General features: G+C 40.8%; 2 protein-coding genes across 3 annotated transcripts in view; one reads left to right on the top strand and one right to left on the bottom strand.

The window, feature by feature from the left end:
* Window positions 1–14,857: 14,857 nt before the first annotated feature.
* On the top strand, window positions 14,858–101,862 carry LOC137642480 (myb-like protein X). Of its 2 annotated transcripts, none has more exons than XM_068375068.1 (5): window positions 14,858–15,128; window positions 52,886–52,992; window positions 69,820–70,006; window positions 84,911–85,114; window positions 96,679–101,862. In XM_068375068.1, exons 1-5 carry the CDS (start codon window positions 15,048–15,050, stop codon window positions 101,668–101,670), a joined length of 5,571 nt encoding a protein of 1,856 aa, XP_068231169.1. In that variant the 5' UTR covers window positions 14,858–15,047; the 3' UTR covers window positions 101,671–101,862. The 2 variants fall into 2 exon arrangements, with proteins under 2 accessions (XP_068231169.1, XP_068231170.1); XM_068375069.1 differs by lacking the exon at window positions 14,858–15,128 and adding an exon at window positions 23,392–23,546.
* A 15,346-nt stretch (window positions 101,863–117,208) lies between these two features.
* Window positions 117,209–144,179, bottom strand: part of LOC137642481 (sphingomyelin phosphodiesterase-like) — a 29,525-nt gene continuing 2,554 nt past the window's right edge. The window contains exons 3-12 of the mRNA XM_068375070.1: window positions 142,031–142,194; window positions 131,997–132,158; window positions 130,398–130,512; window positions 130,144–130,256; window positions 126,135–126,307; window positions 123,735–123,929; window positions 123,441–123,611; window positions 118,932–119,115; window positions 117,789–117,973; window positions 117,209–117,427 (exon numbers count right to left, since the gene is read on the bottom strand). Of these exons, the coding sequence (XP_068231171.1) occupies window positions 117,265–117,427; window positions 117,789–117,973; window positions 118,932–119,115; window positions 123,441–123,611; window positions 123,735–123,929; window positions 126,135–126,307; window positions 130,144–130,256; window positions 130,398–130,512; window positions 131,997–132,158; window positions 142,031–142,194 (1,625 nt within the window). The 3' untranslated portion in view covers window positions 117,209–117,264. The remainder of the gene's footprint in view (window positions 117,428–117,788; window positions 117,974–118,931; window positions 119,116–123,440; window positions 123,612–123,734; window positions 123,930–126,134; window positions 126,308–130,143; window positions 130,257–130,397; window positions 130,513–131,996; window positions 132,159–142,030; window positions 142,195–144,179) is intronic.

A 144,179-nucleotide genomic window follows, 5' to 3' on the forward strand; every position in this document is an offset into this window, starting at 1 on the left:
TAAATATATATATATATGTATATACAGTATATATATACATATATATATATATATATATATATACATATATATATACATATATATATATATATATATATATATATATATTTCTTCTGTTTAAATTATTTTCTTCTTTTCATGAGTCTTGTAGGTTTTAGTTGCAGAGAGAAATTATAGTTATTGACTGGCACCATAAAGAGAATTTGCTGTATTTTACCAAATGGTGGAGAATATTCAAAAACTAATATTCTTGAATAGATATATATCTCCCTGCCTTTCTGTCACTGTCTCTAGGTTGAGTGTTGGTGGGAGACTTTTGTCTGATCGCTCACAGCAAACCATCCTGTAGAATTATGCTGATCATGGCGATTTACAAACCCTTTTACCACTTGAAGTTGCTATTTAATGACTTTACCTTTAATCAAACTATTTATAGGCCGGCGGTCAGTATATTTTCAGAACTAGCCTCTCCAACAGAAACCACGCAAAAAGTTACTGACGATAAATTAATGAAAATATAGAAAGAAGAAGCCTATCGCCTCTCTTATAATTGAATTAATCAGTATCGTTTAGTAACGTGTTCCATTAAATTCTAATCAATGAAATAACCAAATGGTAATTTAATTCCATTTTATTTTGTCTGTTCGTACTGACTTATTCAAAACTCCTTTTCCTCTCAAATGAAAATATCTCTTAACCTCCCTAATTATTATTATTATTATTATTATTATTATTATTATTATTATTATCATCAGCACAAGCTACCTTCTAACTCTAGGTTAAAGATCAAGTTGCTTATTGTAAGCCAAAGGTCCCTTATAGGGAAAGCCGCCCATTGTTGGAAAAAAAAGTCGAGGGCAGATTAAACGCGAGTGCCAACGGCTAATGAAACAAATGAATATAAACATCAATGCTAGATAGATAAATGATATATAGATCATGCAAAAAGGCTTACATGAACCTGTTAAAAAGAATTGCACTATAGTCCACATTCCAATAGCAGCATTGATACCTTTTCTTGGGTCGCAAGATTAACTAGTGTATGCTATCTGTCAAAATTACATCTAAATAATTAGGTTGATATGCAGGCACACGCACAGATTCAACCCTTCCCACCCCTCCCGCTTTCCTAACTACATCAGGCAGTTTGTGAGATGTTGTTTTCCGAGTGGTTGTCTACTCCCTTCGCTCCCTACGCGAGGAACCAGGAGACACCAAGCAGTTATACCTTTTGCCGCTGAGCGTGAACGGAAAGATATATATATATATATATATATATATATATATATATATATATATATATATATATATGTATATATATATATTATATATATATAACAAATATATATATAATATATATATACATACATATATATATATATATATATATATATATATATATATATATTATATATGTATATATATATATTATATATATGTGTATACATATATATAGATATATGTATATATATATATATATATATATATATATATATACATATATATATATATATATATATATATATATATATATATATATATATATATATATATATACAGACACTTGCTCTATTATATAGAGGAGATATCTTATGGGTTCTGTTTAAGCGTCGTAAAAGTATATCTCTGATTGTTCATATCAGTATGAAGGATCCATAACTCTGCTTTTGTTTACTTTCTGGTAACTTTTATTTCAAATAGTGATCTATGAGCTCGATCTGAAAGATGCGTGAACTCATCAGCTTACCTTTGTAATTAGCTTTGAATAATATCCATTCTTGAATTTATTATATATGGCTGTTTTATATAAAATTGAAATGAAAACATTAATCTTTTTTTATAATTTCATGCAAAACATTTACGCGTAGATACATATAAATTTTTATTCTTATTCTTACACCAGTTATGTAAACATTCATTGTACCCTCTTTCTTATTGCCTTTTACCCATGTCGGTGTATTTTGTTTAGTTTAGCCAATTTCACATTTGTTTTAACTGAGTATAACTAGATATTCTAATTCTTCTCTGAATATAGCACTTATAAATTATAAAGTAGCACATAATCAAAATTATATATACATATATATATATATATATATATATATATATATATATATATATATATATATATATATGTGTGTGTGTGTGTGTGTGTGTGTGTATGTATATACGCGCATACATGCACACGGATGTATATATGCATAGGTAAATGGATAGATACTTATAAGTGTGTGTATTTACATATACAAAGTATATATATATATATATATATATATATATATATAAAATGTGTGCGCGTGCAAATGTATGTGTGGAACATATGATATATTAACAATCTTGGAGCTCTTCAACATTTCTCATAGGTTTCTACTAATGATACGATTCCTCCTGTAAAACAGAGAGAGAGAGAGAGAGAGAGAGAGAGAGAGAGAGAGAGAGAGAGAGACTCCCAACGCATCACCTACAGGCCCACCTGCTCAAGTCTGCAATCCTCCCGGCAATATCTGGCAACCGTGACATTCTTAAGGTGTCACGTGCTGTTGTTACCGATGTTCTGAAAATATTCGGTTTTCCCCATATTTTGAGAAGACGGAAACGTTCCTAGAATTATGCCTCTATAAATATTATGCGAAAAAGTCCATCTTCTGTTGCTGAAAGTGGTAAGAATTCGTTGCAATCGATAGTAAAATGCTCAACCTTATTTTTACCTGGTAACGAATCAGCGTGGAATGCCAGCCGAGTCAATGTTCATTTGCCCTCGGCCGGAAGTTCCTGTTTTTCGGCACCGGGAGAAATTTAGCAGCAACTCATAAGACGTGAGTTTGCGTACGTGCATTTAAACAAATGAACACCGAGAGCAAATTCCACCTAATTATTACAATCAGTAACACGATGGATTAAAACGTGTTTTGGCATCGTGATATTTCATGTTAGTTGCTTCAGTTTTTTCTCCGTTTGGGCTAATAGGAACACCTGGTATCTTATTTTTATTACTTTTTATATGAGAATTAATACTATATTTTATTTAGATGCATTCTTATGTCATTAGATTCGTTGAGTAGTTAATTATTACGCATTTATTTCGGATTATTATAATATGGGTTCGTTTACAATGTTCATGATACAGAATTGTTAGACATAAAATCACAGAGAATGATTTCATATATTTCCAATAATGATAGAATGTGATTCAACTTTATGAAATATTATTTACCTTTTTATTTTATTTTCAATAGAATAAATTTAAAAAATATGAAAATGAAACCTTAAGCAAGTATAAATAGAACCGAATGGTTCTTCGCCACTATTTCTATCAATTGTTTGCTTTACTTTTTTTATTCCTCGGTTATCATTGAAACCAGTTACTGCCACATCAGATTCTAATTTCTTCAGTTAATTTTTCTTTAAGTTTAGAGTAAGGACGGTACCAGCTCAGGGGATATCAGACCATGAACAATTCTATGCACACTGTTTGTGTGTACATATATATATATATATATATATATATATATATATATATATATATATATATATATATATACATATATATATAGATATATATATACATATATATATATATATATATATATATATATATATATGTATATATATATATATATATATATATATATATGTGTGTGTACAGTATATATATACACATATATATATATTATATGAATATAAATATATATATATATATATATATATATATATATATATATATATATATTTATATATATATATATCTATCTATATATATGAATATATATATATTTATATATATATATATATACATATATATGTACACATGCATACACACACATATATATGTATATATATACATACATATATGTGTATATATATATGTGTGTATATATATATATTTATATATATATATATATATATATATAAATATATATATACACACATATATATATATACACATATGTATATATATATATATATATATATATATATATATATATATATATATATATATATATATAAATATATATATACACACACATATATATATACATATATGTATATATATATATATATATATATATATATATATATATATATATCATATATATTTTCCTTTTTCTGATTCTTTTTCTTCTCAAAACCATCCTTACTGTCCTCCCTTCAGTTAAAGTGGCTATCCTGGAGGGTATTTAGCCTTCCATGGTGTATCGGCTCCTCCATGTTGACCAGTTTTTCCGACTTTGTACTATAGTCTTTGGGTATCATCAATCACTTTATTTATAATTCTGTATATATTGTTTTTGTTATAATTCTTGTTAATCTAGTTTTTAAGTATGATGTCTCTTTTTTTATTTCAATTAATTCTTATGCTGTCTGGAGACATTGAGCGAAATCCGGGACCAGTACGTCCTAGATTTCGTCAATGTCGTCTTCTGTATTGCAATATTCGTGGTCTTCATGCAAATATCCAAGACCTTACAGTTGCGTCCAGACAGTATGATATTCTTTTGTGCTCAGAAACTTTGGTTTCTAATATGAGGCACTCATCTGAGCTCCTTATAACTGATTTTAAGAAGCCAATAATGTTGAAACGTGATGCCATCCCTAGGGCCAGGGGAATGGCGGTGTATATTAGGACCGAGTACCCTGCTTCTCATAAGTCCTGCTATCAATGTGGATGTCATGAGATTCAGGTAATAAAAGTTTGTGGCAGGCATAACAACTTTTATTTGTGTTCGATCTACCGGAATCCAGATATGGATGATTATATCTTCGATTGTCTTCTTACCATTATGGCTAAGATACAAGAAGATGATAGAAAGGCTTCTTTAGTCTTTCTTGGTGATTTTAATGCTCACCATAGGGAGTGGTTAAGTTCTATCTCTCTTACCGATCGCCATGGCTTAAGAGCTTTAGACTTTGCCTCTGAATCAGGCTGTGAGCAAATCATAAATGAAGCTACTCACAGGTCTGGTAATTGCTTGGACCTCGTATACACTGACTCCCCTGGCGTTATAACTAGTAAGGTTGGTTCTCCAGTCGGGACATCTGATCATGCCTTGATTTCATTATTAGTGAAGACTGAGCAGTCTGTCCCTGATATATCATACTCTTGTAAAATTTATATGAAATCCCAAGCAGACTGGAATGGGATTTTGCATGATCTTTTGTGCTTGAATTGGTCACAATTATATAGTAGTGTAGATCCTGTTGTCCCTTTGAATGAGAATCTAATCAACGTAATTGATAGGCGTATCCCTTCTCGTGTGCTAAGATACCGAGTGAAGGACAAACCGTGGTTCAATCATGATTGCAGACGTGATTATTTGGAGAAGCAGGAGGCCTATCACCTTTGGAAGGGTAGCAGATCAGATTTGACCTGGAACAACTATACTCAGCTTCGAGCTTTTGCTCAGAGAGTTTATGCCTCAACTGAAAAGGAATGCAATTTAACCATAAAAGAAACCCTTTCTGGTACAACTCAGGAACATAAATGGTGGTCTACCCTTAAATCTGCACTCTTTGGTGTAGATGCAACAGCTCCTCCTTTACTTAAACCAGATGGCTCAGTCACTCATTGTCCAAAGGAAAAGGCAACCTTTTTGGCTGATGTTTTTGACAGTAAACAGAATAATGAAAAACTTGAACTTCCTCATTCCTGTTTTTCTGAGGCTAAACTAACTAGTTTAGCTTTTCGATCTCGTGAGATTAAAGCTCTGTTGATGGACCTTGATGCTTATGGAGGTGTAGACCCAAATGGTATTTTTCCTTTGTTTTTTATAAAGACAGCAGATTTCTTAGCTCCAAAGCTATCTGTTATTTTGCGCAAGTTAGCAAGAAGAGGAGCTTTTAGCACTTGTTGGAGAATTGTAATGTTACTCCTCTATGTAAATGTGTTAGTGGTAGCTCAAGTCCCACTGATTACCGCCCAATTTCCATAACTCCCATATTATCTAAAGTTTTTTAACGTCTTCTGGCAAAACGTCTTAATAGGTTTGCTGAAGGTAGTTATCTATTCCCTAGTTTGCAATTTGGTTTTCGTAAAGGCCTTGGAGCATGTGATGCCCTTCTTACAATCTCCAATGCTGTACAGAAATCCCTTGATTGTGGTCAGGAAGTTCGTATGATTGGCCTTGATTTTAGTGCTGCCTTTGACTGTGTTAATCATGAGGCCCTTGTTTTCAGACTGAAACAGTTGGGAGTGGGTGGGTCGTTTCTTAGCATTATTATTGATTTTTTAAGTAATAGATCTCAAAGAGTTGTGGTTGATGGGCACCATAGTGAGTATAGGAATGTGATATCCGGTGTTCCACAGGGTAGTGTTCTTAGCCCATTACTTTTCCTACTTTATACACATGACATGTGGTTTGGCCTAGTAAACAAGCTTGTTGCATATGCAGATGATGCTACTCTCTTTGCATCAATTCCATCCCCTGAATGTAGATCTGGGGTTGGTGAATCTCTTAATAGAGATTTAGCTAAAATTAGTGCATAGTGCAAATTATGGGGTATGAAGTTGAATCCTAACAAAACTCAAAGTATGATTGTAAGTAATTCAAGGACGGTGGCTACTCGACATCCGGATCTCAGTATTGATAATGTTTCTTTAAATTTGTATAACTCTTTTTTAGGTGTGATTCTCGACAGCAAATTTACTTTTGAGAAACACATTAGGTCTGTGTCTTCTTCAATTGCACAAAAAATTGGCTTATTGAGAAAATCTTACAAGATTTTCGGTGATCAATCTATTCTGAAGAAGTGTTTTAATTCTTTCATTCTACCTTGTTTTGAGTATTGTTCTCCTGTCTGGTGTTCAGCTGCTGATTCTCATCTTAATTTGTTGGGCAGAAAGTTACGGTCTATTAAATTTCTTATTCCTGACCTAGATATTAATCTTTGGCACCGTCGTTCAATTAGTTCATTATGCATGTTGCATAAGACTTTTCATAACTCTGAAAATCTTTTACATTCAGATCTCCCTGGACAATTCTATCCTGTTCGTAATACTAGGCAGGCAGTTAATTCTAATAGCCAGGCCTTCTCCATCATGAGGCTCAATACTACACAGTATTCCAGAAGTTTTATTCCAGCTGTTACCAAGTTGTGGAATGATCTTCCTAATCGGGTAGTTGAATCAGTAGAACTTCAAAAGTTCAAAGTTGGAGCAAATGTTTTTATGATGACCAGGCTGACATGAGTTTTTTTTATTGTTTATATATGACATATATGTTTTTGACGTCATTAATAGTTTATATAGGACATATCTGTTTTGACGCTGTTACTGTTTTAGAATGATATATTGTTAATTTAGTCTCATCATTTATTTATTTCCTTATTTCCTTTCCTCACTGAGATATTTATCCCTGTTGGAGCCCTTGGGCTTATAGCATCTTGCTTTTCAACCAGGGTTGTAGCTTGGCTAGTAATAATGATAATAATAATAATATATATGTGTGTATAGTTACATATATATATATATATATATATATATATATATATATATATATATATATATACACACACACACATATATATATATATATATATATATATATATATATATGTGTGTGTGTGTGTGTGTGTGCGTATATATATATATATATATATATATATATATATATATATATATATATATGTGTGTGTGTGTGTGTACATATATATATATATATATATATATATATATATATATATATATATGTATGGATAAATATCAACACAACATCGTGTTCAAATAGAAATAAATTTCTACCTCATACTTGGGATCGAACGCTAGCCCCTTCTAATGAAATGCCAGGTCGAAACCAACCATGTCACGAGAGCCCATTAAAAGAAATTGGAACCTGACCGCTACCAGCTGTCCGAGGATTTACCTGGCGAGACATCAGTCTCTTACCAGCGAGTTTTACCCAATTTCCCGGGCCACCACGTGACACAATTGTTACGTGGTGGCCCGGGAAATTGGGTAAAACTCGCTGGTAAGAGACTGATGTCTCGCCAGGTAAATCCTCGGACAGCTGGTACCGGTCAGGTTCCAATTTCTTTTAATGGGCTCTCGTGACATGGTTGGTTTCGACCTGGCCTTTCATTAGAAGGGGCTAGCGTTCGATCCCAAGTATGAGGTAGAAATTTATATATATGTATATAATATATATATATATATATATATATATATATATATATATATATATATATATATATATATATATGTGTGTGTGTGTGTGTGTGTGCGTGTACACATGCACACACACACATATGTATATATATATATATATATATATATATATATATATATATATATACAGTATACACATATATATATATATATATATATATATATATATATATATATATATATATATATATATATATATATATACATATATATATATATTTATATATATATCACATGCCAGAATTATTAAACAGGAATATTTATTATATTTCCAAATGGCTGGTACAGTGTTGAAGAAATTTTCATTAATATAAGATGGAATTAATGTACACTTGGAAAAAAGAGAAAGATAAGAAAAAAGCACGTTGAAGCGTAGGTATTTTTAGGTTACTAATCGCCATTGTAAAAATCAAATAGCAACAGGCACATCATTTTACTGTCGTAAGGGCAAGTCCACCTTCGATCATTAAAATCTAAACATTCCAAAATTTCATATTCTTAATATGATATTTACGTTCTTATCTAATCGAGTTCAATCTGCGGTATACCACAAATTGTATACGCAGGTCAACATAATATCATAGTTACTCGTCTTAAAAAATTCATCATAGAAAACGATAAGAAACTTTATTCATAGAGAAAACGAATTCAAATGTATTGGGTAACAATTGAATTTAATAGATGTCAGTGTTCATTTTTCAAATAGATATCAAAGAAAGGAAATCCTTTTGATGAGGTTTTATTTCATAAACTTGAACTTTCCCCAAAAATAAGATAGAATTACCCAAACAACCTTTTGGCAATTGTTGGATGCCAGTCGCAGTTAATTCATTTTAAAAAATATCTTAAGACGTTAAATATAGACCCTTACCTGGCTGCAATTGTGGAAATATAATTTTTTTTTCTTTTAATCAGGACTTTAGAATGGGATGGACTCAAATGCTTAATTATCGTCTAGATTTTTTTGAAACCTCATATAAACTTGCTTTATTAGGAAAATTACAAAAGATCTGTATCTTTCCTTATACTTGATATGAGGATTATATAAATACCACTCAGAAGAAAAAAATTTAATTCATAAACAAAGACCCATGCTTCATAAGGCAAAATTTAGTTTAAAAAAAACTATAGACAGGAAAGGCGTTCATTAGAGCATTTTAACAAATGCGTTAGATTGGCTGCTATCTGCATAGGCTTCTGATTATTATTATTATTATTATTATTATTATTATTATTATTATTATTATTATTATTATTATCCAAGTTACAACCCTAGTTGGAAAAGCAAGATGCTATAAGCCCAGGGGCTCCAACAGGGAAAAATAGCCCAGTGAGGAAAGGAAATAAGGAAATAAATAAATGAAGAGAACAAATTAACAATAAATCATTCTAAAATAAGTAACAACGTCAAAATAGGCATGTCATATATAAACTATTAACAACATCAAAAACAAATATGTCATAAATAAACTATAAAAACTCATGTCCGCCTGGTCAACAAAAAAGCATTTGCTTCAACTTTGAACTTTTGAAGTTCTACTGATTCAACCACCCGATTAGGAAGATCATTCCACAACTTGGTCACAGCTGGAATAAAACTTCTGTGCCTGGAAATTTTTGTTAACTGTAACTGCTTTCATAAAGCTTCCTCTAACAAATAGAAAATAAGGATGATTCTGATCGAATTTGTAAGTATCAACTAGGGTTTATAGCTGCTAGACGTTGTTCAATGGAAGCACCCATTTCGAAGTTGTTGATTAGCCTATACAACTATAATAATTAGTTTTATTTTATTCTTCAGCACGCTTATCTTTGTGTTCATTTCAGATAGTAGGTTAATTTCATGTAAAGGAAATACATTAATAAGACTTAAATATTATAGAAATAATAATGTTTTTTGCAAAAATTGTTTATACATTTTAAATTGAAGAATACAGTGAAATGCCATACGATTTTTTTACTAAGAAATATCAGATACCTTCATCAGCATTCAACAAAATATTCATTTATTTACAAGAAAAAAAATATTTTAATTGAGTTGATTAGAAAAATAAACTATACAGTAATTCATTTCCGGTGATGGAGCGCTTTTGCGAGCTTGGAATTTACAAAAACAAAAATAAGTCGGCCTAAATCAAAAGGGAATAAGTCCAAGGAGGTAGTTAACCTTCTTGGGGACAAGGAGGTTGCTTGAGGAAGTTTAGTAGGCTGGGATAATCCCCAGAGAGACCCAAAATGGAGATTTAGTATATCGTTCCCAAGAGACGTTTGGAGGTACGGAATAATTAATAGGTGTGAACTGGCAATAACAACACCTCTGGTCTGCATGGCTATTTTCTAAAGAAATTAACGGCAAAATGCCTAAAAATTTTGTAATTTCTACAAAAATTACCATAAAAATAGAATATTCCTATAAAATTCTCCCACTATACTCTATCGGTTCCTGTAAGGCGAATAAGGCAGTGTTTTGGAGGGGAGCGGTGATGCCATATCAAATATTACCATCACGTTGTATGGTGTATGGAGGCAGCATAAGTATACAATGCAAATATAATTATATTATAATAGGTATTCGCCGATCATTGAAAAGCCCTCGTAATTTCCTTACTTTTTATATCAATAAAATGACACATTTCTTCTTAAACGTGGCAGAAAATTTTAAAGCGCTGCCAAACACTATATCAGGAGTAAAGCTGACCTCGGGGCATAAATATGTCAAACAGGGTGTGTCTCCATAAAGACGACCTAATCAAAACAGTCATTAAGGAGTCTGTCGCCCGACATTCATGACCCAAAACTATCATCTATTTGTTTCATAAATCCTTACGAAGACTATGAAACACAAATTTATATTTTCATCAGGTATGACACTCAAGCAACAGTATCTTATATTTTGAAGATAAAAACGTGCCAAACCTAAAACAAAATATTCAAAGTAAATTGCACAGCTAGAACTAAGTTTATCGAAAGAAGGCATGAGAATATAAAAAAAAAGTCACGGATACTCGTAATGAAGATAATTGAGCGTCTATACTACGCATAGATATAATAAGTTTAATTGCTGTCGATAATTCTGTGTAACCCATGTATATTTATCACTTTCTGTTTACCTACCTAAATTTACACAGAATCTCTCTCTCTCTCTCTCTCTCTCTCTCTCTCTCTCTCTCTCTCTCTCTCTCTCTCTCTCTCTCTGTATATATATATATATATATATATATATATATATATATATATATATATATATATATATATATATATCAATAAATGGTAGAGCCTCTACGAGATGGAATTTGAGTATAGATAGATAAATTCACACAAATACAAGTTGACTAGAAAATAAGGAAACTCAGTAGTATGGGATAATCCCTAAAAAGGTCCAGTATATTGCCCTAGGAGACATTCAGACGCAGGGATTAAAAGGGATAAACGGGAGCGGTAGGCCTTTAATCACTCCAAAGAAGGACATTTGGCAACGTAGGAGACAACTCCCGGATTGCCATGAAGGAGTCGATAGGGTATAATTAAGATGGAATATTGTCCTCCCACAAATGCTCCCATAAAGATGATAGATTCCAATAAGAAATATCCCAGATTGAAGACAAACTCCCACAGCACCTCCCACGTGAGGTTATTTCCCCCACGGTTATATGGGATTTTCCCATGAAACCGCAACACTGGAGAAAGGAAAGGGTGATTCGGTGAAGTCAAAACATTCCGGCAAACTGAGAGGCTTGAATAACACTTCCATTGAAGTCAAAGGGCATTGCTCCCTGAGTCGACCCAGGGTTGCTTGTGACGATAACTGCGATATCTGATATGGAAGGAAAATAAATGTCTAATACGTTTCTAGCCAACAGCTGCCCTATATTTGTAATTAGCCTCTGCTTAATCATTTGATTTTAGAATCGTCTAATGGAAGTAAAGGAAATGCAACAAGCATGTTTGGAAAATCTCGTACATTCTTCGGGCATGTAAATTGTTTCTTAATTTCTTAATCATTATTATAGCCTATAAAATAATATATCTAGACTATGATAAGTGACGTGAAACTTCTTTATTCCAAAACTTTGGGTAAAAAAGATGTCTACTGCTTTTTTTATTCTTACGAAATCATGCCGTTCAAGAGATACGTAATGATAAATACAGCTCCCAGTTTTATTGATGACTGAAAGAGGAAACAGACAAGAAACTGCATTTACGACAAGAAATGTCTTCGTTTACGGCCACTGCAGCAGACACAGGGTACTTGCAGGGTCAGTGTTGGTTGCAGAGCAGTGAGTGGGATGAAATGGAAGAGGGAAAAGGAGGAAAATGAAGAGATGGAGGAAGGTGGAATTATGAATAAGAGGACGAGGGTAGATAAAATAAACAATAAAAAATAAGTTCAACAAAAAAGAAAAAAAGGGAAAAGTTAGGGAAGGAGAATGAAGAAGGGAATACACAAGGAAGAGGAGGAGAAGGTTGATATTACAAATGAAGATGCGAATATGGGGGACTAAGACAGGAAAGAGGAAAGGAGGGTGAATAGATATTAAGCGATGAGAATCTATTTACAGTGTCTTCGTCGATTGCTAATGCTTTCTATATATGAAGATGTTTTGGATGTGTGGTTTTCTGTTTGTTTTACTTTAATGGAGGGAGGCTCTTATGAACTGTTTTCTGTAGGCCTACTGTTAATTACGTGCAAGTAGATAATAGGTCAACCTGCTTATCCAGACTCTTACATTTTTGTGTGAAAAACACAATGGTACTACACACTACACAGTATTCCTAAAGTTTTCCAGCTGTGGCCAGATTGTGGAATGTTCCTAGTCAGGTAAATGACTCGGCGTAACTTTTGAAGTTCAAAATGATTTTATTTTGAACAGGCTGATGTAAGTCTCTTTTCATAGTTTATATGTGACAAATTCATCTTCACGTTGTTACTGATTTTAAGATATTTTACATGCCGCCTTATTCATTATTTTTCATATAGGCCTATCTTGTTTTTTCCTTATTTCCTTTTTCACTGGACTATTTTTCCTTGTTGGAGCCCTTGGGCTTATAGTATCTTACTTTTCCGACTAGGGTTGTAGCTTAGCTAATAATAATAATAATAATAATAATAATAATAATAATAATATAGTCAAACCATCTTAGGAGCGAACTCGGAGCCCAGTAGCAGCGTGCCATTCTCTCGGGTCATTTTCAAAGCACACCTGGGTTGACCTCTTCAATCTATGGGCGAGCCAAGGAAAGGAGAAAAGGGCCAGCTAATAAGTCATTCACCAGGATTTGAACGGTCTTAGAATATAATCCTTTAATTTGATATTCTCTCTAAATTGCTTCCTTCGCTCTTTTTGTTTTCAACCACATGGTGACAGGTTGAAACTCTTAGATATAACAAAGAGCAAAATTGTTATAGAGGTTTTCACACTAACAGAAATAATCTTAATTTTTATATCAAATAAATTCAATTCTCAATTCTGATTGATTATTAAAAGACAGGATTCTTTATAAAGGATTTAATTAACTAAGTTTAATATAGTATATTTACATTGGTGATTGTATTGTTTTAGAATTTATTTAATTTTTTTTTTCTTATATTATGAAAATACAATTACATTTTCTTAACATACATTTTTTTCCTTTTATAAAGAAATATTTCCTTAACAAATTATATTTTACATTTTTGTATATACATTATATATACAATGTATATACAAAAATTCATTTAATTAATGGAAAAATATTTTTTACAACAAAGGTTCAGTTAGCAAACGTGGTTATGATGACTCTTCGTCAGATGAAGTTAGTTCTATCATAAAAGATTCAATGAAATGGTTAATACAGACGTCATTTTCCCCGTCTTCCTTTATAATGTTATCAGTATGCTTTATAGCCTTGACCCAATTTTCCTATCAAATCTGAAAGTCATTTTTTGTATGTTGGTTGCATCTGTGACACGTTTGATTGCTTGGTCAATTCCAAATTTAATAGTTTCATTATCCCATTCCCATTTAAAAAAAAAAACTTTCCCGGATGCATAACAATTTATTCAAACTTACATATGAACTTTGAATGATTTCTTGCATACATATAAAAGCCAGCATCTCTAGAAATCCTTCAATTATTGGTGATCTTTTGCAAACACTCAAAACAAGCATGATTTCCGAAGTCAATAGTATATCAATATCCCTACTTGTCACCAATAACTAAACCTCAACTAAGCAGGATAAAAAAGACAGAACTTATATGCTAAAATATAGCTTATTAACTCATCCCTTATACATTACTTTGGTCGATTTTTTATTCTTTGTTACTACTCTAAGAACTCTAAAGATAAAATTTCCCATATATGTGTGTGGTCAAAAGGGCGTCTTTACTTGGTGATCGAATAAAGGATGGTACTTTCCTATAATCCTATTCTCAATTCAGGTATAACCGAGAGACGGATGCATTACTTTAGTCCCCCAAATCCTGGACAGTAGTTGTAGAACTTGTAGTTGTGAACTTGTGATCAAGGTACCAAGAGAGGAGACTCCTTGGTTGTGACGCTGTTTGTTGTAGTCCCACCGGGCATACGAGTCATTTCCGAAGACGGGCTAGGTCGCTAATCCGGATTTCAGATATCCCCGGGGGACCTCTGCTCTTTGTCAGTAGTGTTGGTGTTGGTGACATGGTCAACTTGGTCTTCACTCCTCCCTCGACATCAGTAATTGTTGTCCTCAATGTCCGTCCAGCTCACTCACTCGCAGTCTCGCATTGCTGACCTGACTGAGCTACAGGAAGGACCTTAAGTTTCTTGAGATCTTGTCTCCTTGTGTCTTGTGACGTCTGGACTACACAGCGTGTACGTGAGGTGTTGTTTATTCCCTTTGGCTCGACTTAGTGCATTTTCCAAATGGAAGAAGACCTTCGTTGTACGCTAGAGAATCTGGATTTAGAGTCCGACCAGGACTCAGAGTCTGACATAGAAGATGATGTAAGTATCTAAGTGGAGATTTAATTTTTTCACCCAATATATTGATACTTCTAAGCTAGCCCCAGTTTCTTAATTTTGCCTTTTTTTTTTTTACTCAGATCGTGTTTTGATTACACAAATGCTTAAGTCTTGCAGATGAAAGGAATTCTTCAAATTTTCTGTAGTAGATAGAATGCAAATTTCATGAGCATATTAACAGTTCGCGTTTTTATGTGTTACTGTGTGTATGTATTTTTTTTTTTTTTACGTAGTACATCAACAATAGTGGCGGTCAAGTCTGTTCGTTCGTTCGTTTGTCGACTGCCTTGTAATTCAGTTATAAGATAATGTCATAAGAGTTTTGTTATTATTTCGGGTAATTTCTTCGCATTCTAACTCAGTGCTACAAATATATTATTTACACACTAGACGATCTACCTTGTAGTCGCTCGTTCCGAAACATTTTAAAACGGCGTATATATATATATATATATATATATATATATATATATATATATATATATATATATATATATATATATATATATATATATATATATATATATATATATATATATATATATATATATATATATATATATAAATGTGTGTGTGTGTATGCGTGTGTGTTTCCAGGGCATGTTAATTTACATTTACAATTAATAACAGATATCTTAGTGGCGTCTAAAAAATCGAGGACATCTCTCCAGATAAACTGAGCTCTTGAGTCAGTTTTCAGGATAACGGAAAAAAAAATAACTGCAGTTACGTATATCGAAACACTTTTTGATTGATTCTCTTCGGGACAACGTTGGTAGAACGATGGAATTACACTTTAGTATAAAGGCTATGGTGGAGAAAATTTAAGATGGACGACACCTCTTGGATACTACGAAATTGATCGGCAAGTGTTGATCAATTAAAATTTTAGAATTATTTGGTACGGAAAAAATAAGATTAATTTTGAAATACTAGATAATTTTTCTTAAAGCTTCACCGAATTGCATGGTAGATATTATTAGCTTCCCCCCCCCTTTTTTTTTTTTGATGAAAATCACACCTTCAATCTTGTGACAGGACTGACTTTAATACTTTAAGAACGTCTTGTCCAAAGCAGACTAAAATCATGAAGCAACGAGACCATAGACCGGGAATAGATGTCATGGGGGAAATGTGACGCTCTAAGGGGGACCGAATCCGTTAATCCCGTTGCAGGATTGGAGTTGTGAGCTTCGACAAAGGGAGAGAGAAAGCGAAGCCTTGTGAAAAAATCCTATCATCATAACTGATCTAAAAACTATGAATTTCAAAGAATCCTAAAGTTTTATTTACCAATTAGATAATTTCTAAGTATCCAAATATTGTTTTATCTTAATAAATTGCAATACCATCGTTCAACCAATGTAGTTTCGACGAAGGATCACGTAAAAGAAGATATTCGAGACACGCGTAGACACCAACTTGTAAATGGAGAAACGTAAATGCAGTGTTCCTTTTAACGTGCTAACTATCTGGAGCTCAAAATGTCCGGAGAGATGCTCTCTTCGATTTTTTTATGCTATAAAAATATCATTTATGTATTTATACATGTATATAGTGTGTATATATATATATATATATATATATATATATATATATATATATATATATATATAAACACATACAAAAGACAAGACAAAAACTATAACCTTCGAAATTTGTTCTATAAAGATCGCTTCTCTTGTTGTATTCTGTGGGTAACTCAAGCAATTGAAATATATATATATATATATATATATATATATATATATATATATATATATATACATTTATATATATATGTATATATATATATATATATATATATACATTTATATATATATGTATATATATATATATATATATATATATATATATATATGATACTGCCTTAAGGATATTCATCAAATGCGTAGAAAGTATTTGAAAATTTACACTACCTATAAACTTTTGCATGCGTGTGTGTTTGTGTATGTATCTGCTCGCGTAAATACATAGCCTACACGATTTTACGGAAAAGAAAGTAGAAATTTTTTTGTTCTGTTCTGCACATTTTGTATTGTATCAATTATCCTTATGCATCAATGCCATTTCATAGAAAATCTTTCAGATTTAGATTACTAATGAAAAAAAAGTATAGAAGATTTTCTCAGGAAATGTACATTTGAAAATGAACAGAGTGACTTAATTACAAAATGTTCAAACTCATGGAAATTATTTAGGTGATCAGAGAATTTTAAGCTGACTTGACCATTCTCTCGTTATAAATCGGGCCGAATTGAAGATTAGGAATTGGTTGTTTTTTGGTTTCAAACGGACTGTCTTGGTGAAAATACTCCAAGCGAACTGTACAGATTAGCCCGGAGGGTGGTATTATTCGAATGCACAAGTTTTTAATGTTTATGCTAAGTATTGTCGTTCACATATTGTGATTATAATTTCATTAGTAAATAAGATAGGAAATTGCATTTAAAAACGTCACAATGTACTGCCATCTTTCTTGTCCGTTTGACAGGCGATAAGCAGGTGTGCCAAGCCAATCAAACCATGTAGTTTAAAGGATTCACCTCTATGGCTGAACACTTAAGCGGTAATAAACCATGTCTAGGTTAAAGGATTTATCTCTTAAGATACCCTTCAGATAAGCACCGAAAAGAATGACTTCTTGTTTTCGGTTCCTGAGAACAATAGTCGGTACTTACCGCTTCCTTTCAAGGGATTATCGGAGGTCACTTTCTGACTTTATAGGAGCCTGGCTAATCCCTACAGTTGAAGGGGACCGATTTAACGGATTACGATTTATACGGTCAGTTTAATCAGACCTTGAGTTTAATAAAGTATTTCTCTCGCTGGGAGATGTGCGTTTTTTTTCATCATTAAAATAGAATGAAATATCAATACAATTAAACTTAAGATATATTGCGGTACCTAAAGTACTCATCAGTTATATAATTTTCACAAAGGTCTATGTGATGAATATCATTATCCATTTAACTGAACTCAAAAAGAGTATTTAGCAAAAGATAAAAAGACGCTAAAAAATTTAAGGAAATTTTAAAAATCTTAATCTAAGATAGATAAGACAAAATGTATAAAATTGATTTTTCATACATATACTATGAAGAGAGACTTATGTCAGCCTGTTCAACATAACATTCGCTAGAAGTTTGAACATCTGACCCGATTCAACTGCCCGATTTTGAAGATCATTTCACAATCTGGGCACAACTAGAGTAAAACTTCTTGAATACTGACTCAAGGACAAACATCATACATACATGCATGAAGATAAGGGATTAGCCAGACTTCCATAAGGTCAGAAAAGTGTCCTCCGATAATCCTTTGAAGGAAGGCGACGCCCAAGCATCTGATAAGGAAATGAGTCATATCAGATTGGCGGAAAGTCTGTTTACCATCGACTTTTCAAGTTTTCTTCTGTGAAGATCCCTCGCAAACATTGTATTTTGTAGGCCAACAAAGCAAGGGCAATTCATATACAGGATAATGGTGAAAGTACTGTATTTTCAATCATATGCTTTGAAAATTGTCAATGATATACATGTGTATGCATTGAAGAAGGGTTTGTGTGTGTGTGGTGCGTATGTGTGTTTATGTATTTTCCAGTGTGACTGAGTGTGTTTACGTATCTGCTTGTGTGCATAAATTATATTAAATTTGATAAAAAGATCCGAAATATTGTTAAGTGCATGCTTTATTATTGTGTTCAGTTATCCATACAAAATAATTCAGATTTACATTACTAATGACCAAAAGTATGGAAGATTTTTGCTGGATGGTATGTACATTAAAAATTAGCCAGATAATTTATTGATGGTAAATAGGAACCTATTTATAGCATAACCAATTTATGAGCGGACTCGGAACGCATTTGCGGTGTTTCCAGTTCCTTCTGATCCTTTTAAAGCACACCTGGGTCGATCTCTTTAATCTGCGGGCAGGTCAAGGAAAGTAGAAAAGGGTCGGTTAATAAATCACAAACCCAGATATGAATTATAGGCGGGCAGAGGATATTGGCAACGGTCAACCGCTGTCCCGTTATAAGTTGATCAAAGTAGAAGATTAAGAAATGAAGGGCTTTGGCCTAAATCGGACTCTACTGACCCACAGCCACCGAGAGACGACTAACCCCAGGTCCCAGGACCTGAGATATCACTTGATTTTCGAATTGTTTTTTAGTCCATCTGCCAACTTCAAAGCATAATGCCCATCTCGCAGGCATGTATGAACAGATTAGTAATGTTTCCATAAAGTCAAATGGTCTACGTCGAGCTTCAAGCTTTTAATCATGTATCTGGGATGAGATTATGTCTTCAAAATCCAAAGGGATCCCAATAATCTCCAACCTTTGCTTAGAATGAAATAAACATTGCGTTTATACAGATGAAGTACAAACGCTAGCCATATCCGATAAGATTGTGTGTAAAGCAGCCACCTTTAGGCCTACAAATTTGGGAGCAGACATTATATTATGCATTTTGAGTAAAATATATTCATTTATGTAGCGTCTTCACTCATTTCTAACTTTTACATTTATCATTTTTGAAAAAGTACTGTCCTTTAATATTTTTACGTTTTTTTTTTTTTATTTGGGGGGTTGGGGGGAGAAATGTATGCCATACTCGCCAAACATTTTTTTTATCAACTCTAGTGCATATGTATGTACATTTTGGTAGAACCTATTAATAACAGTCTTACCATTCCTTGAATATAGTATGTTAACAAAACACATCTCTTGTCATCTTAGAATAGAATAAAATGTTGTATTATAATAAAATGTAAAATACACTGTTTACTATAAAGTAGGCCTACACATCAAATAAATAATTTTCACATAGGTCTGCGTAATGGATATCGCCATACTCTTAACTTAATTGAAAACAAGAATAGTTTGGAAATGCTAACAAGTGCGAGATAAAAAAGATAAATAAATAAAAAAAAATAAACTTCATGATTCTGTATATATTATTAGGCCTACCACATACTATACTACATAGAAATTAAATGTAATGGAAAGGCAACGCTAACATGTTTGTAATAATGAACTGCAAATTCATAACGAAATTAAGAAAATCAGTTTTACAGAGATAAAACAGAATGTACACAAACGTATACCACATTTGCTAAACCAGTTTAATCTGAATGAATAGCAAATAATTATTTTGTTTCAAGTTTTCTTTTTTTTTTTCATTTCGGTGTCAACAACTATGTTTTGAATCTTATTCACTGTTTCGTTTCTAATTTACCACAACATTTCAACTTGAAATTGTTCTCGTATTAAGAATAATGATATATCTCAGGGAGCTTTTTTTCAAACTCGTTTATCCCGTCAGTGATTATAGTAAATGCTTGTACTGATTTTATTACTTGTAAAATTTCCAGTTTCCGTCATTTTCTCATTTTTTGGTGCCATCAGCTTTGAAGTGTTAAATTAATTGATTCGATATTCTTGGCTAGATTATCAGTATTTTCAGTAAGATTATTTACATTTGGGTCAGCATAGAATCTGCTGAGTCAACGGTGACAATGCGAAAGTTATTTTCCGATTCAGCAATTTGTGCTTCATGTTTTCCCATTATACCATTTCTTTTCTGTAGCTCTTCTTCCATTTTTTTTTTTTTTGAGATTTTCGTCTCCATATCTTCCTATTTTCAATTGCAATTTTAGCTTCATCTACACATTCAAGATAGAGCCAATGCACTTTATTATTATTATTATTATTATTATTATTATTAGCCTATTATTATTATTATTATTATTATTATTATTATTATTATTAAGCTACAACCCTCGTTGGAAAAGCAGGGAAAATAGCCTAGTGAGGAAAGGAAACAAGGAAAATTAAACAGTTTAAGATCAGTAACATTAAAATGATTATCTCCCATATAAACTAAGAAAACTAACAAAACACGAAGAAGAGAAATAAGATAGAGTAGTGTGCCCGTGTGTACCCTTAAGCAACAGAATTCTAGTCCAAGACAGTGAAAGATCATGGTAGGCCTACAGATGCTATGGCACTGGCCAAGACTCGAGAACAATGGTTTGATTTTGGAGCGTCCTTCTCTTAGAAGATGGTTTGATTTTATAGTGTCCTTCTCCTAGAAGAGCTACTTACCATAACTATAGAGTCTCTTCGACCATTCCCAAGAGAAAAGAGGCAAATTTCTCTATATTTGCATCACCGAAGTTAGTATATATAAAGACACACTTTTGCAGTAACTATCACAAAGATCACATCTTATCAAATCTATGTATGGCCTCTCCCGTTGCAAATCCACACGAGGGACAGTTTTTCATGTTGATGTAGTTTTATTTTCTCTAATATTCTTCCCCAAGAACAGTAGCCTACCATCTCAAAGTTGAGAGAGAGAGAGAGAGAGAGAGAGAGAGAGAGAGAGAGAGAGAGAGAGAGAGAGAGAGAGAGAGAGAGAGAGAGAGAGAGAGACACGTACGAATATAAAATATTGATATCTTAATCCTTGTAGAAACAAATTATAGTCTTTTTATCATCCGAGTATAATCAAAGTTTGTATTTGACGATTAGTAAGAAATGCGTCTTATGTCTCTTCGAAAATCTGCTTGAATGTAGGATAAACATATCACTGTATGACTTTGACTATGAGGCGGAACCAGACAGGATAAGAAACCTACAAAATAAGCGAGTATTGTTTCAAAGGCTCAGTCGCATGTCACCTTTGAATTTTTATAATGATTGGAGTCTAACAAAACTTAATTTGTAGTGAGCTTAGAAAATAAAGAATGCGCACACTGCACAGTACTATAGTCGATTTCTTTTAGCGATGCATATTTGCACAGACTTGCAGCGGTGCCCTTTTAGCTCGGAAAAGTTTCCCGATCGCTGATTGGTTGGACAAGATCATTCTTACCAATCAGCGATCAGGAAACTTTTCCGAGCTAATAGGGCACCGCCACGAGTCGGTGCAAGTATGCATCGCTAAAAGAAATGGACTATAGGAAAGCAGCCCTTACGACAGAAGGCGGTATAACTTTGCTATTAGCGTCAGATTAACTCAGAAACGTTCACCTGTTTTTTTTAATGGCCTTTGCCTGTTAAAAAATACGGGGATATAGTGCAATGGAAAATTTAACCTATCCACATGCATTTGTGATAATTTCATAAGCAGCATCATAAACCCCCCACGCCTATTGATGCAAAGGCCTTAGATTTCGCAAGTCGTCTCTATCTTGAACTTTTGTATCCATACTTCTCCACTCGTCACGGTCCCCAGGGCACAGTGTAAAATCCGGACGTCGGATGCCGTCCGGGAGAATAGAAAATCGCTTGTATCACCGGGAAAGACGCGAAAATACACCTCTTTTTTGTGACTGGTAATATTCACTGATACTTTCTGTTATTATCTGAATAAATGTTCGAAAAATATTGGTTTATTTTAATGTTATTGAGAATAATCTGAATCGGACGTCAACATTACACTATTTAACTGCCCGCTATTCTCAATAAAATGAAAATAAATCAATATTTTTCGAACATTTATTCAGGAAATAACAGAAAGTATCAGTGAATATTACCAGTGTCAAAAAAGTGGTGTATTATGGCGCCTTTACCGGTGATACAAGCGGTTTTCTATTCTCTCGGACGGCATCCGACGTCCGACGTCCGGATTTTACACTGTGCCGGTCCCCAGCCAGATAGGTCTGGGTCTTCCAACTCTTCTAGGGCCTTGTGGAGCCCAGTTAAAAGTTTGGTGAACTAGTCTCTTGAAGAGGGCAAAGAGCATGCCCAAATCATCTCCATCTACCCCTCACCATGATCTCATCCACATATGGCACTGGACTCTAGTAATCTCTTTTAAAGCTTAATTTCTGACCCTGTCGTCTCATTTAACTCAGTATTCTTCTGAGGGTTTTGTTCGAAAATTTATAAAATTTGTCGGATATTTTTTTTTTGTGATAATTTAGGGGTTTATGATTTATATTTCGTTACCATTTAACATCAGCTTTTCGAAGTATGACATCGGTACAATGACAAAACAAAGAACCTCTCATCTTGTAATGTCTTTACAAATGACATATATTAGTTTTACAGCATATTCCTTTGAAGGAGTATGTTATATTTTTTTTACAGCTTACCAATAAGTCAGATACCAAAAAGGAGTATTCGTATAGTAAAGTGTCGAAATTTAATTAAATTTGTCCTAGCTGGGAACTGACACATCACATAGTCACACTGACAGGTCTGACTCCGAGTTCTTGACAATCAGACAAAGAGTCAATGACAGACAGTTGTCAAACTTCATTACTTCAGTTACTTAACATTTCGTGTAAAACGCCTCGAGTGTAGTCGTTGTCACAGTTTGTCTCAGCCTTTCAACGAATCCGTATCAATAATATATTTGGTATATGCAACAACATTTCATAGCAGTAAGTTATAATTTTCTAAAGATTTGTTTTAGTTTGTGTGAACACAACCTTAAGATAGTGTTTAATATGCGATGTTATAATCCTTGATGAGGCACTAGCCTACGGTAGCTTAGTTATGTGGATGCCTTTTGTGTTTATATAAGGCATTTTATAAATGTATTGAAGGTGTACGGTAGCTGTATACTTCTAATTTAAGTGCCGAACCTTATTAAATGTTGCTCTGGCATTACTTCACCGGTATTGGTCAAAGATACGATAGTGTACCGTGGGAAAGAACACTGCTTGGTAATATGATACTTGCATTTTTCATCGGATGTATGCATTGTGTAGTTTTGCAACTTGTTAAATTGTATTTTATGCATTACCAACTATTATTGTTGGTTCGTAAAATTGATTTAGTGTAACCTTAGCCCGTATTTATAATTTGACGATGAGTGTGAAACTAGATTTTGGAGACTTTAAATTCCCCTGAAATAATATATTACACTTGTTAATAATTGCATTTATGCTTAATTACACCATTATTAGTTATGATATGTACCTCATGTATCATCATAATCCTGCAAAACCATATGCATGTAAATTATAGTTCTTACTTAACCTAACCTAACCCATGATGGTCGAATCTTTACCTGCCTGGGATGGGTAAGGGCAGACTGGACCCTACCAAAACTGACCTTGAGGGCCAAAAGGCATAGAAGTTATAGGGATAAGTTTGGTTTTATTATAGTTATGGTCAGGGAAAACTTTCTTAGTAAAACTTAACTTCTCATAGAAAAATAAGGTAAATTTTTAGTTTCAGCCAAATTTGGAAAAATGCAATAAAAATATATTTGTTGCATCAGAAATAGTGTGGTTTCAATGAATTTAACGTTTATTTTGACTGCAAACCAACCGATTTAGAGATTTACTATGTATACCCTAGTTCATCCCACCAATTATGGGGGACACCCTTTGGGAACCGGGGTATTGGGTGGGGGAAGGGGGGGGAGGGTGTTGGGGCATTGAATGATATTTGCAATAAATGAATAATTAATGTTCCAGCACCCCTCCCCCATACCCCTAACTAGGCCTACCGGGGGGAGGGGGGTAGGGCCCCCCAGCGACCCCCCCTTAAAGCCACAGTAATTTTCAGGGCACCACAGAACCTAACAAACCCACCTAACCTAACCTAGGGGCCCTGTACCCCTACCGGGGGGGGGGCTTCGCCCCCCCTGCGACCCCCCCCTTATGGCCAAAGTAATTTTCAAGGCACCACAGAACCTAACAAACCCACCTAACCTAACCTAGGGGCCCTGTATCCCTACCGGGGGGGGCTTCGCCCCCCCTGCGACCCCCCCTTAAGGCCACAGTAATTTTCAGGGCACCACAGAACCTAACAAACCCACCTAACCTAACCTAGGGGCCCTGTACCCCTACCGGGAAGCCCCCCCTGCGACCCCCCCTTATGGCCACAGTAATTTTCAAGTCACCACAGAACCTAACAAACCCACCTAACCTAACCTAGGGGCCCTGTACCCCTACCGGGGGGGGCTTCGCCCCCCCTGCGACCCCCCCTTAAGGCCACAGTAATTTTCAGGGCACCACAGAACCTAACAAACCCACCTAACCTAACCTAGGGGCCCTGTACCCCTACCGGGGGGGGGGCTTCGCCCCCCCTGCGACCCCCCCTTTAACCAGGGGTAAATTTGAATATATATATTTTGTTAAATCACTTCTTACCTTAAACGGAAGATGACGATGAAGATATGGAAGGTTGTGGTTGACCCTCTTCTGAATCATCAAGTACTGGAATACGTTCAGATTTGGTACAATACCACACATGTCTATCCTCACGAAAATGTAAAGGCGAATCACATTTACCACACTGGACACTTAAAGGTAATACGGAATGCTCCCTTAGAAAACGATTCACTACTTCAGGAGTTCCATTATAATTCCCATGAAATCGGCCGATCACATCAAAATAGGAATAACGACATATTTCACACAACCGTACCGGAGGATCCATGACAGTTAAGTGACGTGTGATGAAAATATAGAAACCGGAACTTTTGAAAACCGAAAACAAACGACAATCACGGGTTTCTCCCATAATGAAATAGGGAAAATAACAAAATACTATCGTTTACAATGTTATATTGCACGAAAAACAGATCCTTGAAACAAGACTGAGAGACCAATGAATCGTCCAATAATAACCCTTGAAAAGAACCCAGTAGTATTTAGATTGGAGGAGCGACATTAGTGGGAGGAGCAAATGCGCATTCAAGTAAATATTGTCACATTACGCAATGGGGCGGAGCCAAGTAAGATGAAAACAGACATACAAACGAACAAGAGCTAGGTCCCGTGGCAGCGTAAAGGTATACAAAACACTTAGAAATAAAATGCAGACCTACATTAACTGAAATAATTATCTCTGTAAGTAGACATCAGCGTCAATAATGTATTGAGAGAAAGTTTTTTGTTATCACGTGCTTTACTAGGAAAATATATTAATATAATACATTTCCCAATTTGGTTGAAATTAAAACTTTACCAAAAATAATTTTACCATAGCCATACCTTGGCTAGTATGTGAGACTCTTAGTTAAGAAATGGGGCTATGCATCTTCAGAAAGCCTTAAGTCGTTGAAAACTCACCCCATTCTTTTGTAGCATGTTATGTTTTAGCAGGTTTTGGGTTGGGGTGGCATTGTCTTTGTCTGCCCTTTAGCATTGCACATTTCCATATTCCTTAATAAATTTTTAGGAAGTATGACTAGAAGACTTATATCTATTATTCTTAAAGATAATCTACGCTATGTGATACTTTAATAAATAGAAAAACTGGAATTTGTTATAAGAAATGAACGAATGGTGGCTAGTTTGGCATTTTTATCTATTTGTTTAATAACAGCTGGAACTGAATAACCTACATATTGGTCAACTAAAATGTGAAGGCTAATTGTTACTCTTGACTCCATTGTTAACATTTGGGAGACTGATGGTGAGATATTGCGCATGTGTTGCTTACTCTTGCTTTTGCAAGCTCTTCTGTTTTTTGTATGACATAATCATTACCTGTCTTGGTAAATATATGGACCCCTTATATAAAGACAATTATACGGGACCCCAGTCAGAAACTGGGATTTCTCGGGTGGGGAAATGTCGTAAACGAGTGATTTTCACGAATAATAAGCCCAAGATAACCAGTTGGGAAAATATATGCTTCATATAAGTGGCTGAAAACAAGCCAAAACATGATTATTTATCACTTGAGATTTGTAAAAGAGTACAGAACTTTACAAACCCACATAACCTAACCTAGTAGTTCCCAGGTCACAACTCTTAGCTGGTGGCAAGCCCCCTAGACCCCCCCTTCCCAGGTCACAACCCCTAGCCGGGCACAAGCCCCCTAGACCCCCATGCCCAGGTCACAACCCTTAGCCGGGGGCAAACCCCCTAGACCCCCCTTCCCAGGTCAAAACCCTACCCAAGTTACAACCACATCCAGGACCCCCCTTCCAAGGTCGCAAACTAAAATAAAATCACAAATAAATCCTTACATTATGGAAAAATAAATCACAAATAATTCCTTACCTTGCGAGTGGCAAAAAAGTCCCTTTCTTTTCCTTTTTTCGGCAATCTTTACAGAAGCTTTGCAATAGAATTGTGCTGGTCCTCCTGAAAAATTGAGTCGAATGGGACCTTTGAGGCATTATTTCGCGTTAATTATTTTTGTCATATGAGTAGCAATAACTTCACACTGAACAGAGAGCATTTCCATCATAATCAATTGCCAACATAAATGAAATTACAATATATTTCAAAATAGATTGATGTAATTCCCTTAAGTTCCCTCTTGGAGACGTCTTTATGTGATGGTGGTTAAGTTGAAACTGAAGGGGAAGGTAAAAAAATATATCTGTGGTAGAACAACATCCGGGAACTTAGGAAGACATACTTGTAAGCTGTTAATTGGTTTAGAAAAAAACACCTGTCAAATATGTCATTGTAAATGCGCAGAGAGCTCCCCAAACCATGAGAAAAAACCATGCGCAATAAGTCCCCTTCAGTCTCTCAGTTGTAAACAATTGACTTAGAGTGAAAAACATACTTCACATTTTAATAGACCGATACACAAGTTATCATGCCCCAGCCCCTATTAAACATATAGAGAAAAATACCAAACTAGCCTGCACTCGTCCATTTCTTATAGCGAATTCAAGTTTCGCTAGAAATTCAAGTGTCATATATTTACCTGTCTTTTTTTTAAACCAATTATGACTTTCCAAATATTCTTGCACAAGTTAGTGTAATTTCAATTGTTGGCAATTGATTACTGTATGATGAAAACAAACTGTTCAGTGTTTAGATATTGTTGCTCATGTGAAAGTTAGAAATAATGACTCAATGGGCTTGCAAGTGCAGCTGAACATGTACCACTTGCTAGGACATAGTGCAGTTATGTAATGTTAATTTTGCGAGCCTAGCTAGCCATGGCGGAGCAAAAACCATTAGAAGGAGGCGGAGTGCATCATAGATTATTATACCGTAATTTCCAGCCACTTGCATAAACCATATATTTTTCCAACTGGTTATCTTGTGTTTATTTTGCATTTCTGACCATTATTTTTGCTGCAAATCACACGTTTTTGGCATTTCCCCACCCCAAAAAATGCCAGTTTCCCACTGGTGTCCATCCATAATTCTCATTATATAATGTGGTCCAAAAGCTCATAAACGGATGGTTTGCCTCAATAATCATGCTCAGAAATGCATAAAGTTACAAGATAGTGAGTAGGTAAATATATGGTTCATGTACTGTATTTGGCTAGAAATTAAAGCATCATAATCAACATATATACTGTTCAGTTAATTTCTGTGGTAGGGTAGTTATTCAACAACAGAAAGGGATTACTGTACTGCTAAATTGGTACGAAGCTTGCTCGACGAATAACTTCGTGTTTGAAAGTTTTAAAGTTATTTTACTCTCCTTGTAAGGTTCTCCGTTTTTCATAGAAAATTTTTTTTTTGTGTTAGCCATTTACATCATTATATATATCGCCCAAGTAAGATTTATGCAGCAAAAAATTACTAGCGAGTATTGATGAGGAGGCTTATGCATTACTTATTGGGTAATTATTGTGAACTTAGGCTATATACTGTAGACATTTTTTATCATAATCTTATTGAATTTATTGATGCTATTGTACCAATCACCATTCACTGAGATTTTTAGGTAGGCTTATGTTAGTACTGTATTGGGTTTCAGTTTATAATATGTTCAGCTTATGAAGTTAAGGTTATTTTTCTATGAGGAGAATTTGAGTTTTACTAGGAAAGTTTTCCCTGTCCATAACTATAATAAAACCAAACTTATCCCTATAATTTCTATGACTTCTGGCCCTCAAGGTCAGTTTTGGTAGGGTCCAGTCTGCCCTCTCCCATCCCAGGCAGGTAAAGATTCAATCATCACGGGTTAGGTTAGGTGAGTAGAAGAGAATGTGTATCGTGGACGTGTTGATCTGAAACATTTCTGTGCTCCTTTCCTTTCCGTTGTGCTACTGTTTATGTTTTTATATATATATATATATATATATATATATATATATATATATATATATATATATATATATATATATATATATATATATAAATAAAAATATTAAGTAATCAACTGTACTTCTCCATACTGTATTTGGATTGAAAGATCTACTTCGAGTTCTTATGATAATGGCTTGAAACAGAAAGGCTTTAGCATACCATGAGCGACTAAGAGGGTTCTAAGATGAGCAGTGTATTTCATGATCTCCCTCTGGTGGTTTTATTAATGGAATGTTTTTGTTCATGACAAGTTAAATGTTGTTATTATTAATAGCCAAGCTACAACCCTTGTTGGTAAAGCAAGTTGCTATAAGTCCAAGGGCTCCAATAGGGAAAAATAGCCCAGTGAGGAAAGGAAATAAGGAAATAAATAAATGGTAACAAATTAACAATAAATAATTCTAAAAACAGTAACAGCGTCAAAATAGATATGTCATATACAGTATAAACTATTAACGTCAAAAACAGATATGTCATATATAAACTATTAAAAGACTCATGTCAGCCTGGTCAACATAAAAACATTTGCGCCAACTTTAAACTTTTGAAGTTCTACTGATTCAACTACCCAATTAGGAAAATCATTCCACAACTTGGTAACAGCTATAATAAAACTTCTAGAATACTGTGCAGTATTGAGCCTCATGATGGAGAAGGTCTGGCTATTAGAATTAACTGCTTGCTTAGTATTACGAACAGGATAGAATTTTTCAGGGAGATCTGAATGTAAAGGATGGTCAGAGTTATGAAAAATCTTATGCAATATGCATAATGAACTAATTGAACGACGGTGCCAAAGATTAATATCTAGATCAGGAATAAGAAATTTAATATACCGAAGATTCTGCCCAACAAATTAAGATGATAATCAGCAGCTGAAGACCAGACAGGAGAAAAATACTCAAAACAAGGCAGAATAAAAGAATTAAAACACTTCTTCAGAATAGATTGATCACCGAAAATCTTAAGACATTCTCAATAAGCCAAGTTTTTGTGCAATTGAAGAGGACACAGACCTAATATGTTTCTTAAAAGTAAATTTGCTGTTGAGAATCACACCTAAAATTTTAAGTCATACAAATTTAAAGAAACTATCAATACTGAGATCCAGATGTTGAGTAGACACCGTCCTTGACCTACTTACAATCATACTTTAAATTTTGTTAGGATTCAACTTCATACCCCATAATTTGCACCATCCACTAGGTTTAGCTAAATCTCTATTAAGGGATTCACCAACCCCAGATGTACATTCAGGGGATGGAATTGATGCAAAGAGAGTAGCATCATCTGCATAAGCAACAAGCTTGTTTTGTAGGCCAAACTACATGTCATGTGTATATAGTATGAAAAGTAATGGGCCAAGAACACTACCCTGTGGAACACGGGTTATCATATTCCTATACTCACTGTGGTGCCCATCAACAACAACTCTTTGAGATCTATTTCTTTAAAAAATCAATAGTAATGTTAAGAAACGACCCATCCACTCCCAACTGTTTGAGTTTGAAAACAAGGGCCTCATGATTAACATGGTCAAAGGCAGCACTAAAATCAAGACCAATCATACGAACTTCCTGACCACAATCAAGGGATTTCTGTACAGCATTGGAGATTGTAAGAAGAACATCACATGTTCCAAGGCTTTTACAAAAACCAAATTTGCAAACTAGGGAATAGATGATTACATTCAGCAAACCTATTAAAGGGATTTTGACGGAGGAAAAATCTATTTCTGGGCGAGAGACCTGTGCCGCCCAGTGAATTGCTCCTTAAGCACCATTTCTAAGGTAAATAACTGCTATAATATTACCAGAGAAAAAATGCATAGGAATGCTAGGTTGAACTAGCTCGCTCACCTATTTATGTCGATATAAACTGGGGCGTAATATAATCAGAGGTCTCGCACCATTTAGACATTTCCTCTTCAGAATCCCTCAATAGTGAGGTGCTGTTCAACAACAACTGCTGCACAGATCAGTACTACTAACTCTACCCACGCTTGCCCAACACTCCCCATAGCACCCCAAGTTTGGGGTCTGATCAGGGAGGGACAACTAGGGCGGATTCACTGGGCGGCACAGGTCTCTCGCCCAGAAATAGATTTTTCCTCCGTCAAAATCCCTTTTCTGGGCTCAACCTGTGCCGGCCAGTGAAATAGTACAAGAGAAACGAACCCAAACTTCAGTATATATGAGGGAACGAATTAAAATCAAAATAACATAACAGTAGTTTAATCAAGAGTTGTAGTAGTAGATGATAGTCTTTTCATAACATCAAAAACTGACAAGGTATAATATCCCAGGAAGGGATGGCAAAATGTAAAAATAAACTTGATAATCAAAATTATGATCCGAGGTCAGAACATCTTAGATAATACCATATAAAACTGGATATAAAAGGAATACAGTTCGCAGGACAAAATGTAAATATGATAATTAGTAATAGAGATAAACAATATCCTAAGACATGGAGACACCCTTGGGTGTGACATAACAAATTGAACTCGGGTTGGAACTGTAAGTGAGGCAGGTAAGAGGAAGAAGATGGCAAGACATAGTAAATTTAGGAATTAATTAGGAATTAATTTGTTCGGGGGATACCACGCTCCCTGCGGCTACGGTAGCGAGCTGAAGGGCCTCTAGATGTTTAAGATAGTGCCGCCTGAACACTGACGGGGATTTCCATCCGGTATATTTAGTAAGATCTGCAAAGTTCATGTAATGGAAAAAATTTATTGAGGTTGCTACCGCCCGTATGTCATGGACGTGAGGGAAAGACTCCGGATTAGCTTGTTTGATAAAATACAAAATCTGTTGCCTGATCCCTTTTAAAGTTATAGTTCCTCCCTGCTCTCTAACAAACAAGGGCCCTGAGGTCTTATAGGAAGTCCTCGATAGAAAGGACTTTAGAGTGGTAACAGGACACAGGGAAGGATCCTGAGGGAGCGGGATAATTTTCCAGGAGGACCATCTGTTCTGAGAGTCTTCATTTTTGGCCAAGAAGACTTTGTCTGGGGAGAGGAGAACTTCTCCTGATGGAAGGAACTCAATGTGGCCTGGATCTCTTGACAAGGCAGCTAATTCTGAAATTCTAGCACCGGATGCTAAACTCATAAGAAAGAGTTTTTCTGAGTAGAGGTATATACTCACATGAGTCGTTGATGGTTTCTGATGCCAGTTTAAGAACATCATTGAGAAATCAGGAAACCGAGCTAGGACGAATGGATGGTTTCAGTCTGGCACATGTTCTTGGAATTGAAACTAGCAATGAGTCTGTTAGATCTATATTAAACCCGACCAGAAAAATTTTCTTCAAGGCAGACTTGATGGTAGTAATAGTGTTAGCTGCCAAACCTGACTCAAACAAGGTTCTGAAAAAGGTAACCGTCAGGTTTAATGTCATAAAGACAACATTAGAATCCATCAAAAACTTTGCTAGTTTTTTGACTGCTGAGTCATATTGACGAAGAGTGGAGTCTCTCTTATCTGATTCTAAGAATAAAGTATTCTGGGGATCTATGTTAACCCCTTTTTGGGCCGCAAACTTCATGAAGTCCATAAAGTTAGGGCGTTCTGAATGTTTGAGGAAGCGAACACAGTGCGCGTTTGTACTATTTGAGTCAAAGTCAGGTTGGGAATCTGGCGAGGGCGGAGACTCAGCTCCAGTAAAAGAGGAAATCAATTGCTCTTGGGCCAATTGGGGGCCACCAGGGCTACTTGACCTTTGAAGGTTCGAAGTTTGTCCAGCACCTTCATCAATAGGTTCACCGCTGGGAAAAGATAATCCTTTCCCAGGTGTTCCAGTTCTGAGACATGGCATCTGTGGCGTAAGCCCGAGGGTCCAGGTTGGGGGCCACATAACATTTTAGTTTGTGGTTGGACTCAGTCGCGAAGAGATTTACCTGGAGGTCCGGGACCTAGGAGAGGATCCACTGAAACGATTTTCGATCTAGTGACCATTCCGACTCCAACGGGGTCATCCTTGAGAGTGCGTCTGCCACAACGTTCCGAACTCCAGCCAGATGGACAGCTGATAGGTGCCATTGGTTTGAGGCTGCTAGGGAAAAGATCGCTACCATCACATGGTTGATGGTGCTTGACTTGGAGCCCCCTCTGTTTAGGCAACGGACTATGACTTCATTGTCGAGAACTAGTCTCAGGTGTTGCTTCTTAGCCGGGGAAAGACGTTTTAAAGTCAGTAAGACCGCCATGGCTTCTAGGACATTTATATGGAACTGTTGGAACAATGTGGACCAAAGGCCCTGAACCTTCCTGTGTTGGGAATAACCTCCCCAACCTGATAGGGAGGCATCCGTGTGGATGACTATCTTTGGAGGAAGGTACTGTAACGGAAACGATTTCGATAGGCTCTTGGTGGTTGTCCATGGGAGAAGCCTCTTCCGAAGAATGGGAGGAAGACGGGTCTTCTTGTCTCGAAATTTGTTGTTCGCTCTGGAGCGCCAAACCTGGTTTATGTCCTTCAGTTTCGCTTTCAGTAGAAGGTCTGTCACTGAAGCGAATTGTAGGGATCCTAGGATCTTTTCTTGATTCCTTCTGGGTGTTATCTTTTCCCTGAGAAACCGTTTGGTATTCTTCGCAATCTCTATTCTCTTGGATCTGGGAAGACATAGGGTGTGAGAGCGTAGGTCCCACTGTAATCCCAGCCACTGAAACTTGGTTTCCGGTGTTAGGCGGGACTTTTTGAAATTTATTTGGAATCCCAGAGACTGAAGATACTGAATCACTTTGTTTGTCGCTCTGAGACAATCCTTGACGTTGTCTGACCAGATTAGCCAGTCGTCCAGATATGCGACGACTAGGACCCCTTGGGTTCGAAGTTCTTGAATGACTGATTCCGCCAGTTTCGTGAAACTTCTGGGCGCGATGTTGAGCCTGAAAGGCATCACTTTGAACGTGTAAGCCTTGTTGCCTAGTCTGAATCCTAGGAATGGGCGGAAATGTCTCGCTATTGGAACGTGATAGTAAGCATCGGTAAGATCGATGGAGGTGGTGACGGCCCCACGGGGAAGTAAGGTCCGTACCTGCGAGATGGTAAGCATGTGAAACTTGTCGCATTGAATGAACAAGTTTAGCTGGGAAAGATCTAGGATGACTCTTCGGTTGTCCGAGTCTTTCTTCGGGACACTGAATAAGCGACCTTGAAACTTCAGATGCTTTGTTTCTTTGATTGCGTTCTTCTGCAATAGATTTTGGGTAAACAGAGTCAGATCCGGTGTCGGGAGTTGATGGAATTTGGTCGGTGGAGGAGGCCCTTCTATCCAACTCCACCCCAGGCCCTTGGAAATTATGCTGAAGGCCCAAGGATTGAACCTCCAGCGACTCCTGAACGCATAAAGTCTCCCTCCTACCTGAAGATTCTCAGTAGTTGGAGGATTTTCCACCACGGCCTCCGCATGATCCCTTTCCACGGGAGAAATATCTCCCCTTGCCTCTGTTCTGAAAGGAACCTCTTGATCCAAGGCCCCTGCCTTGCTGGTATCCTTGAGAGGCACCCCGGGACTCATAGGTAGGGTTGTAAGCCGGTGAGGTGAACGAACTTGAAGCCATCTGGCTTTTAGGGACGAGAACATATTCCTCTTGGGGCTGAGGCTTGGAGGTGGAGGGTTGGATAGTCTTAGCAACCGGGATCGGCTGGACTACCTGGAGAGGTTGGCGGAACTGGGCAGAACTATAAGGACGTAGCCTTTTCCTGCCCCAGGAATGAACGTTCGACTGTTCAAATTTCCGTTTGGGAGTGAGACTCCAACGGACCTTGAGGCTCTGGTTAACCCTGGCAGCTTCGCTCAACACCGAATTGACCATGTCCTCCGGGAACAGGTCCGGACCCTAAGCGGAGGCCTTAATGAGCTTATTCGGCTCATGGCGGATAGTAGCCTTTGACAAAACATGCCTACGGCAACGTCTTTTGGCTACCAAGAAGTCATAGCAATCCGATAACAAGGATTGTAAGGTGGCCTTTGTCAAGACCTGAAAGACGTGTTCCTCATCAAAGTTGAGGGAAAGCATCTCTGACATCGTCGAGATGTTTAGGCTCCTGCCAAATCTAGACTGGGACTCGAACTCGAGTCGAATTAAGGTTTCGGGAAGTCTTGGGAGACGTTCGCTAAATTGCGTCGACGCACAATCAGCGGATAATTTGCCAGAGGTAAATGTTGACTGGATGTTAAGCCAACATTCGTTATCTGATGGGAGCAGAAGAGATGTATTGTCTGTCTCCCGAAGCTGGGGCAAAGGTTTGTCTTCGGCCACCCCCTGAAGAGCTAAGTCCACCATTTTGGTGACGCAAGGAGTAGGGGTTTGCTCGTCCACAAGAAACATAGTGTATGTGCTCTTGTGGGGAGTTAGCATGGTGTTCGTGCAACCCCACTCGTTCAGGGTTCTAACCCAAACAGACTGAGCCTGTTCTTTTGGGAAGATAACGGTCTCCTTAGGGACCTTATCTAGCCGGACAAGAGCTTCTTCTGTCAGCCGGGTGAAGCCGGGGAAGGGGGATCGAAGGCCGGGAGGGAAGAACTCAGTCTTCAATGGGCCGGGTTCCGAAGCCTTTAATACAGTGGAACCTCTACACACGAACGTATCTACATCCGAATTTTCCAACATCCGAAGTAAAATTCGAGCAAATTTTTGACTCTACACCCGAATTTTATTTCGACACACGAAGTAGCAATTTTCGTCGTACCGGTTGTATCCGAATTTTTCGACACGCGAAGTACAATTCGAACACGTTCCTACTCTACACCCGAATTTTTTTTTCGACACCCGAAGTAAACAATACTCGTATGCGTAGTCGGTGCTCATAGCGCCTGATGTGTTTTTTATTTCCGCCAATAGAAGGCAGCACTTCAACCTCGGAGGGACCCTCAATTAGCGTGGCTCTGGTCAGTCCTCTGTTCTCGTTGGCTTTATGTGGTTGTGCCCTGTGCGTTCTGCTATTAATTGTGTTTTAATCGTGATTTTTTACATTCATCCTTTTACGGTATTTTACGAAAATCATGGGTCCTAAAAGGCTTAGTTTCGCAAGTGGTAGTGGTAGTGGTGAGAAAAGGAATAAGGAAATGCTTTCTTTAGAAGTAAAGCAAGGAATTATTGAAAAGCATGAGCGTGGCGTCCGTATGAGTGAACTTGCAATAAGTTCCGCGCAAATAAAAGAGGTGTTAGGAAAATATCAAGACGTGGTCGACTTCATCGACAAATACCATCCAAAGAAATTGCAGGTTTGTCGTGTAGCTGCGCAGTTTGATGATGTTTCCCTAACTTATTTTCGAAACATTCTGAAAAGCTGTACCAAGCAACTTTCTATCGATAGCTTCTTTAAAAAAACTACGAAGCGAACTCGTGATGAAGAGGAAGGAAGTGGTTCAAAGAAAACAGCAAAGAGTGAAGAGAAAAAAATTCAATCAATTTTAAGTGTAGAGAGTGAAAGTGATTAAAATTAATCATCAAAAAGAAAAAAAGAAAATGTAAAAAAAAAAATATAAATTATAAAAAAAAAAAGCTAAGTTATGTTAAAGTTCACTTAGTGTAAGTTAGAATAAGTTACGGTAGTGTACGTTTATCGTAGTTAACCTCTCTACCTCCTCGCCGCCCGTCCGTCTCCTCTCTGCATAGCAAGACTAACAACACCTGCGCTGGAGTTTCTAAGGTAAAGTGACGCTAAAAACCCGTTTCTTATTTATCATTTTTTGCTAATTCTTCTTATTTACATGTCTATTCTTCTTATTTACATGTCTATTATCTAATTTAGTGTTCATTATTCTCATGGGAAAATTATGTGTAGTAGTTTATTAAGAAGTTATCATAGGTTTTTGGGCTCAACCACGGATTAATCCTATTTCAATGTATTCTTATGGGAAAATTCGTTTCGACATCCGATCAATTTCTACATCCGAAGTTGGTTCTGGAACGGATTAAATTCGTATGTAGAGGTTCCACTGTAGTCAACATCCCGTCAGTGAAAGGGGAGTGGAGCGCCATTTTCCACGGGTTATTTTTAGTGAAAGGCGGGAGTTTTGAGGCGTCCGGGATGAGGAACTGCTGTTGTTGAGGCAGTCCTCCTTCTAAGGTGTCCAGTCTGTTGGTAACGGCAGATAGCATCGAGCTAATCTGCTCTGAGACAATCCTAGACATCATATTAGTGAGAGCCACCGGGTCGAAGTTGGCCGGGGCAACTGAGGAAGTTGGCTGCACTCCCGGGTCCTGAGAAGTAAAGGAGGTGCTAGCTGAGCCACTTGGGGCTCCGGGGAGGGAAGCCTTCTTTGACTTGTTGTTTTGGGTAGTGTAGGATTCTTGCGAGTCCTAACTAAGAGTCTCTTCTGAGACTTAACCTTGGGAGGAACCGGGTGTGATCTTGGGGTAGATTCACGGTTCGCATCAAAACCTAGAAAGGAAGAAGTATTAGATGACGAAGAAAAAGAAGGGCTAAGAAGAGGGATCTTAGCGCCGGACCCACCTGCCTCGCCTACCTCCTTACCTGGCTCCGGTTTGTCCAAAACCATGGGTTCCAAGTCCAAATTCAGAGCTGCAACATTGTCCTCAATGGGGTCGGGGTCGTCACCGAGGTCAGTATCCTGATCAAGAGCAAGGCCAAGGGTTGCTGTAATGTCGGCAATAATAGGGGCTGGCACTTCTTTAGGCACTGCTGCAGAAGATTTCGTGTTGGGATAAATCAGGTTGCAGTATTCTTCAGAAAGAACGTAAGGCTTCTTGGCCTTGACGTTACGGGCGAAGCCGCCTACCCAAACTTTCAAGGTGGCTCTTGCTGTGGTCTTAGCTGCTTGAGAACTCTGAAAGAGCAGGGGTATGGTTAGCAAACCCGGGAGACGGAGCTCGAGAGAAATGATAACCAAAGGTTCATTATATAAAGCAAGAGGAATGCAAGTAGAAAAAATGACCGATAGAGGACTCACTGATTCCGAAGAGAGGGTGGTGACAAGGTTGTAACAGACAAGGCAGTTGTTGGGGTGCCAAACTATAAGGTCATCCATTTGGACCCCGCAGTCGGCGTGAGATCTACAGACCTCATGTCCGCAGGGCTGTTGAAGGACGGCCGCGCAGGCTGTCATCTGACAGCGGACCACCTGTAAAAGGAATAGTCTATGAACACCTAATTAAGATCTCTAGAAGGGACCCCGGAGGGTCCGGACAAGGCAAAATGCATAGTCTTATATTAAACATGCAAAGAACCTTAGACTATTCCAGAAAAGGATGTATAAATAAGGGATGAATAGAATTAAATAACAGTCCCAGGGACCGGGATAAGAAATACCCAAAGTAAACTTAAAGTAAACTTAGAGTAAACTTAAAGTTACACCTTAAAATTCATATAATAAAGAACTCCGATTATTATGATCTTATTATGATCTTATACATTAACGTCCGTGAGAGTATAGGGCTCCCGTAGGGAGAGTAGGAATCATAATCTGTGTCAGTGTCATCAGATCGGGCAGAATTGTAAGCCCGGAGGCCCCAATGTCTGATGACGGGAGGGTAACGGTGGGAGAATGCTGGAGGAGCCAAGGGATCCACCAACGAGACTACCGGACATACCGGGACGAAGGTAATGATTTGTGTAGAATGCTATAATTGTAGGTTAATAATAGGTCCTACTACAAACGATAATGGCAGGAGGTACCGTATGATGGGGACACTCCTAGATTATAGATAAGGTCTCATTCTTAATTCCATTTAAGCTAAAATCAAACGCCATACCGAGAAGGCATTAGGTATACTGCCCATTCACATGGATAGGGCACGTAATATAGTCCCCGGCGGTCCCGGCCCTCCCCCTCCCCCGACTGATGGCCAATCGAGACGACGGGAGGGGGGAGACGAGAACCGCCCAGGATGAATGAGACTATGTAGTACCCCGTGAGATAATCTCGGTCCTCAATATGTCGGAATGTTAAGGGAAGACTGAGGAACAAGCATACTTGGCCCGTATTGTCATAACCAACAACCATCGAACAAGAGGAGAGATGCGCTCTGGGAGGGGTGGAGGGGTACAGGGGAATCACGTGAACAGGTGGTGGTAGGCAGGGCTACCAACTGGAGATCCCCTCAACACAAACATGGAAAATCACAAAAATATGATCATAACGGAGTGTGACAATAAAAATCAATATGTAACTGCTATAAATACTTAATAATAAATAATGAATAAAAGCGTAATCACGTAAAATGCTAGGCATGCAAAATTAATATGGCAAGAGAGGGACGCAAGCGAGTGGCAAGGGAGGAAGCATGACGTCATCTCGGAAGATGGAAAACAGGGATACCAACCTTACTACTGAAGCGGGTAGATACCGAACAGTAACACAAAATAAAGGGCTACGCGAGAGTCCCACTCGAACCAAAACGAAAACTATGTGGAACGTAAATAAGTCGGTGAATTGCTCCTAGAATAAAACAGCAAAACAGTTCCCCGAGGGAACGCTATCCACTAACATGCACGAAGGCAGGCATGCCAACATAACTGAAAGCTTTAACTGATACGTAACACTGATACCATAGCTTATAATAATAATGATACGCTAAAGTTGTAAGCATATAATCGGTGTAAAGGTAAAATTCTCCAAAAAGTTCGAACGAATAACAATGACGAAAGAAAATAACGAACGAACTAGCGAGAAGGGGCAGGAGCCGTGGAACCACGAACGGTTAAGAATAAATCACCCTGAATTAATAAAACAAAGGCTACACTGCCCATTCACACTTAAAACTCATGGATATAGTACTTAACTTCGATGGAGTAACTTGGGATTCCGCCATCGATGCGTAGAAAGGGAGAAATACCCAAAAAACACCGAGTCTAACACAACAAAGATGTACTGTACGCGTATTCGGGTGCTATGAAGGAGTGTTGGGCAAGCGTGGGTAAAGTTAGTAGTACTGGTCTGTGCAGCAGGAGTTGTTGAACGGCACCTCACTATTGAGGGATTCTGAAGAGGAAATGTATAAATGCTGCGAGACCTCTTATTATATTACGCCCCAGTTTATATAGACACCAATAGGTGAGCGAGCTAGTTCAACCTAGCATTCCTATGCATTTTTTTCTTTGGTAATATTATAGCAGTTATTTGCCTTAGAAATGGTGCTTAAGGAGCTTTTCACTGGCCGGCACAGGTTGAGCCCAGAAAGATGTTTTGCCAGAAGACGTTCAAAAACTTTAGATATGGGAGTTATGGAAATTGGGTGGTAATCAGTTGGACATGAGCTACCACAAACACATTTACATAGAGGAGTAACATTACCAATTCTCCAACAAGGGCTAGAAGCTCCTCTTCTTGCTAACTTGCACAAAATAACAGATAACTTTAGAGCTAAGAAATCTGCTGTCTTTGTAAGAAACAAAGGAAAAATATCATTTGGGTCTACACCTCCATAAACATCAAGGTCCATCAAAAAGAGCTTTAATCTTACGAGATTGAAAAGCTAAACTAGTTAGTTTAGCCTCAGAAAAACAGGAATGAGGAAGTTCAAGTTTTTCATTACTTTACTCTGTTTACTGTCAAAAACATCAGCCAACAGGGGTGCCTTTTCCTTTGGACAGTGAGTGACTGAGCCATCTGGTTTAAGTAAAGGAGGAACTGTTGCATTAACACCAAAGAGTGCAGATTTAAGGGTAGATCACCATTTATGTTCCTGAGTTGTACCAGAAAGGGTTTCTTTCCTGGTTAAATTGTATTCCTTTAAAGTTGAGGCTTAAACTCTGAGCAAAATCTCAAAGCTGAGTATAGTTATTCCAGGTCAAACCTGATCTGCTACCCCTCCAAAGATGATAGGCCTCCTGCTTCTCCATAAAAGCACATCTACAATCATCATAGAACCACGGTTTGTCCTTCAATCGATACCCTAGCACACGAGAAGAGATACGCCTATCAATCATGTTGACTAGATTTTCATTCAAAGGGACAACAGGATCTCCACTACTATACAATTGTGACCAATTCAAGCTCAAAAGATCATGCAAGATCCCATTCCAGTCTGCTTGGGATTTCATATAGATTTTACAAAAGTATGATACATCAGGGACAGGCTGCTCAGTCTTCACTATTAATGAAATCAAGGCATGATCAGATGTCCCGACTGGAGAACCAACCTTACTAGTTATAACGCCAGGGGAGTCAGTGTATACGAGGTCCAAGCAATTACCAGACCTGTGAGTAGCTTCATTTATGATTTGCTCTCAGCCTGATTCAGGGGAAAAGTCTAAAGCTCTTAAGCCATGGCGATCGGTAGGAGAGATAGAACTTAACCGCTCCCTATGGTGAGCATTAAAATCACCAAGAAAGACTAAAGAAGCCTTTCTATCATCTTCTTGTATCTTAGCCATAATGGTAAGAAGACAATCGAAGATAGAATCATCCATGTCTGAATTCCGGTAGCTCGAACACAAATAAAAGAAGAAGACAATCGAAGATAGAATCATCCATGTCTGAATTCCGGTAGCTCGAACACAAATAAAAGTTGTTATGCCTGCCACAAACTTTTATTACCTGAATCTCATGACATCCACATTGATAGCAGGACTTATGAGAAGCAGGGTACTCTGTCCTAATATACACCTCCATTCCCCTTGCCCTAAGGATGGCATCACGTTTCAACATTATTGGCTTCTTAAAATCATTTATAAGGAGCTCAGATGAGTGCCTCATATTAGAAACCAAAGTTTCTGAGCACAAAAGAATATCTTACTGTCTGGATGCAACTGTAAGGTCTTGAATATTTGCATGAAGACCACGAACATTGCAATACAGAAGAATTTCCCTTTAGAGTATTATAGGGCTCATTTGCCATATGATTTACTTTAATGAGTGCTGAGACTGTTAATATTCCTCATTTTGTCCTTCTTATTTAGTGTTTGGGGTTTTTGTAATTGATTTGTCCATCCTTTTCTTATTCTCAGTTTATAATAGTTCAAATATCACCTTGATTTAATTTTAAATCAGACTAGATGGAGACTTTGTAATTTTGCAAGCTTCCTCTGTTAATGAAGCCAGTATGCAGTGTGAAATCAAGGTCCTTCAATATTACACTGTAGATCATTTGTGCTTAGTAAGTTTATTTTATAACCATGATTATTATAATGACCATCCTTCTCTAGATATGCATATAATTTTGTAATATTATTTTTCAATATTAAACTTAGCCGGTGATCATATAGCTGTCAGCTCTGCTGCCCGACAGAAAAACCTAAGGACAAAATACGCCAGCGATCGCTATACAGGTGGGGGTGTACATCAACAGCGCCATCTGTCGAGCAGGTACTCAAGTACTCCATGTCAACACAGAACCAATTTTCTCTCTGTCGTGCCACTGGCAAGACCTACTAAATACGCTGTTACTAACTGGATTTGTTTTCACATCTATTTGGTGAAGTACACTATTCCAGTTTTGAGCTTTCGCTATGCAGGGGTTTTATCTTCATCTCAAAACTTGAACTCGTTTTGGATAGATTTAATTATGGTGACAAAGAGAGTATGGACTCTCTTTCACTTTTAAATGGCCGACCCTTCCCTTAGACGGAAGTGTGTTTAGGTTTTTAGTTCCCGGTTTCCGGAAAGATAAAAGTCTGGTCTGACTTGGTGAAAGGACTATATCAACCTTAGAGAGGGTCTTCCCCTGACTGTTCAGACTCCCAACCACGTTCTCTTCTCGGACGCATCGGACGTAGGCTGGGGTGCGACATTAGACGGTAGGGAATGCTCGGGATTATGGAACTCGAGTCAAAGGACAATGCATTTCAACTGCAAGAAGCTACTGGCAGTACGTCTGACCTGGAAAAGCTTCAGGTCTCTCCTTCAAGGCAAAGTGGTGGAGGTGAACTCGGACAACACCACGGCTTTGGTGTACATCTCCAAGCAAGGAGGGACCTACTCTCTGACATGGTACGAGATCGCAAGGGACCTCCTCACCTGGTCAAAAGGTCTAGACATTTCACTAGTAACGAGGTTCATCCAAGGCAACTTGAATGTCATGGCAGATTGTCTCAGTCGGAAGGGACAAATAATTCCAACAGAATGGACCCTCCACAAGGATGTATGCAAGAGACTTTGGGCCACCTGGGGCCAGCCAACCATAGATCTCTTTGCAACCTCGATGACCAAGAGGCTCCCAATATTTTTCTCACCAATCCCGGACCCAGCAGCAGTTCATATAGATGCCTTTCTACTAGATTGGTCACATCTAGATCTATATGCATTCCCTCCGTTCAAGATTGTCAACAAGGTACTGCAGAAGTTTGCCTCTCACGAAGGGACAAGGTTGACGCTAGTTGCTTCCCTCTGGCCCGCGAGAGAATGGCTCACCGAGGTACTTCGATGGCTAGTAGACGTTCCCAGAACACTTCCCCTAAGGGTGGACCTTCTACGTCAGCCACGCGTAAAGAAGGTACACCAAGGCCTCCACGCTCTTCGTCTGACTGCCTTCAGACTATCGAAAGACTCTCGAGAGCTAGAGGCTTTTCGAAGGAGGCAACCAGAGCGATTGCTAGAGCAAGGAGAACATCCATCCTTAGAGTCTACCAATCGAAGTGGGAAATCTTCCGAAACTGGTGCAAGTCAGTATCCGTATCCTCGACCAGTACCTCTGTAACTCAAATAGCTGACTTTCTCTTATATCTGAGGAAAGAATGATCTCTTTCAGCTCCCACTATCAAGGGTTACAGAAGCATGTTGACATCAGTCTTCCGTCACAGAGGCTTAGATCTTTCCAACAATAAAGATCTACAGGACCTCCTTAAGTCTTTTGAGACCACGAAGGAGCGTCGTTTGGTTACACCTGGTTGGAATTTAGACGTGGTACTAAGATTCCTTATGTCAGACAGGTTCGAACCGCTACAATCAGCCTCCCTGAAAGATCTCACCTTTAAGACTCTTTTCCTGATATGCTTAGCCACAGCTAAAAGAGTCAGTGAGATTCATGCCTTCTGCAAGAACATCGGATTCTCATCCGAAACGGCTACATGTTCTACAACTTGGTTTTCTAGCCAAACACGAGCTGCCTTCTCGGCCTTGACCAATATCGTTCGATATTCCAAACTTATCGTATGGTTGGAAATGAACTAGAAAGAGTATTATGTCCTGTAAGAGCTCTTAAGTTCTATTTTAAAAACCTTTACGAGGCCCGTCTGAAGCTTTATGGTGTTCAGTTAAGAATCCATCTTTGCCTATGTCAAAGAATGCTTTATCCTATTTTATCAGACTGTTAATACGAGAAGCTCATTCCCATCTGAATGAGGAAGACCAAGCTTTGCTGAAGGTAAGGACACACGAAGTTAGAGCTGTCGCAACTTCCGTGGCCTTTAAACAAAATAGATCTCTGCAAAGTATATTCGACGCAACCTATTGGAAAAGCAAATCAGTGTTCGCGTCTTTTTATCTTAAGAATGTCCAGTCTCTTTACGAGAACTGCTACACTCTGGGACCATTCGTAGCAACGAGTGCAGTAGTGGGTGAGGGCTCAACCACTACAATTCCCTAATTCCATAACCTTTTTTTTTAATCTTTCTCTTGAAATGTTTGATTATTGTTTTTGGGTTGTCCGGAAGGCTAGAAGCCTTTCGCATTCTACTTGATTTGGCGGGTGGTCAAAGTCATTTCTTGAGAAGCGCCTAGATTAGAGGTTTTGATGAGGTCCTTTAGTATGGGTTGCAACCCTTGATACTTCAGCTCCTAGGAGTCGCTCAGCATCCTATGAGGATCGCGAGGCTCAGTAAGGAAGACGTACTTAAAAAGGCAGAGTAATTGTTCAAGTCGACTTCCTTACCAGGTACTTATTAATTTTATGTTTGTTATTTTGAATAACTGCTAAAATGAAATACAAAATACTTAGCTCTTAATGTTAACATATTATGCTGGTCTCTACCCACCCCCCTGGGTGTGAATCAGCTATATGATCACCGGCTAAGTTTAATATTGAAAAATGTTATTTTCATTAGTAAAATAAATTTTTGAATATACTTACCCGGTGATCATAGATTAAAGGACCCTCCCTTCCTCCCCAATAGAGACCCAGTGGGCCGAGGAGAAAATTGGTTCTATGTTGACATGGAGTACTTGAGTACCTGCTCGACAGATGGCGCTGTTGATGTACACCCCCACCTGTATAGCGATCGCTGGCGTATTTTGTCCTTAGGTTTTTCTGTCGGGCAGCAGAGCTGACAGCTATATGATCACCGGGTAAGTATATTCAAAAATTTATTTTACTAATGAAAATAACATTTTTATACATGTTGATTAATATAGCTTCAAAATGGAACTTCATAGGCCTATCTATCTTCCATGGCACTGCCCCCAATTATGGGAGGTAGCTGACAATTAAAGAAACAAAGAAATTTTTTTTTTATCGTTCTTCTACCTGATGAGGGACTTGGAGTTGGTTGGTACTGTTAGGTTACCTCAGTCCACTCTCCCCCGTTTTCCACCACAATGAAGCTTCGTACGCTCACTTTCCTGCTGCTGTTACCAGGGCTTGCTCCACTCCATCCATCCACCCAAACCTTGGCCTTCCTCTTGCTCTTATCCCATCAACTCTTGCATTCATCACCTTCTAGGTACAAAATTGAATTGGTTTTAGGAGTACAGTAGCAAACTTTTCCTCTCTTCACCCTTTGTCACAGACATTAATGGGTTGGATTTTGGGGTACCAATAGTAAATCCCCTTGATTAGAGCACTCAAGCTTTCGGCTTACGAACTTTCGGAGATAAAGAGCCTCTTTCAATAAAGTGAAAATATATAATCTTTTGAAGTATTTTATTATACCGAAATAGCTGTAGGAATCCATGATACTTATCTAGGCCAGCTCATTAATATGAGAAAAACCAGGAGACTTTTTCAATGAAGATTAGAAAGTTAAGGGTTATAAGCTTGATGCCTAAGTTAATCATAGTGGAAATGAAAATTAATTCTACTTAAGAACTCATATGAGCAATACATGTCAACTACATGTAAAGGACTTAATGTATCCAGCTTGTGTAGCTTTTTGTACATTGCAGTACTGTATATCGTAGCTGATACCGTCATTGTAAAGCTGGCTATAATTTACTTGAAGATATCTAAGTGGGCTAAGTATGTCATTCTGTAAATGCTTGAAAAACGTATGTGAAAAATCGGACTAATAATATTCTTTTTGTAGTAAAGACTTCATGTAACTTTTTTTTTTTTTTTAGTTGGTAAGATTTCATTTACATTACTATACTGTAGAGTATAAACGAATGTGGTCATTTAGCCTATCGGCTATATTTTTTCTTGGATTTTTATTTTAATTCTGTAATTACGGTAATAGTTTCAGATACATGCTGAGTGTGGCTTAGCAATCAATGTATGATTCAAAATTTTTAAAGTATATCTGTAATTTTTCAATATTAAACTTACCCGATGATCATATAGCTGTCAGCTCTGCTGCCCGACAGAAAAAACCTACGGGCGGAATACGCCAGCGATCGCTATACAGGTGGGGGTGTACATCAACAGCGCCATCTGTCAAGTAGGTACTCAAGTACTCGATGTCAACATAGAACCAATTTTCTCTCTGTCGTGCCACTGGCAAGACCTACTAAATACGCCGTCCCTAACTGGATTTGTTTTCACAACGATTTGGTGAAGTACACTATTCCAGTTTTGAGCTTTCGCTATGCAGGGGTTTTTTTCTTCATTTCAAAACTTGAACTCGTTTTGGACAGATTTAATTATGGTGACGAAGAGAGTATGGACTCTCTTTCACTTTTAAATGGCCGACCCTTCCCTTAGACGGAAGTGTGTTTAGGTTTTTGGTAATTTTGCTTAACAAGTTATAGATCTATTTATTTTATATCTCTCCGCCTTTATAGGCCTCTTCGATTAACTTTCCATTTATTATAAACTTATAAAAATAAATTTTTATGTTTGGTTATATGCGACCTTTCCTAATAGTAGGCGGTCCTAACTTGGAACCGAAGTTAATTAACATTGAGCCCGTTATATCGTATTTAACCTTTAAAGAATTTAATACTTTTTAATTTTGATGTTTTATGAAAGAATTTCTTTGATAGTCTCGTACTGTTTTCAAAGATGAACTAACGTTTAGTTTTTTAGTCTACGCAGTTGTTGACGTTCAGAACGTTCAACATGCGCTCTATCGTTACGATAGAGAGAGAGTGTATCACGGTTTCACTTTGCAGTAAGAGTAAACCGATTCTAGCGTTTCGTTCATTCTTTCTTAGCTTAAATGGTTTAAATTCTAAATTAAAGGAACTTTTTATTTGAAAAACCTTTCAGTTTTTTCCTTTAGCAAATAACATGTTTTAACGATATATAATTGGGCTCTTCTCTCAGGTGCGAAATCAAGAGAGAAGAGAGAGAGAGATAGAGACGGAGGGAGAGAGAGGAGAATAAACGTTTCGTTCAAGCGGGTAACGTTCTCGTTTTTTTTTACTCTCCTCCCTAGTCGCTGTAGGGGAAGAAGGTAAAACGTTTCTAGGGTTTTATTCTTGTTCCCAGGCTTTGTGCGGTGAGAGATTGTAAACGTAGTTTATTTGATCTAGTGTTTAGTCTCTTTTCCAGCCACTGAATTCTTTATCTTTATTTATGTTTTTCTGTTGCATTGTAAGACTGTTTTCGCAATTACTACCTTTTAATGAAGGATAGGATTGCGTGTTTCAGGTAGAAATCAGTTAAAGTTTCGTTTTCAGTGAAATAAGTGCAAAACAGAAAATCAAAAGTGATAGTTATATGCGCAAAGTGTTACAGTGTTGCGTCCGAGGGTTCGTCTGTTCGTGCCAGTCGTTCACCTAATCCGGGACCTCTTACAAGCTCCCAAGCCCAGGGGAGAAGTAATGTCGAACGACTTATGGGTTCCACAGGCCTTGATCAACGAACAGACGTTTTTCCCTCCGTGGTTTCGGGCGTATCTACCCAAGATCGCCCCACCCACACAAAGACGAGAGAGCCCATTTATTCCTCGTCTGCGGAAGAGGTTTCTCGTAAGAAACCATGGACCACATCTTGCAGCTTTTTAAGTGCAAGTCGGTCCCTTCCGCGCAAGTCCAACGGCCTAGGTGTAGCCACTGGGTCAGTTCGGACTCGCTGCAGTCATCCGACGACTGCACACCTCCCAAGAGAGGCAAGGTGGTACCGCAACAGGCAGTAACTCCGTCTGTTGCCGCACCAGCTGTTTTAGACCCTCAGTCACAACGGACAGTAGCTCCGTCTGTTGCCGTTTTCGTAGACCCTAAGTGGTCTTTACTGCAGTCTATGCAGACTCAGTTAGCTGCGCTTATGCAGGAGTTTCGTGCGGAGAAGGTTGACACTGCTCCCGTTAGCCTACAACCTGCCACGGTTGTGCGCCCAGCTCACGCTGAGTCTGCCTGCTCCCACACTCCGGCTGCGGAGAGCTCCACCTCCGATGCGCAATCGACCCTGCCAGACGCATGTTGACGTTAGCCGACGTGCGGCACCCTCCGTTAACATGCGTGAGCTACCGCATCAGCAGTGGGAAGGTGGAGTCAAGCTGCCGTGTTTTGACGCGATGCGTTAGTTTCCGCAACCCACGGCAGTCCCCACCACGCACCACCACTCCGCTTTGGTTGTTGCCTGCTCCCACACTCCGACTGTGGAGAAGGTTGACGATGCACCCGTTTGCCTACAACCTGCCACGGTTGTGCGCCCAGCATGGCTGCCTGCTCCCACACTCTTGTTGTGAGAGCTCCTCCACCCATGCGCAGTCGACCCTGCCAGACGCATGCTGACTCCCACAGACACACGGAGCACTCCGTTGCCGTGCGTGAGCTACCACAAGCTGCCGTGTTTTGACACTGTGTGTCAGCCTCCGCAACCCACTGTGGTTACCGCCACTCGCCCGCAGCAGACTAGTCAGTCAGGAGTTGAGGCTTCCCCACACAGCTTTGGTTGTTGCCAGCTCACAGACTGTCAAGCAGTTACATGACGTTGCCTTCTGGTCTGCTACTAATGCACCAGTGCTGTATGTCCTCACGCCCTGTTGTGGTTGACAGTTCAGTTTTTGACAGTTCACAGACTATCAAGCAGTTACATAACGTTGCCTTCTGGTCTGCTGCTTATGCACCAGTGAGAACCTCACTGAGATAACCTAGCTTTTCTCGGACATGGTTCCTGTAGATGAGAGAGTGCTGTTCTCCCTCCTACTGATATTCCTTTGAGGACTCTGTCATTTGGAGAGGAGCCTTAAGCTGCTTAGCCTCCTATGGACTTTAATTAAAGCATAACAAGGCTTCCAGGGATGGTAAATGGTTCCGCTTCAGTCGCTAACCCCGTCTGTTGCCACACCTGCTCCCATAGACCCTAATGGGCTTTGTTGCAAGACATGCAGTCCAAGCTTGTGTCCTTGATAGAGGATTTTTTACGGAGAAGAACCTTCTGGCCAACAACCTTCCTACCGGTTGGTTGTGCGCCCTGTTGACGCTGAGGTATCCTACTCGCGTCCGCCAGTTGAGGTGGTTCCTCCACCGATGCGACCCAGTGTGGGTTGCCAGTCGCACGTTGACGTTAAGCGACTCTCGGAGGTGGTTGTGGACGTTCAGTGTGTCACTAGGAAGGCGTTCAACAACCAGCAGAGGTGACTTGTTGTGACGCAGTGCGGCAACCTCAGCAACCCGGTAGGGGGTTGACTGCACAACCCAGACAGTCTAGACAGTTTCGGGTTGACACTGTACTTCCTCGCATCCCCATGGTTGACAGTTCACAGACTGTGCAGCAGTACCATGATATTGTGTCCGGCTCCGTCACGCATCCACCAGTGCGACCGGATTCAGCAAGTCAGACGTTGCCCACTCCGTTGCCGTTTCCTCATCAGTTTCGGATGAGGAACCCTCTGATGAGGACATTGCTGGACAAGACGATCAACCCCCAGCCCTGCTATCCATCCAGAAGATGCTGAAGAAGGAACGCTGCCCTGTCAGGCTGTGGATGAGTCTGGTTAGGACACTGTCATCCGTGGTTCAATTTGTGTCACTTGGAAGATTACACCTCCGTCCTCTTCTGTATCATCTAGCTTTTCACTGGAAAAGGACAAGACGCTAGAAGCGGTCTCGATCCCGGTTTCCGGAAAGATAAAGTCTGGTCTGACTTGGTGAAAGGACTTTATCAACCTTTGAAAGGGTCTTCCCCTGACTGTTCAGACTCCCAACCACGTTCTCTTCTCGGACGCATCGGACGTAGGCTGGGGTGCGACATTAGGCGGTAGGGAATGCTCGGGATTATGGAACTCGAGTCAAAGGACAATGCATTTCAACTGCAAGAAGCTACTGGCAGTACGTCTGTCCTGGAAAAGCTTCAGGTCTCTCCTTCAAGGCAAAGTGGTGGAGGTGAACACGGACAACACCCTGCTTTGACGTACATCTCCAAGCAAGGAGGGACCTACTCTCTGACATGGTACGAGTTCGCAAGAGACCTCCTCACCTGTTCAACAGGTCTAGACTTTTCACTAGTAACGAGGTTCATCCAAGACAACTTGAATGTCATAGCAGATTGTCTCAGTAGGAAGGGACAAATAATTCCAACAGATTGGACCCTCCACAAGGATGTATGCAAGAGACTTTGGGCCACCTGGGGCCAGCCAACCATAGATCTCTTTGCAACCTCGATGACCAAGAGGCTCCCAATACTTTGCTCACCTATCCCGGACCCAGCAGTAGTTCATATAGATGCCTTTCTACTAGATTGGTCACATCTAGATCTATATGCATTCCCTCCGTTCTAGATTGTCAACAAGGTACTGCAGAAGTTCGCCTCTCACGAAGGGACAAAGTTGACGCTAGTTGCTTCCCTCTGGCCTGCGAGAGAATAACTCACCGAGGTACTTCGATGGCTAGTAGACGTTCCCAGAACACTTCCCCTAAGGGTGGACCTGCTACGTCTTCTACGCGTAAAGAAGGTACTCCAAGGCCTCCACGCTCTTCGTCTGACTGCCTTCAGACTATCGAAAGACTCTCGAGAACTAGAGGTTTTTCGAAGGAGGCAACCAGAGCGATTGCTAGAGCAAGGAGAACATCCACCCTTAGAGTCTACCAATCGAAGTGGGAAATCTTCCGAAACTGGTGCAAGTCAGTATCCGTATCCTCGACCAGTACCTCTGTAACTCAAATAGCTGACTTCCTCTTATATCTGAGGAAAGAACGATCTCTTTCAGCTCCCATTATCAAGGGTTACAGAAGCATGTTGGCATTAGTCTTCCGTCACAGAGGCTTAGATCTTTCCAACAATAAAGATCTACAGGACCTCCTTAAGTCTTTTGAGACCACGAAGGAGCGTCGTTTGGTTACACCTGGTTGGAATTTAGACGTGGTTCTAAGATTCCTTATGTCAGACAGGTTCGAACCGCTTCAATCAGCCTCCCTGAAAGATCTCACCTTTAAGACTCTTTTCCTGATATGCTTAACCACAGCTAAAAGAGTCAGTGAGATTCATGCCTTCAGCAAGAACATCGGATTCTCATCCCAAACGGCTACATGTTCTACAACTTGGTTTTCTAGCCAAACACGAGCTGCCTTCTTGGCCTTGACCAATATCGTTCGATATTCCAAACTTATCGTATGGTTGGAAATGAACTAGAAAGAGTATTATGTCCTGTAAGAGCTCTTAAGTTCTATTTTAAAAACCTTTACGAGGCCCGTCTGAAGCTTTATGGTGTTCAGTTAAGAATCCATCTTTGCCTATGTCAGAGAATTCTTTATCCTATTTTATCAGACTGTTAATACGAGAAGCTCATTCCTTTCTGAATGAGGAAGACCAAGCTTGGCTGAAGGTAAGGACACACGAAGTTAGAGCTGTCGCAACTTCCGTGGCCTTTAAACAAAATAGATCTCTGCAAAGTATATTCGACGCAACCTATTGGAAAAGCAAATCAGTGTTCGCGTCTTTTTATCTTAAGAATGTCCAGTCTCTTTACGAGAACTGCTACACTCTGGGACCATTCGTAGCAACGAGTGCAGTAGTGGTGGGGGCTCCACCACTACAATTCCCTAATTCCAGAACCTTTTTAATCTTTCTCTTGAAATATTTTTGGGTTGTCCGGAAGGCTAAGAAGCCTTTCGCCTCCTACTTGATTTGGCGGGTGGTCAAAGTCATTTCTTGAGAAGCGCCTAGATTAGAGGTTTTGATGAGGACCTTTAGTATGGGTTGCAACCCTTCATACTTCAGCTCCTAGGAGTCGCTCAGCATCCTATGAGGATCGCGAGGCTCAGTAAGGAAGACGTACTTAAAAAGGCAGAGTAATTGTTCAAGTCGTCTTCCTTACCAGGTACTTATTTTTTTTTTTTATGCTTGTTATTTTGAATAACTGCTAAAATGAAATACGGAATACTTAGCTCATAATAATGTCAACATGTAATGCTGGTCTCTACCCACCCCCCTGGGTGTGAATCAGCTATATGATCATCGGGTAAGTTTAATATTGAAAAATGTTATTTTCATTAGTAAAATAAATTTTTGAATATACTTACCCGATGATCATAAATTAAAGGACCCACCCTTCCTCCCCAATAGAGACCCAGTGGACAGAGGAGAAAATTGGTTCTATGTTGACATCGAGTACTTGAGTACCTACTTGACAGATGGCGCTGTTGATGTACACCCCCACCTGTATAGCGATCGCTGGCGTATTCCGCCCGTAGGTTTTTTCTGTCGGGCAGCAGAGCTGACAGCTATATGATCATCGGGTAAGTATATTCAAAAATTTATTTTACTAATGAAAATAACATTTTATTTTCACAGGCCATGAGTGACAGCTACTGGATGTGGCGGGGCCAATTATATGTTGGTTCCAGAAGTATTTGTCCCACAACAATATGGTCCGATAAAAATACTCTTATTCCGGAAATGTGAGTATAAAATGTACTGTGCTGTAGTCATAGTTCTCTCTCTCTCTCTCTCTCTCTCTCTCTCTCTCTCTCTCTCTCTCTCATTTATGTTGTTCTTTTTGTTTCCTTATTGCAAAGTCCGTTCAATACTGTTTATACTTTTTGCCTCAGGATTACAAAATTGAATTTTATATATGAACAATGAATAGTTGTTCCTACAGAAATACAAACCTTTGTTCTTTAATAGAGTACTGCATGATTTCATCGAAGTTCGATACACCTGTTAATGCTTAACAAGTTTCCCTAGTACCTCTCCTGCGCAGGGATGCTTTTGTAATGCCAAGGCTTCGAAGAACGTCCAGAGAATCTCGGGTACATATTGAGAAAGTATCCATTTGGAAAGACGATACTAGTACGTGGAGGCTGGAGATATACGAAACACTTCCTTCTTGAAAATATATTTCAAGCATACTGGCAAGAACGTTGGCAGCTGCTTTGTCCTTTTCCTGCCCTGGAACATTCCAGACACTTTAATGATATCAACCCTTCAAAGAATGTCAAGAGAATCCCCAGTTCGTACCCGGAATCTATCCACTTTGAATACGATCCTTGATTTTTCTCTCCTTGTATGCCAGGAACGTTTCCTTCTCAGGGAATGTTTCATTAAGCAGTACACAAGACTAGTTGGCCCCTATTGAACTCAAACAGTTGCACCTTCCTGCTAGATGATAGGGGCTCCCCTCTTCCCCCTTCTCCTTTTAGAGAGTTCCAGAGACAATAACCCAGCAGAAGTAGCATGGTGGAGCATACAATCAGTGAGCAGCATGAACTTAATGATGTTAGCAGACTGGCTCGTCCCAGCTGATTGATCCCACTACATGATCACCACGGGAAAGTTACAATGAACGTGATCTCCACAATCCTAGACTTCCATATCACCATGATATGGAAGTCTAGGATTGTCTCAGTGTGACCACTTAATACTGGGTCATTCTCTTAACTGATTGTCGGATATCACATGATCAGGAAACTCAAGATTAGAACTCTTGCGCCTGTTTTATAATGACTTTCAGTTTACAGAACTTCTGACATCTGCTTCATTCCAGCTTTTTCAGACTAAATATCTGCAAAGAGGAACTTATGATCGATTTCATTGCTTGTACGTGCTATGAGAGCTTTCCTTCACGAAAGCTAAGGTTTCCTTGTGGTCTTTCCTCTGTACAGTATTTCATCTTGACCGTAATGTTCAAATTGTGTTCTCTCTCCTCAGAACAGGATTCATCACACTTGTTCGCAATGATTGTCATTTCCCACGGGATCAGCATTGCAGGGCTATTGGGATCACCCAGCTGGGAACCATGTGATTAGAAACTACACAATTGGTACTTACTCTTTCATCAGATGAGCATTACTTTCGAGTTACCAGCGAACTAGTACACCTGTCATCTATTCCTTCCCAGCACTCCCAATCCAGAGGTCTTCCAGCATGCCGGAATCTTTTAATGCCTGTGGTCTGTCCTATGACCCAGATCTTTGTTTAGACATGAGTTCTTCCCATGCTCTAAGGTTTTACCAGACACCAAGCTCTTCCAACTTGTTCGTGTAAAAACGATTAGAACAAGTGACTTTTCAGGTCTGATCTCAGCACTTGTACAATCACCAATATGCCACATTATTCTCATGTGGTTGTTGGCATGGATCCTTTCCAAATGACAAGCACTCGAATGATGCTGCCATGCTTTACGTGGTACCATGCTCTCCTGTTCACTTTCCAAAGAGCACATTAGCCTCGAAGTGCATGAGAACCAGAAGTAGTTCAGTCATTGAAGGAGATCAGTTAACTCTCGTTCATGCTTTCTTCCTCTACAGTATAGGGGACCAGCTGGTGAATACCCTAGCGGGGAGGAAGAAGTCTTCGAAGAAGGTTGAGAGAAGCATCAACCCTGCGGCACCTGACTTTAGTCCATTGCCTAGGAAGGCACAAATCTATTTTGCATTTTGGCTTTTGCAGAGGCCTTCTGTACCATGGTCTTCCACTGTTTTGGGGGTAGAGTTCTGTTGCTTGAGGGTACACTCGGGCACACTATTCTATCTTATTTCTCTTCCTCTTATTTTGTTAAAGTTTTTATAGTTTATATATGAAATATTAATTTAATGATGTTATTGCTCTGAAAATATTTTATATTGTTAATTCTCTTATTTCTTTGTTTCCTTTCCTCGTTGGGCTATTTTCCCTGTTAGAGCCCCTGGGCTTATAGCATCCTGCTTTTCCACCTAGGGGTGTAACTTAGCAAGTAATGATATTAATAATAATACTGTAATAGATTGCAGAGTTGATGGTCACCATAATGAGTATAGGAATGTGGTATCTGGTGTTCCTCAGAGTTTGTGTTCTTGGCCCATTACAGTACTTTTCATGTTATACATTATACAGTACTGTGCATGTGATATGTGGTTTGGCCTAGAAAAATAATCTTGTTGCATATGCGATGATGCTACTCTCTTTGCCTCAATTCCATCTCCTGATTGTAGTTTTTGGGTTGCTGAATCCAATAATTGAGATCAAGCTAAAATTGCAAGTTACAAATTATGGGGCTTGAAGTTGAACCCTAACAAAAGTAGGTCGAGGATAGTGGCTCCTCAACATCCAGATTTATGCATTGATAATGTGTCTAACTCTGTATGACTCCTCCAAATCTTTAGGTGGGATTCTTAGCAGCGAATTTACTTCTGAAAAACTCATTTGGTCATAAATAGGTTTATTAAGTAAGTTTTGTAATAGTATTAGTAATCTATGTTTGTTCCAACACGAATACTTACCTCGAACTACTTTCTTAGGAGTTACCAGTAACCTCCTCTCTACCGACCAGAGTTTTGTGTAGTTTACCCCCCACCCCACTTTCTAAGGAGGCCTACCCTCGGCATTAAGGAATGTGCCCCGAGGGTATGCTTATCGTAGGTCGATGTCCGGCCGGGTCAGCCTCATCAGTAAGTTCTCTGGTCGCGACATGTAAACACGTCGCCCTCGTTCTCTATCAATCCTTTGTGTGCGTTCTAGTGCCCCACGTGTTCACCGCGTGGTAACTTGTGTTTTCCTGTGTACTTTTCCCGGGTGTTCCTGTGTGTTCACCTTCCACCCGTGTGCTTACCCAGTGTATTCATTGATTCCCTTCGTGCTTGTGTCTTGCGTTGTGTGCATTATGGATCAAATCCGCCGTTGTCCGGGGCCTAGAGCCGGTAAATCGTGTGGAGCGTTCCTCTCCAAGCCTGAAGTGGATCCTCACTCCCTTTGCTCCTGCTGTAGGGGAAGGGTTTGTTCGTCAGCAGATACGTGCCCCGAGTGTGTAGACTGGAGCGATATCCAGTGGGTACGTTACGGTACGAAAAAGAGAAAATCGGCGAAACGTTCCCCCAGGAAAGCTAGTGTTACTTCGCCGCTACCATCACCCAGTGAGCGGTCCGACGGGGCCTCTGTTTCGCCGTCCCCTACACAGAGTAGGGGACGAGGTAAGTCTGGTGTAGAGAAAGAACAAGGCGTCCTTCCCCAGGAACCTAGTGAAAGTGCAGTGCCGATTGCGGGCCCTTCTAGGGGTAGTGAAGAACCCAGTGGTTCGTCCGGAAAGTCGGCCCTTGTGCTCGGGAGGCACGCGGCCTCCGATGACCCCTTGTGGGGTAGTAACGCGGTGTCTGTATCTTCGCCGCCCTCGTGGGCCTGTGCTTCTGGGTCTTCGTTAGGCGGAGACAACCAGAAGAAGTTACGACCTTCGGATAATGATGCCTTAGGTTGGAGGCTTCCGAAGACACCGGGGAGGTCACCCTTAAGGATGGAAGTGGCCCTGGACCCCTGGCTCCCTGGCATGGAGCGTTTTGAATCGTTCCCGGCCCCCCTCACGGAAGTCCCCGAAGATTTCCTCCAGCTGTCGACCTCGGGCACTCAACGCGCGAAGAAGTCCTCCGCAGTCCCCGCTACCAGCCGACATGCGATAAGCTCAGTGTCGTCGGGTTCGTCGGATGTTTATTTCTCATCGGAGGAGGAAGTCAGGGTAAAACACTGGTGTCGGAGGGAGCGGTCCAGGAGCAAGCGTTCCCGTTCGAGGTCGCGCTCCCGGTACAGTAGCAAGCGCTCCCGCTCCCCAGGGCGTAAGTATAGGAGGAGTAGGTCTCCTGATGGCGACTGGGTCTTCGTACCCCGGGACTCAAAGGTGCTTTGTTCCCCGGACCGCCGGTCCAGAGAGTGTTCGCCAAGGATGCCGCCCTTAAAACACGACCTTGATCCTCGCGACCTAGCTCGCAGGAAGGACTCTTCAAGAAGGCATAAGTCCTCGAAGCCTCCGGTTCACCCCGCCCAGCGGGGAGAAACGCGCTTCTTGTCGGGCGGCCTGGCCGAACCAGCCCAGCTGGTGCGGCCTTCGGGTCGGAAGGAACGGTTCCCGCTGTCGGGTCAGCCCACGGGAACCGCGTCCTTGGCACCCAGAGCCCTTGGGCGGACGAGAGTCCCCGCTGAACCAGCGGTGCCTGCGTTAACCCAGGCCCCTGGTGCGGACGTCCCCGCAGACGAAATCCAGTACCTCGGTAGGACGGCACCCCTGGCACCAAGAGCTAGACGTCCAGTCGGCGTGCCCGGTAACCCAGCTCCCCGGCCCCAAGCCGAGACCTCGGCTGACGGAAGGGAGGGTTCACCAACGGAGGACTCGGCCTATAGGAGGGTGGTTGGCCTTATCAGAAGACACCACAAAATCGAGGAACCTTCAGCTACAGACGAGGATTACTGGAGGTCAAGCCTATTAAGAATTATGCAGACCCCTACCCAGCCTAAGACGTCTCTAGCGCTGCCTCTAGCCCGAGATCTGGTCCTAGGGCAGGAGTATGTAGACAAGGTGGTGGCCAGTAATGCCGAAGCCCCCAAAACCCAGAGTTCCTCAAAATTGCTACAGGGCCTCAGAACCCAAGGCAAAGTATATGTGCCAGAAGGGCATCGCCCTGGCCCCTGTAAGGTGGAGTCATCCATCGACATCCTGAGTCAGGGCGTCTCAGATGATAGGGCCTCTTCAGCCCCGGTCTGTTTCTCGCCAGCAGAGGCCTCCATGATGGAAGAGATGTCGAGAGATTTTGTGAACGTCTCCTCTTGGCTGGACTGGTGGGCTTCCACCTTGGTAGGGGTACAAGCCTCGTTCGACCCCGCGGACCCTGACCAGCAAGGCCTCCTGAGAGACCTTATTACCTCCGGGGGTAAAACCCTTAAATTTTTAACTTGCCAGTCGCTCGCCCTGACGGCTAACTGGGTACTCCGTAAGAGAGACACCGTACTGACGAAGGTGTCCCGGAAGGTACCAGACAGGGAAGCGCGGGCCATACGGAGCTTACCCTTGTGGGGAGAGTCCTTGTTTCCCCTGAAGGAACTAGAGGCCATCATGGAGAAGGTCTCGAAGAAGAAGGAGTCTTATCAACCCCATACCTACGCCTTTGAGGAGACCGCCCTACAAGAGGTCCGTCTCGGATAGTGCCGCGACGTCCCAGGCCTCTCCCAGCACTACGAGGAGAGAGGCTCCCTCTTCCTCCTGGTCCGCAACGCCTCAGCCCCCCCCCCCCCCCCGGCAGGGGAGCTCCAGCGCCTTCAAGCTCCTTCAGGTCGGGTTACTCTGCCTCTAGGAGAGGCCGATCAGGCCGCTCCTCCAGAAGAAGATAGTGGGAGGCCCCCTATCCCCACCCAAGCCTCGGGTTGGGGGATGCCTCAGACTTCATTGGCAAGCATGGAAGGCTCACAGAGCAGAGCCTTGGACAGTGTCCGTACTAAAGGAGGGCTACAGACTTCCGTTCTTAACAGAACCACCCCCTCTTATCCCGGCCAGCCGGGCGGAATGGCTAGCTCCCAGAGACCCGTTAAAGAGGACCGCCCTTCAAGAGAAGGTGTCCTCCATGTTAGAGAAGGGCGCCATGGAAGAAGTTCTTCTCCCAGGGCCAGGTTTCTACAGTCGTCTGTTCCTGGTAGAAAAAGCGACGGGGGGGGGGGGGGGGGGGGGGGGTTGGAGACCGGTTATAGATCTGTCGGCTCTCAACAAATTCATCAAGAAGACGGACTTCAAAATGGACACTCCGAAGTCTGTCCTGTTGTCCTTGAGGGAGAAAGATTACATGATGACCATAGACCTCAAGGACGCATACTTCCAAATTCCGATCCACCCCTCGAGTCGAAAGTTCCTCCGGGTGAAATGGGGCTCCCAGATCCTGCAATTCAGGACCCTTTGCTTCGGACTGTCAACAGCGCCCCAGGTGTTCACGAGTGTCTTCACGACTGTCTCAGTGTGGGCTCACGAACGAGGCATTCGCCTCTTCCGATACCTGGACTACTGGTTGCTTCTTTCCGCCTCAAAGGGCCTCTTGGAGGAACAAGGGATGAAACTCCTCCAGTTTTGCAAGGATCTGGGGATCGTAATCAACCCGAAGAAGTCAAACCTATCCCCATCCACCAGAATGAACTACAGGGGGTCCTCGGGTTACGACGCTGATCCGTTCTTAAGACGCGGTGTAACCCGAATTTCCGTGTAAGTCGGAACACCATAAATATACGTACTGTACTGTACTGTAAAGTATTACTGTATACTGTACTATAATAAAATGTATCAAATGACATAAAAAAAATATTAGAAAAAGAGAAAACAATTCCTTACCACATGAATTAAAGTAAATATCAATTAAAAAAGAAAACAATTCCTTACCACATGAATTAAAGTAAATATCAATAAAAAAAGAAAACAATTCCTTACCACATGAATTAAAGTAAATATCAATAAAAAAAAAGAAAACAATTCCTTACCACATGAATTAAAGTAAATATCAATAAAAAAAGAAAACAATTCCTTACCACATGAATTAAAGTAAATATCAATAAAAACCACTATATAAGGGTAAGGGAGATGTGCATGAGTGTTGTAATTCAAGAGGTATTAGTTTGTTGAGTGTAGTTGGAAAAGTGTATGGTAGAGTACTGATTAATAGGATTAAGGATAAAACAGAGAATGCAATCTTGGAAGTACAGGGTGGTTTTAGAAGAGGTAGGGGTTGTATGAATCAGATTTTTACAGTTAGGCAGATATGCGAGAAATATTTAGCAAAAGGTAAGGAGGTGTATGTTGCGTTTATGGATCTGGAGAAAGCATATGATAGGGAAGCAATGTGGGATGTGATGAGGTTATATGGAGTTGGTGGAAGGTTGTTGCAAGCAGTGAAAAGTTTATACAAAGGTAGTAAAGCATGTGTTAGAATAGGAAATGAAGTGAGTGATTGGTTTCCGGTGAGAGTGGGGCTGAGACAGGGATGTGTGATGTCGCCGTGGTTGTTTAACTTGTATGTTGATGGAGTGGTGAGAGAGGTGAATGCTCGAGTGCTTGGACGAGGATTAAAACTGGTAGGCGAGAATGACCATGAATGGGAGGTAAATCAGTTGTTGTTTGCGGATGATACTGTACTGGTAGCAGACACAGAAGAGAAGCTTGACCGACTAGTGACAGAATTTGGAAGGGTGTGTGAGAGAAGGAAGTTGAGAGTTAATGTGGGTAAGAGTAAGGTTATGAGATGTACGAGAAGGGAAGGTGGTGCAAGGTTGAATGTCATGTTGAATGGAGAGTTACTTGAGGAGGTGGATCAGTTTAAGTACTTGGGGTCTATTGTTGCAGCAAATGGTGGAGTGGAAGCAGATGTACGTCAGAGAGTGAATGAAGGTTGCAAAGTGTTGGGGGCAGTTAAGGGAGTAGTAAAAAATAGAGGGTTGGGCATGAATGTAAAGAGAGTTCTATATGAGAAAGTGATTGTACCAACTGTGATGTGTGGATCGGAGTCGTGGGGAATGAAAGTGATGGAGAGACAGAAATTGAATGTGTTTGAGATGAAGTGTCTGAGGAGTATGGCTGGTGTATCTCGAGTAGATAGGGTTAGGAACGAAGTGGTGAGGGAGAGAACGGGTGTAAGAAATGAGTTAGCGGCTAGAGTGGATATGAATGTGTTGAGGTGGTTTGGCCATGTTGAGAGAATGGAAAATGGTTGTCTGCTAAAGAAGGTGATGAATGCAAGAGTTGATGGGAGAAGTACAAGAGGAAGGCCAAGGTTTGGGTGGATGGATGGTGTGAAGAAAGCTCTGGGTGATAGGAGGATAGATGTGAGAGAGGCAAGAGAGCGTGCTAGAAATAGGAATGAATGGCGAGCGATTGTGACGCAGTTCCAGTAGGCCCTGCTGCTTCCTCCGGGGCCTTAGATGACCGCGGAGGTAGCAGCAGTAGGGGAGTCAGCATTATGAAGCTTCATCTGTGGTGGAAATGTGGGAGGTTGGGCTGTGGCACCCTAGCAGTACCAGCTGAACTCGGTTGGGTCCCTGATTAGGCTGAAGGAACATAGAGAGTAGAGGTCCCCTTTTTGTTTTGTTTCATTGTTGGTGTCGGCTACCCCCCAAAATTGGGGGAAGTGCCTTGGTATATAGATAGATCAATAAAAAATAAGAAAACAATTCCTTACCACATGAATTAAAGTAAATATCAATAAAAAAAGAAAACAATTCCTTACCACATGAATTAAAGTAAATATCAATAAAAAAAAGAAAACAATTCCTTACCACATGAATTAAAGTAAATATCAATAAAAAAAAAAAAGAGAACAATTCCTTACCTTATTCCTATGGTTGGCTTGCACACTGGAAGGGATGTTGCAAGGGACGGAGAGACTGGTTTATTGTGGAGAGGAAGGTGCAGAAGATGCTGGAGAAACTGGGGCAGGTGAATCAGGATTCTCTGGAAGTGAGACAGAAGATGCTGGAGAAGCTGGGGCAGGCGAGTCTGGAGGTGAAGAGCCTACAAGAGGTGGTGGAGAAGCTGGAGAAGCAGAGGCAGCTGAGGTTGATGGCAGAGGCTCTGTAGCAATAGAGGCAGCTGAGGTTGATGGTAGAGGCTCTGTTGCAGGCAAATCTGGAGTAGTAGAGGCAGCTGATGTAGAGGGTGCAGTTCTCTCTACTTTCTTAAAATACCGCACCAGGTTAGACTGGACAGAGAGGATCCTCTTCTCATCCAAAATCTCCTTATAACACTGCAGTAAGTCCATGACACCTCTGGAAACCCTGGTGAACCTGTCCATGTTGGGATCTTGAGCCTCGAAAGTTGCCAATGCTTGTTGTATCTCGGCAAAACCTTTTGACAAGCCCTGCCTTGTGAAAGCCTTAGGGTCTGGGGTGGGGGCTTCTTCCTCTTCCTCTATGATCTGCTTCTCCAGTTGTATCAAGTCCCCAGCAGATGACTCCTCTCCATGAGATTCTAGCAGCTCCGTAACATCATCAACCTCCATCTCCAAATCGGTTTCCTTACTCAGGGCAACAATGTTCTTGATAACATGGTCAACTGTGTCCTCAAACCCATGAAAATCATTAACAAATTGAGGACATAGCTTCCTCCAAACACCATTCATGTTTGTAACCTTCACCTCCTCCCAGGAATCAGCAATGTTCTTAATAGCATCAAGGATGTTGTAGGACTTCCAAAAGTCCTTCAGAGTCAAGTCCTTCTTCGTTTCAGTTGCCTGTAATGCCATAGCAATTGTTCTTCGGAGGTAGTAGGCCTTGAATGAAGCAATCACTCCCTGGTCCATAGGCTGTAAAATGGCCGTGGTATTAAGTGGAAGGTAAACCACCTTCACATTAGGGTGAAAGTCTCCCAGCTGGGCAGGGTGTCCAGGGGCATTGTCCAGCAATAGCAACACCTTAAAGGGGATACCCTTTTGGGCGCAATATCGCTCCACACTAGGTACAAAATGGTTGATAAACCAGTCTTCAAACACTGCAAGTGTCACCCATGCCTTCTTATTTGCCTTCCAAATGACTGGGAGTTGACTCTTCCAAATTCCCTTGAGTGCCCTTGGATTTTCAGCCTGATAGACCAGCATGGGCTTCAGTTTGAAGTCGCCAGCAGCATTTCCCCCAAGAAGCAAAGTTAGCCTCTCCTTGCCTGCTTTATGACCGGGTGCTGACTTCTCCTCCTTTGCTATGTACGTGCGGTTAGGCATGCGCTTCCAGAATAAACCTGTCTCATCCGCATTGAACACCTGATAAGCAGAATAACCCCCCTCCCTAATTATCTCAGCCAACGCTTTAGGAAATTCACTTGCTGCTTTCTCATCCCCACTAGCAGCTTCACCTTGCACTTTAAGATTATGGTAATTGGCCCGAGCCTTAAATCGCATAAACCAACCCCTACTAGCCGAAAACTCTTCACTTTCACTTTCTCCCCCCCTTTCTTTTTTCAACGCTTCAAACAACCTTTTAGCCTTCTCTTGAATAACCATTAAGCTCACTGGAATACGCCGTTGATTTTGATCTTCCAACCAAAGCACTAATAACCTTTCCATTTCGATAATTAAACCACTACGCTGTTTCGTTATCACTGATGCTTTCATTGGAGCAGATCCTTTTAAGTGTTCAACAATGCGCTCCTTATCTTTAAGGATAGTAGCCACGGTCGAACGGCTAAGGCCAAGCGATCGGCCAATGTTCGTTGGCGTTTCACCGTTTTTAGACCGCTTAATAATGTCTAATTTCACTTCCATGGTGATGGCCTTCCTTTTCTTCGATGCACTACCATCAGAAGAATCTGCCTTGCGCTTTGGAGCCATAATGAAGGGCAAAAAGTTCAAAAAAACGATCAAACACGTGAGAGAAAGAACAGGCAATCACAACCAAAAATGGCGTATGAGTGGAACTGAGCGACGCCGTCTTCCTCGCCCACAACCACCGCAAAGCGTATTCATCCACCGCGCGCTAGAAACTAGTTCGCAATTGTTTACGTCGCTTACGACGCTAACGGTGTAAGACGGAACGACGCTTAATATTATTTTTATATTTTTATGGGGCGCGTTCGTAACGGCGAAACCGCGTAAGTCGGGACCGTCGTAACCCGAGGACCTACTGTACTTGGGAATGACATTGGATACCATTCTGGGAAAAGCCTTCCCTTCGGAGGACAGAATAAGAAACCTCATGAATATCATTCAGCCGTTCCTCTCAGAGCGTCCCAAGAGAGCGAAAGACTGGCAGAAGCTGATAGGTCACCTGGTCTCATTGGAGAAACTAGTTCCCCAAGGGAGGGTAAGGCTCAGAGCCATACAATGGAACCTGAAGAACCTCTGGTGCCAACTGGACTCACAACAGGTTCTAATCCCAGTCCTACCAAACACGAGACCCTCCCTGGAATGGTGGCATTGTCGGTCGAACTCACTCAAGGGGATGCCCTTCGGGAGCGATCCACCCGAGTTACTACTGTTCACAGACGCCTCCAACCAAGGGTGGGGAGCCCATCTCCTCGACGAAAGAGCAAGAGGGACCTGGTTGGACAGGGAGAAAGAACTCCACATCAATGTCCTGGAGTTGAAGGCAGTCCAGAAGGCTTGCCTACACTTTGCGAGTCTGCTAAAGGGAAACACCGTGGCGTTGATGTGCGACAAATCCACGGTAGTGGCATACATAAAGAAACAAGGAGGCTTGAAGTCAAAGGAGTTGTGCGATCTCACCATAGAAATCCTAGATTGGGCAGAAGAGAACCAAGTGGTATTGTTAGCAAGGTTCATTCCCGGGAAGAAAAACGTACTGGCCGACGGCCTCAGCAGGGTAGGCCAGATAGTAGGGACAGAATGGTCCCTTCTCCCGGAAGTAGCCAAGCTCATCATCCAACGTTGGGGTTCCCCGGTGATGGACCTTTTTGCAATAAAACGCCCAACTCCCCGTTTATTGATCTCCTGTGCCAGACCCGAAAGCAGCCTTAGAAGACGCCTTTCAGCACAAGTGGGACAATCTAGATGTGTACGCTTTTCCCCCTTTCACGTTGATAAGGCAAGTGCTCAACAGGGTAAGGACAGCCCGAAACCTAAAGATGACTTTGGTAGCGCCCTGGTGGCCGGAGAGAGTGGTTCGCAGACCTAAAAGACCTAACGAGTCAACCACCGTGGCCTCTGCCCGACAGGTCAGACCTTCTGCATCAACCTCATTTTCTCAGGCTCCACGACAACCCACTCTCCCTACATCTTCACGCCTGGAGACTATCGAGCGGCTCCTGAAGAAGGAAGGATATTCTTCGTCCACGGCTAAGAGAATGTCTCTATACCTGAGAAAGTCGTCAGCCGCGGTCTACCAGGCTAATTGGGCCTCCTTCACGAAGTGGTGCTCTGAGAGGCACATTAAACCTCTTAAGGCCTCTGTCCCAGACATAGCAGATTTTCTGGTGTTTCTTAGAGACAAGGTGGGAATGTCAATCCCAGCCATAAAAGGAGTTCGGGCCGCCTTAGGCCAAGTCTTCCTCCTGAAGGGCATCGACCTGGGGGCCTCGAGACACATAGCGATGCTTGTCAAGAGTTTCGAGCAGTCCTGCCCCCCACAGGCGAGTAGGGTGCCCCAGTGGGATTTAGCCAAGGTCCTGAAGATGTTGTGTCGTCCCCCCTTTGAACCTTTGAAGGATATCGTGGACAGAGATCTCACCCTCAAGGCCGTCTTCTTGCTGGCCTTGGCATCGGCTAAGAGAGTGGGTGAGATCCATGGTCTGTCATATGACCTTTCTCATTTGAAGGGGTGGAAAGAAGTATTCTTCAAGTTCGTGCCTTCTTTTGTGGCTAAGACTCAGAACCCAGCAGTCTGGGATCCGAAGTTCGAAGGTTTCTCAATTCCTGCCATCCCTAGGACGGGTAATGCAGAAGATTTAAAATTATGCCCTGTGCGGACAATTAGAAAATACCTGGAAAGAACAGCTCATCTCCGCCCAGGCATCAAGAGCCTCTTCGTATCCACAGGTATTAATAAGAAACAAATTTCCAAGAACACCATTTCCTTCTGGTTGAGACAAGTTATTGCCAGAGCCTACAAGGAAGATGGCATAGCAGTGCCAGGCACCCCCCGACCTCATGACATCAGGGGCCTGAGCACCTCCTTAGCCTTTGAGAAAAACATGGCAGTGGGTCAGATCCTGCGAGCAGGTACATGGTCGAACCAGTCAACCTTTACTGCCCATTACCTTAAGGACTACTCGAGGAAGTCCTTAGACGGGTTCTCCATTTGAACAGTCATCTCCGCCCTCCAAGCAGTGTAACGGTAGAAGCCCCAGTCGCAATCAAGGCTAGCAACCGGTAGGCACAAGTGCGGTTTCCTTCCTCCTACCCAGTTGCTTCCTAGCCTCTTCGGGGAGTACCAACTGATACCATTGGATAACTCATTCTTCACGACTACGCTACTGGAAGGACCTTCAGGAGAAGTTTTTCAAAGGGTGAGTACTTAGACACTAACGTGAACTCTTGTGTAGTTACCCTCACATCCGTTTTCTAGTAGGTCCCGTTATCCCTGGGCTTCTTGGCCTCCACGTCCCGGGTCAGGGGGTCAGAATAGCACTCCCGCCTCCTAAAGTGTAAGTCTCCTAAGAAAGTAGTTCGAGGTAAGTATTCGTGTTGGAACAAATCAAAAATTTTAAGTAATTTTTATTTTTCCTAACATACTTACCGAGAACTACTTTCGGGTAATGGCCCTCCCTTCCTTCCCCGTGTGCCTCTCTTCCCTTGCTAGCATTGTGCTAATCCAATAGAACTTACTGATGAGGCTGACCCGGCCGGACATCGACCTACGATAAGCCTACCCTCGGGGCACATTCCTTAATGCCGGGGGTAGGCCTCCTTAGAAAGCGGGGTGGGGGGTAAACTACACAAAACTCTGGTCGGTAGAGAGGAGGTTACAGGTAACTCCTAAGAAAGTAGTTCTCGGTAAGTATGTTAGGAAAAATAAAAATTACTTAAAATTTTAGATTTTTTTGAAGTGTTTTAATTCTGGTCTTGAAATGCTGAACCTCATCTAAATTTCTTATACAAGAACTTGCGGTCTATTAAATTTTTTATTTATAATTTAGATTTCAGTCTCTGGCACCATCATTCAGTTAGGTTTATTGAGTAAGTGTTGTAATCATTTTAGTGATCAATTTATTCTGAAAAAGTGTTTTAATTCTGGTCTTCAGATGCTGAACCCCATCTAAATTTATTATACAAGAACTTGCAGTCTATTAATTTTTTTTTATTTATAATTTAAATTTCAGTCTGTCGCCATCATTGTTAGTTTTTTATGGATGTTGCATAGTTCCTCATGGACAGCTACCTAGCAATTGCTCCAGTAGTTCCTGAAGCATCATTACTCCACAATCAGTGGTCCTCTTACCTTTAGGTTTTGTTTGAGCTGGAATACAGGATGATTTACCGTGGTACCTGCATGATATTCTCATTGGTGGAATGCTTCGCTTTTGGAGAATTGGCTATCCTCATGTATCTTTGGGATAGATGGGCTGCCTATCAGAGTATCCTATCCAGCTCGGGGATATGACCAATGGAAGAAGTGCACATGCTTTTCAACCATCTGATAATACATACAATGTTGCTACTAAGCAAGCTTGCTAAAGGAGTTTGGTAGAGTACGCTGTGGCATTGATGAATGGCAATGCTTCCGTTCATGACTTAACTCAACAAAGGGCATTGTTTCACAAATTCTTAACAAGCGGGTGCACTCTGGGGAAGTCAACAGCATGGTAGAGCTGTTTGCAATGTTCATCCAGGCAGGTGGACTGTTTGAGCAAGTATAATCAGTTAACAGGGACTCCTTTTAAAGGTCAGTTGTGATCCCTACATCATTGCATGGTAGAAAGGTTTCTTACTTAAGGTTTACACCATTGCTCAACTGGCTCACTGTTCAATTGAACAAGAAACTTCCAGTACTGTGTACTTCAGTCCCAATCTATCAGTAGCGTTTGAGAACTCCTTCCAGCATCCCTTGAAATTTTGGACGTTAACTCCTTTCTACCCATTTTTCCGTTTCACTGATTACTCATTAGTCTGATTACTTGAGGCTTAGCACGACCCTGATCACTCCCAAGCAGCAACACACCGACCAATATCTAGTTCAGCTGTTTTCTATCTCCCTTCGCCGGGTAAGCTCCTCAATCTTCGCAGTAAAGGATACCACTCGGCCCTCAATTTATGTTTTCTAACTAAGACTTTGGCCAAGACTCTTCACAAGAATTGTCAAAACTCGTGATGAGTTCCTAGGGAGCTCAAGCCATATTAATGTTTCACGAGTTCTCAGGACTCTCAAGTGATCCCACTCAAACCTGTATAACTGTCAACAGATAGGACTACAATCCTTTAGGCTGTCCTTTACTAGCCTAACCCTGACAAAGCAAGTAGGAAATGGCATAACTTTTGCCTGTGTCACAAGTCTTTCTGAAGGATGGAAGATCTCCATTACCCTAATTCAGGAGTTTGTATCCATGATCTAGAACCCAGCAGTTCATAACTTTGTCCTTCATTTCTTCCCTACAATAAGTGACTAGCAAGGACCAGGATGACTTGCCTTTCTGTCTTGGGAGGATGCCATAATTCTTCCTACAGTAATGAAAATAAGAGAAAATATCATATAGCACACTTTCATTCTGGGTTCATGGGACAATCGGACATGTTTTTCCAGCAGGTACAAAGGACCAATCTGAATTTGAGTGTACAAAGTTAAGTATACTGGATTTATTCCAGCTTGTGGGAAGAAGCTGTCTGATGCAATTCAGTTTATGATGGACAATCTTTTCTGCCCATTGCCTACGGGACTATATCTAAAGGTTCCTGGATACCTATATCCTTGACCCAGGGGTAGTTGCTCAACAGATCGTTTAGCAAACTTTGCTGCTTCAGAGGACAAGAAATTTCCCAGTGTAGTAGATGTTAGCTAAGTCTAGAATAAAAGGTATGATCAAGTGGCTCTTTTACCTCTTCTTTCTTCTGCTTCCTTGGGTTGCAGCCATTCACTCCATTACTTGCTGGATTGGTTGCTAGATGCAGATAGGCCACATAATCAAGCAACTTTATTTTAAAAAAAAGTTTTGTTCCCTAGAATTATATCCTCCGTTCTTCTAGGTTAGAGAGAGGATGGCCAAGTGTATGTAACCCATTTCTCATAATGACCATACACACTTACATCCTCATAATGACCATACATACTTGCATCATATCTTTCACACAGATATAGTTTTTACCTTGACCCTCTACTAGTTCTCATCTTCATACTCTCTAAGTTGTTGAGGTTGACCAGTCATCACTTTCACTTCTGTATGGGACCAAGTGCCTTGGCAAACCCTTTGAAAGTAAACCAACCAGTTTGTGTATAGGGAATCCTCCCTCTTAAGGGCAAGTCTCCCATTAAAATATGGTTTGTATTCATGTAGGAACAAATTATGAATTCTTGAAGTAATTTTGTATTTGTCCTAACTGCAGACCAAAGTTACATTTCCACCTCAAACACCCCACAAGTAATAGGTCTAGGTCCAAGTGGGGGATCAGTGGCTTACCCACCACCCTCCAGCTAACTACTACCACCTTGTTATGCTATAACAGCAGTAAAGTATCCAGCTTCGCTGAAAGCATAGTCCTGTTAAAGAATTCAGGTTTGTATAGTTAGGAAAAATACAAACCATTCATAATTTGCCGTATTGAAGAATTTTATGTTAACATTCAGTACTTGCAATCCCTTCACCAAAATAATATTACCCTTTACATGCCTAAATACCACAGTGTTTTAAGTAAATTTGAAAAGGGAAAGTAATATTTTCGGTCACATGTTCAAAAGAGGTACCTATCTTATTGGTTGTACAGTTTAGCAGAAGGTTAATGAATTGAGATCCATCCAATTAACAATATAAAAGGATAGTTATAAAGATAAATTCATGTTTGACTTTCAGTATGGTTTTATAGGTACTGTACTTTTACTTTCATGTGATATAGTTCAAATTTTCAATCATAATTTTTTTTCTTCTGCAGTGGTGTCAAACTTAAGATGACTTCCTTTGCGGAGTATACTGTTCTATTCGAGATAATTGGAACACAGTCAATAGACCTATCTAGTGGATCTGTGAATATTGGAGGAAAGGATGTCAGTGCTTTTACTCTGGAAGGTCATGGTCCTCATTTTGAGAAACTCACGCAGGAGTTGACAAAAACATCCAAGGTAAGAAATTTTGTATGTTCCTAGTTTGTGTTAAGCTTTTGGTACAGACCTTCGACTTTTAATAGAAGTAGTGAAGCTGCAATGTCCATTGAGCATTTTAGTGAGGTACAATACTTTTAATACTGTAGGTTGTCGGATAGTGGGTAAGCCCCGCCCATCCAACTAGTAGCGCTACATTAATTTTGACTTCGGGTGCCGTTCTGTACAGATATACTTACCAGCTTCCTACTTTGGCTTTATTTATGATTAGGTTTTTCTTTTGAGGTTGTTTGTTGTGTTCTTGCATGTTTTGGTGTTAATGATACCATCTCCGTGGGCAGACATGCATTTTTATCTTGGTAAATGTGGCTGAGGATGTAGCCAGTGCATTAGTAAAGCTGAGCTCAACCTTCATGACATTTGTAGTTCTACAATGGGCATGAAAGTTCACAGTATTCCCCCCTGTTCTGTGTGTAGAGAGTGGCTGCCTGTGCATTAAAAGTACTTTGCGAAGGAGAGGAAGAAATCGGAAAGAGATTTTTTGGAGTCGGTCTTTGACTCGCCCAAGCTGATGCCTAAGGAACGATGCAGCTCCTTTATCCCGCCTTTGTGTTCAAAGTCTGCTGCACAGTCTTTTCTCTCCTTGTCCCTTTAATCGCTGATGACTCTCGCAAAGATCTGGACGTGTGCTTGCTGTGGCATGCAATTGTATTTGATGGCGCCCTGTCAGCGGAAAAACTCCTTGAGGTTCTAGCAGTCACTAGAATTCCGAAGTCGTCTTGCCCTGTTACCACTGCCCCCTCGATTGCAAAACAGGGCTGTGTTAGTATGCCCCTGGATGTATCTTTGGATGCTGCTCCAGAGTAGCCACCAGTGCTTGTTGCCGAGAGTCTGTTCGCAGCCAGGAAATCCTCGACTTCAGAGAAGGAGATGTTTGGCTGCTTCACTTCACCTGGTTAGTCTGGTCTTGAGCTATCTTCCCTTGCTGAGGAGCTCCTGCCATTGGGAAGAACAGGGATTTTCTGATGTAAAGGTGGATTGACCGGGAGAAGTCTCTCGAGTCTGCTCCCGGTTCTTCTGCAGGGTTTAGTGGGAGTAGCTGCGCTGTACCAAAACCCACCCCCCGAGAAGGTATTGAGGTGCAAAGTTTTAGGGTGCCTGTCCTTGCTTCGAGTGCCAAATCTCGTCTAAGAGTTGGCTCGAGCATTACTGGTTAAGGCAACAAGCTAAGCTCTAATCTTTCTCCCATCCAGGGACGTTCACCGGACATCTTGTTGATTCCTTCACCATGCGCAGTACATCTAAATGAACATTATCATTTAGAACTGCTCTGAAGACCCCTCTCCTGATGCTCATGATCGGGGTCCTGGTCTAGGTTAACAAAGAATCCGTCTCCATAGTTCATGCATGAAGAAATTGGTTCATCCGATATGCTCACCCATGACACCTGAAGGAGTTCCTACCCTTTTACAAGCTGAAAAGGCATGTAAAAGAAATCTTGCAATCATGAATCACGAGCACGATCATTGAAGTATGAGAGGTGTTCTGATAGTCAACGACCATCATCCTAGACATGATCCCATCATGACTACCGATGCCCATGAGCGTCTTCATGATCAGGATTGTCTTGACAGTCACGATCGCTGGTATGATTACAATACATCCTAAGGCAAGATTGCCTAGTTAGAGATCTTGCAGTATTGTTATTTGCCATCCATCCACACAATTACCTCTGGTGTAGTTTGGTATTTGGGCTCAAGTACAAAATCATTTTCATGAGCACTGTCATTCCAGCATATCCTTTTAGTGCTATGATCGACGAAGGATAGACGATCTCCTGAGATGGCTAAACCTTCGACTTTAAAAACCTCGTCTCGGCTCTCACGATTGCCAGCTCTTAAAGAATATTCTGCACACGCACTTTTACTGGCATGAACAAAGGCTCGTGCATAATCACCGGTACCCATAAGTTCTCAGACATGTGCATGATCATGGGCACAGATATGAACACGATTGGGATTGTGTTCTGTGTGCACACAAGCTAGGAATCATGCACGTTTGCCTATTGAGGCATGCACATCTAAATGTGCCAAACGTTCACAATCTTTAACTTGTGAAGCAAGGGGCAGCAAATCATCAAAATCATGATTCTCTAAGGTGAAGCCTCCTCACACTTGCTCCTCCTGCTCTTGTACCCCTTGGGATCAGTGGAAGCACTGCATACGAGACTATTCCTTAGCCTAAACCATACTTAGTCTTCCAATGGCCCGAGATGGTCTCAGTTGCAAGACATGACTTTGGCAATAGACTGGTTGGCTTCTAGCAACACGTAGAAGCCGAGACAGTTCCTCTAGGCGTAACTTAACTTCCTATCGATGGGAGGAGAATGAAAAGGTGCTACCCAGGATGAGCTCTTCATGCTCTCCAGAGTGGAGAATCATCCTTTGGTAGAGGAAGTTTGCGTTACAGCCATTTCTCCAACTGGAGACATTTTGAGTGATAAGATCGTTCAATGTCTTGTACTCACCCTTCAGAGACCATGCCACCTGACATCTCGATCTCAGAGGAAAAGAAAGCAAGTTGCAGCAAGGATGTGTAAACCAATCAATTTCTAATAAGTTTTTCCTTGATGGACTAGAGACCAGGTGCTGTCCTAGGTCCGGATAGAGGATACCCCAAGGGGAAGAAGGATAAATCAACACATTTCTTTTGAGCCTTCCTTGGGGAAAGTAGAAAATTCTCTGGCAAGTGAAGGTTCCCTTCCTCCTGATGTTGATGCCCTTCCTGCAGAGATGGAGAACTTAGTCAGACTAAACCTTCCTCACTGTCTTATCCCTCATGAGGGAGTTGAGCAACCTCGGAGAAGCCTTCACAGAACCTATCAAGGGCAAGATGATGGAGATTGATTAACACTTTGGCACCCCTCTATGTTCCAGACCGGCTCTTGAGCATATGCGGTCAATTCTTATGTGGGATGATCTCTGGTTGTGGCTAAACAACAAAAACCTCACCAAAGGAGTTCCACTCGACTCCCCAGCTCTGAAGATGTGGTTCTTCACGAATTCATCCAAGAGAGGTAGGGAGCACACCTGAACAACTAGATCACCTCTGAACTGTAGTTCCAAGACGAGAAGAGCCTGCACATCAACCTGCTAGAAATACAAGCCCTGCTTCTACCTCTGCAATCTTTCCAACAGGGCTTGATATGGCACTTGGTAGCATTGATAAGCAACAACACTACTGTACAGTATTAGCATACATCAACAAGCAAAGAGGGACCACAGCCCAACCCCTCTGCAAATTTCCGAAGCAGGCACACACTTGGGCATGCAACAATGCAGTAATGTAGAGCTGTCTGTGAGGTACATTTTAGGCAAGTGAAATGTCCTAGCAGACTTGCTAAGCCATCAAGGGCAGGTAGTAGGAGCAGAATGGTCCCTACTTCCCAAGGTGGCTGAAAGGCTTCTTGCCCATTGAGGTCCCCTAAAATAGACTTATTCGCTCCCCGGCTGAACAAGAAGTTGCCAGTGTTCTGTTCCAGTCTCAGACCCCTCAGCTGTGATAGAAGACTTGTTTCAACATCCATGAGACAAACTGGATGCCTAAGCCTTTCAACCCTTCTGGTTTTCCTTTCCTCAAAACAAGTTTACCCAGAGGCAGCTTTGCCACTTGGGAATTCTTCGGAATTTCCTTCCAAAGAGTCATGTGCAGATGGCAATGGAGAAGTTGAGGTCTGTTTTGCAAGACTCGCTGGTCTAGAGTGTAATCTCTTCCCAGGGTCCTAGCACTTCGAAGGAAACTGCCCAAACCTTGGGGTTTAGCCATGCCTGCAGGAACCAATGCAAGGAAGGGCTCCGAACCTGTTCCTAAACCGTGATCGGTATCACCTACATTATCTTCTGGAAAGGAGCCTGTGCATGCACAGCCCTTTCAAGCCACCCTATGAGGTGTTTTTAGAAAGGGCAATGGCAGAAAGAAGGAAAGGAGATGAAAACTCTGATTCCAACTTTCTCCCTCTCCCTCTGCTGAGAGCAAGGGAATGCCTGTCATGCCATTGGGCAATCCGGCAAAGGGACAGGGCCGAACCTTGTATAGCGAGTGTCCTTTGAGACGTTGCTACCCTTTCAGGACCGTCTCCTTCTATCCCTACAATATCTCCGAAAGTCATGACCTTACGGATAGAGGTAGAAGGGATAAGGTATTGTAGAAGAAAGAGATCAAAGTTATTAGAGACAAGGCTTCCAACTTCTACAGTTGACTCCTGGTGGAAAAGTTAACTGGTTATTGATATCTTTCCGCTGAAAAAGTTTGTTCGTTAAACGAAGTTCAAGAAGAAAACAGTACGTTCTCTGCCGAGTTCCATCAGAGAGAGAGAGACTCCATGCATTCGGTGTACCAGCCCAAGACAGTGCTTTGGACTGTGTACTACTATACAGGTGTTCACCCTGGTGTTCATCTCGATCGCACCTTGACCCCTCTCGCAAGGGATACGTATGTTGATGTATCTCAACCTATTGGCTGATCCTGGTCTCTTCTCTTCAGGGAGTTACTACAGGATCGAGAATGGATTCTTGCATTTGTCGCATTCTGTGGATAGTGTTAAATGGGGAAAAGTCAAATCTCATACCCAGGCATAGGTTGAAGTACTTGGGCATGCTGATAGACACAGCAGCAGTGAGATTCTTTCTCTCAGAAGGCCACATCAGCAAGCTTTAAGAGTTAAAGTGACCGTTTCTAGTTCGGCACTGGCTGAGTTTTGGCCACCTTTCCTTACTGGAGAAAATTGTTACTAATAGAAGTCTTCACCAGAAACCTCTTCAATGGTGTTTGGAAGGATCACTGGTCAACTACCATGGATCTCCCTTGTCTTCCTACGGGAGACTGTACGATCTTACTAGGTGGCTGAATGAGGAAAACCTCTCTTGATTCTCCGTTTCCGGACATGCAACTGTTCCGAGATGCGTTGAAGGAGGGGTGGGGTGCACCCCTGAACTACTTGGTTGTTTCAGGAATGTGGTTAAGAGAGGAAAGGCATCTGCACATCAACATCTTGGAAATACAAGCAAGCTTTCTAGAGCTTCAAGCATTCCAAATGACAGCACCATTGTAGTGTAGTGGCCTACGTCAAAAAGTAAGGGGACCCGATCTCTTACACTGCAAGCTGATGAAGTGGATGAGCAACTGGGTGCCATTCCACTCAAGATTTGTCAGTCAGGAATGTACTAACAGACATGCTTAGTCTCCAGGATCAGGTTCAGGTTCAGGTTCAGGTGTTTGGCAGAGGGATTGTTTTTTTTTCCATCGTCACCTCTTCAATTTTCTTCTTTAGTCTTGTTCTTTTATTTTCTTTTCCTTTCTCATTTCTCCACGAATATGTATATATGCTTTTTTCTATTCCTTCATTAAATAGAATTCTTCCTATTGTCTTCTTTTCCTCTTCATATGGTTGCTACAATTCTTTAATTTTTCTTCTTGCTTCGCTGAGGTCTTTACAGTAAAGTAAGATATGTGTGAGGTCTTCTATCTCTGCTCCACACAGCTTACATTTTATGCTTCCATCTTCATGTCTTTATCTATAATTTAATCTTAAGCAGTTTGCTCTAGCTCTATCCATAATAACTGAATCTGGTTTTTTTCAATATTAAACTTACCCGATAATCATGTAGCTGTCAACTCTGTTGCCCGACAGAATTCTATGGAGGGATACGCCAGCTATCACAATACTAGAAGGGGGTGTACTTACCAGCGCCACCTGTGGCCAGGTACTCAAGTACTTCTTGTTGACACCTCCTCAATTATTCCTCTGTCGTGCTTCTGACAAGACGTTCTGGGATACGCTTATGTTCTTGGAGTATTTTCACGACTTTGGTGAAGTATTTCTCTTTGATTTCGGCTGTCGCTTTACTGGAAACTTCTATTTTAGCTTAGTTAGCTTTTGGAATAATTTGATTAATTTTGGTGACGAAGAGAGTATGAACTCTCGTTCACCTTTCAATGGCCGACCCTTCCCTTAGACGGAAGTGTTGGTGTCTAAGAGAGTATAGACTCTCTTTCTTAATTTTGCTTAACAAAAGTTATAGATTTATTTTATTTCTCTCCGCCTCTTATAGGCCTCTTCGATTAACTTCCTTTTATTATAAACTTATTAAAATTAATTTTTATATTTGTTTATATTCGACCTTCCTAATAGTAGGCGGTCTTTTCTTGGTACCGAAGTTAATTATCGTGAGCCCGTCATTTCGGTTTTACCTGTTAACATATTATGCTATTTTAAGGTCTTTGAAAGAATTTCTTTGATAGTCTCGTACTTTTTCAAAGTTGAACTAACGTTTTGTTTGTCTCGGCAGTTGTTGACGTTCAGAACGTTTCAACTTGCACTCTATCGTTACGATAGAGAAAGAATGGTCACGGTTTCACATTGCAGTAAGAGTAACCGTGTCTAGCGTTTTGTTCATTCTTTCTTAACTTAATGGTTTTGATCCTAATAAGGAACTTTTCTTTTTGGGAAATATTTCAGTTTTTTCCTTTAACAATAATATGTTTTAACGATATATATGATTGGGCTCTTCTCTCAGGTTCTAAGTCAAGAGAGAGAGAGAGAGAGAGAGATAGAGACGGAGGGAGAAAGAGGATAAACGTTTCCCTCAAGCCTGCCAGGCGTACGAGTAACGTCGTTATCGTTTTGCTCTTATCCCTAGTCTCTTTAGGGGAAGAAACTAAACGTTTCTAGAGTGATCTAGTGTTTAGTCTCTTTCCAGCCACTGAATTTTCTTTCATTAGATTTTTCTGTTATATTGTAATTCTGTTTCCGCAATTACTAACTTTTGAGAAGGATAGAATTGCGTGTTTCAGGTACAAACCACTTAAAGTTTCGAGTTCAGTGAAATAAGTGCAAACAGAAATCAAAGTGATAAGTGATTAGCGCAAAGTATGTCAGTGTTATGCGTGAGGGTACTTTTGTGCGCGCCAGTCGTCCTCCCAGTCCGGGACCTCTTGCAAGCTCCCAAGCCCAGGGGAGAAGCAATGTCGAAGGACAAAAGGGTTCGGCAGGCCTTGTTCGGCGCACAGAAGTATCCTCGGTGGTTGTGGGCGTGTCTTACCGAGACCGTCACTCCCACCCGCAGACGATTGAGCCCTTATTTTGCTCGTCTGCAGAAGAGATTTAGAGGAGAAAATATAGGCAGAGTAACGCTGGTCTCAGGTCTCAAGACCTCTTAAACGTAAGTCCAGACCTATGCCAGACGTACGAAGTAAAGTTCAACAACCCGGATGCAGTCATTGGGTTAGCTCTGACTCTCCTCAGTCATCAGTTTGTCGGGCTGAGAGTGCGCCTACACTCCCCCCGCCTATGCTCGCTCCACCTGATCGCAGTTCCACCTGCCAGGCGTACGATGTTGTGGACTCTACTACAGTCCATGCAAGCACAGCTTTCGGACCTGATGCGTGAGTGTCGTGCTGAGAGTGTTGCACCTCCTCCTCCTCCTGCACCGGTGGTGCACCAACCGCCTGCACCCGTTCAGCCTGTGCTGCACCCGCCTGCACCGGTGGTGCACCAACCGGCTGCACCCGTTCAGCCTGTGCTGCACCCGCCTGCACTCGCTGCACCCAGTCGCAGCACCATCTGCCAGGCGTACGATGTTGTGGACTCTACTACAGTCCATGCAAGCACAGCTTTCGGACCTGTTGCGTGAGTGTCGGGCTGAGAGTGTTGCACCTCCACCTGCACCCTTTCAGCCTGTGCTCAACCCGCCTGCACTCGCTGCACCCAGTCGCAGCACCATCTGCCAGGCGTACGATGTTGTGGACTCTACTACAGTCCATGCAAGCACAGCTTTCGGACCTGTTGCGTGAGTGTCGGGCTGAGAGTGTTGCACCTCCACCTGCACCCGTTCAGCCTGTGCTCAACCCGCCTGCACTCGCTGCACCCAGTCGCAGCACCATCTGCCAGGCGTACGATGTTGAACCTCTTTCTGTGTTCGCTGTTCCCAGTGTTGTTCAGCCTCAGCCTTCTTTAAGGCAACCTTTGGTTTGGGATCAGGAGGATTACTCCACTCTTCCTCCTCCTCCCCTGGCTGCTCCACCGGTGGTGCAACTCTCGGTGGAGGTACAACCTCTTCCACCTGTGAGTCAGTCTCCTCAGCTGCTGCACCGAGCTCAACCCGTGCACCCTGATCCTGCGCCTCAGACACCTCTGCTTGCGGGAACTTTACCTTGTTCTGCGCAACCTCGGTCTCTTCACGCTCCACTCATACCACAGGAACAGGAACTTTCTGCACCTTCCACTGTTGTTGTTCCAGCTCGTTCTGACTCTGCTGTTCAGCATACCTTACCTCCATTTTCAAACCATGGCAAAAATATGAATCATGAGTTATGAATGTAAGGTAAACATTATGTTGATTTTTAAACCCCATGCAAGCATGCATAAAGCACTCTAGCACTGGTCATGGAATTTCTGAGAATGTTAAACGCCATGCACACGCTCTGCTTTCCTTACAGCAGGCTCTGCTTACAGCAGGCTCTGCTTACTACATGCTCAGCATTCAGCATGCTCTGCATTCAGCATGCTCTGCATACAACATGCTCTGCATACAGCATGCTCTGCATTCAGCATGCTCTGTATACAACATGCTCTACATACAGCATGCTCTGCATACAGCATACTCTGCATTCATCATACTCTGCATACCTTACCGCATGCTTCTCAACATATCTTGGGTTGTTGCCAACTCACTAGACTGTCAAGCAGTTTCATAACGTTGCCTTCTAGTCTGCTGCTTTTGCACCAGTGAACCCTCACTCAGAGAACTTAGCTTTTCTAGGATAAGGTCCCTGTAGATGAGAAAGTTCTTTTCTCCCTCCTTCTGATATTCCCTTGAGGACTCTGTCATTTGGAGGGAGCCTTTAGCTGCATAACCTCTTATGGACTTTTATTTAAGCATAACATGCTTACAGGGAAGGTAATGGTTCCACTTCAGCCGCTAATCCCGTCTGTTACCACACCTGCTCCCATAGACCTTGAGCTGTGTTGCATGACATGCAGTCCAAGCTTAGTCCTTGTTAGAGGATTTTTTGTTTACGGAGTCAATGTGTCACGGGGAAGACGTTCAACAACCAACAGAAGGGACTTGTTGTGACGCAGTGCGGCAACCTCAGCAACCCGTTAAGGAGTTGTCTGTACGACCCAGATAGTCTAGACAGATTCGGGTTGTCACTGTACTTCCTCGCTTGCCCATGATTGACAGTTTACAGACTGTGCAGCAGTATCATGATCTTGTGTCCGGCTCCGTCAGACGACTGGCTTTTAAGAGCTCCCACAAGTCGTCGCTGTCTGGAGATTTTCAAATGGACTATGGTTCTGACCAAGGAACTGGGCCTCCTGGTCAATTTTGAGGAGTCTCAGCTCGTTCCATCCCAGACCATTGTTTCCTTGGGTATGGATCTTCAGAGTCGAGCTTTTCGGACTTGTCCGTCGGCCCCAAGGATCTTCCAAGCCCTAGAATGCATCCAGAGCATGCTGAGAAGGAACCGATGCTTAGTCAGGCAGGGGATGAGTCTAACAGGGACACTTTCATCGCTGGCCCTGTTCATCGAGTTAGGGAGACTCCACCTCCGCCCCCTTCAGTATCATCTAGCTGCTCACTGGATAAAGGACATGACGCTAGAGACGGGCTCAGTTCCTGTCTCCGAAGAGATGAGGTCTACTCTAACGTGGTGGAAGAACAGCATTCTTCTCAAGGAAGGTCTACCTTTGGCTGTTCAGACCCCCGACCACCGTCTCTTCTCGGACGCATCGGACACGGGCTGGGGTGCGACACTGGACGGACAGGAATGCTCGGGAACATGGAATCAGGGGCAAAGGACACTTCACATCTATTGCAAGGAGTTGTTGGCAGTTCATCTGGCCTTGATAAACTTCAAGTCCCTCCAGCTTAACAAGGTGGTGGAGGTGAACTCCGACTACACCACAGCCTTGGCTTACATCTCCAAGCAGAGAGGGACTCATTCGAGGAAGTTGTTCAAGATCGCAAGGGACCTCCTCATTTGGTCAAAGATCGAAAGCTCACGCTGGTAACGAGGCTCATTCAGGGCGATATGAATGTCATGGCAGATCGCCTCAGCCGTAAGGGTCAGGTCTTCCCCACAGAGTGGACCCTTCACAAGAATGTTTGCAGCAGACTTTGGGCCCTGTGGGGTCAGCCAACCATAGTTCTATTCGCTACCTCGATGACCAAGAAGCTCCTCTTGTATTGTTCTCCGATTCCAGACCCAGCAGCAGTTCGCGTGGATGCCTTTCTGCTGGATTGGTCCCATCTCAACCTGTATGCATTCCCGCCGTTCAAGATTGTCAACAGGGTACTTCAGAAGTTCGCCTCTCACAAAGGGACACGGTTGACGTTGGTTGCTCCCCTCTGACCCGCGAGAGAAGGGTTCACCGAGGTACTGCAATGGCTGGTCGACGTTCCCAGGACTCTTCCTCCTAGAGTGGACCTTCTGCGTCAACCTCACGTAAAGAAGGTACACCCAAACCTCCACGCTCTTCGTCTGACTGCCTTCAGACTATCGAAAGTCTCTCAAGAACTAGAGGCTTTTCGAAGGAGGCAGCCAGAACGATTGCCAGAGCAAGGACGACATCCACTCTCAGAGTCTATCAGTCTTAATGGGAAGTCTTCCGAAGCTTGTGCAAGGCCAATGCAGTTTTCCTCAACCAGTACCACTGTAACCCAGATTACTGACTTCCTGTTACATCTAAGGAACGTAAAATCCCTATCAGCTCCTTCGATCAAGGGTTACAGAAGTATGTTGGCAGCGGTTTTCCGCCACAGAGGCTTGGATCTTTCCTCCAACAAAGATCTACAGGACCTCCTTAGGTCTTTTGAGACCTCAAAGGAACGTCGGTTGTCCACTCCAGGCTGGAATCTAGACGTGGTCCTAAGGTTCCTAATGTCATCAGGATTTGAACCGTTCCAATCAGCCTCTTTTAAGGACCTCACATTAGAAACTCTTTTCCTCGTGTGCTTAGCAACAGGTAAAAGAGTAAGTGAGATCCACGCCTTCAGCAGGAACATAGGTTTCACATCTGAAACGGCTACATGTTCCTTGCGGCTCGGTTTTTTTGGCTAAAACGAGCTTCCTTCCCGTCCTTGCCCTAAGTCGTTCGAGATCCCAAGCCTGTCCAACATGGTGGGGAACGAACTAGAGAGAGTACTTTGCCCTGTTAGAGCTCTTAAGTACTATCTAAGAAGGTCAAAACCATTACGAGGACAATCAGAAGCCTTATGGTGTGCTATCAAGAAGCCTTCTCTACCAATGTCTAAGAACTCAGTTTCTTACTACATCAGGCTTCTGATTAGAGAAGCAAATTCTCATCTGAAGGAAGAAGACCTTGCTTTGCTGAAGGTAAGGACACATGAAGTGAGAGCTGTGGCTACTTCAGTGGCCTTCAAACAGAACCGTTCTCTGCAGAGTGTTATGGATGCAACCTATTGGAGAAACAAGTCAGTGTTCGCATCATTCCATCTCAAAGATGTCCAGTCTCTTTACGAGTACTGCTACACCCTGGGTCCATTCGTAGCAACGAATGCAGTAGTAGGCGAGGGCTCAGCCACTACATTCCCATAATTCCATAACTTTTTAACCTTTCTCTTGAATACTTTTTATGGGTTGTTCGGTCGGCTAAGAAGCCTTCCACATCCTTGTTGATTTGGCGGGTGGTCAATTCTTTCTTGAGAAGCGCCGAGGTTAAAGGTTGTGATGAGGTCCTTTAGTATGGGTTGCAGCCCTGTATACTTTAGCACCTTTGGGTTGATTCAGCCTCCAAGAGGAACGCTGCGCTCAGTAAGGAAGACGAACTTAAAAAAGAGACAGAGTAACGGTTCAATTCGACTTCCTTACCAGGTACTTATTATTTCATTGTTATTTGAGATAACTGTTATATGAAATATGGGATACTTAGCTATCCTTTAATCTTGTACACTGGTTTTCACCCACCCCCCTGGGTGTGAATCAGCTACATGATTATCGGGTAAGTTTAATATTGAAAAATGTTATTTTTATTAGTAAAATAAATTTTTGAATATACTTACCCGATAATCATGATTTAATTGACCCTCCCTTCCTCCCCATAGAGAACCAGTGGGACCGAGGAATAATTGAGGAGGTGTCAACAAGAAGTACTTGAGTACCTGGCCACAGGTGGCGCTGGTAAGTACACCCCCTTCTAGTATTGTGATAGCTGGCGTATCCCTCCATAGAATTCTGTCGGGCAACAGAGTTGACAGCTACATGATTATCGGGTAAGTATATTCAAAAATTTATTTTACTAATAAAAATAACATGTTGTCATAAAACATTCCTTCTAATTGACACTTTTCTTTTATTTATATTTCATAAACTACTTTTTTCTTAAATATCTTCCTTAAAGTTTCTACTTTTATCCTTGATCTCTTTCCTTCCCATTTTCCTGAAGGTTCTATTGTTCATATTTATCTTTCATCCATTTCTTAGTCTCTCTCCTCCACTTATTACTTTCATCCTCTTTATTTCTTTCAGAATTTTCTTGAAAATAATTTTTTCCCTCTTTTAATCCTTTCATAAACCTTAGCCTTCCTTGTGCTATCCTTTTCTTCATTTCCGACAAGCTACTGTTGTGTATGGTGGTGCTTCATCCCTGTGCAGTGGAGAGGCTTCTTGCCCTGTAAAGTTTTCCTAGGGTTGACTTGTTTGCCATACAACTAAACACGAAGTTCTCTGTTTTGCTTCCCCATTCCAGACCCTTTGCTGTGTTCGAAGACAACTTCCAACATCCATGGAATCACCTGCATTACACTTTTCTTCCGTTCAGCTTGATCCATTCTCTAATTAGTAGTGTTGATTATGCAAGGACCCTGGATGACCCTGGTGGTTCCCAGATGAACTCCTGCTTATTGGTATCCCAATCTCTTAGCACTTCTAGTTGAGGCCCCGAGAGAACTACTGTACCCAAATGGTCAACATATCTGTCAGCCACACCTTCAGAGGTACCACTATTGGAGGCTATTCAGCATCTACTGAGTGAAAGGCTTTTTATTAGGCACTGTGGTCCTCTTCAGCTGTTTACCAGGGAAGGAGGCGGCCATCTGCGATTGGTGTCATAGAAGGGATACTTCTCCGGTTGGAGTATCTCTGGTTTAGATCATAGGTTTCTTAGATTTCCTTCTCTGAGAGAAGTGCCTCTCAAACCCCTGAGTAGAAGCTGACCCTCGTTCTCAAGGCACTCATGCATACCCTATTTGAGCTTTTGAGAAAGTTGTCAGATAGAGATTTGACCCTCAAGATTTGATTTTTTGCTAGCCTTAACATTGGCGGAGAGAGTGAAGCGTTGGGTGGTGATCGAGATGCTCTTGTGTCCCATCAGGGCTCTGCAGTGCTATCTGAAAAGGACCTGACACCTCAGGCCTAAATATCAGTGACGCTTTGTTAGCGTATAGTGTTATCCTATTAGAAACATCCCTTCATGGTAATCTGTTGGAAGAGATTTTGAGAGACTGTCAAGCTACATTATTTATAGTAGTCTGTGCAACCTTATCATCCATTGGAGCTAGGGAATAGGGTTTGGGGTTTGGCCCTCCCTGGTCTTAGCATGATGAAGAGGGGTAGATAGGTCCTAATCATTTGCATGTATGGTTAGTCTCTAGGTTAATGTCCTGTTTATTTCCTCTTCCAATCGTGAATAATCTTTAAACTTCGGGGCCAAGAAAGAGATCTCGAGAATCTGTTCTCTTTTCTTGCTTCATGAGGTGGTTCGTATAGCATAAGCCTTGACTGCTGAAAGGGTCCAGGTAATTGGTAGGAACAGAGCTCATGAACTTACAGGTACAGACCCCCCCACCCCCCCTAGATGTTAAGAGGAACCTTTCTGTTGGCCAGGTGCAGAAGGCTAGGGTTTGAAAATGCCAGAGCACTTTTGCAACCTTTTACCAATGGAAGTATATTTATAATTCCTTTTGAAACCTTTATGCTTGGTTCTGTGGTGGCTGCTCAAGTAGTTAAGTAGCCAGCCTAGCTCACACACGAGACAGGAAGCATCTTGTCTGTGGTAATGTATACATGTAACTGTGGAATTAAAGGTAGAATGACTGGCTCTTCTTTATTTTTCTGTCTACTCTATTGGGAGCGAAGTTGTCAAAAACATTATACACTGGATCTAACTTGATAATGATAAGGTACACTTGTGATCTCCATTCTGTAAGCCAAAGAAGTATCTCCCCAATCTTTCTTGAGAAGGAGGAGGGTGGTTATCATAAGCTAGTTTTTTTATTTTGGACTGATATCCTCATTGGGGGAAGCGGGATCCCTTCAGTTGACCATGCACAAATCATTTTAGACAGGCCCCATCCTATCAGTCTACTTATCCCTATGATAGACAAATAGTAGGTTGCTAAAGCCATCTCTTTCGCTCCCTTAGAGGCCAGGTATATTTATATTTCCAACCTACCAAACAGCGAGTCTTCATGTTTAAAGGATGAAAGTTTTGTATGCACTTAGGAATAAATAACAAATTTTAAAAGTAATTTCTTAATTTTCCATGCCATACAAACCTGAAACCTTGATAGTTAAACGTCCCTCCCCAACCACTCATCTCAGTCCTGATCCAAAGAGTCAAAAGTTAACTACCTCATTAATGATTTGAACAGCCATTCCAGCTCCCGATGAAAACATCTGTAATTAAATGACTCGGGTTTGTTTTGCTAGGAAAAAACAAATTATACACATGAAAAATGTCATATTTTTAAAGAGTAAATGACATAAAGTTTTCCTTGTGGCAAAAGAGCATATGATACAATACTGTATAAGTATTTTCTGCTTGTGCTTCTAGTATGGCATTGATGTTATGATTATGATCTTGATACTGCATTCCAATGTAATAATTTAGCCTTTATCTTTCAGCCTCAGATTCTCATTGGAGAGCTCTGCAATCCTGGAATTCGCTTTTATGCTGTTATATTCCCGCATTGTGCTGAAGAGGAGCAAATAGGGCTAAAGAAATTAGATAAGATTACTCCATCCATGAATATTATTTTTGTATCATGGTCTACTGCACAGAAGCAAGCGGACATATACAAAAATGAAAGGAAGATTCAGTTAGCCAAGGTAAATAGAGTACTAGTATTATTTGGACTATTTTATGGAAATATACTGCATTGTCATTCCTTGATTTACGCAAAGGTTGTGTTCTGAATAATGTGTGATTTAAATTTAATGTAATACAGTATACATACATACATATACCAAGGCACTTCCCCCAATTTTGGGGGGTAGCCGACATCAACAAATGAAACAAAAACAAAAAAGGGGACCTCTACTCTCTACGTTCCTCCCAGCCTAACAAGGGACTCAACTGAGTTCAGCTGGTACTGCTAGGGTGCCACAGCCCACCCTCCCCTGTTATCCACCACAGATGAAGCTTCATAATGCTGAATCCCATACTGCTGCTACCTCCGCAGTCATCTAAGGCATCGGAGGAAGCAGCAGGGCCTACCGGAACTGCGTCACAATCGCTCGTCATTCATTCCTATATCTAGCACGCTCTCTTGCCTCTCTCACATCTATCCTCCAACACCCAGAGCTTCCTTCACTCCATCCATCCACCCAAACCTTGGCCTTCCTCTTATACTTCTCCCATCAACTCTTGCATTTATCACCTTCTTTAGCAGACAGACAGCCATTTTCCATTCTCTCAACATGGCCAAACCACCTCAACACATTCATATCCACTCTAGCTGCTAACTCATTTCTTACACCCGTTCTCACCCTCACCACTTCGTTCCTAACCCTATCTACTCGAGATACACCAGCCATAATCCTTAGACACTTCATCTCAAACACATTCAATTTCTGTCTCTCCATCACTTTCATTCCCTACAACTCCGATCCATACATCACAGTTGGTACAATCACTTTCTCATATAGAACTCTCTTAACATTCATGCCCAACCCTCTATTTTTTACTACTCCCTTAACTGCCTTCAACACTTTGCAATCTTCATTCACTCTCTGATGTACATCTGCTTCCACTCCACCATTTGCTGCAACAACAGACCCCAAGTACTTAAACTGATCCACCTCCTCAAGTAACTCTCCATTCAACAGGACATTCAACCTTGCACCACCTTCCCTTCTCGTACATCTCATAACCTTACTCTTACCCACATTAACTCTCAACTTCCTTCTCTCACACACACCCTTCCAAATTCTGTCACTAATCGGCCAAGCTTCTCTTCTGTGTCTGCAACCAGTACAGTATCATCCACAAACAACAACTGATTTACCTCCCATTCATGGTCATTCTCGTCTACCAGTTTTAATCCTCGTCCAAGCACTCGAGCATTCACCTCTCTCACCACTCCATCAACATACAAGTTAAACAACCACGGTGACATCACACATCCCTGTCTCGCCCCACTCTCACCGGAAACCAATCACTCGCTTCATTTCCTATCCTAACGCATGCTTTACTACCTTTGTAGAAACTTTTCACTGCTTGCAACAACCTTCCAACAACTCCATATAACCTCATCACATTCCACATTGCTTCCCTATCAACTCTATCATACGCTTTCTCCAGATCCATAAACGCAACATACACCTCCTTACCTTTTGCTAAATATTTCTCGCATATCTGCCTTACTGTAAAAATCTGATTCATACAACCCCTACCTCTTCTAAAACCACCCTGTGCTTCTAAGATTGCATTCTCTGTTTTATCCTTGATCCTATTAATCATTACTCTACCATACACTTTTCCAACTACGCTTAACAAACTAATACCTCTTGAATTACAACACTCGTGCATATCTCCCTTACCCTTATATAGTGGTACAATACATGCACAAACCCAATCTACTGGTACCATTGACAACACAAAACACATATTAAACAATCTCACCAACCATTCAAGTACAGTCACACCCCCTTCCTTCAACATCTCAGCTCTCACACCATCCATACCAGTATACTCTATATTAATTATTTCCGTAGGATACAATGGTAAAGGAGGTACAGGAGTTGCATTATGTGATTGTAAATTCACAGAAAAACCTTTATTTATATTAATTTTTACTCAGAAATATATATATACAAAAGCATGCCATTTTATGATCACTGATCATGCATGGCAGGCTATTTGATGTGAGGAGGGAGGGAGATTTCCAAGTTGATTTACACAGAATTTGATTAAAAAAAAAGTTGAGACATCTCTTTTTGTTCAGTAAAACCATATGTATCCTTAGCATGTACATCATGTTCGTCATGAAATTGAGATGGTGTTGTATCATTACAATTAAACATCTTAAAATAAAAGAAAAGGTAATGGTTCATGTCGAGCATATATTGTTGGGGGAGGGACTAGAATGTCTTAACTTTTTGGTTGGCTAAGCATTACAAATAAATGATTTAACCTTTAAAAAATAATGCTTAGTATGCACTAGATAGATTGCAGAAATATTTGTAGATGAAGACAAAACTAAGCTATGTAAAATATTTTTATGAAAAATAATGCATTGCAGATGATTGTAATTTGTTCCTACCCAAAATGCAAACCATTGTCATTTAAATAGGGAAGTTATTTCAGCACTAGGTGGATGGCTGTTAAGATAATTTAACGAGGTTATACTGTTTAGTTAAAGGACAAGTGGTGAGCACAGTTGAAGTACTTGGGCATGCTGATAAACATGACAGCAGCAAGAGTCTTTCTTATAGAGAATTACATCAGGAAGCTCAAGGACCTTTTTTGTCCAAGACAGCACTCCCAGCTGGATGCTGGTGGACTCTTCTTGGCCACCTCTCCTTGCTGGAGAAGCTCGTTCTCCACAGGCGCTTACATCAGGGATCCCTTTAGAGATCACTCAATTTTCCTGTTCCAGTGGGGTAGGAGCCTCGGGCACATTTTGCCTGGTGGCTGAATTAGGAAAACCGCTCCCCACCTCCAGACATGTAGCTTTTCTCAAATGCATTAAAGGCGGTGACCTAGTCATCTCAGGGGTGTGGTCAGAAGAAGAGAAGCCTCTACTCATCTATGTCTTAGAAATGCAATTAGTGTTTCTAGCTCAGCAAGCAGTTTAGATAGATACACTTAGGGTAAGAGGTATGGACTTAGAGGACACACTTAGTCACTAAGAGTATGTTGTAGGTTCAGATTGATCCCTACATCCTTCCTCCATGGACATCATCTGAAATTGACCGGTTTGCCATGCAGCTAAACAGGAAACTCCCTGTTTGTTATCCCTCTGTTTCAAGCCTATGGGCAGTGTTTCCAGAAGTATTCCAACACTTATAGGATCACCTGGATGCCTTCACCTTTCCTCTGGTCAGTCTGATCCACCTGCTGATCCACCTGCTGATCAACAGTGTTTATTATGCCAGGCTTCAGGATGACCTGGGTGGCTTCTAGATGGCCGCATGTCGAGTGGTAGTCTGGTCTACTAGCACCTCAGGTTGAGATCCCGAAACAACTAACCCAATGTTCCAGAGTTCTTTGTCTTCTGCATCCTCAGAGGTACAGTCAGCTGTTGTTTTCTGCATCCTCAGAGGTACAGTCAGCTGTTGTCTTCTGCATGTTTGGTGTTCGCAAATTTCTTACAACAAAAAAACCCAAAATCTAACACCAAATTCTTAATTAGTAAAAATTGCCCTACGGGATTCAAAACGTGAAATTTAGCACAAGTCAAAACATGAAATTTAGCATTAGAAATTGCCAAATAATGAAGTGTACAGTACCATATTAATGATAGCCAAAGAACACCAAATAGTACTCAACTACTGCAATCATAATTAGCAGGGAATGTGAGTCAAAACATAAAATTGTCAGTAAATTTCAAAATACAGCATAATGTTGAAAAGCACAAGTCAAAACGTGAAATTAACCATTAAATATAGGCAAATAATATTACACTTTTAAGAATAGCTAAATAATGTTACAAATTGGGACATGATATGAATCAACACAAAATGTAGTGTTAGAAGCTCACAAAATCCAGTAATGTAGATTTACAAATAGTGTGTTCTCACAATGTTATGCGTTGATGGTCGCGTTTCACAATTCCAATTTGAGTTTCGTTGTTCCAAGTCTCCTGCCTTGGAACAGAAAATACACTCTTAGCCGTTATAACCAAGTGCAGCAAACCGCAGATCTTGTGAGGGATACAGGAGTATAAATCTACATTGAGGACAAATCATGCTACCTAGGACAAGATTCAGGCAATGAATAACATCATCATCATTACATGCCTCCATCACCGCCACCACAAACTCGATAGTGTATGACACGCACACCAACTTTCACAATTACACATCAGACTGGGGAGTCTCCCTTGACAGCTGCTTTGTTCTCACAGTCTGTTGGAGGTGACCTTCCTTTCCGAGACCCAGAGTTAGTTGATGATGGTTCTTCTAGTTCCTCAAAGTCGGAAAGCAATTCTCTACAACCAGCTGCATCTAGGACATCAGCATCAAAAGGAGGAGAGGCCTAATCAACCTTTATTTAAGGTGCTTTGTAATATATGAACTATCAATTACCTGGATGATGGATTAAGGGGCCCAGCCATTATGCCAATGTATGGGGGTATAGGATAAAAAGCACAAAATCCTGAAAAAATTTACCGAGCTTCGTGTGGCAATGGAAAATGTGTACATGAAAGATTTTGTCAAAATTCCTCTTACTTTCATAATTACAGGGTAATTAGTAAAAGTAACTCAAACTAAAAACATTGATCCCTACAAGAAAATACAGTATTTCTTCTGTTATCGTAAATTTTGATTATTACATTGATATAAAACAAATTGTGAGCAATGGGATCTGTATAGATTTCAGGAGTCACAAGACAGGAAGCTTTATGAATATACTCTTCTATGCTAGCACAAACCTCAGAGAGAGTACCCATTTGAAATTGATCTCTGACATCCACTAGCTTTTACGTTTGTTTTTCTTGGTTTCGGCAAGAATTTCATCATACCAAAGAGGAAAAGACAATTTCAATATCTCCCTAACATAAGGAAGAAGAAAATTCACTCTAATAAGAGTTCAGAAGTGGGTAATATGGGTGAAATTAGCAGAGTTAGTGAAGGAGAGAGATGATGAAGGATCAACCATCTCGCTTAGAGAAGTAAGATATTGAGCAGAGGGATCTTCATTTTTGATTAAATTATGATAAATAACATTTTGTTTATTAATATCCGAAAAGGAACATAAGATTCTTGATAATCACGATTTATTAATATTGTCTTAATAAAAATACAAAGAAAAACTTTAAACGCCTGTATCTCAAAACTATATTTATCTACCTTAAAATTTTATCTTCTCCCCTAGCTTTAAAGGTATAACAAAGAGGAAAAGACCAATTTCAACATCTCTCACTAACATAAGGAAGAAGAAAATTTGCTCTAAAAAGAGTTAGAATTAGCTAGCAAAAAAATTACTTCTAGAAAAAAAAAACTTTTATTGGAGTTCTTCATCAGATCTAAATAGGGTAGTAATCCCAGGTCTTAATATCAAGTATCAAGGGAGGAGATGGAATTTGAAAAACTCATTTTCAGGATAAATCACCCTGTCACAAAACCGAAGGTCAGAGGCAAAAATCCTATTTAGGGCGGAATCGTTTTGTGCTCAACAACCATCAACATCAGGACAATCATGGCCAGAAAATCGGCTTGTACCTTCTAAGAGAATAGGCAGTGGCCATCTCCAGCCCATCTTCAGGAAACCCTCTTGTCCCTCATCCCCTGCCAGTCCCAAGGACAAAACCGTGGAAAAGGGATGCCTACAAAGGAATTTATGGTGGTGGTGGTGCCACGGAGCGGAGGACTGGACAGCGAGGGTCCTGTGCTCAGGATACCTTCTTCCATTCATTAGGTCTCCCCCTCCTCAAATTCCTTCCTCAGAGCCACATCATTTTATGCAGGAGAATGGCAGACCTTCTTGCCCTACAGAAAGAAGTGAAAGATATGATGCAGAAGTACGCCCTTCAGGAATTCGACGGCGGGTCTTGTGGTCTCTTTATTAGACATACTCTTGTGAAAAAGGCTTCTGGAGGCTGGAGACCAGTCATTGATCTCTGCTTTAAACAAGTTTGTTCAACAGCCGCTTTTCAAAATATAGACTCCATCCACAGTCGTTTAAGCGATAAGACCAATGAACTTCCTGGTGACGTTGGACCTCAAAGATGCATACTTCCAAATTCCAGTGGATCCTGCATCTCAGAAGTACTTTAGGGTAGTAGTCAACAAGAAGGTTTACCAGTTCAAGGTGCTTGGTTCGGTCGACACCTCCACAGGTATTCACAAGGATGAACGGCCTTGTGTCATCCTGGGCTCATATCAACGGAATCAGATTTCTAAGCTACCTGGACTACTGGCAGTTGCAGATTCCAAAGAGAACCTGGTCCTTTGCGACAGTCTTCTCAACTTTTACCAGTACGTAGAGGTCTTGATAAGCCAAGGGAAGTCGGTCATCATCAACCTCCTAGAGACTCGTTTACCCAAAGATGGAGATAGCCACCATTCAGGGGAGAGTCTTCCTATAGGAAGACAGGATCTCACGACAGAGATAGCCACCATTCAGGGGAGAGTCTTCCTATAGGAAGACAGGATCTCATGACTACAACAAATGGCTCGCTCATTTCTTTAGTGTCAAAGTCTGCCAGCCCAAATTTTGCAGATGCTCCTAGCTCATCTCTTTTCTCTGGAACGGTTGGTTCCCGTAGGAAGACTAAAATTATGTTCTCTTCAGTGGCGACTGAAGTTTTCTTAATTGCAACACCTTGATGATACTCAGTCTTGGATGGCCCTTGAAGTAGAGGCCGAGGAACGAGGAATATCTGGAATGGTGGTTAGAGGCGAAGAACTAGAGGAAAGGAGGCTGTTTAACAGTCCCTCCTCCAGAGTTTCAACTGTTCACAGATGTTTGAAGTAGGGTTGGGGAGCTCATTTGCACCTTCGAATGGTATCAGGAGTGTGGATGGACCATGTGCATCAAAGCCACTTCAACGTTCTAGAATTAAGGGCAGCGTGGCAGGCGCTACAGCATTTTTGCCTTCATGAAGGCCTCTTGGTGGTATAGTTTCAATGAAGGAAAACGTGGTGGCAGACAAGCTGAGCCAGATGACACAGATAGTTAGAGACATCCCTCAACAAAATGCTCCCGGTCTACTGCTTGCTGGTCTCTGATCCAGGAGCAGCATTCGAGGACTTTTAATTCCATTGTGGCCTTACATGGAGTGGTACACATATCTACTTCACCTCTTAGCAGAGATGCTGAGGGAACTTCCTCCCTGTCACAACCTGCTATGCCAGCTACATATCAGAATTTACCATGAAGAGATGAAATTTCTACATCTTCACGCGTGGAAGGAAAGTGATGTGTGACTGGCCTTTTCCTTTTTTTTTCAAGCATGGCGAGTGCCTCCTAGCGGCCGGCCAATAAACTACTGACTGGTTTGTTTACATCTCGATAAAAGTTTTAACTGCCATGTTCCAGCAATTGCTGTTGTCTATCTCCTATAGTAAAGGACTGAGACTTATGTAGTTAGGAAAAATTCAAAGTATTTTTAAAATCTGTTTATGCTTCCCATGCTTTTTGCGAAAAATAAGGGATGACTGTAACATGAAAAAATTTAGGGATTTGAGGTCCATATTAGACACACCATGAATTCATATGGGACAAATTCTTTTTTGGAAACTATTTAGTTGCCGATGTTGACAGTTAAAGGTACTGTACCACCAAGTGGTGAAGTTGCTGAAGCTTCATGATTGGAGAGTATCTTCAATTGAAGGGCTTTTTGTAAGGTGCTGCACAGGGGATGTCTGGATACTTGAGACAGATCTTTGCAACTGTCTACCAGGAAAGTTGGCTATCATTCTGGGTTTGGTGTTGTAGAAGGGGTATTTATCCGGTTGAGCATATATGCTGCAGATCGTGGATTTCCTCGTTTGTCACGGCTGTCAAAGGCTACTGCCCAGCCTTTAGTATTGTCTTTCGATTGGATGTGTATAGATCTCTCCTCCTTGTGTGAGTTGTCAATGCTAATAAAGTGGGTTGAGCAGTTTTCCCCACCCCAGGGCCTCAGCCCTTGGACTGGTATTTAACTGTGGTTCGCAAGGATTTTACACACACCATTTTTGAAACTTGGAAAAAGTCGTTAGGCAGAACTGACCCTTAAAACTGCCCTCTTGCTAAGCCTTAGCATTAATAAGAGAGTTGGTGAGTTGCGTATTCTCTCCAGTCACCCATGCTGAGCATTGGAAGGAGGTGTCCCGTCCGAAATCATCGTCAAACCTAGAGTCCTGCAGTGAAGGAATCCAGGATTGAGACCTTCTCCATCCCATCTTTGAGTAAAGTAATGGGTGGCAATTGAGAGATGTTTCATGTCTCGTCCTTGAGGGTTCTGTGGTGCTATTTGATGAATACCAGATACATCAGGCCATAGTATCAGCACCTCTTCCTTAGCATTGGCAGAACAAAGAAAGAGGTGTCGAGGAACATGGTCACTGTCTTTTTGAGAGTGTATGTACCAGTGAGGACCAGGGTTCACAAAAACCAGTGGTATAGGCCCCTCCCTAATTTTCAAGAATATTATGGCAGTTGGCCAGGCATTGAAGGCTGGGGTTTGGAAATGCCAAAAACCTTCACGGTTCTCTTACCTACAGTAGTATACTCTCTACACAATTATTTTTTTTTGTCATGAGACGGGCAGCATGCTGTCTGTGGTAATCCATGAATGTATGTCTTGGATGAAAGGTAGGATGACTGGCTATTCTTCATATTTCCTTCACTTCATCGAAGGATGAAATAGTCGTACTGCTGCTAGCTGAATCTGACTTGATGCTGGTAAGCTATACTTTTGACCTTTCTTGTAGAATCGAAAGAATTATCTCCCCCCTCTTCATATGCCAGGCATATCTTTCCATACTACTCTCTCTTTCAAGGATGGGATTCCTCCCTGGACTACATACCAGTCTCCTTGTACGGGCTAGGACCTATCGGCCGATTCATCCTTTTGATGGAAAGATAGGGGTTGGCTGGAGTCATCTTTTTTGCAGCAACAGGTAGACTGACATTTCCAGGAAGAAAAAGAACTAACCAGTTTGGTTTTAGGTCGACCTCCAATCCACCAATTAGCGAGTCTTCATGTTTTAAAGGGTGGAAGGTTTGTATACATGAAGGAACAAATAAAAATTTTTAAAAGTACTTTGTACTTTTTTAGCTTTACAAACCTAAGTTCTTAAAAGTTAAACTTCCCACCTCAATCCCCTCTCTCAGAGTGAAGAGTCTTCGACAATCGTGTGAGCAGGGCTACTTTCCCACGTGCACCACTTGTCGTAAACTACCTTGTTTACAAATTCATCGGCCATTCCAGCTCCACTAAAGAAATTTCCCATATTTCAAAGGACTCAAAATAGTTTCAGGGTTTAGTGGCCTTACTACACCTGCTTGGGGTCCTGATCTCCTATTTTAGAAATTTGCATGACATATTTTTTGGTGAACACACTTTGGTAGCAATTAGCTACATGACTAAAATGTCTGTTTGGCTTGCTTCTCGGGTTGTCCGCTTTCTTCATTTGAATCACCACTATTAAATGCTATTGTCTATTGTTCAACAATAGTGCTTGAGTTAATAATTATTACCCTTCTTCAGCTGAAGTTGCTACCTCTCACATGCATTTTCTTAATAAGACTTCAGTTCTGGAAGTGGCTTGGTCAGTTTGTAAATTACCCTTTATTAAAAGGGCTCGCTCTTCTTTATCACCTTCAGAGACTAGTGTCACAAGATATCATGATCAAAAGCCAAGAAATTGTACCTTTTGAGGCAAGGGGATAAAACTGTTGTGTAAAGACAATATTTTGGAGATGCTTAAAAATATGTATGCTATAACCAACAAATAGCCTCCATGGCCCCATTGCTTGGCCTTCTGGACCAAATCCAATCCAATCATGATCCTCCTACCAGACCAAAAATCATTAATTTACTTTTTTTCAGGCAGAAGAGAGAGAGAAAGCCTTGTCAGAAATCTCCATTCAGTAGTACAGTAGAAAATAAACTTGAAATTTTTCCTATCCATATTTAAATTTGTATGGTGTGGCTTGTATAAAATTTTTGTGCCACTTATAATAAATTAGTTCATACTTATGGGTGGTAAATCCTTCAAGGTTCTCAGATGTGTTTTCTGGAGACATTCCCTCATGTAACCTCCAAATACTCTTATGAATTTAATGCCAAAAACTCAGAAAGGCTCCTCACAATGGAAAGCGAGGGGAGGTCAGTGTGGGAGCCTTGCTGAAATTCGGAATCATAATCCTAAAGCCTCAAGTTTTTCTCCCCACTCAGAGCATAGTGGTTTTTATTTCTCTCAAAACCTGCTTATGTCTTGAAGCCTTGTATCTAGATTACACGAAAATTGAGGCCGGTGATTGACAATTTTTTTTTTATTCAGTGCGTCACATCCGTCATGCTATGAAATTCTATTTTGTTAGACTAAAGACTACTTTCCCTGAGACATTCAAACTAGGAATGTGGACCTATACTAGTGATTGGTTTCTATGAAAAAAAAAAAAAAAAAATTCTGTTTTTTTTTTTTTTGGGGGGGGGGGGGTCATCATCATCTCCTCCTCCACTTATTGAGGTAAAGGGTGTTGGTTAGACTTTGTTGGTTTGGTTACCTAGCTGTAAAACGAGTTTGACTTTCTGAAATTTTTACCCTCTTAGAACTTATTTGGACCATCCTCTTGAGGGTCTTAAGGTAATGATTTACCAGCCCCTCTATCATTTTCAACAAATTTTAGTAGAACAAAGCTGTTTTTATTTTCTCATCTTGGTATTAATTCTGTGCAGTATGTATGTATACACTGGAATTAAAATCAAGAAACAGCAGGAGGGAAGCATAAGAGATTAATAAAACACATGTATAATATTCATATACATTTACCTGCCACAATCCAGTTTGATTTTTTGTTGTACTGTGTGAACCCCATTTCTGTTGTGTATGCACTCTGCTAAAGTCAAAGAATCTATGATAAGGTAAGAAAATTAAAATCTAACAGTCTTTTGAGTTGTGCAATAGAACTGTAACAAACAGAATGTCTCAAGCTTACTTTCTGCTGAGCAATATTTCAATACTGATCTCTACTTAAATCATTGTTGTTGATGTAGTGGACCTTAGCTATGCAAGTACATTATACATTTGCCATCAATAGATGAAGATTAGCCAGGTTTTACACACTTAAATGGACCACTAAGACCTTGAAAAAAAAAATTAAACATTACTTATTTGTATAGCTTTTTATGTCATTTTGAACAGTATGCTAAAAGAAATACAATTGTTGATTGAAACTCTTGTTCAGAATTTTCATTAGCATAATATGCTGATAATGAGAGTTTGGAATACAGTACAGTATATGCATAAAGTAATATTGAAGATAGGTGTGAAATATATAGTGCACATGCAGTACTATATTTATTATTCTGTTGAAATTTCCTCATTATTCATCATCATAAGAGCAATAAGAAGTAAAAAAAAGGTCTTGTTTAAGTAATTTATAAGAATGAGGATAATTTAATTCTGTAAAAGGTTTTATACAGTATACTAAGATGATTTGTGCCGCACAGTACATTATTTAAATGTAACCGAGCATGGTTTGTTGATATTTCTGTATTCCTGTCTTGCAGATGGAAGGAGCAGGTACTTGTTCAAAGAACAAAGAAAATTCCTTTGCTATGAAGGGTGCTGAGGAGACTGCCACTGAACATAGAAGGATTAAAAGAAATAGAGAACATGATGCTCTAGAAAAGGAGTTAGATGTTGACAGTAGTTGTGAGAATAAGGCTGGTGAACGGAGTACAGCTACAGAAGTGATTTTACCTGACAGTAGTTGTGAGAAAAAGGCTGATGAACAGAGTAAAGCTACAGAAGTGATTTTACTAGACAGTAGTTGTGAGAAAAAGGCTGATGAACAGAGTAAAGCTACAGAAGTGATTTTACTTGACAGTAGTTGTGAGAAAAAGGCTGATGAACAGAGTAAAGCTACAGAAGTGATTTTACTTGACAGTAGTTGTGAGAAAAAGGCTGATGAACAGAGTAAAGCTACAGAAGTGATTTTACTTGACAGTAGTTGTGAGAAAAAGGCTGATGAACAGAGTAAAGCTACAGAAGTGATTTTACTTGACAGTAGTTGTGAGAAAAAGGCTGATGAACAGAGTAAAGCTACAGAAGTGATTTTACTTGACAGTAGTTGTGAGAAAAAGGCTGATGAACAGAGTAAAGCTACAGAAGTGATTTTACTTGACAGTAGTTGTGAGAAAAAGGCTGATGAACAGAGTACAGCTACAGAAGTGATTTTAGTTGACAGTCGTGAGAAAAAGGCTTATGAACAGAGTACAGCTACAGAAGGGATTTTACTTGACAGTAGTTGTGAGAAAAAGGCTGATGAACAGAGTTCAGCTACAGAAGGGATTTTACATGAAACCCAAGAATTGGAAAAAAGAAAGAAATCCCCAGATAGAGGTAGATCCAAAGAGAATTCTGCTAAGGGCAAACACGAGAAAAGCAAAAATGGAGACGAGAAAGACAAAGGCAGCAGTCAGAGAAAAGAGAGAGGGCATTCATTAAAGTTCAGAGATAAGTCAAAAGAGAAAGTTGATAAGACAAGCAGTGAAAAAAATGAAAAAAGAGATATCTCCAAAGACAAAAATGAGAGTGGTAGCAAACACATTGTTGAAGGTCATACTAGTAAAGGTAAGAATAGTAATTTTTTAAAGACAATAGTTAAGGGAGAGAAAAGTATTGATACAGGTAAGCACCAAAAAGACAAAGCCTTAATGGCTGAATCTTCTAAAAAGATATCTGAGGCATTTCCTAGTAAGAGCAAACATAGGAATAAAAGTGACAATGAACGAGACAAAATACATATTAAGGAAAAGGAAAGAGAAGACAAAGAAAAGAAAAGTCATCACTCTAGTTTTTCTGAGGATTCCAAAAGTAAAGAAAAATCTAAGCATAAAGCAGAGGAAAGTGTTGACAAGATAGGTAAGAAAGAGCATATGTCTCACAAATGCAAGAATCCCACCTCTGCAAAGCACAATGATAAAAGTGAGAAAAAGGAAGAAAAGAGCAGGGGAAAAAAGCATGGTGAAAACGAGAAAAATGAAGAAAAAAGAAGGGGAATAAACCACAATGAGGAAAAGGAAGAGAAGAGAAAGGGAATAAAGCACAATGAGAAAAAGGAAGAAAAGAGAAGGGGAATAAGGATGAAAGACAAAAAAAGTTCTAAGTCTCTTAAAGAAATTTCAGGTAATTTAAAGGAAGAAAGTAGTATTTTTTTTGAGAATACACAAAAGCATTTATCTGAAAATCAGGAAAAGAAACTAGTAGCTCAGAAAAGATCCATATCCTCTGCATTGAATAAATTGTCATTACCTGGAATTAAAAATATTGATGTATTGAAGAAGTCTTTAAGTAAGAGTTCCTCTCAAATAAGCAGTCCTGATCATACCCTTCTGCCTGAGGCCATTGAAACACCGGATATTTTAGAATATTGTCTGAAAGCAAACTCAAGAAGTGCATCCTTACCAGATGTGCTGTTAGTTTCAGAAATAAATGAAGGCAGTCAAAAAAACAAAAAGAACTACACCATGAAAACTTTAAAATCTAGTATTCATGATATCTTGAAGAAACTAGAGTCGCCAAAGAAGACTAGCAAGAATAATAGTAATGAAATTGGAGGGAAGAGGAAAAGTATTGATGGAAGAGCCAATTCCCCCTTAAGAGAGAGAAAACAAAAGACAAAAAAAGACAAAAAAGGGCATGAAAGCAAGGAAAGCCTTTCATCAAACAAACTGTGTTTGATGGGACACTCTGGAAAGGAAAGTAAAAAAGATCTTAGCTTGGGAAAGCAGTGTCATGCTGAAGATCACAAAAATAAATCACGTGTGTGTTCTGAAGCCTCACAAAGGGACAAAAAAGAGTCTGGGAAAACGAGAGAAGTGAGGAAGGATTCTACAAAAACTGGATGTATTACCTCAAAGAAATTACAGTTAAAACAGGATAATTCAAAATCTCCAAAGAAATTGCAGTCAAAAAAACAGGATACTTCAAAATCTCCTTTAAAAGGCAAGTCATTCAAGGAGAATAGTTGTGGAAAGGTAAGAAATTTCAGGATTATGCTTGATGACATCATGTTGAAACCAGAATATGTTCAAAAGTATCACTTACCTATTAGTACTTGTAGTTTTGATGGTCAGTATAACACCTTATTGAAAAATAAAGAATGTGAATTGTGTAATAATGGCTGTTCATGCAAACTTTTCTCAACTGGTCAGAGTACAGTTCGGTCTCAACAGAGTAATAGTGAAACATTGAGCGATGACAAGCAAATGGTTAGAAACGGTAATTTGGCAGATTTAAGACAGCCAGAGGAACAAAATATGGAAGTCACTGTAACCAGTTGTGAGTTTGAGAAAACCAGCTCAGGTAATCACAGGGCCTTTGATAATTTGATGATTACTTCCGAACCTGGAGAATTAAGTACTTCTAATGAAATAGGTTCTTTCTTGCAAGAAGAGCCACTTGACCTTTCTGTTCAATGTAACTTTGTTGTGGGGTCCAATACTGATGATCTCCTGCAGGAATATCACAAGAAGGAAGGTATGCCAAAGGAAGTTGATATAATTTCACAAAACCCAAGTGCTGAGAAACAATTTATGATCGCTAGATTCTTGGCAACCATGAACCCAGAGGATGTCACTCTTGAAGAGTCTTGTACAAACCTATCCGAGATGAAGAGAGAGGATTTGTCCTGTGAAGACGAATCATCTAGTCTGCAAGATGTTCACATATATGGAAGGCAGTTTCCATTTGTTGATAGCTTTATAGAAAAGTCTTTGACTTCTCACGTTGATGGTCAGGATTCTTCAGTTCCTCCTATCATACAGGAGAATTTAATCTCAAGTTCTGGGCGATATGGTGATACCCCAGAAGTAGTATTTAGTTCAGAGATAGGTTTCAATGACACACTTTTGTTAGATATGTCACCCAATATGTGCGACCTGAACGCTAGTGCCAATTCCCTATCATCAAGTGAGCTTGTTGTTGAAAGTTTGCCAGATCATTGTAAAACAATATTGGTTAATCCAGGAGATAGCATATATTCACATTTATTTTCTGAAAGTTCTGGAAAAGTAGATGATCCAGAAACATCACTCAGTAACAGTGATGAAGATGATAAAAATAAAGTTTCAAAGGACATGAATAAGTCTGATTTATTTCACCAACAGGTTCCATCTGAAACATCTCCAAGTTCAAAACATGATTTGGATAATGTTGGAAAGGAAGCAATTCTTGTAGATAATTCTTCTGTCTTTCACAGTGAGGCAAATAATTTTAGTGCTAAATGTGACCTTCCCTCAGGCAAAGTGCGAAGATGCATAGAATTGCCAACACATTTTGCCTCGGAGACTCCACAAGTGATGGACCCGAAAAGACTTCCTCAGTTTCTGTATACTCCTACTGCTTCTGGTATTAAAACCATGTGTGATATTATTAGAAATCCAATATCTGTAAGCAGTAAATTGAAACAGATGTGTATAGAGAGTAAAGATAATAAGGATGAAAGTGAAGATAAATGCATTCAGAATCTTAAGGCTCTGGTGATTAGGAAAATTCAGAATTTGCAATATGACGACCCTGAATGTCATCAGTCTGGTGAGGAGCCAGGTTGTATTTCCAAATCATTTCGATCTAGAGCAGAGAATGAAGCCAATAGTTCCCCTGATGTAGCCTCTAATGACACCCACCAGGCTGCAAGTTGTGATGAAGTGGCAGGTGACTTTGATTCTATGCCAATAGACAGAAGTTCAATTTTTACTCCAGATGTGAACTACCAGCCAAACTGGGAGAATAGTTCTCTCTTTCATTTTGTTCAGTTTGAAGAAAAGTCAGGTGTGCAAAAGTTTCACCTTGTAAATGCTGATCAAAGTGATATTGCCAAACTGAAAGTTTTATCTTTAAGATATAAGGTTGTACACACTACATTGAGTGGTGTGATCAATTCCCATGGCAGTGTTTATGTACGTCCTGAGCATATGCTGAATCTACTAGAGGATAGTCAGATACAAACAGTTTGTAGATGCCCACATGTAAAGTTTGGGGTATGTCTTTCACTGATGGACATTTTGAAAGGTATTGGACGTCCAATATTAGACACAAAGTTCATCCTGCTTATCCACCATACTTCATTTTTAGACGCATCATTAGAAAAGTTGATAAGTGCAGTTGTGAAAGATTTCAAGTTAAACCAAGACCACCACCATCAGATTTTTATAACTTCACGTACTTTAAAGGTGTGCTATTTGAGTCTTGAGAGTAGTCAAAATGCCAAAGGCAGAGAAAAGGAAGCTTATGGTATTGTTTTAAGGAACATTACCACTTTGGTAAAATGTATAAATGAAGGTGATGGGAAAATTGTTGATGGAGGTCATTGGACAATGCTAGGTCCTGACTCTCCCTTTCATGAATTTATATCATGTTTAAAAGTAATTCATAAAAATCTAAATTATGTTCATAGACATGCTGCTTTAATTGTAGGTAAGAAGAATCGTGATTTAAAATCATCATCATCCTTGTATGAGTCTGTCAGTGCTGATGAAGTGTTGTTAAGGGTGTAACATAAGAAATTTGTTCAGCTTTTGTTTGTACCAATACAGTAAGGTGGGATTTTAAGAGAACATTTTTAGTACTTAATCAGATGATGATTTAAACTTTTGAAGTTGTTAGGTGGCCACTGTTTCTATACAACATCATTTTATTATACTTTTCAAGGACTTTCACTTTCACTTTTCTTACTAGTTGATTTTAACTTTTGTTTTTAGAAATTTTAAACTTTAGTGGCTCTCTATAAGAGACATCTGATGAAAAACACAAACAAGAAAGTTAAGAAAACTTGTGTTGTTTTGTACTGTGTTCTACTGGTTCTCTCTCTCTCTCTCTCTCTCTCTCTCTCTCTCTCTCTCTCTCTCTCTCTCTCTCTCTCTCTCTCTCCTGTGTGTGTGTGTGAAGTTAACAGATTATCTTGTTTTCCTAAAAAAATTGCCGTCACTTACCATAGGCAAAGGATATTTAATTTCTCTTCATTATCACTTTGCGTAGACTGTGTGTCAGGTATAAAGTTTTCTTGTAAAGAAATTGGATATCCATCATAAGAATATTTTTTGTGTTTAAACTCAAAATTCATTACAGTTCAACTAACTCAGCATGCAGTGTAATTTTGAATAAAGGTTTCGAGTTAATCTCTCTCTCTCTCTCTCTCTCTCTCTCTCTCTCTCTCTCTCTCTCTCTCTCTCTCTCTCTCTCTCTCTCTCTCTCTCTCTCTCTCTCTCTCTCTCATATGGTCCTGTAGGGCCCTCTGTAGAGGGTATGAAGGAATAGACATCATTATTATAATTATTGATACCTGGCATTGTTTTAGGTAACCTCTGAGTAACCAGGTGTTATTGCAGTAAAGTAAAAAGTTTTATTCAATGTAATTATATTGTTTCATAGGCTGTAGATGTCATGAAACATGTTCTCTAGATTTATTAAAGGAATTAATCTCTCCTGGGGCTCACATTAAACTTTTTACATTAAGCAAAGTTGCATGATTGATTTTTGTGTGTATGGTAGAAGATATGTTGTGATCAATTCCTTGCCATAATAACATGTGATGTGTCTTTGTATTTTGATAGCGAGTATACTGCTAAGATTATAATTCTAGGCATGATTGTCACTGTCATCGAGAGTTCCATAACATTGTCTTTGTTTTCGTGTCCCATGATCAGTATGTTGAACTTAGTATCTCAAGTACTGTATTTGAAATCAATCTTTATTTTAAGAAGGCCCAATGCTTACCTGAAGTGTGTATATTGATCCCATCCTCTATACGTGCTTCAAGTGGGCTTTTAAGCACTTGTTAGAATGTTGTAAGAGGACATCTTGTGTAGTAATCTTTGACACTAAAATACCCACTTGTTCTTTTATTTGTTTCAGTCAGGTATATTGTAGTAAAATGTTCTTTAATGTTTTAGTGTCCGTTTTTTTTTTTTTATCTACACTGATGGGAAGTGTTCCCCTACAACATTGTAATCAACTGCTTTTGAGGGACTTTTAGCATAAGATTTCTACTTTTATTATAGAATAGCATTAAGTTGAAAACAGTGTGTGTTGTTATTTTGTAATCCTTTTTGGGGAGCAATTTAGTATGCTTCCATGGTGTGAATAGTGGGCAAAGCTTAATGAAAAGAAAGGGGAAAAAATTGAATTCTGGAGTTGTTTGTTGCCATGTAGAGGGTAGATTTAAGTAGTTAAGTATTGTCTCTATTGATAGTTTCATGTTAAAAGATAGGAAACTGTAATGAGATGCCCAGATTAGTGTTATTGTATATTTATATGGGTTCAAATGAATGGTAAATCACAAAATAAAGTAAATAACAGATTATGCAAATAAAGATATTTAAATATTTGTTAAGCTTTTTTTGTTACCAACTTCTGATTTATGTAAGAATTACTTAAAACAGTGATTTATTCAGAAAAGCGAACTGTTAGCTAATTGACTAGGTTAATTGTTGTCTTGTACATGACAAATATTTTCTATATGAAATGAAAGATGGTTATATCATGAGGATTGGGCTTTACTATGCAAAAAAGAAATTCCCTTTAAATAGATTCAATTTGTTTGTCACTCTTTTATCTGGAAAAAAATGTCATATGTGGTTATTTTTTTTTTTATTTGTTTGTGCATCATATGTTTCTTTAGGAATGGAAAAGATGACAATTAGGTAAAGCTTTTGCTATGGTAAATAATTTCATTCAACACTGGTGTAACTTGGCTAGAGGTCTTTCTGGCACAAATTCATAAATGTCCTGAATACATATATTATTGATGCAAAGTTAAACATATATGCACAATTTAATAGAAACTATGCAGTAGATTTGTTAAATCTGATAATTTTGCCATATAAATGTATTGACATGTCAATTCTGATGTTATACGAAGTGTCTAGGGATCATACTTTGTAGTCTAAGGAGGCTAAATGTAGGATTCTGCCACAGACTTATTATTAAAGAATTTAAATTTAATTCATAATGTGCACTGGGGTTCTAGTCCTTAGATCTCCCCAAATACACCTTGGGGATCGGTGCCATCAATTCTCCTAAGAAAGGCTTCTGTAGACATTATGAAGGGTATTTGCAGTATCCCATTAAACCACTTTTCAGAATGCTGATGACGAGTTTGACCTTCGGTCTTTCAGGTAGGCCCTCCTTGACTTTTTGAGGGCGTTGGTAGCTAAAGCTATCTTTACCCTGGTACCACTTGGACATATTGGGCCTCAAGTGTCCCGGTGATGCCAATGGTGAAGGGCTTAGTGGTTCACACTCTGTCAGGGAGCCCGGTGGTTCCCTTGAAGGTGAAGGTAAAGGTTGTCTTGTAAGGTAGCCCCCAAACCAGCTGGTAAGGTGCAGGGTTCAGGAGCCATGTCCCCTGTGTCCTTGAATGATAAAAGGCAAAGAGGATAGTAAGAGGTTAAAGTTAAATACGGTTCCCCAATTCCTGGTGTTACCCTGATCCTAAACCCAGTGTGTGTTCCCCACCCCTTCTCTGTGCCTGTTGCCCTCACCTAGATTGTGCATGTAGGGTCATGTAAGTGTGTCTTCCCATTCTCCTGTGACAGTGTTGTGGTTCCTGTTGGAGCAACTTGGGTAGTTTCTCCCTTTGAAGGAGTGTCATCATCGACGATCGCTCAGAATTCTCCCGCTCTGCTTGCAGAGCTAGAAAGAAGAAGAAGCATGTGCATTATTTTCCTCATCCTCCCCCTGTTTGTTCTTTGACTTCTCACAGGAAGAAGAAAGGGGGAGGAGGGCAGTGAAGTTCATTAACCCTGGATAGGTACGCTCCTCGGACACCCCTTTAAGGGTATACTCGGACGCGAACGACCCCGACGCCAAAAAAAATTCTTGAAAAATCAGTTTTTGCAGTAACCTCCTTTTTTCTTTTGCCAAAAAAAACTTCAATGAATGCTTAAAACAACTGTAAAGATAAATACTACTCATCTGCAGAAAAACTATTTATTATAAATATTTTAAAAAATTAAGTAGAAAAAAAAAAAGACCTGACATAAAAATTCATAAAAAAAAAAAGTTTATACATATATACACAAATCCTTTTAGGAATTGATTCTTGAATGTTTAGGACACATCTTGATGTATTTTGGATGAAGTCAGACCCATGGAGGTGAAGATCTGAAATGAGAAAAAAAGAGTAACTTTTTTTGGCCAAAAAAATTTGTCCAAATTTCATGAATTTTTTTGGGTACCCAAATGAAATAGGAAGTTGCTAATTTTCAATATTAAACTTACCCGATAATCATGTAGCTGTCAACTCCGTTGCCCGACAGAATTCTACGGGAGGGATACGCCAGCTATCACTATACTAGAAGGGGGTGTACTCACCAGCGCCACCTGTGGCCAGGTACTGCAGTACTTCTTGTTGACACCACCTCACTTTTTTCCTCTGTCGTGCTTCCGGCAAGACGTTCTTGGATACGCTTATGATTTTGGAGTATTGTTCACGGTTTTTGGTGAAGTATTTCTCTAAGATTTCAGCTTTCGCTATACTGGAAACTTTTCTAATTAGCTTAGATAGCTTTTATTTGGTTTTGATTAATGGTTAACGATCTTTTGCTTGATTTGGAATCCCCCTTGACTTGCTCTTTGATTCAAGATGTCTGACCTTTCACAAGCCCCTCCCCATAGACGATGTAGGTCTTGTAATAGGCGTATTCCGAAGGCCTCGGTTGATCCTCACACCGCTTGTTCTGACTGTAGGGAAAGACCCTGTCAGTTGGAAGATCGATGTGAGGAATGCGCCGGACTTTCGGAACTTGAATTTGTTCGATTCCTTAAATATTCAACCAAGTTAGAGAGAGAGAGAGTTAGGAGGAGTTCTTCTCGCTCTTCGCTTTTTTCCTCACCTCATGATCCTCAACCTTTTCCTCCCCCTGTAGTGGCTACCCCCGAACCTACTATTTGTGCTCAGCCTGATATGTCAGTTGTTTTGCGTGCCATTCAGGCTTTAGGTGACAAAGTGGAATCGGTGGTTAGTGACCATAAGTCTCTTTTGGCAGACGTCAAAGAACTTAAGGTCAAAAGTGCAGTGGGAGGTGATAGTGCCAGTGCTGTGCCAAGTGCTAGTGTCAGTGCGGTGCCGAGTGCTAGTGTCAGTGTTGTGCGTGAGGGTACTTCTGTGCGTGCCAGTCGTCCTCCCAGTCCGGGACCTCTTGCAAGCTCCCAAGCCCAGGGGAGAAGCAATGTCGAAGGGCAAAAGGGTTCGGCAGGCCTTGATCGGCGCACAGAAGTATCCTCGGTGGTTGCGGGCGTGTCTTACAGAGACCGTCACTCCCACCCGCAGACGATTGAGCCCGTCTTTTACTCGTCTGCAGAAGAAATATCGGGGAGGAAGCGCTGGACTCAGGTCTCAAGACCTCTTAAACGTAAAGTCCAGACCTCAAGAGTTCAACAACCCGGATGCAGTCATTGGATTAGCTCTGACTCTCCGCTGTCATCAAGTGACTGTACACCTCCTAAGAGAGGTAAGGCGATACCTCAACAGACCTCATCTTCTGTTAAGGCTTTGCCTCAGCAGACCTTAGCGTCTGCTGATCCCAAGATGACTTTGCTGCAGTCCATGCAGTCGCAGCTTGCGGTCTTAATGCGTGAGTTTCAGGCTGAGAAGGTTGCACCTCCTCCTGCGAGCGCTCCGCCTCACCGCAGTCCAGTCTGCCAGGCGTACGAAGTTGAGGTTCCTCAGGCTACCTTACCGCGTTCTGAGTTGCCAGTTACCAGCGGTGTGCAGCAACCTCAGCCTTCCTTAAGGCAACCTCAACAATGGGAGCAGGAGTCTTATGCTTTACTTCCTCCTCTTCCTCTTGCGGTTAGACCATCGAGGCAACAACCTCTTGAGGTACGACAACCTCTTCCATCCATGAGGCAGCCACCTCAGCTCTCGCTGCAGCGACCTCAACTCTCCTCAAGGCGAGAGCCTCAACTCTTAAGGCTAGCACCGCAGGAACCTCAACTCGCGAGACAGGAACTGCGTTCTGCGCAGCCGCTACCTCAACTCTCGCAGCTCTCACCTCAGGAACCTCAACTCGTTCCTCAGGAACCTGCTACTGCGCATCCGCAACCCTTGCAGCAAGCGCAACTCTTGAGACAGGAAGCTCATGCTAGGAGTCAGCCACCTCAACCCATGCGCCTACCTTCCTCCACTCTTCTTGACCAGTCTTTGCAGCCTGAACCTCAGGTTTTAACTCAGCAACAGAGACTTGAGGATGAAACCACTAGTGTTTATGCACCCGCTTGTTCAGATTCTGCTGTTCAGCATACCGCTGTTACTTTACCTCTCACTTCGCTACACTCTGGTGATGAGGTTTCTGAGGAGGAAGCTGCGCACCTAGATCCCTCTTCGGACGTGGAGGAACCCAAGTCTTCTCCTCTACCCATTGACTTTCGTAAGGTCCTGGCTCTTTTCAGAGAGGTATACCCGGACCATTTTGTTTCTGCTACCCCCCGCTCTCCTCCATCTGAGTTTTCGCTGGGCATGCAACCGGTTAAGTCAGCCTATACTAAGCTCGTCTTTGCTAGATCCTCTAAGAGAGCTTTAAGAATATTAGGGGATTGGTTGCAGTCCAAACAGCAACTAGGGAAGACTTCCTTTATGTTCCCACCTACTAAGCTCACTTCTAAGGCGGGCGTATGGTATGCCACAGGAGAGGAACCAGGCTTGGGAGTCCCTGCCTCTGCCCAGGCTGATTTCTCAAGTTTGGTCGACTCTCCTCGTAGATCAGCGATGAGGCGCTCTAAGGTCTGCTGGACCTTTTCCGACTTAGACCACTTCTTAAAGGGTGTATTTCGTGCCTTTGAGATTTTCAATTTTCTCGACTGGTGCCTGGGGGCCCTGAGCAAGAAGACCTCCCCTGCGGACAAGGACTCAGCCATGCTTATAATGTCCTGCATGGATAAAGCAATTCGGGATGGGTCCGGCGAGCTTGCTTCAATGTTTGTTTCAGGAGTTCTTAAGAAAAGGGAGCAACTTTGCACCTTTCTTTCTTCCAGCATCACACCTTGTCAAAGGTCTCAACTCCTTTTTGCTCCGCTTTCTAAGTTCTTGTTCCCCGAAGAGCTTATCAAGGATTTGTCTGCGGCCATGATTCAGAAGGACACTCATGATCTTGTGGCCTCTTCAGCTCGTAAGGCTAAGGTTGCTCCCTCAGTTTCCAGGACTTACCGCACCCCAGTGGCTGATACTCCTGCTACAAGGTTTATTCCGCCCTTTCGTGGCAGAGCCCCCAGCCGAGGAAGCTCCCGTCCAGACTCTTTCAGGAGCAGGTCTAGGAAAGGTCCCAAGACTTCAAAAGGCAAACACTGACTCTCCTCCTCTCCAGACAGCAGTAGGAGCCAGACTCAAGACCTTCTGGCAAGCTTGGGAAAGGAGAGGTGCAGACGCCCAGTCTGTCAGGTGGCTAAGGGAGGGTTACAGGATACCATTCTGCCGCAAACCCCCTCTGACCACTTCTCCCATCAACCTCTCTCCCAACTACAAGGAAAAGGACAAGAGGCTAGCGTTGCACCAGGAGGTGTCGCTCCTGTTACAGAAGAAGGCAGTGGTTATAGTCCGGGACCATCAATCCCCGGGCTTCTACAACCGTCTCTTTCTGGTGGCCAAGAAGACAGGAGGTTGGAGACCGGTGCTGGACGTCAGCGCGCTCAATGCTTATGTCACCAAGCAGACGTTCACTATGGAGACGACGAAGTCGGTCCTAGCAGCGGTCAGGCAGGAGGACTGGATGGTCTCGTTGGATCTGAAAGACGCTTACTTTCACGTTCCTATTCATCCAGACTCCCAACCTTTCCTGAGATTCGTTTTTGGAAAGGTTGTGTACCAATTCCAAGCCCTGTGTTTTGGCCTAAGCACAGCTCCTATGGTGTTTACGCATCTGATGAGGAATATTGCAAAATTCCTCCACTTATCGGACATCAGAGCCTCCCTTTATTTAGACGACTGGCTGTTGAGAGCCTCCACGAGTCGTCGCTGTCTGGAGAGTCTCAACTGGACTTTGGACTTGATCAAGGAACTGGGTCTATTAGTCAACTTAGAAAAGTCCCAGCTCATTCCCTCCCAATCCATAGTTTACCTGGGAATGGAGATTCGGAGTCAGGATTTTCGGGCTTTTCCATCGGCCCCAAGGATAAGCCAAGCCCTAGAATGCATCCTGAGCATGCTGAAGAGGAACAGTTGCTCGGTGAGACAGTGGATGAGTCTAACAGGGACCCTGTCATCGTTAGCCCTGTTCGTCGAGTTAGGGAGACTCCACCTCCACCCTCTCCAATTCCATCTAGCAGCTCATTGGGACAAGGATTTGACGCTCGAAGCAGTCTCTATTCCTGTCACCAAAGAGATGAAGACCACTCTCTTGTGGTGGAAGACCAACCTCCTTCTCAAGGAGGGCCTATCGTTAGCGATTCAGACCCCCAATCTTCATCTCTTCTCGGATGCATCAGACTCGGGCTGGGGCGCGACCTTGAACGGACAGGAATGCTCGGGAACATGGAACAGGGAACAGGAAAAGCTCCACATCAACTGCAAGGAGCTGCTGGCAGTTCATATGGCCCTTATGAACTTCAAGTCCCTCCTGCTAGGCAAGGTGGTGGAGGTGAACTCCGACAACACCACAGCCTTGGCTTACATCTCCAAGCAGGGAGGGACCCATTCGAGGAACCTGTACGAGATAGCAAGGGACCTCCTCATTTGGTCAAGAAGTCTAAACCTCACTCTAGTAACGAGGTTCATTCAGGGCAACATGAACGTCTCAGCAGATCGCCTAAGCAGAAAAGATCAAGTCATCCCCACGGAATGGACCCTTCACAAGAGCGTGTGCAACAGACTTTGGACCTTGTGGGGTCAACCTACGATAGATCTGTTTGCCACTTCCATGACCCAGAGGCTTCCGTTGTACTGTTCCCCAGTTCCAGACCCAGCAGCAGTTCATGTGGATGCTTTTCTGCTGAATTGGTCCCATCTCGACCTTTACGCATTCCCACCGTTCAAGATCATCAACAGAGTCATTCAGAAGTTCGTCTCGCACGAAGGGACACGGCTGACGCTGGTTGCTCCCCTTTGGCCTGCAAGAGAATGGTTCACAGAGGTACTACAATGGCTGGTCGACGTTCCCAGGACTCTCCCTCTAAGAGTGGACCTTCTACGTCAACCTCACGTAGACAAGGTACACCCAAACCTCCACGCTCTTCGTCTGACTGCCTTCAGACTGTCGAAAGATTCGCTAGAGCTAGAGGCTTTTCGAAGGAGGCAGCCAGAGCGATTGCCAGAGCAAGGAGGGTATCCACTCGTAGAGTCTACCAATCCAAGTGGGAAGTCTTCCGAAGCTGGTGTAGAGCCAATGCAGTTTCCTCTACCAATACCTCTGTAACCCAAATAGCTGACTTCCTATTACATCTAAGGAATGAGAGATCCCTTTCGGCTCCTACGATTAAAGGGTACAGAAGTATGTTGGCTTCAGTTCTCCGCCACAGAGGTTTGGACCTTTCTTCCAACAAGGACCTTCAAGACATCCTTAAGTCTTTCGAGACTTCTAAAGAACGTCGTTTATCCACTCCAGGCTGGAATCTAGACGTAGTCTTAAGGTTCCTTATGTCTCCTAGGTTCGAACCTCTCCAGTCAGCTTCCTTCAAGGACCTTACCCTCAAGACTCTTTTCCTCGTCTGCCTTGCAACAGCTAAGAGAGTTAGTGAGGTTCACGCCTTCAGCAAGAACATTGGGTTCACATCCGAATCTGCAACATGTTCTTTACAGCTCGGATTTTTAGCTAAGAATGAACGTCCTTCACGTCCTTGGCCTAGATCGTTTGAAATTCCTAGCCTTTCCAACATGGTGGGTAACGAGCTAGAAAGAGTTCTTTGCCCTGTCAGAGCTCTGAAATATTATCTTAATAGGTCAAAACCTATACGAGGACAGTCAGAAGCCTTATGGTGTGCAATCAAGAAACCTTCGATGCCCATGTCCAAAAACGGAGTTTCGTATTATATAAGGCTTCTGATTAGAGAAGCCTATTCTCACATGAAGGATGAAGACCTTGCTTTGCTGAAGGTAAGGACCCACGAAGTGAGAGCCGTAGCCACTTCGATGGCCTTTAATAAGAACCGTTCTCTGCAGAGCATTATGGATGCAACTTATTGGAGGAGCAAGTCAGTGTTTGCATCATTTTATCTTAAAGATGTCCAGTCTCTTTACGAGAACTGCTACACCCTGGGACCATTCGTAGCAGCGAGTGCAGTAGTAGGTGAGGGCTCAGCCACTACATTCCCTTAATCCCATAACCTTTTTTAACCTTTCTCTTGAATGCTTTTATTGTTGTTTTTTGGGTTGTTACGGTAGGCTAAGAAGCCTTCCGCATCCTTTTTTGATTTGGCGGGTGGTCAATTCATTCTTGAGAAGCGCCTGGGTTAGAGGTTGTGTAGAGGTCCTTTAGTATGGGTTGCAGCCCTGTATACTTTAGCACCTTAGAGTTGATTCAGCCTCCTAAGAGGAACGCTGCGCTCAGTAAGGAAGACGAACTTATTAAAGGCAGAGTAACGGTTCAAGTCGACTTCCTTACCAGGTACTTATTATTTCATTGTTATTCTGAATAACTGATTATATGAAATACGGGATACTTAGCTATCCTTTAGTCATGTACACTGGTTTTCACCCACCCCCCTGGGTGTGAATCAGCTACATGATTATCGGGTAAGTTTAATATTGAAAAATGTTATTTTCATTAGTAAAATAAATTTTTGAATATACTTACCCGATAATCATGATTTAATTGACCCACCCTTCCTCCCCATAGAGAACCAGTGGACCGAGGAAAAAGTGAGGTGGTGTCAACAAGAAGTACTGCAGTACCTGGCCACAGGTGGCGCTGGTGAGTACACCCCCTTCTAGTATAGTGATAGCTGGCGTATCCCTCCCGTAGAATTCTGTCGGGCAACGGAGTTGACAGCTACATGATTATCGGGTAAGTATATTCAAAAATTTATTTTACTAATGAAAATAACATTTTTTTTAGGGAATAAACATATGTTATCCTAAAATAGAAATATGTAAAAAAATCTTCATTATTTTGTAAATTACATTTATATCAGGGGCCATATCTAAAGGTAATTTTTTGAGTACTTAGAAATTTCGTAAAAAAATACATATATTTGATATATAATATGATATTTATGCAGGTAAAAATATACCAAAATATCACAAATTCTATAGGGAACAAGAATATATATAGATAGGGCAGCTTACGCTTCGGATATGTCCACAAAATGGCCGCCAACCACACTGACTCAGACTCCCTAATCTGCCACTTGAAATGTAGGAAGGGTATGTCAATTTCAAGGTGTTATTTACTAATCTAATTATTATTGGATATGCATAAAAATTGTATGGTGGGTTGCTGGATAATTGTCGATTATTTTACGACTATAAAATTGAAATTCTGACCCCAAAAAAATTTTTTGAAGGGAAATAAAATCGAAAAAAAAAATGTAAAACAATATAATATTTTAGCTAAAAAAATTTGATGATATTCAATCAAAAAAAAAGTAAACAAAATTTTCCGACAAATAAACATCTAGAGGAATCATTACTCTGTGATAGTTCCTTAGTACGTAGTAATTTTGAAAGAATTGGGAAAAAACGAAAAAATGGCAATCACCGGAAAATCGAACACATACCTATATATACGCCATATCTGGCTAAAAAAAAGATAGGCATGGGTAGCCAGATCATCTAGAAACACTTTCCAACACTATAAAAATATAAGTTTTGCGACACTACTTGCCAATTCCTTACGGTAACATGACTAAGCGAAAAAATGCAAAACAAATAAAAAGGGGCACTCGCGGAAAAATGGCTAACATTCTAATATACGGCATTTCAGAAAAAGAAAATTCAGCCACGTGCTAGGCAAACCATCAAGGCACATTTTCCGACAAATAAACATATATATGAATCATTACTCTGTGATAGTTCCTTAGTACGTAGTAATTTTGAAAGAAATGGGAAAAAACGAAAAAATGGCAATCACAGGAAAATCGAACACAAACCTATATATACGCCATATCTGCCTAAAAAAAAAAGATAGGCATGGGTAGCCAGATCATCTAGAAACACTTTCCAACACTATAAAATTATAAGTTTTGCGACACTACTTGCCAATTCCTTACGGTAACATGACTAAGCAAAAAAATGCAAAACAAATAAAAAGGGGCACTCGTGGAAAAATGGCCATTCTAATATACGGCATTTCAGAAAAAAAAAATTTCAGCCACGTGCTAGGCAAACCATCAAGGCACATTTTCCGACAAATAAACATATAAATGAATCATTACTCTGTGATAGTTCCTTAGTACGTAGTAATTTTGAAAGAAATGGGAAAAAACGAAAAAATGGCAATCACAGGAAAATCGAACACATACTTATATATACGCCATATCTGGCTAAAAAAAAAATAGGCATGGGTAGCCAGATCATCTAGAAACACTTTCCAACACTATAAAAATATAAGTTTTGCGACACTACTTGCTAATTCCTTACGGTAACATGACTAAGCAAAAAAATGCAAAACAAATAAAAAGGGCCACTCGCGGAAAAACGCCCAACATTCTAATATACGGCATCTCAGATAAAAAAAAAAGACATGCACGTGTTAGCCCAACCATCAAGGCACACTTTCTAACACACAAACATGAAAAAAAAATCAATAATATACGGCAATTCCTTACTACGTAGTAAATTTTTACAAATATTGAAAAAAAAAACAGAAATTGGCAACCGCAGTTAAATACCCAATATACCAATAACTACGTCGTATCTAACAAAAACAAACTCACGCATGGGTAGCCAGATCATCTAGACACACTTTCCAACACTAAAAAAGCAAAAGTTTTACGACACTATTTCGCAATATCTTACGGAAAAATGACTTGGCAAAAAAATGAAAAAAAATGAAAAAGGGGTACTCGCGGTAAAATGCCCGACATTCTAATATACGGCATCTCAGATAAAAAAAAAGACATGCACGTGTTAGCCCAACCATCAAGGCACACTTTCTAACACATAAACATGAAAAAAAAAATGAATAATATACGGCAATTCCTTACTACGTAGTAATTTTTACAAATATTGAAAAAAAACAGAAATTGGTAACCGCAGTTAAATACCCAATATACCAATAACTACGTCGTATCTGACAAAAACAAAGTCATGCATGGGTAGCCAGATCATCTAGACACACTTTCCAACACTAAACAAGCAAAAGTTTTACGACACTATTTGGCAATATCTTACGGAAAAATGACTTGGCAAAAAAATGAAAAAAAATGAAAAAGGGGCACTCGCGGTAAAATGGTCCTCGTGGTAATGAACGACATTTTAACTAAAAAAAAAATCATGCACATGGTAGCCAAACAATCCACCAAGACTTTCCACAACTGATAACCTATACAAGTTGCACCATTCTACGACAATTTCATAATACGTAATGACTTTGATAATTATGCAAACTACCTTAGAAGGGTAAACTCGGTCGCGCTCGACCCCGACGCGTCTCGGAAATCGGGGAAGGAGTACAGCTACAGCAATGCACATCTGGACACTACTAGAGCGTGTAGGGGAGACACCTCCTGCAGGTCGATCACCCACAAATTCAGTCACGGGGGTGAGTCACGTGAGAAAAACCTGTTTTTTTTTTACGCTCAGGGTCGCGAACGACCCATCGTACCTATCCAGGGTTAAGGACAGCTGTAGTTGCAGGGAAAAGGCTCCCTGAGTGGTTTGCCAGGCCACAGCCCCATGTCATGGCCACCAGGTCCTGGCCCCGTGCCTTTGTCCCCAGGGATCCCAACTACCCCAGTAGCTGACCAGAACAGAGGTGTATGTCCCCTTACACTTTCTTTCGCAAGGTTGATGAACATGCCATGGCAATTTCCATCTCCCTTACTTCCAGGACACTAAGACACCTGCTCCTCCCTCTTTCGACGTATGATCTCTCAACTCAATAGAGAAGATGGTATCATTCGAGACTGTTCTCAAGCGCATACTACCATCGGTTGGTCGAGAGAGTGAGGTGGAGGGCCTTGGTCCCCAAGCTTCGGAGCATTTGGTCAAGGTTGCCCTTCTGCTTTGACCTGCAGGAAGAGAAGTACCTGGTACTCCTGTTCTTGTTGCCGCTGGTCTGCCCTTACCTCGGTCAACCCCTGATTCAGTGCCTGGGTTGTCCTTGGGGCAGAATGATCATATTTGTGGGATGGGGAGTGAAATCTCCAGACATACTGTACTCTCTCACTCTCTGCCTTGGCAAGGGACAAGGGTGTTTGGGGGTAGTATGTCTTTAAAATTATGGGCCGCGGTCCGTAGAATACTGAAGCGAACTATCCATAGTCAGAGAGTTTGTTCTGCGGCCCTGTTCCAGACCCATGGGTATTATTCAAAGACGCCTTCCAATACCCATGGAATCACTTGGTTGTTTGAGACAGGTCTCCAGGCTTCTACAGTCAATTCATCATGGTAGAGATGAAGACTGGGACTGAAAGTTTCTCTCCACTGAACAAGTTTGTGCGTCAAACGAAGTTCAGGATGGATACAGTACAGTATGTGTTGTCTTCAGTCAGAGAGATAGACCATCAGACTTCTTGAAAGTACCTCCGCTTCTCCTATATTACGATGTACCAGTTCAAGACTGCTTCGGACTGTGAATGGTTCCCTAGGTTCACTTGGGTATTCACCTTGCTAGCCGCTTAAGCCCACTCACGAGGGATAAATCTAATGTATCTAGATTCTAGATAATTGGTTAGTCTTAACATCTTCAAAGAGGCAGTTGCTTCAGGATCAAGATTGGATTCTAGTTTTATGTTGGTCTTCATCGACAAGACAGAGAACCTGGTGACACAGGATTCCAAGTTTGAGTCCTTCTCCATCTCCTCCCTTTGGGAGGCATCGGGTGGCAACCAAGAGGAGATGCTCATGTCCTGTGAGGGCACGGTGATGCTATCTGAAAAGGACCCGATACCTCAAGCCAGAGTGACAGACTTTTCGTTAGCACTGGCAAATCCAAAAAATAAGTATAAAGAAACACTGGCTTCATGAGACAGTGTGTAAAGCTTATGCCTCAGTTGAGGCGCTAGCCAGGACCAGAGCTTACGAGGTTAGGGGTATGGTCTCACCCTCGCTTTCAAGAGAAACCTGTCAGTGGGCCAAGTATTTTAGATTGGTGCCTTGAAGAGTCAAACCACCTTCACAGCCTTTTATTCACAGGAGTGCACCCCACAAGTCCCTTGATGCCTTTGTGCTTGAACCTGTGATAGCTGCTTTAGTTGTGTAACCAGCTTAGCTCCCATATGGCACAAGGATATATCTCATCTATGGTAACATGTAGAGGCAAGTCTAGAATGAAAGGTAGTATGAATGGCCCTTCTTCATTCTCTTGTCCCCTCTCTGGGGAAAAAGCAGTTGAAACGTTACAAACTGGTGGACTAGATGCTGGTAAGTTACACTTCAGATCACCATTCTTTAATTTTAAGGAAGCAACGTTCTCCATCCTCCTGTACACCCAGGCCCTATCAGCCTGTCATCCATATGCTGCAGATAGGAGGTGACAGTGGTCCTTGATTTGCACCCTTGCAGCTCAGATATTGACCACTTCCAAGGAAGAAATTGAACCATTCAGTTTGGTTCCAGGGGACTTCCATCCTACCAAACAGCCTGTCGCCGTAATGTGTATTTTTCCTAGCCATACAAACCGGAGTCCTTTAATAAAACTAACACTCTCAACCACCCCTCTAAGTCTTGGACCGAAAGATCAAAACGAAAGTGAGTTCCATATGGCTGGAAAGGAGGTGGGGCATCTTGCCCTACTGCCTACCCAGTTGGATAACTACGTTTTAACTTTTAACGACCAATTCCATTTCGTGCTGATGAGATAGCCCTAATTAAAGGATTTGGTTAAGTATGGCTAGGGAAAATACAAATTACTTGAATTTGGGATATTTTCACATTAATCAATGAGTCATTTGAATACAAGTAAATCTAATATTGAGTCAGGTGAGGAAATATAAATAGAGAGATAAATAGTTACTTTTATTTAATTTTATATTTTGTAGCTATTCTTTTTAAATAGTCATTAATTATTTGATATATCCCCCACTTTTTTCTTTATCTGAATGGCTCCATAACAAGCATCTAGATCATTACGATCTGTAGTCATCACATCACACAGTCGCTGTTCATAGCAAAAGTCGTCACAGCCCGCAGCCAAGTAAGGGTCACCACTGCTGACAAAATTCCTGTTAAAACATAAGTTGATAGATAATACCATAGATAAAGGAAAAAAGTTCTCCATAAAGCTTAAATTAAGAGGCCCTGCTTACAGTATAAAGTAGATCCAAAAATCTTTAATGCTGTGGATGTAGAAACTCCTAGTTTTGCAAGTTTAAATAAAAAAATTGTACTTCTTCTAAGAACAGTGTTAGCATCTTCAACCATAAACACTTTCTTGAGAAACCAGATAACTATGCTTATCTGGTACTACTATGAATGAATAAGAAAAAAGTGTAGCCTATCAATACAAAATATATATTCAGATTATCAAAATTACAAATGAAAATTTATATATCTATAGTGGTAGAAAAAAACAACTGGCAATACCTCCAGTAAATGTCAAACAATGTCCTGTTTTCAGCCATCCTTTGACCTAACTGGTGCCAGTCTTCAGGCTTAAGACTTGGCATCCCATAAGCCTCCTTGGCATCGTAGAGTTTATACCACCTGGTTACGTTTGTTTCATGAGCCTCTGTCAAGCTCATGACATATGTGGAGTGATCAAGAACCATCTGTGACAAGACATAAAAATGTGGTATATGAATTTTTTATGTGAATTTCATACACTAAAACTTGTTGTATTGATGTAATTTGATGGGTTGATAACAAATTTCTAATACATTTTCCATCAGCTTATGTTGTCAATTGCATTAGTGGTTGATCGACTGATTTAAATGTCTTATAGGCTACCATAAAATCATGCTATAGGTAGGTGTAAATACTGTATAACAGAACACTTCTGTTTTTGTAATACATTCTGTACTGTATATGTTTTTTCATAAAAGTAAAACTAGTTGCTTCTTACCAAAATAAGTGCAGTGAGATACCATACAGCACACTATTTGTCTTATTATTATAGACATTCTTTTGTGGATTTTCTTTAATGCATGTATCAAATGGGAAAATATGAATGAACATTATAAGTATAATCAAGATATCCTGATAACAGTGTTGTAGGCTAACTCCTTTGTATGAAGACATAATTACTGAATGAAGGGCATTTACCTCTGTAATTGAGAACATGGGAAAAATATAACTTTATTCATTAGGGGCAGATAGGCTGTGATGGCTATCTTTAATGTTATAGATAAAATGTGTTCATCCTTTATATGACACCTGACATCATCCGTCTCGAAGTCAAATTTTTTGTTTGACGTGAAAGGAAAAGTTGGTTTTAAATATGAAGTAAAAACAGTTGTCTAAGTGGATGCATAGTAGGCATGATTTCTTAAGTGGAAGCTCTGTAAACAAACTATATAATGCACTCATGGTAACAATCATTTTTATGAAAAGTAACAAATGCCCTCCTCTAGGAAAAGTGAACATTTTCATGGTACACAGTATAGAGACTAGTAGCCTATTAGCATTCAGAAAAATGTTCCTTTGGGGTTTGGAATATGAAAAAATTTCCACCAATCTACTTTAATGTCAAACAGATTCAGGCAAATTAAAAAAAATTATATTAATCACCCTAGTTGTTTCAGGTCGCTCCCCATCAATGGTGTAAATTCTGTAGGCTGGGTTGAGGTCATACCATGGAGTCTGGCTAGGAGCAACATAAGCTACACCTATAGGCCTGTCGCCGTCGTGGAAAACTTCAAATTCATCATAATGTGTGTGACCGAAGAACTGTCCACGGATGATACTTTCATATCTAGAAAATAAACATCTCATAAGCTGCCCGTTGCACTTTGTGCAATTTACTGGATGTAAAAGGGCCAAATTAACTAAGGTAAACATTGAAAATCCTTATTTTTTACTATTTCTATTTCTTTTTAATATAAATGATGCCAAGTTATGTAATATTAATCCTCTCAGAGTGTAGCCTAAATTCATTCCTATTAATTAACATTTACTGGATAATATAATATATCTATCTTATTTTTAATGACTTACAATTATATTCGGTAAGAGGTGTAGTAATACGAAAATTTTATCCCTTACTGTACATACAATGCCTCATCACTAAACCACTGAAACTGACTTTTTTCAAGTAACTAAATTCAATTAAGTTGATGATTTATAATATATAATCCCATCTGGTACAGATTCTTTAAAATGAAAATAAGCTTCAAGTCACCTTAAACCTATTAAAAAAAATTTTGTTTCCACCATTTTTAAGATAATTTGGGCAGATTTTCCAAACATAACATCAATATGAGCACTCTTTTTTGATGAAACCTTAGTTTTTTGTGACTTCACTCTCTCTCATACTCAGCTGTTTATGTTTACTAAAGCTGCAGCAAGTTATGAAAATAAATACTGTATATATTAATTAATCCTCTCATTACAACTGGCATTTCTTAAAATTAATCTTGAAATTATGATATACAGTAAGAAAATAATTTTATATAAATGCAATGATGATTTGTGAATATTATCCATCTGGGCCGACATTACATTTTATGGAATACACTATTCAATAAAATCCAGATCATGTATAAGTAAATTATTTGTAAACTGCCAGGTACAAGAAAAAAGGGATTTTGACGAAGGAAAAATCTATTTCTGGGGAGAGACCTGTGACGCCCGGTGAAAAGGGTCCTTCTTTACACTTTTCTGATATAAACCTTCCAAATATACCAGAGAAAGATAAAAGCATGGAATGCAAAGGTTACTACCCTCGCGTGAGCACCTTGTGGCTGTCGTGTATAAAGCAGGGGCATGTGAAAGCCACTATTCACAGGCTGTCTTCCATTTAGATAATTCCTTCATCAAAGGGAAGGGCCGTAACAGAGGCCCCAGATACCGCACTTGAGCCACTCCACCGACGCCCGACGCGAGCGCCCTCTAGGACATCCTTCTGTTTTGGACTTGCTAGCTTGGTTGTAGATTTTTGTGCTCTCGGTGTTTTCAAGTTTCCTGGATTATTTTCATCATGACCAAACCTCCTACTTCACCAATACCAATGTTAAGTACCATAGTTTGTTTTGACAGGTTTTTGCAGTACCGGGCAGTTGTTCTATTCCCAGTATTGTGTTTTTTATTTCGACCGGCTTAGCCTTCCGTGGCGTCGGCAGCCATTGTTGTTTTGATTTGCCTCACTGGGAATTTTATGTTAGTCTTGCCCATTTGGTACTCTGTCAATTAGGTTCTTGGTTAAGTCACTGGCCTTACGCCTTTTGATCCATTATTATTATTATTATTACTATTAGTTTTATTTCCTATGGTACTTTTTGCTAGCAAGTCCAGTCTGGACGAACAAAGAATAGCGTTCTGGCTTTATTATAGTTTAGTATCCGCTCCGAGAGGCGTTCGTCTGTGGACTATTTCCTTTTAAGTTTTGTTACGCAGACGTTATTCATCGTTCTTAGTCTTGTATTGACGTTACAATTTTATTGTTATACTTATATCATATTATAGTGTGCTTTTAGGTTCTTTATAGTGTAACCACGAGAGCGAAAGCATGGAGTTCTCGTTTTCTGTCGCTACAGTCACGAGTTACCCTTTCTCTCGTTTTCTTTCTTAGCCTGGAGTAGGAGAGGTGGATTTCCCGTTTTCCGTTTTATAAGATCACGGGTTCTCCCTCCCCCCTCTCCCTCTACGGGTATATGATGTTTTACAATTTATTTTATTATGTGGTTACTGTTAATATAGCTAGCGTTATTAATAGGTCCTGTTCGTGTGCGAGTCATTGTTTTGGGCCAGCTAGAAAAAATACCATTCAATTTCATAAAAGGTATTGAATTTGAAAGTTAGTGACTGAGTACTCCTTTTGAATGTAGGACAAAAAGTCACAATATATATACAGTATTTTCATTCAAGGAGGACAAAAAGTTATAGGAAAAAACTAACTTTTTAATATAATAACTTGACAGTTTGAAAAATATGTTAAGTAATTTAATAGAAAAAATGGGATATATAATCAATTGAAGCAACAATTTAGATCTAAATTGCTTGTTTATTTAGTGTGTTATATGTACATGTAAATGTTAATGATTTGCTAAACAAATTGTTAAAGCAAGATCTTGTGTGGATGTAAGATCAGTGAGGAAACTAACAAATGTTTGTCAAAAACAGCTAATTATGAAATAATTGGTAAATAAACAAGTTAGGGGACCCAAATATTTTGGCTGTACAATATGGCTTAGTTACAAATATCAGCAGAAAGTACAAACTGAAGTAAAACAATTGAACAATAAGAGTGAAAATCTACCCCTGCATGAAATAAAAATTGAAATGTCTGGTCTGATAATCGTTTTGGTGAGCATTTAGATGCCATCTGCTGGTTTTTTTAAAGGGAAAAGTATAACCTGAAGCCTTTAAAAGTTTTTATTATTCAAAGAAGGAAATCATACAGGGTAACAAAGGTGATTAATTTTCATGATTTGAAGGGTACATGCTCTTCTCAAGACCAAGCTGTGATGAAAAAGTTTGTTCAAGTCAAATCATGACTATCCAGGTATAAAGACCTCTAGCATGAAAATCTTGTCCTGTCCAGACCCACAACCACACTGCAGAGGAGGCTGTGTCCAGGTAGAAAAGGTTTGTAGCAGTATGAAGCTAAAAACTGTATCCACTGATAATGCTCCAACCCAGATATTTGCAGTGTGTGTTACCAGCACTTCAAATGTTGCCAAAGCAATGCCTCCAACAGAAGAAGAACATGTTAAGTGGGCCATAAGAAGATATAGACCCTAATTCCCAAGTCCATCTACTATGGCAGAACTAATAATACCAGTAGAGTTAAAAAAAAAAACCCAGAGTCCAACAGATAGAAACCTGGCACAAGTTACAAAAGCTTCTTGCTACCCCATTACATGACTAGCCCAAAATTCTGCCTTTTCTACAACACCTTAGATACCTAAGCCTTCCTTCTAACAGAAAACTTAGATCAGGGTATCTCATGTTTGATTCACCACACCTGTAGAACCAGCAGTAACTGAGGACCTAGTAAATTACTTTGACAGCATTAGTGGAGGCTACCATAAAGTACAGAGTGAGAATGGAGATCAACAGCCTTAGCTGACCATGCACAAAGTATCCCCAATGTTTCCAGATTCAACATGAAGTGTATACTCCACCACTATAAAGTGTAACCCAAGGACCCACAATGATTGTGGGCTGTGAAATAACAAGTTCTACACTCGGGTTGGCTCATCACATCCAAGTGTGGATCTGTCTCAAATGGTTTCAACATGAGCATGCTAGAGTATCAACCAAAATACAGGTGATTCCATTGGTACCCAAGTACCAGTCAGACTGTCACAGAAACTTCAGCTATAGACTAGACTTCAAAATCTGTGCAACGACAGAATTTAAAGGTTTAAAGGCCGCCCATGAATGGCAGAGCCAGTGTTTTGAATTATTCTACAAAACATTTTACGGACAAAGGAGAAGATTTTACAAGTCTCATCCCCTATGTGGAGGAGTATCAAGCTTGTTGCCTTCAATACACAATCAAAAGGAACAAATAAAGATTTAAGCACTGCAGTGCGAGTAATCCCTTTCTGATTGGGGATACCTTAAGGTGGTGAAAGGGTTTGCTTATCACCATCATTAGCACAGCTGTACTAGGTTGGTTTTCTGTGAGCAGTCAGACTTAAATCTTCCATTATCACCAATCCACACTGGCCAGTGTGGTAATGAAAACTGGCCGAACCCCAGACATAAATTGATATGTCTGAGGCCTTTGCCGTGCTGTGGACTAGAAATGGTTGCATTTGCTGTTGTGCGATTAATATAATATGATTAAATAAGTTTTTTATAATTTACCAAATTTACCTTCAGTCCAGAGGTTAATTATTAGTATATACAAATTGAAAGAAAACCAAAATATTCATAAATTTATGTTACATGTAACAGTGTATAATTTCTTTGTAATTTTTTTTGCAAATTTTTGTCCTACCAATTTTGTGACTGTCCATTTACCTTCTTTCTTTGCATTCATGCAAGTTTTACTTAGCAGTGAAATTTAAAGGCCAGGAGCATAAGAAATATACCAGCATAAATAAAAAAATGTATACAGTAGATCCTGACCTCCTAACTATCCTGTTGTATTCTCTCGACCAAGTCCTCTCATTTCCCAAAAGTCCAGGTGGGATATGTCCAAGCAGGTGAACTAGCTCTCCTTCATTCTCAGCTTTCCAGAGCTCATTCTCGAGCCACGCCAGCTCATGCGCGACGTCATTCGAATTCTGATAAAGCCATCTGTTGAAAGAGTGGTAAAGGCACCTTTTATCTAAAAGTCAGATTCTTACTACTGTTTCTTAGGGAGATGAATATTCAGTTTAAATTATAGTCTATCATCAGAATTCCATGAGGCAAACTTACATGTCAGCACCATATCCGAACATGGAGTTCACAGAGATTATTCTGAATCCAGGCACTACTGGAACAGAGTAAAATCCAGCATAGAGCACTGTGGAAATATCAAGATCAGGAATGGTGCGTGCCCATTGGGCTGCGAGGGCTTCATACAGCCAATCAGCAGCTAGCTCTGCTGGGGCATTGTCAGGATCAGGATACCTGTTCCACAAGGAACAAATTGCGGTTACAAAAAGCACGATTTCCAAAGAAATTAGTCTACAGTATTTAATCCATATCATTTTGATAAAATAATATTGGGCAATTAAGTTGGAATATTCTGTATGACTGGTAACAAATTCATTGGGGACATTTTGAAAGTCAATTCTGTACCATTATTTTTTTTAAAGAAATTTTGTTGTTCTCAGACTCAGGGGAGTTTGAGAATTTAGTAGGGGGATTTGTTACGTAGACATGTAAAGTTAGAAGTAAGGGAGTGATGACCTATGGCCTCATGAGAAACAACCACAATGCTATCTCCAAGCAGGAAAATATTGATGACATAGATGGAGCCTTGTAATCTGATGACACAGTAGTCTCTTGACTCCTCCTTTAATCCAAGATCAACAAATGAGGGATGGTGGACAGATCGGGGTCCTACGTAGTTAGCACAAGTTGCATCAACTTTCCCATGCTGGCTTCTACCACTGATCAGCTGGGAGAGGGGAAACATAGCTCCACTTAGACAAGCAAATGAAAGGTAACCTGTGGAAGCAGGGTGTAGGTCGTCAGGTCGAAGTCATGGCCAAGCGCTGCCAAACCGTTCCACACTCGATAGTCTAAAATAACGACACCGCGATGTATTACTTGTAACATATTTTTACATAGAACTTGTATTGTTTTATGATTGTTAACTGTTGGGCCCCCTCCCTCTTGCGTGACCTGGAAAGAAGTGATTCTTGAATAATTATTAAAAGTTCAAGAATACATTAAGACAAGTAGTCCATGAATAGTTATTGATAAAGCTCACAAGAATTAAAGTAACCTATACAGTAATTAACTGTTAAGAAGCTCACATTATCAATGTCTGTGACTAATCATGCAGTAAACATCACTGTCATGAAAATGAACCCTTTTTTTGCTCTCCCTCATCCTGAACTGACATTTATAGATTTCATTGTGCTTGATTTTAATATTATATGCCACAAACTAGTTTGTTGCATTTTATTTGCTTGTCTGAATGGGGCTTTGAAGGCCGTTCCCAACGGATCAGTGGTAGAGGCCAGCATGAGAAGGGTGAATGCAACTTGTGCTGATTACGCAGGACCCCCGATCTGTCCACCCTCACTCGTGCGTTGACCTGGGTAGTAAAGAAAGTTAAAGACATCATCGGTTTACATGGTGCTATCTGTGTGATCACTTTTTCCCTGCTTGGAGATAGTCTTGTGGTGATTTCTCACAAACCCATAGGTTATCACCCGCTGACCTCTTTAAGTTTACTTTACATGTCTGCGTGACAGTGGATAAACTCTTAAAATTTTCTCTGTTGCAGTAAGATGGTTGCTAGTAAATCAATGGTCACTGCAAAATTCATACTAAAACAAATGAATCATAGATGAACTTCATTTGCTGAAAACTTTCATAATGATAGCCGCTTCCTACATCTATACAGGGAAGGCTCATGAACAAGTTGAATTCCATACACACACTGCGCCATTTATATTCATCTTGTGTGGGCATAGAAGATTAGGGTAAATGGTGTACAGTACCTTCCTTTATAGTTCCTCTATCACGCTGACTGTAGTCCATTCTAGGCCTACTCACTCTAATTAATAACACGTTTGAACTATGTATATTCATTAGCCTATTGATTTTCTATTCCTATTCCATGAAAAAACCACTTCAAATTACACTTTGATCCATCCTTCCACCTTTGCTAACACGTTGCCATTTTACCATTTCTATATATTTCAACAATTTCCTTTAGATTAAGTTTTCTTCCCCTGTAAATACTACGAAACAGATCTTTCCAACAACCTAAATATTTATTCTGTCATTCTTACTCAGCAACTATACTTCACTTCCTGAAATATTAGGTCACATATATGCCAATATACAAATTGTAGAGATAAATTAACCATCCAAACACTTGAATTTTTATTTGTTTAAATTCTTCATCATACATGACTACAAAACCCTGTCCTACATAAAACTGCTCCCACTGACATGTGAACGGCAGTTATAAAAAACTATATATGAACAACGAAATAAGGTGATAAAGTTTCAGAAAACGCTCCTTCATAGATTCAGATTATCTACTTATTTTAGTTTTGCAAGCTCATCACATATGATCTTTCACTGATATGGTGGTAGAGAGGAAACAAATCTGCCAAAAGGAACAAAAAAAAAAAAAAAAAAACATCTTACTGATCTAAGGGACTCATCTCATGGTTCCCAATAACAGGGAAAACAGGAATGTCAGGGAAATAAGCCTGAATCATTTCGTTCGTCTCCTTGACGAGTCTCGAGTTCCATTCCTTTGATGTGGACCACATATTATGAGGAACGACGTCTCCTGTCCAAATCACGTAACTTAAGTCCTGTGAAAAATTTGAGTTTTGATATTTCAAAAGACAAGTAAAAAAGATATTAGATGAACAGGAAAGATAACATACAATGTTTACAAAGTTACAGGAAACAATTCTATCTAAAGAATGGAGAATTGAAACCAAAAGTTATATAGTTATACAGTTTTTAGTAAGAAGTAAAAGATTATTAGAAGTATAAATATTTACTTCTTATAATGTTTAGATACTCTTGGGCCTGCAGGTAAAAATTATATATTTGTAAGAAGATTTGATCACGCAGAAATGTATGATTAGTGATGTAAAAAATCTATTCAGGCAAGGTTAAGGTCTGACCTTTAAAATTTCTCACAAATTTATGATAAGATATGATAAGAGAATCGCAATGTTTATCACCAATGATTGCTATGGGAACTTATTATGTTGTGAAGTACTCTTGAAACAACTAGAAGTAATGACCTTGATTGTTATCAAAACCGGATTAAACAGATTAAAACTCCTTATCACTCTTACTGCTATTTTCAGGTGCTGGATTATTTTTAAAAGGAAGATAGTTTTGATATCGTATGCCAAGTAACATGCTCATAGAAGGACTCATTAGCCTTCATTTATATAATAATCTCACAAAGAAAATTAAGAACAAGAGATAGATAAGGACTATTTTACTTAAATAGGCCTAAACGTCTATGAAATTGCCATTTCTGAGTTTTAAAGTAAGCTGCTAAATGAAAAATCAAAGAAGTATTCAGAATGTGTGATTAAATATCCAATATGATGAGATCTATACAAGATTTTTACCAGACAAAAGAAGGAATAATCAGTTTATAACTAAATATACAAAACATTAATATACATTGAAGTGAAATTACATTGAGTGAGAATTCACAATAAAAGACTGCTTGTTACTGTTTGATGAAGGATTTATTGTTAATTTGTTCTCATTTATTTATATCCTTATTTCCTTTCCTCAGTGGGCTATTTTTCCCTGTTGGAGCCCTTGGGCTTATAGCATCTTGCTTTTACAACTAGGGTTGTAGCTTGGCTAATAATAATAATGATAATAATAATAAATACAGCTAGCCGTGTGGATGGTATGGCGTGAGGTGGGGGTGTATGTTACTGAAATGGTTAAACAGTAGGAACAGATAATACTAGGGAACAGGAAACAATATTCGAGTGTAAGAATCTTGCATAAAAAAGAAAACGAAAGAAGAGCTGATGATGATTGTTTGAATGAAATGAGTACACTCATTGGGTAAAATTCATTGGTCTATTCAACTGTAACCAATACTTCTCAGTCTCAGTAATACATATTTACAAGGATGTGGACAAATAAATGTCAATTACATTTAAGAAAAGCTCACTGAAGGGAAGTTTATGAGAATTCCTCTTTGGTCAATTATTTTCATCGAAAAAAGGATGCCTTTTCAGTTGTGTCCAGGCAGTATGATATTCTTTTGTGCTCAGAAATTTTGGTTTCTAATATAAGGCACTCATCTGAGCTACTTATAACTGATTTTAAGAAGCTAATAATTTTGAAACAGGATGCCATTCCTAGGGCCAGGGGAATGGTGGTGTATATCAGAACCAAGTACCCTGCTTCTCTTAATTCCTACTATGAACGTGGAAGTCATGAGGTTCAGGTAATAAAAGTTTTTTTGACAGGCATAACAAATATTTGTCTAATATACCGGAATCCAAACATGGAGGATTCTATTTTTGATTGTCTTCTTATCATCATGGCTAAGATACAAGAAGATGATAGAAAGGCCTCCTCATTTTTTTTTTTTTTTTTTATGCTCACCATAGGGAGTAGTTAACTTCTGTTTCCCCTACTGATCGCCATGGCTTAAAATCTTTGCCTCTGAATCAGGCTGTAAGCAAATCATAAGTGAAGCTACTCACAGGTCTTGTAACTGCTTTGACCTCGTATACTGTACATCCACTCCCCTGGCGTTATAACAAGTAAGGTTGGTTCTCCAGGTGAGACTTCTGATCATGCCTTGATTTCATTAGTTGTGAAGACTGAGCAGCCTGTTCCGGATGTGTCATACTCACATAAGATTTACATAAAATCTCAAGCAAACTGGAATGACATATTGAGTGATCTTTTGGGCTTAAACTGGTCACAGTTGCATAATAGTGTTGAGCCTGTTGTTCTTTTGAATGAGAATCTAGTCCTCATAATTGACATAATTGATAGGTATATCCCTTCTTGTGCGCTAAGGTACCAAGTGAAAGACAAACCCTGGTTCAATGATGATTGTAGATGTGCTTATTTTGAGAAGCAGGAGGCCTATCATCTTTGGAAGGGTAACAGATCAGATTTGACTTGAAATAACTATACTCAACTTAGAGCTTTTGCTCAGAGAGTTTATGCTTCAACTGAAAAGGAATACAAGTTAACCATAAAAGAAACCCTTTCTGGTGCATCTGAAGAACATAAGTGGTGAACCACCCTTAAATCTGCACTCTTTGGCATAGATGCAACAGTTTCTCCTTTACTTGAACCAGATGGCTCTGTCATCCACTGTCCAAAAGAAATGGCAACGTTTTTGGCTGCTGTGTTTGACAGTTAGCAGAGTAATGATTAAACTTCCTCCTTCCTGTTTTCCCGAGGCTAAACTAACTTGTTTAGCTTTTCGATCTTGTGAAATTAGAGCTCTCTTGATGGCCCTTGATGCTTCTGGAGGTGTAGACCCAAATGGTATTTTCCTTTGTTTTTTATAAAGACTACAGATTTCTTAGTTCCAACGTTATCTGTTATTCTGCGCAAGTTAGCAAGGACAGGTTTTTTTAGCATTTATTGGAGAATTGGTAATGTTACTCCATCATGCAAATGTGTTTGTGGTTGCTCAAGTTCAGCCGATTACCGTCCAATCTCCAAAACTCTCTTATTATATGAAGATTTTTAATGTCTTCTGGCAAAACATTTAAATAGATTTGCTGAAGGTAATCATCTGTTCCCTAGGTTGCAATTTGGTTTTTGTAAAGGCCTTGGAGCATGTGATGCCTTTCTTACAATCTCCAGTGCTGTACAGAAATCCCTTGACTGTGGTCAGGAAGTTTGCATGATTGGCCTTGATTTTAGTGCTGCCTTTGACCGTGTTAATCATGAGGCCCTTGTTTTCAAACTCAAATAGTTGGGAGTGGATGGGTTTTTTCTAAGCATCATTATTGAATTTTTAAGTAATCGATGGAGAGTTGACGTTGATTGTCACCATATCGAGTATAGGAATGTGATATCTGGTGTTCCTCAGGGTAGTGGTCTTCTGCCTAATTTTTCATATTATATACACATGACTTGTGGTTTGACCTAGGAAACAAGCTTGTTGCATATGCAGATGATGCTACTCTCTCTCCATCGATTTCATCTCCTGAATGTAAATCTGGGGTTGCCAAATCCCTTAATAGAGATCTAGCTAAAATTAGTACATGGTGCAAATTATGGGGTATGAAGTTGAATTCTAACAAAACTCAAAGTATGATTGTAAGTAGGTCAAGGACCGTGGCTCCTCAAAATCCGGATCTTTTTATAGTTTATATATGAAAGATCTTTGTTTATGTTATTGTTCTTAAAGTATTCTATGCTGATTGTTCATTACTTCTCATATAGTTTATTTATTTCCTCATTTCCTTTTCTCACTGGACTATTTTTCCCTGTTGGAGCCCTTGGGCTTATAGCATCCTGCTTTTCCAACTAGGGTTGTGGCTTAGCTAGTAATAATAATAATAATAATAATAATAATAACTCGAAGAGAGTCTATTCGGGTATATGAAGTCCTTCCCTCATATTCAGAATGCGGGAAAACTGACCTGACTCTCTCTGAAAACAGAGAAGCATTTCATACCTGATGTTCAGACCTGATGTGTCCCAGCATGTCTTCCAGCATCCATGGTGGGGAGCCACAATGTCGGTAATCGCCCCAGAACCACGCCTCGGCTTCTGGGGTTGGTGGTTCCCCTGCAGAGAGAAGGCCTTGGTGATTCTACACTGTATATAATGCCAAAAAACTCCCTAAAAGCAAATGAATTGTCAACTGATCATCAGGGACAAAAAAAATAATTGTGGACCAACAGAAAGAACACATGACTGCCGTCTTACCCCATTCCAGTCTACAGCAGAGTTCTTCCCCACAATCAGCGTTGGACCCTGGGACATACAGTGGATCCATGTGAGTGTCCGAAATTTGTAGGACCTTCATCACTGGTTCAGTGGGCTGGATGATATAGCACAGACAAGAAACAGTAAAGTATGATACAAATGGATTGAATCGTATTACAGCACTTTATTTTAAATATATTGATTGAAAGACATTCTGCTTAAAAGTTCATGATAGTTATATACATCCTTTGCTTAAGTTATTTGTCAGTGGATTCATATTGGTAATGTATTTTCATTATCAGTTCTTCTAGATTATGTAGTAGTTATAGCCACCACGTTGGTTGAGCTGCATTAAAGTTACATGTCTAAACTTTAATCATATTAAAGCAAATTACAGGACTACTGGGGTCGGTGAATCCCTTAATAGAGATTTAGCTAAAATTAGTGCATGGTGCAAATTATGGGGTATGAAGTTGAATCCTAATAAAACTCAAAGTATGATTGTAAGTAGGTCAAGGACGGTGGCTCCTCAACATCCGGATCTCAGTATTGATAATGTTTCTTTAAATTTGTACGACTCTTTTAAAATTTTAGGTGTGATTCTCGACAGCAAATTTACTTTTGAGAAACACATTAGGTCTGTGTCTTCTTCAATTGCACAAAAAATTGGATTATTGGGAAAGTCTTACAAGATTTTCGGTGACCAATCTATTCTGAAGAAGTGTTTTAATTCTTTCATTCTACCTTGTGTTGAGTATTGTTCTCCTGTCTGGTGTTCAGCTGCTGATTCTCATCTTAATTTGTTGGACAGAAACTTACGGTCTATTAAATTTCTTATTCCTGATCTAGATATTAATCTTTGGCACCGTCGTTCAATTAGTTCATTATGCATGTTGCATATGGTTTTTCATAACTCTGACCATCCTTTACATTCAGATCTCCCTGGACAATTCTATCCTGTTCGTAATACTAGGCAGGCAGTTAATTCTAATAGCCAGGCCTTCTCCATCATGAGGGTCAATACTACACAGTATTCTAGAAGTTTTATTCCAGCTGTTACCAAGTTGTGGAATGATCTTCCTAATCAGGGAGTTGAATCAGTAGAACTTCAAAAGTTCAAAGTTGGAGCTAATGTTTTTATGTTGACCAGGCTGACATGAGTCTTTTTATTGTTTATATATGACATATCTGTTTTTGACGTTGTTAATAGTTTATATAGGACATATCTGTTTTGACATTGTTACTGTTTTTAGAATGATTTATTGTTAATTTATTCTCATCATTTATTCATTTCCATATTTCCTTTCCTCACTGGGCTATTTTTCCCTATTGGAGCCCTTGGGCTTATAGCATCTTGCTTTTCTAACTAGGGTTGTAGCTTGGCTAGTAATAATAATAATATTGGAAGACTAATATTTCTTATTTCATTTACAGTGTAGGAAAGCTTGTTGTTAAGTCTCTCTCTCTCTCTCTCTCTCTCTCTCTCTCTCTCTCTCTCTCTCTCTCTCTCTCTCTCTCTCTCTCTCTCTCTCTCTCAAATGCTTATGTCTCTATTTTCTTTGGAAATACTAAAAGAACTATATAGATCCTGGGTCTTACATCTGGCAATACAATGGGGACAACAGGAGGTTTCCCTTCGTGAATCTCGACGGACCAATTCCTCTCAGGTCTGGTAGTGTTGCAGCCGTTGGAGCTCATGGCCATCCCGCAGAAGTCCGCCGGGTAGATGGGGTCATTTGTGAACATGTAGTAAAAGATGGGCTGGGGAAAAAATTTACTCATTAATAATCATAGGAAAGTTATTTTAATGAATGCTAGAAATATACTTCGTGAATTAACAAAATGACAATATGCAAGACGATACATAGCATAGCAACTTTTATTATATACTAAGTTAGGAAACCAAATAAACAAATTTCAGATAAAAGGGAGTTTTTAAGAGGGCAAGGTCATGATGCTGTAATAAATCATGGGTTTTACATCAGCTATTTTCCCATAGAAGATAGTGAGATTGCAATGAAGATAAATAAAAAACATATGGAGTCAGCCAAATTTGAAAACAAATTAAGGGTAAATGACCAACCAAAACTACTTTAACAGATCATTAAATAGTGCATTTTTTCCTAGAGTAACCAAAACTAATATAAATGGCAGTACTGTAAATACTTTTCGGCAGAGTTTACGGAGTCAGTTTCTGGACAAACTCCAGAAAAAATCTAGCATTTTCTCAATGTTCAACTCTGTAAACATAGGGTAAAGGTATCAAAGCATTTTGTAATTCAAGTACAACTTTCAGAGCTACTCCTCTTTTTTTTTTTTTTTACTTTTCATTGTTATCCATAGAAAAATTTGATACCGGTAGACATGGTCTTTTTGCTGAGCAGCGTGACCAAATGTTCCCATGTATCAAGGGACCTCGATTTAAGGATCGAATGATTAGATAGGGCAACGTGGCACTACCCGTAATCATCGAATACTCAACCCTTTGTAACTGGATTGCAGTGATGCACGTGTTTCTACACCTCCAAGAATTATACAGATTCTTCTCTGAAATTTTCTGTTTGCATATAATAATCTCCATATAATAACCTTAACCAAAAACTAAACTTTAACTAAAAATATTGAAATCCACCAAAAATATAAATAATATTTTGGGCTCAAGCCATGGCGTCCTGATGGAAGGTTCCTTTTTGGTAGCTTCCTTGGGTAAATAACTACTAAGATATTCCCAGAGAATTTAACCACAGGTTATCACAGAATTCTAACTTCTGGAGCGAGTATCCTAAAGGTTTCCCTTTAAGACATCGTATATCAACAGGGGACGCATGTATTAACGCGCCACATAGCTATCTACACCCCGAACAGAGATAATGCTTCGGTGTGTGAAGGCGGAGAATAGCTGGGAGCCGTTCCATAGCTAATCTCATCCGTGGCTACTTTTGGTACTCGAGACATAAACAAACGGGCGCCATTGCTTAAATGACGTCACGTCCGTCTTCATCCTTTGTTCAGTAGCTCGCCCTACTTAGACAGATTTTCCCTGTGCTTTACTTATCGCTTTGCATCTCTATTATGTCGCTACCTTCGGCCTCGCCTTCTTCTGGAAAGTTGAGTACAAGGTTCCAGTATTGTTTAGTTAAGCTCTGACCGTAAAGTAAATATTACTTTCCGAGATATTTGTTGTTTTGTGGCAGAGCTGTGCCTCTACCGGACCCGCCATTTTATGGCGTCGTTGTTGTTATGCATGCCTTATTTAGTTAGCCACAACAACGCTTCCGGCCTCATTTACTAATCGATAACATTAGTTTATTTAGTCTTCATAGCTAGGAACTTTTATATCGTGTTTTGACGCTTTTTTATCGGTCATCGATTGACCTCATACCAGTTGGCTACTATAGCCCCCAGGCCAGAGTGCCTATATATCAGTGTTCATGCATGATTTTATTAGTGATCCTAGGCTAAGTTATGAAGATAGTGGCATTATTTTACAATACTATTGACTGTGATGCAAGTGTTTTCGCCTTCAGGGACCATATAGGGGATAGGTTAGTTAGTGTTCCTTCCTAACCTAACCTACTTGTAGGACCCCTATATGCTTCCTTCATCCCCCTGCCCTTGGCATTCCCTCTGTATAGCCTTGCTTCCCTTACAACGTAAAGGGATCAAGCGCCTACCAGAGTATATTATCGCCTCTCAGTCCTCCCTAAGGGAATGAACCCCCCTTAGGGTTGCGCCTGAGAGTGAGGAACGGCTAGCCCTTCCTCTATGGCTAGGACTAGTCTATGACTGTCCTGCGATAGCGATATGTCTTCTATCCTTCCTAGTTCAGGGCTCTTAGCCCTGCTCTAGGTTAGGTTTTGGAAGGGTAATTCTGTTCCCTGCTGAAACTGTACCCATGCACCGTTTCAGCCAGGCTGCCTTATCTTAGGTTAGGGAGTGTCCTCCCTTTCCTAGTGGCCGCTCTGGTACAGAACCCATTCCATGGAAGACTCTTCTCTTCTCCCCTCCCCACCTATCTCTTGTATGGCCTAGCCTACAGTTAGGTTAGTCTATACCCATCTGTCCCCTGTCCTACAACTCCTCCTTAGGGTGGAGTGATAGGGCTACCTTGAGCTTCTATGTGCAGTCTGCTCTGGTACATATACCCTTCATAGTGTCCTATGGGGTTAGCCACTGGATGTGTTCTGTATGTAGAGGTCTCCCCCTCTTTGGGTGTCCCCTAGCCCTCCCTTGGGCGACCCTAGCTCCCGGTCCTCTGAGGCCCCTGCTTCTGGGTGATAGAGCCAGCCTCTATCATGGGTACACCCTCTCAGGGGGGGATGTCTGGGAGTCCATGACTGGACTTCTTACATCCCTCCCTCTGTCTCTTTCACTATCCGGGTGCCGGTCCCTTGTCGCCTCCACTGTCGGCGATACCCACCTCCTACCTTGGTGACTCTCCCCTTACCCTCATGGCCGCCAGCCCCCGTGTGCCGGGGGACTGCCGACTGCCGCCGGATTCCTGCCGATGGCTCTCCTCCTTCCTCATAGCTTCGCCGTCCGCATGCCGGTCGGCCACCGGAGTGCCGGCATCCACTGCCGGCAACCTGGTTCCGCTATAACCATCCTTGTCCCTGTCACCAATCTGGCATCCTCCGACTGCCGGAGCCGCCGCTCCCTCTGCCGGCGTGCTGCCGTTGTGCCAGAAACTCTGCTGGAGCGGCCTCCGGCGTGCCGGAACCCCCCGGAGGCGTCAAGACTACTTGCACCCCCTTCCACTAGCTATCATATGAATACTGATAGCCCTACACTGCAAACAGATGGCCTGTTTACGCTATTGGATCAGTACCTTGGTACTGTTCTATTGGTAATCATGCTGTCCATTTGCATTCTTCAGATTTCCAGCATGCTGCGTGTATCTTAGCGCGGCTGGTTGCCGGAAGCAGTTACCCTAGGGGACCCTTTAGCCCCCTAATTTAGGACTGAGTGGCCTCGGTCCCAAACTTATCCTTGGCAATTTCCATGGAATTCCATTGCCCTATGGACTTCTACGGAATACTATCCTGTGCCTTCGGCCATCTCGGATTATCCAAGGATAAAGCTTGCGGTAGCCAGCCGGGCGGGATGCATGGAGTATGTTTTCTTTACTATTTCAATCTCTGTGCATCACACCCTTTATCAAGTTAAAATTAATGATTAATGTTAACTTAGCTTAAGAGCCATTCTTATGACTCCCCCCATACTCATTTTCTCTTTCTTCCACAGGAGGAGCAGATGAAGTGTGACTTCGACTTCTGCGCCGTGAAACGCCCGCACTTCTACGGGCATGCGGCTTGCAGGACTCACGCCCCTTGTGCTAACAAGAAAGGGGATTTGAAATTCTGGGACCCGCTGAACTGTACGGTCTGCCAGGCTCACATAGCTGATGGCTTCCATAACCCTCCCTCAGCGGAGGTCAGGGACATTGCTCGAGAGAAGCTACGCAAATGGGTGCGTGGCTTCCAGAAGAATGCCACCGGACCGTACCTGGCTACTGAAGAATTGAGGTCACTTCTGTTCCCAAAAGCCTCCCCTGATTCTGTGGTGCCCAAGGATTTGATCCCCACTGTCCAAATTACGGTGGAACCTGATGTAGTCATGGCCCAGTCCATGCACGAGTGCCGCCTAGATTCCGATGATGATGAACACATGTCGGATGTCTCGGAGGGTACGGAGAAGACCCTTATGGCTCAAGGAGCTGAAGATGATGAAGACCAGGTGGAATACGCCGAGTCAGAGCAAGAGGTCGCTCCTCCTTCCATCACCGCCCCTACTCCTACACCGACGGAAGTGTCTCTCCCGTCTACCTCCACGACCCCGGAACCCTTATCATCCACCCAAGAAATGCTCCGGTTGATTAAAGCCGTCATGGACGACAAGCTGAAGGAGAATCAGGAGTTCATCAGGTCCATGATAGGATCCAAAGAACCGAAGAAGATCTCGGTTAAGGATCTCCCCGCTTGCTCTCATGCCAACCCATGGAGGTACGCTGAGCATATGGTGATAGCGACCGGCAGAATCTTTGTCAGTGACAAGATCGGCTCGGTCCCCCTGGAAGACGTGGAATTCTTCCCAAATTTTGAGGCCTACCCGGACTGTTACGTCCGATTTCGCTCTGAACCTGCCTCTAAAGAAGAGACCGAACCGAAAGAAGAGATAGTGTTCGATCTCGCGAAGGCCCAGGCTATGCTAGCCAACACGTTCAAAAGTAGGGGTTTTACCTGCTCTAAGCTTCCGGCCCTGAGCAAGAAGCACCCTACCTACGTCGCACCCGAGGATGCAGTACTTCCATTCATGGAAAAGGCCTTCGCTGCGTGCCTCAAGGCTGTGGAAGAGGGAAAAGCCTGCCCTGCACTGGAGGAGTGCAGACCCTTCTCCATAGTTACTCCCCCCGACGCCCGACACTGGAAGGACATCCAGCATACTTTCGTGGTGGGAAAGCTAGATCCTGACGTCGCCGGACGTCAGTTTGATGAAGACCTCCCGAAACTTAACGATCACCTCCTTCGTCGGGAACAAGATACGAAGGAGAGGCTCGCAGCATCCATGTCCCACCAAGTCCAACTTGAAATTATGGCCTGTGACACCAGAGTACCAGACCACTACATGGTACTTGCCAAATCCCACATGGCAACCCTGATGAAGGACATGTACCACTTCATGAAGGCTCGGAGAGCCTGTCGTGAATTCGTGTTCGCAGGTGCCACTGTGAAACACGAACTCCGGAGGCTGATTTCCTCCAACATCTGGGGCAAACACCTCTTTCCTTCTGACCTTGTGAAGGAGATCACCGACAAAGCCGCCACGGAGAATAGGAACCTTCTCCACAAGTGGGGCATGTCAAAGAAGAGGAAATCCTCTCAGGACGACGGACCTCAACCTAAGAGGAAAGCTTCAAAACAGAAACCCCAGCAGCGTCAACCAAGACGTCAGTTTCCGGGACCCGCTACCTCCCAAGTGGCAGCTCAGCCACAACAGACCTTTCAACTGGTCACCCAACCGGTATTGTCACAGTCACCGGTTTTCACCCCTGCTTTCGAGCAACAGACGACTACCTTTCGTCCCAAAGGTAGAGGCTCAAACAGAGGTGCAGGCAGAGACGCGTCTCGCCGTCCCTCCAGAGGCAGAGGAGGAAAGGGAGCTAGCGGCCGAGGCAGCAAGCCCTCGGGACACCAGAAGCAATGAAGTGCTTCCGGTGGGAGGAAGACTCCGCCAATTCCAGGATCGTTGGACCTTCGATCCCTGGGCACACAGCATCGTCAAGAAGGGTCTAGGCTGGAGTTGGACTCAACCACCCCCAACATTCCAGCAGTTCTTCCAACAATCAACCCCCCTTCTGGAAGAATATGTCCTAGATCTCTTGAACAAGAAGGTGATAAGGAAGGTAAAGTCCACCAGGTTCCAAGGGAGACTGTTTTGTGTCCCCAAGAAAGACTCTGACAAACTCAGAGTCATTCTGGACTTATCCCCCCTCAACAAGTTCATAGCGAACGACAAGTTCAAGATGCTGACTCTTCAACAAATAAGGACCCTTCTGCCTCGAGGTTCTTACACGGTCTCCATAGACTTGGCGGATGCCTACTGGCACGTTCCAATGAACCATCACGCTTCCTCCTACCTAGGATTTCGACTCCAAAGGAAAAGCTACGCCTTCAGGGCCATGCCCTTCGGCCTCAATGTGGCCCCTCGGATCTTCACAAAGCTGGCGGACGCCATAGTACAACAGCTCCGCCTCCGAAACGTCCAGGTGATGGCCTACCTCGACGATTGGCTAGTTTGGGCTCCATCGCCCAAGGATTGTGTAAAATCCTGCAGCAAAATCACCCAGTACCTAGAACACCTGGGATTCAAGATAAACGAGAAGAAATCTCGCCTCTCTCCAGCTCAGAAGTTCCAGTGGTTAGGAATCCAATGGAACCTTCAGTCACACTGCCTTTCCATCCCCCAGAAGAAAAGGAAGGAAATAGCAGGGTCTGTCAAGCGACTACTGAAATCCAAACGGATCTCAAGACGCCAGCAGGAACGAGTTCTAGGCTCTCTACAGTTCGCCTCAGTAACAAACCCAGTGCTTCGTGCACAGCTAAAGGATGCCGCGGGAGTCTGGAGACGTTCTGCATCCATCGCTCGAAGAGACCTCAAGAGACGGCTCCCAAACAGACTTCGACTTCTCCTCAAGCCGTGGTCGGAAGCAAAGGCCCTGAAAAGGTCCATTCCTCTTCAACACCCACCTCCATCACTCAACATCCACACGGACGCTTCGCTGGAGGGTTGGGGAGGTCACTCCCACCAAAAACAGGCTCAAGGCACTTGGTCTCCCCTGTTCAAGACGTTCCACATCAACATCTTGGAGGCCATGGCAGTCCTTCTAACTCTGAAGAAACTATCCCCGCCTCCCTCGATCCACATTCGTCTAACCCTAGACAACTCGGTGGTAGTTCGATGTCTCAATCGCCAAGGCTCAAGATCGCCCCAGATAAATCAGGTGCTTCTCCCAATCTTCCGTCTGGCAGAGAAGAAGAAATGGCACCTGTCTGCAGTTCACCTACAAGGATTCCGCAACGTGACAGCGGATGCTCTATCTCGAACAAACCCGATAGAGTCGGAATGGTCTCTAGATGCAAGATCATTCTCCTTCATCTCTCACCAAGTCCCAGAACTTCAGATAGATCTCTTCGCAACGAGCGACAACAATCAACTTCCTCGGTATGTGGCCCCGTACGAGGACCCCAAGGCAGAAGCAGTGGATGCCATGTCACTGGACTGGAACAGACAGTCCAAGATCTACCTGTTCCCTCCCACCAACCTTCTGCTGAAAGTCCTCTCCAAGCTGAGAACCTTCAAAGGGACAGCGGCCCTAGTGGCTCCCAAGTGGCCCCGGAGCAACTGGTACCCCCTGGTCCTGGAGCTGCAGCCCAAGCTGATCCCTCTCCCGGGCCCAGTTCTCTCTCAACAAGTACAGAAGTCGACTGTCTTCGCTTCATCATCGAAAATCAAGGACCTTCATCTCATGATTTTCTCTCCCTAGCCGCAAAGAAGAGGTTTGGGATCTCGAAGAAAAGTCTAGACTTCCTCGAGGAATACAAGACCGAATCCACAAGACGGCAATACGAATCATCTTGGAGAAAATGGGTCTCTTTCGTCAAGACAAAAAATCCTAAAGAAATCACAATTGATTTCTGCATGTCCTTCTTCATTCACCTTCATGGACAGGGATTAGCAGCCAATACGATTTCAACTTGCAAATCGGCCTTGACTAGACCAATTCTGTATGCCTTCCAAATTGATCTGTCCAGCGACATCTTCAATAAACTACCGAAAGCATGCGCTCGTCTACGCCCAGCACCCCCACCGAAACCGATCTCCTGGTCATTGGACAAGGTGCTCCATTTCGCCTCCAACTTGGATAATGATTCATGCCCTCTCAAGGATCTGACTCAGAAAGTTATATTTCTCTTTGCTCTTGCCTCAGGAGCCCGAGTCAGCGAAATAGTGGCATTATCGAGAGAAGAGGGTCACATCCTGTTTACTGATACAGGAGACATTACTCTCTCCCCTGATCCGACGTTTCTCGCCAAAAATGAATTACCCACCAAAACATGGGGCCCCTGGAGAATATGCCCCCTGAAGGAAGATGCCTCTTTATGCCCAGTAGAGAGCCTCAAGGTCTATCTTCGCAGAACTTCGAACTTTGGTGGAGGCCAACTCTTCAAAGGAGAAACATCGGGCAGCGACCTGTCACTGAAACAATTAAGAGCGAAAATCACCTACTTCATTCGCAGAGCGGATCCCGACAGTACACCCGCCGGTCACGATCCTAGGAAAGTTGCATCGTCTCTGAATTTCTTTCAGAGTATGGACTTTGAAAGCCTTAAAAGCTTCACAGGCTGGAAGTCCTCGCGCGTTTTCTTTAAACATTATGCGAAACAAGTGCACGAAGTCAAACATTTTGTGGTAGCCGCAGGTAGTGTTATGAAACCTGCACCTAACTCTGCATAGAACAGTGAGTTACTTGGGACTCTAACTCTTCGGGTGCCTATGTTGACCCTCGAGCGATACATAGTGATGTCGAAAACACTTAGTGCTTTTATAACTGTTCTTATCCCAGGTGAAATGTCATAGTTGTCACACAAGTGCCGCATGCCCTGAGCATGATGTGTTTTAATCAAAGACTAACGTTCCTCGAGAACGAGTGCCTACTAATAAATTTGAAATTCCCTTTCAGATTCAAGAGCAAGTCTTTATTACTATGTACATTATAATTACTGTAAATGAACTTTACTTATTGCTGCAATTCATTTAATTTCTGCAATTGTGAAATAAAATTTCTATTTTATTACTTGTGCGTCTCAATCAGCTCCTACTTACTATGAAATACATGCCTGTCATAGTTTTATTATCCCCTTTCCTTATGGTTCATGGAGAAATTAAGGTACTAACCCTTTATTTATATCCACTCTGACAATGTAATATTCCAATACGAATACTTACTCTTCATACCCTGGAGACGAAACCAACCTTCTCAGCACACAGTGTCCAACCACCACTGGTCTGCCTTCCAGAATGTTCCGATACGAATGCCAACCATTCAGTCTCGTCTCCAAGTTCTTCAATCAGGGTGAATAGCCCTTCAATAACCACTTTGACGTCGGCATGGCCCGTGGGAACTTCACTGCCAAGGGGGGCAGGAAGATTCTTCCCTACGGTTCTTTACTAAGATTACTATGCTATTTGTTCAAAGCCCTTGGCACTTACCAATAGGGGAAAATCTACCACGATACATTGATTCTCTGGTATTCTTCCATCAGGACGCCATGGCTTGAGCCCAAAAAACGGATTTTGAGCAAAGCGAAAAATCTATTTTTGGGTGAGATAGCCATGGCGTCCTGATGGACCCTCCCTGCTACTTCGTCCAGTTTTTAGGTCCCACCCTGCTCTGCTGTATCATGGTGATCGGCAAGCAACTGGCTTCAGGATGAAGACGGACGTGACGTCATTTAAGCAATGGCGCCCGTTTGTTTACGTCTCGAGTACCAAAAGTAGCCACGGATGAGATTAGCTATGGAACGGCTCCCAGCTATTCTCCGCCTTCACACACCGAAGCATTATCTCTGTTCGGGGTGTAGATAGCTATGTGGCGCGTTAATACATGCGTCCCCTGTTGATATACGATGTCTTAAAGGGAAACCTTTAGGATACTCGCTCCAGAAGTTAGAATTCTGTGATAACCTGTGGTTAAATTCTCTGGGAATATCTTAGTAGTTATTTACCCAAGGAAGCTACCAAAAAGGAACCTTCCATCAGGACGCCATGGCTATCTCACCCAAAAATAGATTTTTCGCTTCGCTCAAAATCCGTTTTTTTGCAATTAGAGGATGGTTTTCCTTTGGAGATTAATTATCAATTATTCCGTAAATACATAAAAGCTTGCATTATGTAAATTTACATAATAAGTTTTACTGATAAGCATGATAAAATAATGAGAAAAGATACGAATCAAAATATGAGTACTGTACAAGCAACTATAAGCAACGTATTCGAAGAGAATAATTAACATTAAAACATCCTGAAAATAGGTTACTGTTTAATGTACCATTGGCTCTTCCACAAATACTCACAGCCATGAGATCTATAAATCCTTTGCAGAAGTTCTGTGTGTAGCCAAGAGCAGTTATGCAGAAGAGATTACCTTCTTCCACTAGTGTTTCAATTGGCACTCCGAGGTCAACTTCTTCTTTCAGAAAAGCCACCGCGAGTGCACATCCCTCACACATTAATTCAGCTGAAGAAAAAAAAAATACCGGTAAATTAAATGTAATGAACTATACATACACTTGAATCGTTATGCGATTTTTTTTTTTTTTTTTTTTTAAATTATGGAAGTAGCCTACTGAAAGCAAAAGCGAAGGTGTACCGTACCGCAAAAGGATTTTAAAACTAATTATCTAAATTTATCAGATCTTGAGGAATCTCTTCCTCATTATCTATATTTTTAGAGATCAACGTTGCATTTGCACTGAAATAAATTTTTGATAAAACTAGCAAGTTCTGAATAATTTTAGAGATTCTGTTTTGTTTAGAAACAATTCTCACAATCATGCTCTATTTATAAAATTCCTCAAGGTATTCTACCTTGTTTCGAGTATTGTTCTCCTGCCTAGTCTTCAGCTGCTGATTCTCATCTTAATTTGTTGGACAGGAACTTAGTCTATTAATTTTCTTATTCCTGATCTAGATATTAATCTCTGGCACAGTCGTTCAATTAGTTCCTTATGCGTGTTGCATAAGAATTTTCATAATTCTGATCTTCCTTTACGTTCTGATCTTCCCGGACAGTTCCATCCTGTTCGTAATACTAGGCATGAAATTAATTCTAATAGTCATGCCTTTATCATGAGACGCAATACTACACAGTATTCTAGAAGTTTTATTCCAGCTGTGACCAACTTTTGGAATGATCTTCCTCATCGGGTAGTTGAACCGGCAGAACTTAAAAAGTTCAAATTTGCAGCAAATCTTTTCATGTTGAACAGGCTGAAATAAGTCTTTTTATATTTTATATATAAAACGTCTGTTTTGATGTTACTGTTTTTAGAATATTTTTCATTTTAATTGTTCATTATATCTCATATCGTTTATGCATTTCCTTTCCTCAATGGGCTATTTTTCCCTGTTGTAGCCTTGGGCTTATAGCATCTTGCTTTTCCAACCAGAGTCGTAGCTTAGCAGTAATAATAATAATAATGATAATAATAATGATAATAACAATAATAATGATAGTATATTTTCGTTTTGTTTAGACTTATAGCTAATCTAGGTCAAATTAACCACCTACCTTTTCAATAGCCTCAATACCAAATCATGGTTGCTTATAATTTGGTCATATGTTTCTTTCTTTCTCATAAGTACCCTGTTTGACCTAAAGAACTTTCACATTTCATAAAAATATCTGAAACCGAATGTTTTCCCTATCGTTAGTTCAGGATGCCAGAAACTCAAATCAACCAATTCTGCAGGCCTACCAATCTATGTTGTGTTACCAAGGTTAGATAGATAAATCCTTATCTCAAGTGAAAACATTTACTGTACTATTGACTGAACTTATTAACACAGCCTTAAAGTTTTAAATAAACCAAAGACAATTTCTGAATTTTTAATTGAAATTGAAAAAAAAAATCGTGTGAGAAAAATAATTGATAAATCGTTCATGTGGGAATTAACCAGATGGGATTTTCTGCAATGATGCCAGAGAATTATGCATATGATATATAGTGAGCAGAGACAAATACTTTCCTTTAAAATAAATGAGTCTAATTTGATTGTCAGTAGCATCTGACAGTTTGTATAGTACACACACACACACACACACACACACATATATATATATATATATATATATATATATATATATATATATATATATATATATATATATATATATATATATATATATATATATTCAGAAGATCTTCTGTGCTTTTGTAGATTTAGAGAAGGCTTATGACAGAATACCAAGAGAAGTGATGATTTGGTGCTTAAGGAAGAGGAAAGTCCGGAGAAGTTGGTTAGAATGGTAGATATGATTTACAAAAGAACAAGGAAAAGGGTGATAATAGCTGTTCGAGAAACTGAAACCTCTGAAGTTAGTGTTGGATTACATCAAGTGTCAGCATTAAGCCCGTTTTTTATATGTGCTGGTCATGGATGTGTTAAATGAAGGGATCAGAAATGGAGAGTTCATGCAGTTGCTATATGCAGATGATTTGG

This window comes from Palaemon carinicauda, chromosome 6 (genome assembly GCF_036898095.1).
Source record: "Palaemon carinicauda isolate YSFRI2023 chromosome 6, ASM3689809v2, whole genome shotgun sequence".
Lineage (NCBI taxonomy): Eukaryota > Metazoa > Arthropoda > Malacostraca > Decapoda > Palaemonidae > Palaemon > Palaemon carinicauda.

Bases quoted from the DNA above. Each gene is read 5' to 3' on its own strand.
- LOC137642480 (XM_068375068.1), top strand. From the start codon at position 15,048: ATGGAAGAAGACCTTCGTTGTACGCTAGAGAATCTGGATTTAGAGTCC. The intron at 52,993-69,819 runs GTGAGTATAAAA...TTTCTTCTGCAG, and splicing joins AATACTCTTATTCCGGAAAT to TGGTGTCAAACTTAAGATGA. The intron at 70,007-84,910 runs GTAAGAAATTTT...TTTATCTTTCAG, and splicing joins AGTTGACAAAAACATCCAAG to CCTCAGATTCTCATTGGAGA.